The sequence below is a fragment of the Giraffa tippelskirchi genome, chromosome 9, assembly GCF_054371585.1.
Source record: "Giraffa tippelskirchi isolate mGirTip1 chromosome 9, T2T-mGirTip1v1.2.pri, whole genome shotgun sequence".
Lineage (NCBI taxonomy): Eukaryota > Metazoa > Chordata > Mammalia > Artiodactyla > Giraffidae > Giraffa > Giraffa tippelskirchi.
In genome coordinates this window covers 158,119,708-158,230,176 of record NC_137283.1, presented here as the reverse complement: position 1 = coordinate 158,230,176, position 110,469 = coordinate 158,119,708, and the positions used below count along the sequence as shown (strand labels likewise).

The 110,469-nt window shown below is 46.0% G+C and overlaps 2 protein-coding genes across 6 annotated transcripts; both read left to right on the top strand.

The window, feature by feature from the left end:
- The first annotated feature begins 9,226 nt into the window (after positions 1-9,226).
- LOC145521520 (rho GTPase-activating protein 20) lies at positions 9,227-83,709 on the top strand. 4 transcript variants are annotated; one of them, XR_014065440.1, is made up of 6 exons: positions 9,227-9,610; positions 22,670-22,752; positions 32,505-32,663; positions 61,279-61,449; positions 62,818-62,966; positions 63,649-63,698. XR_014065440.1 is itself a non-coding variant. In XM_081530179.1 (5 exons), the coding sequence occupies exons 1-5, from the start codon at positions 9,539-9,541 to the stop codon at positions 83,395-83,397; spliced, it is 540 nt and encodes a 179-aa protein (XP_081386305.1). In that variant the 5' UTR covers positions 9,227-9,538; the 3' UTR covers positions 83,398-83,647. The 4 variants fall into 4 exon arrangements, 2 of the variants coding, with proteins under 2 accessions (XP_081386305.1, XP_081386306.1); XM_081530179.1 differs by lacking the exons at positions 62,818-62,966; positions 63,649-63,698 and adding an exon at positions 83,343-83,647; XM_081530180.1 differs by lacking the exons at positions 62,818-62,966; positions 63,649-63,698 and adding an exon at positions 83,606-83,709 and having other exon boundaries at positions 9,350-9,610.
- TAGAP (T cell activation RhoGTPase activating protein) lies at positions 83,611-93,094 on the top strand. 2 transcript variants are annotated; one of them, XM_081530178.1, is made up of 10 exons: positions 83,611-83,647; positions 84,254-84,338; positions 84,429-84,482; positions 84,784-84,850; positions 86,210-86,307; positions 86,987-87,148; positions 87,601-87,710; positions 89,111-89,306; positions 90,039-90,153; positions 91,059-93,094. In XM_081530178.1, exons 2-10 carry the CDS (start codon positions 84,312-84,314, stop codon positions 92,321-92,323), a joined length of 2,094 nt encoding a protein of 697 aa, XP_081386304.1. In that variant the 5' UTR covers positions 83,611-83,647; positions 84,254-84,311; the 3' UTR covers positions 92,324-93,094. The 2 variants fall into 2 exon arrangements, with proteins under 2 accessions (XP_081386304.1, XP_081386303.1); XM_081530177.1 differs by having other exon boundaries at positions 86,144-86,307.
- The last annotated feature ends 17,375 nt before the right edge of the window (positions 93,095-110,469 follow it).

Sequence of the window (110,469 nt, the reverse complement as noted above, 5' to 3'; positions counted from 1 at the left end):
GGAACTCAGGGTCCCTGATGGAGTCTTTCTCACGGCCAGAAAAACCCAGCCTCTAACCAGGTCGACCCTACGCCCCAAGGTGGCCCGGTGCAGGCCACGCCTCCCAAGCACAGGCCACACCTTCACGAGTTGGCCACGCCCCCCATGAGCTGATTCCCGCCTCCCATAAGCCTACCTGTGGGTACCTTCCCACACCTGTACACACTGATGACAAGGGCCATGGGCCAACCTGGGGGAGCCTGCAGATTTCTTAGCCGTGCAGACGGGGCCATGTGATGGCAGAGGCGCTGCTGATAGAAGGAGACTCATCCTATCAGATCCAGGGGCCTGGGTTCTTCCGGAGGAGCCTGGCATGCCATCAGACCTGGTGAGCAGTGGGTTTACCAGACTCTGAGCTCCCCCTGGAGGCCAGTGGACCTGCGGACCACTCCCGGGCCACTTCCGGATGACAGGAGTGTGGCTCCAGAGCCCTGGACAGACGCACCTGAGGTACCAAGGTGGAGGGGGGAAAGCGGGTTTCATTCTCAGCTTCCCAGGAGTCTCAGCAGAAAGGTCACTGTTGGGATGCAGGGAAGGAAAGCAGTGTTGAGGGCCACCTCGCAGGTGGGACCAAGGGGACAGTGTCTGCTCCTTGACTGTCTTGCTTTGCTGCACTGCATTAATTATTTTAAAATCCCATGTATGTCTTTCCCTACAGTTTAGTTTTAAATTGTTCTTGGGCAAGAATCACATGTTCCACTTTTTAAAACGCTAAGGAAAGTGCTATGAACAATGTGAAATACATTTTGACTTGAATTAGCATGAAAAGGAGGAACATACACCAGTATCTGTTATTTTAAATGGTTAGAGTTCAGGTCTCCACTGACAAAGTAAGCAGAAAGCAGAGTTTCTCTATAGCAAAGTACGTTTTTAAAATTCAGATGATTCAAATGTGCTGTGGGGGCCACATGGAGCTGAGTCTGAATGGCTAATACCTTCCGGGTGTTTCTGGTTCTGCCCCCGACTAACTGCTGGATGCTGGGAGAATGACTCCCTCACCCAGGCCTCAGTTGGGTCATCTCAACGTGCACAATATTGGGGCCACTTTTTAAGGGAAAATTTGCTCCCCCCTCCCACCCACAGTGGTTTACTTCATTTTCTGAAATAACACATAAATATACACAATGATAAAACACAGTGTGAATCATATAAGACTTTCCTGGTGGCTCAGATGGTAAAGAATCTGCCTGCAATGCAGCATACCTGGGTTCAACCCCTATGTCAGGAAGATCCCCTGGAGAAGGAAATGGCAACCCACTCCAGTATCTCTGCCTGGGAAATCCCATGGACAGAGGAACCTGGCGGGTCACACTCCCTGGGGTCGCAAAGAGTCAGACATGACTCAGTGACTAACAAACACAGAGCACATGTTGTTGTTGTTCAGTCACTAAGTTGTGTCTGAGTCTTTGGGACCCCATGGGCTGCAGCACGCCAGGCCTCCTGTCCATCACCAACTCCCGGGAGTTTACTCAAACTCATGTCCATTTAGTCAGTGATGCCATCCAACCATCTCATCTTCATGTTGTCCGCTTCTCCTCCCACCCTCAATCTTTCCTGGCATCAGGATCTTTTCAAATGAGTCAGCTCTTCGCATCAGGTGGCCAAAGTATTGGAGTTTCAGCTTCAACATCAGTCCTTCCAATGAATATTCAGGACTGATTTCCTTTAGGATGGACTGGTTGGATCTCCTTGCAGTCCAACGGACTCTCAAGAGTCTTCTCCAACACCACAGTTCAAAAGCATCAATTCTTCAGTGCTCAGCTTTCTTTATTGTCCAACTCTCACATCCATACATGACTACTGGAAAAACCATATCTTTGACTAGACGGACCTTTGTTGGCAAAGTAATGTCTCTGCTTTTTAACATGCTGTCTAGGTTGGTCACAACTTTTCTTCCAAGAAGTAAGCGTCTTTTAATCTCATGGCTACATTCACCATCTGCAGTGATTTTGGAGCCCCCAAAAACAAAGTTTGTCACTGTTTCCCCATCTATTTGCCATGAAGTGATGGGACCAGATGCCATGATCTTACTTTTCGAATGTTGAGCTTCAAGCCAACTTCTTCACTCTCCTCTTTCATTTTCATCAAAAAGCTCTTTAGTTCTTCGCTTTCTGCCATAAGTGTGGTGTCATCTGCATATCTGAGGTTATTGATATTTCTCCCGGCAATCTTGATTCCAGCTTGTGCTTCATCCAGCCCAGCGTTTCTCATGACGTACTCTGCATATAAGTTAAATAAGCAGAGTGACAATATACAGCCTTGACGTACTCCATTTCCTATTTGGAACCAGTCTGTTTTTCCATGTCCAGTTCTAACTGTTGCTTCCTGACCTGCATATAGGTTTCTCAAGAGGCAGGTCAAGTGGTCTGGTAGTCCCATCTGTTTAAGAATTTTCCACAATTTGTTGTGACCCACACAGTCAAAGGCTTTGGCAGGGTCAATAAAGCAGAAATAGATGTTTTTCTGGAACTCTCTTGCTTTTTCGTTGATCCAACGGATGTTGGCAATTTGATCTCTGGTTCCTCTGCCTTTTCTAAAACCAGCTTGAACATCTGCAAGTTCACGGTTCACGTATTGCTGAAGCCTGGCTTGGAGAATTTTGAGTGTTACTTTACTAGCATGTGAGATGAGTGCAATTGTGCAGTAGTTTGAGCATTCTTTGGCATTGCCTTTCTTTGGGACTGGAATGAAAACTGACCTTTTCCAGTCCTGTGGCCACTGCTGAGTTTTCCAAATTTGCTGGCATATCGAGTGTAGCACTTTCACAGCATCATCTTTTAGGATTTGAAATAGCTCAACTGGAACTCCATCACCTCCACTAGCTTTGTTTGTAGTGATGCTTCCTCAGGCCCACTTGACTTCACATTCCAGAATGTCTGGCTCTAGGTGAGTGATCACACCATCATGATTATCTGGATCATGATGATCTTTTTTGTGTAGTTCTTCTGTGTATTCTTGCCACTGTTTCTTAATATCTTCTGCTTCTGTTAGGTCCATACTATTTCTGTCCTTTATTGAGCCCATCTTTGCATGAAATGTTCCCTTGGTATCTCTAATTTTCTTGAAGAGATTTCTAGTCTTTCCCATTCTATTGTTTTCCTCTATTTCTTTGCAATGATCACTGAGGAAAGCTTTCTTATGTCTCCTTGCTATTCTTTGGAACTCTGCATCCAAATGGGTATAGCTTTCCTTTTCTCCTTTGCTTTTCACTTCTCTTCCTTTCACAGCTATTTGTAAGGCCTCCTCAGATGGCCATTTTGCTTTTTTGCATTGCTTTTTCTTGTACTGTGTTGACAGTACAAGTCTTTTATATCAGGCTTGCTTCTACTGTAGTTGTTGTTTAGTCGCTAAGTCGTGTCCAACTCCTTTGCAACCTCGTGAACTGTAGCCTGTCAGGCTCTGTCCATGGGATTTCCCAGGCAAGAATACTGGAATAGGTTTCCATTTCCTTCTCCAGGGAATGTTCCCCTAACCCAGGGATCGAACCTAGGTTCTCTTGCATTGCCAGGTGGATTCTTTAGCGCTGAGCCACTAGTAGCTGCGTGCAACACCTGTATGGCTGCAGGGAACCTGAGTCTCACTGGGTCTCCTTTGGCCTTGCAGGAATCCCTGGCACCAGCCTGACCACAAGCACAAACACAAATGAGCAAACAGTACAGCCAGGGAGTGTTTAGAAGGGGGCCATTCAGGTCATACAGATTATGCTTCTGTTTTAGATTACCACTGAAGTCAAAACAAAGTCTTCATCTCATAGACAATTCAGAGACTTTCCAAAATCTGTCATAAACGCTAGATGGAGAAATACTGGAATCAAAAACCTCTAAAAATCCTTCACGATTTTTTTTTTAATAAATTTATTTATTTTAGTTGGGGGTTAATTACTTTACAATATTGTGATAGTTTTTGCCATACATTGACATGAATCAGCCATGGGTTTACATGTGTTCCCCTTCCTGGACCCCCACCCACCTCCCTCCCCATCCCATCCCTCTGGGTCATCCCATTGCCCCGGCCCTGAGCATTTGTCTTATGCATCGAACATGGAATGGTGTTCTGTTTCACATATGATAATATACATGTTTCAATGCTATTCTCCCAGAACGTCCCACCCTCGCCTTCTCCCTCAGAGTCCATAAGACTGTTCTATGCATCTGTGTCTCTTTTTCTGTCTCACATATAGGGTTATCGTTACCATCTGTCAAATTCCATATATATGCATTAGTATACTGTATTGGTGTTTTTCTTTCTGGCTTACTTCACTCTGTATAATGGGCTCCAGTTTCATCCATCTCAATAGAACCAATTCAAATGTATTTTTTTTAATGGCTGAGTAATATTCCATTGTGTATATGTACCACAGCTTCCTTATCCATTCGTCTGCTGATGGACATCTAGGTTGCTTCCATGTCCTGGCTATTGTAAACAGTGCTGCGATGATTTTCAAGTCCGTTCCATTCAAATCTAACCTCCCTGGAGCCTCAGAAATTTCAGTTGCAATGCACAGACCTGCCACCAGAGGGAAATACAGAGCCACCATGGTAAAGAAGAGGCAACCGGCAAGCTGCCTCCTCCTTCACTTGTGGGAGCAGAGAGTTTGTTGCCAACTGTTCCTCCTTCTCTTCCAGTGCGTCCTGGAGATAGGGTAGTTCAACCCAACTAAGCATGATAGGGGTTCAAATAGTACGAGTTCATTCTTTTACTCAAATAAGAAGAGTTTTCTCTTTTTATTAGTTTCTATTTATTTGCATCTATTGAACACGCTTCCATCAGACGCCTACTATGTGCAAGAAAAAGATATGTGAGAAGAAAAAGTTATTCACAGAACTCTAAATACACTTCTAGCATAAGCTGAGTTGATAGCTCTCAGAGATACTCTCTGCAAAATTCACTAGTTACGGTCTTCAAGGAGCATACACAGTATACAGTAGAAGGAGAAAAGGATGCCTTGTTTGAAAATAACAAAGCATCACCACTGGCATCATCAGCTCAATGGACCTGAGTTTGAGCAAACTCCGGAAGACAGTGAAGGACAGGGAAGCCTGGCGTGCTGCAGTCCATGGGGTCGCAAAGAGCCAGACAGGACTTAGCGACTGAACAACAAAGAGTTACCACGGGTGGCTGTACTCGGAGAGAAGGAAACGCCCTGCTTCCTGCCCACAGGGCCCATCTCTGTAGAAAATCATTCTGTTTCCAGCCATTCATTCAAGCTGTGTGCTGGCAGCCCACAGTCCGTGGGGTCGCCAAGAATCGGACATGACTGAGCAACTGAGCCCGCATGCGCTCAGGATGTGCTAGATGTTTTGGGTATTGAAAAAGAAAGTGAACCTGGGTCCCCACCCTCAAGACTCCCTCATAACCCAGAGGAGTAAACAAAACTGTTATGCAAGACGAGAGAGAAACAAGTACTAAATCGAGGGGTGGGAAAATAAATGAAATAAGATTTTTGGAGGAAGGGAAAGACACCATTGTTAATTATGAGAGACGGGACCCTTGGAAGAGGCACAGGAGGAAAGGAGAAACAGGGACAATCATACCTGAAATGCAGTCAGCTCAAAAAGGTGTGAAGTGATGTGGCCTTATCAGATGTATCTCTAAGACTATTTGACCTTCCTGAAAAACAAAAAAATTATATCCTCTGTGGAAGGGAAGAGCTGAAGCGTGAGGCTCAAAGGCACTGGGACCCAGGCTTCAGGACCACCTCTCTGCCTCTCACCCCAGTCTGTTCTGCCCACAAGTACGTGATGGCATCTTTACCTCCACATCCTATGCTCTGGGCTTCCTGCTGCTGAGCTGAGCATGGGGTAGGTGGGGAAGAGAATGGTCCCCTAATTCTTCGGGGGATTGAGCTTCTGTGCCCTCAAAAGCCACATCACCCGGGCTGCAGGTCACAGGAAGAGGCTCCGCTGACCTACCAGCATCAGCCTGCAGCATCTGTCTCTAGAAGAGTCCTCACAGCCATCCTATGGTCCGCCTCCCCTCTCCACCCAGACTGCTCCACCCAAACCCTCTTGCCTCTCTTCAGCTGCAAAAGAAAACCTCATCTCCTTTGTAGCACACAAGGAGTCACAAACTAGCTTGTTCTTCTGTGTGACCCTTGAGAAGATAGCTGATCCCAGATTCTGTAAATGACTCTGACCTTGACAGGAGTGTGTGAGCTGTGAAAGGAGCCAGGCAGAGAGATCAGGGTGAAGAATCAGAATCAGTGTGTAGAGCTAGCCTGCTCCAAGAATGACGGCAAATCTAGTTTACGCACAAAGTTTTGCATCAGGAGAGAAATCCTACCCTTTGGGTAGGAAAGTTTGGTAATGTTTAAATTGTCAGAAATTATGGCTTTACTTCTATAAACTTGGAATTTCAATTCTCTCATGACTATACATCCTTCCATTCTTTCGAAAAGAAACAAAAAATTGTGTATTTACAAAAATGCCAGGCACCCTGCTGAGCCTGGACCTATAGAGAGAAATACAGTGTGGTCCCCATCCTGGAAAATGCAGCAGGTCAAGGAGGCAGGAAGTGTGTTAGTCGCTCAGTCAAGTCCTACTCTTTGCAACCCCATGGGCTGTAGCCCGCCAGGCTCCTGTCCTTGGGGTCACAAAAGAATCAAACAAGACTGAGCCACTAAGCATGCGCGCAGGGGCCACTAGAAATGGAGACAGCACCCTGAGGGCCCAGATAAGAAACATTTAAGGACATTTAGACCGAAGGACCACACACAAGTGAGTTGTGAATAACAGCTGTGGTGCCCGTGGAAACCCAGCAGGGACCGAGAGGAAGGGACCAGGGGCTGCCTGTCAAACCTCCTGCATCTTTGTTTAGCACTCAGGGGACGGGGGAAAAGTCATGCTTAACCAAATGACAAAACATGCCAAGGAATGGGTGGTATAAATAACAAAGAACAGGCTCATAAATTGGGCCTCGGGATAAGCAAAGCATGTTCAAGAACCCACAAAGCCAACAGCCTGGCTACCCTGCAGAAAGATGGCCCAGAAAGCAAATCAGATTGGATAGTGGGTTAATCTGCTCAGCTGCCACAATAGACTACCCCAGACAACAGACGTTTGTTTTCTCTTGATTCCAGAGGCTCGAAGTCCAAGATCAAGGTGTCTAGTTGCTTTCTCACAATGACCTCTCTCCCTGGGATGTAGGTGGGCACTTTCGCCCTGTGAATTCACGTGCACCAAACTGTGCACCCTTAGAAAAAGGCTGTAAAAAGTGATTAACTGCTGTCTGAGTAAATGTCATCTGTAGCTTATGCCATTTTTGTTTTTTTTTTTTTTGAGTTGTTGTTTAAACTCACAAAGAAAAGTTTTTGATTTGTTTTGTCTTCCACATCTCCTTTAGCAGAGAATTCCTTGTACAAACTAGATGAATAAGAGCAGCTGGGGTAATTTTGTAGAAATCACGCCAACCCCTTTACTTATATGATGATTTATAGGAGTTAGAGATGTCAATTTCCTGGAAGGATTCTGGAGAGACTCGCAAAACCCAGAAGCAGAAAACACATGGCCCCCTGGGACCTGCAGCTGCCGTGAGGGTCCCCCACCTCCAGCCCGCCCTCTGTGTCTGCCTCACTCTGCTTTCCCCTTTGCAGACTGGCTCCCTCCTCTTCCCCAGAACACGTGGGGGTCAGTGGTCCCTTGAAACACCCCCAATTTTTCCTCTCACAGTTCCTATGCCCACAAGGTGGTTTCTTCTCTGCAGACCATTCGCAAATTTCCTGGGAAACAACTTGGTCCTATTTTGGGTCTGGTGGTTATTCCTGGAGCAAGAATTGACTGTGGCCAGGAGCCGTATGGAAAACTCTTGGCCCAGCCAGACCTGACCAGCCACAGCGGCAGCCAGGTCGGAGAACAGCTGCTCCCCGCCAACCTGGGGGACAAGCCCCAAAGAACAGGGTGGAAATGCTATCCCAGAATAGACTCCGACACAGACTAATTGGCCAGAGGCTACATTTATTTCAGATGACCTCACCTTTCAATTGATAATCTCATTAATACTGCTGTGTGGAAAAGGCTGGAAGGGAAGCTGTTTAACTCTCAGAGATGAGAACCTGTCCTAGTTCACTTCAGTTTCTCTTTTACTGCACGGACATCGCTAGGTTCCTCCCACATTATTTAAATAAAGTTAGAAAGGATAGGCTACCCACTCCAGTATTCTTGGGGTTCCCTTGTGGCTCAGCTGGTAAAGAATCCGCCTGCAATGCAGGAGACCTGGGTTCCATCCCTAGGTTGGGAAGATCCCCTGGAGAAGGGAAAGGCTACCTATTCCAGTATTCTGGCCTGGAGAATTCCATGGATACAGTCCATGGGGTTGCAAAGAGTCAGACACAACTGAGCGACTTTCACTTTCAGATGGATGAGGCATGATGCTTTCAATATGCAACCTTAAGACAGGGGCTTCATTTAAAATATTTAATAGATTCTCTGTATTTTGAAACTACCATAATGGGTGTAAATCTCTGCAAAGATGAACATAGTGGTTTCTGCCCTTGCTTCATGCCCGTCCTTATGTGTAGCACACAAACTATGCTGGCATGAAATGCTACTTTTGTACCAAATCCCACTGATGCACGGAAGAGCAGAGGGTATGATATAACATCCGGGCAATTGGTAACAGCCGAAACCAAATCAGGCTGCTTGGAGAAGTTGAAGAAATTATCGATTTTGAATCTTAGTTTCTCTATTTAGGAAATCGGGAGTTGGGACCAGGTTATCTTTCAGGTTCCACTAAACCTTAAGTTCTGAAGGATCTTCTGAATGACTGTCACAGTTACTGATAGAAAAGTCTTAAGAAATCCGTGTGTTCTGTTGATCACCAGTATGAATGGATTCAGTCAAAAAGGGGATCTCCACCAAGAAAAAAAAAATTAATTAACGCTCTCAGATTCCCAGAAGAAAGCAAGTCATTTGCTAGAGCGTCTCTTCTCTCTGAAAAGGTTTGTCTCTGCAAGACAGGGAGCCCAGGCCTCCCCCTTCAGGCGAGGGGCTTGTAACGGCCACCTGTGCGCGCTATAAAAAGCAATCGCTCCGGAGCCACTTCCTACTGGACACTCAGGGAACCCGTGCACTGCTTTCCATTCACTGGCCCACACTGTGCTTTCGGGTAAGAGTGGCCAACAGTTAGATGGAAGCTTCTGCAATGAGAGATGATGGGCGACCCGTTTGGGGCAAGGATAACCCTACAAGTCACATTTGGTGAAAACAGACCCTTGTGGCATGAAGTTCTTTAGAATTTGGCAGGTCAGATCAAGTTCAGGGTGAAAGAGACAGAGAGAGAGAAGGAAGGAGCGAGAACTCGCAACTTTCTAGCCAGTTGGCAGATAGAGCGAGTCCCCGAGACAGAGGGCGGGCGCATGCGTTGAAGCGCCGGAGCCCTCGGCTGGGAACAGCGTTTCTGACCGCGCTGCCGCCCGGAATGGCCAGCGTGGGTCCGGGCTGCTCAGGTCCAGTGTGGTCGTGAGACTGAGCTCAGCTCCTGGCTGTCCTGGAGCTGCCCCAGCATGCCTGGTCCCCAGGCTCCGAGAGCACCCCCAGGGAAAAGCCGTGATGGGGTCCCCGCTGCAAAAAGCATGGTGAGTAGGGAGGCTTAAGCCTGAAGGTCCACTGGGCGCTCAGATACTAAGGGGAGTCGAATATAGCAAGTCTTCCCCTCGCCAAAGGGGACTAAAAATAGACTCCAAGTTAAAGGTCATTATTCAGAACAGTATATATTGGTTGACCCAATATTGGTTTATGTAGCTATCTAGAATATGTTCATATGAAGGTCTGAAATAATCTCTACTGGAATGTTAATCCTGGTTAGCTTATATGTAAGAATTTTTGTCGACTGTGCATTTTCACTGTTTATGTATTACTCGTATTTTCTGTTTTTCTGCAGTGAGCATATATTTCTTATTTTATTTTTTAAAGAGATATTTATTTAGAAATCTCGAACTAAAACTCTAGGGGGAGGAGGGGGCCATTTTTTGAGGCTCAGGGTTGGCATTGCATATCTTAACCCCCAAATCTACACCTCTCCTCCTTATGTTGTTGGTATCTTCTGCCCTTTCCTGTTTATTGTTTTTAGCTCTTCCTTTTAGTACTGGGGGTAGGTCGCACTAGATATTGTGATAAAGTACTCTCAAAGTGATTTTTAAAATTCACTTTAAAAGAAATATTTAGCATAGAAGAGAAAAAGCAAGTCTTCACATTTTCAGGAGCATAAATCTCTGAATTTAGCTTACAGTCAAGAACAGTCATAATTCTGCGTACAGAGCACCAGCCCAGGCAGTAGGCATGATATTAAATGATTGTGATTTGTTAATTCGTTTACAAATGATGTTAAATTGGAATCAACAGTTGCTTGTTGATGCTAGATCAATTTAACACTTGTTAAGTGAAATGAAACTTCTGTGTATTTAAGGAGTGGGTTTCTTTCTTAAAAATGACTCTGTAGTGTTCACATGAAATGATATATCTTGGAGCAAAGGGTCAAGAGGTTTAAATTTAGACCACCTCAGCCAAATTTAAAGGGGCCGCAGGAGCAATTGACCTTGGCCCAGATTTAGGGCAGAAGTCATTAGGGAGAAACTCAACCACCCCACAAGAGACAAGGCTAAGGGTTTATGTCACCTCTTGGGACAGCAAAAGCGTGACTCCGTCTGAAGTAGACCCACCGGTAATCTTCCATCTCAGCTGGCGGTGTTCTTGGAAATGAAGCTTTAGGGGTTGTTTCTTCTTTGTAACTGCGCTTAGCAACTGCCCTCTCCACGAAGACGCTTGTGCAGGTGACAAGCATAGATCAAATGCAGGCATGTGGATGACCTCGGGCCGCCCAAACGGAGGAGCCCATGGCTGGGGGAGAAGCCCAGCACAGACTCTAGACAGCGCAGTGAGGTCATGGGTGTCAGGGGAGTACGGAGAGGAGGCTTTCCCCTGGGGAAACAGGGGAGCTTCTAGAAGAGATGCCCTGGTCCAGGTCTTGCAAGAAGCATAGGAGTTTGCCAGGCAGAGAAGCGACTTACAGGCAGGGGAGCATCCGGCCACAGACCTGGACGGAAGGTGTGTCCAGGATGTGCTGTTGGGATGAAGGGCCTGTGCTCCAGGTGAGGACTCACAGCTCTTCTGCAGGAAAGTGACATGATCAGATCTGTGGTTTAAGTGACAACCTGAGGGATTTCCCTGCAGTCCAGTGGTCAGGACTTCACCTTCCAATGCAAGGGGCGCAAGATCAATCCCTGGTCTGGGATCTAAGATCCTACCTGCCTCTCTCGGGCAAAACATCAACACAGGAAACAGAAAAGATATTATAAAAGATTCAATACAGACTTAAAACATGGTCCACATAAAAAAATTTTTTTTTTTATGTGACAATCTGGCAACAGTAGAGAGTGTGAGTTGGAGGGGGTGGAGAGCAGCGGCAGGAACACCGGCTGGTCTTGATGTTCCTGCAAGAAGAGGGGCAAGAAAGACAAGGGCCTGGGTGGTAGCCCAGAGGGTGGGGCGCTTTGTGGGACATTCTGGAGGCAGAAATCAACAGGGCTCGCTGTCAGGTGAGGAAGAGTAGATGAGGGAAATGGGCCACCATACATGCACAAACCTTTTGGGGGGAAAAGGTTGATGAACTGATTACTAGTTAATAACAAAACTTCTCAGTTGCAAGAAAAGAAAGACTGGTTAGAGCTCAACTTTTTAAATCATAAAGCAAAAGTAGTCTAGGGCCTATAATTTCAGGAGCATTAGTTCAGACAGGCTTCTTTTAAGAACCTTCTGGACGCTGTGTTCCCAATATTTGAGTGGAAGCAAAAGCGAGCTAAATTTTTGCTTTTCCGTCTTTGTCTCTAATCGGTGTTGATGAGGATAATGACCTCAAAATTGCAACAGTATCAGATTCTGGAAGAAAAGATGGGGGGTCGCAGGGGACACATGGAAGCCTGTTTGATTTGAAAGAGCTCATTCAGGTCGCCAACCTGCAGCAGTGGCTCGTATACCCAGCCCTGCCCGCACCCCACCCTCCATTCACTGCTGCCTGGGGGCTGGCGCAGGGTGGAGGGGGAGCCTTGCTCCTTCTGCTGTTTCTCTGTAATTATAAACTCTGGCTTTTCTCTTGATTGCCTAGTTTCTCTCCATTGTATGTAGCCTTGATTAAGAACAAAGGCCATGATGGCCACAGGGAAAGCCAGTAGAAGCCACCAAGGAAAAGTTCTGACGCTCTGTCATCACCCAAAGCACAGGACACCCAGGCTGGGGCCTTCCCAGGGAGAGTGAGGTACCCTCACAACGCTGTCTGGTGCCCTCACTGGTTGTAGCCAACCACTTTGGATCAGGCTGTGACACACTCGTTAGGCTTCACAACAAGTGAAGGCCACCATCCCAAAGCTGCGTCTAGGTTTGCACCTGGTCCTTGATCCCATTTCCAGCTTCAGCAGCCAATATTCCACCAAAGAGGGCCTGGCATCAGCCATCTGTCTCTGCTTCTTGCAGCCACCCCTTTGACTTGACTCTGGGAACTGGCTTCTGTGAGCCTGAGTGTGTAGCCCTTTAGGGAATGAAAAGTCAGTCCACAGTGACACCCAGATCCAGCACCTCCCTCACTTCCTCCGACGTCTGGTGGCTCACTGTCCACCCCATGACCCCAGATTCCATATTGTCAGTGACGATCACCTACAGAGGCCTGGTGGAGGTCCTGCCAGGACCTGACTTCCTGAAACATCACTTCCATATGAGTGAAGGCCTGAGATCGCAATGAGCACTGTTGCTGGGTGGTTGTCGACATCCAAGCGTGGCTGGTGGGAACTCAGAGTCAGGCCGTGATGCTTCAGATGGATCACTCTGCAGATCCAGAAAGGGCAGAGCCCTCCGGCTGTGTCTTAGAAAAGAAGCCGTATTTTATCAAAGGCTTTCTAACTTGTGATCCTCACTGATTTCATAGCAAAGCCACGTGCCATCAGGGAGGTGTTGCTGAGTGACCTGCAGGAATGTCTCTGCTTCCTTCTCCTTGCCAATCCTCCAAACACAGAGAGCCCTGGGATTCCTGGTAGGGTGGACTTCAATCAGCAGGGCCCTCATGGGTGTGGGACATGCCCTTTGCTGTTCAGTCTCTCAGTCGTGCCTGGTTCTTTGCAAGCCCAAGGACTGTAACCCACCAGGCTCCTCTGTCCATGGGAATTCCCAGGCAAGAATACTGGAATGGATTGCCATTTCCTTCTCCAGGTGATCTTCCCGGCCCAGGGATCAAACCCGGGTCTCCTGCATTGGCAGGCGGATTCTTTACCACTGAACCACCTGGGAAGCCCAGGACATGCCCTTACACAGTTAAAATCCTACAGAAGGTGGTGATGCATCTGGGCCTGAAGACCTGCTGAGCCGCCTAAACCACCCACACTTCCACCTCCTCTATAGGGAGCTGGCCCATATTCATGGATTCTGAATTATCTGCTCAAATCTAAGGGTCAGCCTGGTTCTCACGCCCAAACTGTAACTTCATGGAAACAGGCTATGTGAGAATGGCAGCCTTGCTCAGCAAAATCACATCTCTGTACCCTCCACCCATGCAAGCCATTTCCTTCAGATGTATTTAAAATTACAAAATTTTTGCCCATTTGGAAACTTTATTTCCAGTGGGGCACAGAATTAAGATAATATTGGCAATATAACAGTCCTTGTAACAAACATGCTCTGGGCTCTTCCTAACAGACAAATAAGGAGGAAATGTGAAATAAGCAACCTGAAAGAAAACAGAATATATTTCTTTTCATCAGTAAGCTTTTCAAAAAGTACACCTGCTGTCCAGAGTATTTATAAAATCTCAAGCACATACAGAGCAGAGCCCTCAGTAAGTGCCCGCCACTGTTCTAAGCACTCTGGTTAAAAAAAATTTGTCCAGGGACTTCCCTGGTGGTCCCGTGGTTAAGACTCTGCACTCCCAGTGCAGGGGCCATGCATTCATTCCCTGATCAAGGAACTAAGATATGTCTCATGCATGCGTGCTAAGTCGCTTCAGGCGTGTCCGACTCTTTTTGACCCTATGGACCGTAGCCTGCCAGGCTCCTCTGTCCGTGGGATTCTCCAGGCAAGAATACTGGAGTCTGTGCCGTGCCCTCCTCCAGGGGATCTTCCTGAGCCAGGGATCGAACCCGCGTCTCATGTCTCCTGCATTGGTAGGTTCTTGACCACTAGCGCCACCTGGGAAGCCCAAGATATGCTTCAGGTGCAACGAAAAAAAAAAAAAAAAAAGCTAATCCAATACCCAAAATAATACTGTGGGGATAGTTATCATTATTTCATTTTACATTTACATATGAATAATTTCATAATTCAATAATAATTGTCACTATTGCCATTTTACGAATGAGAGAGGCGTGGAGGCGAAGTAACATGCCCAAGGTCATGGCTAGTCCGTGGAGAGCTGTCCATTAAAGCACAGGCTCTGCTCTGCAGTCCTGGTCCTCTTTTAAGGGTGAATAACGGAAGAAGATGTCTATTGTAAATCACTTTGTGACTCAGCAGAGGAAAAACAGAGGCAGCTCAGAACATCTCAGCCAGTGTCCTCTGGACTGACCCCCATGGGTCTTGCAGTAAGGGTCCTCCGTCCCACCTCACAGACCTGACCCCAGCCTCCCAAGCACCAGCCCGCCTCGAGGTTCCCCCATCAGCCAAATCCACACCTCCCACATCAGGTTCCTTTTCTGGGCTCTGACTCCTTTTTCAATCAGCCATGCTCTCAGTGTTGACCCTTGTGGGAGGTTAGAAGAATCTCTCTAAGGCACAACTGACTGTGAAGGCTTTGGTAAAGCGTTTGCCTTTTTAAAGAGAAGCTTCTCTGATGGGTAGAAATACAGGCTGTGTGGCGAAGAGAATAAAGAATTCAATCTGGGACATCGTTTTAAAACAAGTATTTTAATTGAGTTATCATTCACATACTCAGTTGTTCAGCCATCACCACTAACTCCAGAACATTTCCATCACCCGAATCAGAATCCCCAGACATTAGTAGTAAACTCCCCGCATCCCATTCTGCCCACCTCCTGGCAACCGTTAATCTACTTCCTGCCTCTAGAGATTTATCTATTCTAGACACTTCCTATAAATGGAATCATATAATACGTGGCCTTTTGTGACTGGCTTCTTTCTCTTAGCATACTGTTTTCCATGCATTTGTAGCCACCATCAGTACTTTGTTCCCTTTTATGGCTGAATACTATTTCATTGTAGGAAGAGACCACATTTCGTTTATCCACTCATCGGTTGATGGACATTGGGTTGTTCCCATTTTTTTTGGTGATTGGGAATATTGCTGCTGTGTATATTCACGTACAAGTTTTTGTGTGGACGTAGATTTTCATGTCTCTTGGGTAGATACCTAGGAGCAGAATTGCTGGATCGTAGGATGACGGAATGTAATACTTAAAATGGGAAATTTAGAAGAACCTATTAACTCACAGTATGTCGGTGACTGCCCACAGCCATCCCACTGCTTATAGCTGCGGGACCTCAGGCAAAGCAAATGACCCCTCCAAATTTCAGCTAGTTGTTTTGTTTTGTCTTTACTGTTATTATTGTTTTGTATGTTAAATGTCTTTGAAAACACATTTGCCTCTCAGTTGTATAGATAAACTAGGATATATACATAAAAGTGTTTATAAACAGTGCAGTGTGAGGTTCCTGAGCTATTATTCCCACAGTCCATGTCAGGCAGGGTGGCTATTGATATGAACCACCCTGCGTGCTGATGTTGGGAATCAGGGCTGGTAGCCCCAAAATGTGCCTCAATGGCATATCGGTTATTTTGAATTAAAGTTACTTAAGAAATGGACAATGCAAGACGGAGACCTAAACCTATGTTTCTTTGTCCTGCCAACTCCTCACAAATGTATTGTTTCTTGGTCTAAAAAGTATAAAAACGAAACCTGCTCTCATTTCTGTGGGACCTCCATGCCCATGAATTAAAATGGGTTTTTATTTTCTCCTGTTAAACTGTCTTGTATCAATTTTATCATTAGTCCAGCTGCAAGAACTGAAGAGGGCTAAGGGTGTGAGGGTCAGCACATCAGTGGATGGTTTATTTATAGCGCCCTTTGAGGGTCTTTGCAAGTGTTACTGCTGTTTAGGTACCTTCTGCCTCTCCCTAAAGCTGGTCTTGCTCACGACTTTGTTGCACTAACATATTTCTTGCTTCCATCACTCCCCTGATCCGGAACTTTCCATGTGTATAATATAATTTGAATCCTTAACCCCTTAGTGATCTGGACATCCTGACTTTCCATTCTTACCTACTTTCTCACTCACCCACTGACTCCTGGACACCCTCCGATTTCCTGCCCCACTGCCTTTGCTAGAACTTCTCCCCGTACCAGCACATTGCTCTCCCCAGCCACACCTGCCACCATCTGCATCATCTACCCCAACACCAGCCCAGATCAAAGGTCACCCTTCCAGCAGGTTCTATCTGATCTGCTCCCACCAGCCCCAGCCCCAGCCCCATGCCAGAAATCACATTTCCTCCCTGTGTTCCCGTAGCATTCACAGCATTCTTCTAGAAAATTCTCTCTGTGTTGTGATTATTTGAATACATGTGATTATTACCACACTGTGAGTTATTGTAACTTTGTTTTTGTAACATTGTCCTTCATGATGTAGCATTGCTAGGGCCTTGCAGATAGTAGATATTTAAAGTTTTTTGAGTTGAGCAATGTGTACCCTTCAAAACAATGGGCTTTTCATATTATGTCCTTAAATAACAAGTATCACCATGCTACAAATCTGTAAAAATAAGAACTGTAAGTCCTGCATTCTGTTGTTAAGAGTCAGCTCATGTCAGCAGGCATACCTTGGTTGATTGCTGGTTATGTAAACTTGGGCACATTCTGAATTCTCGGTGTTTCGATGTCCTTTTGGTAAAGATGGGAATAATAACTACCAACCTCCAAGAGTTTCTAGAGGAAAACAAATGAGACTGTCTACACAATCCGCTGGGAAGGTGCCTGACCTGCAAGAAGTCTTCAGTAATATTAACTGTTACTCACCCCAAGAGCAATTTCCACCTGACTCTGCCTAGAGAAGTCTGGAAAATGGCCCTTTGTGTGCCGCAGTTACCAACTCTGACCAGAAGGAGGCTCCCAGCCTCCAGGACTGTGATCATTTAGTGACCAGCTGCTGCTGCTGCTAAGTCACTTCAGTCGTGTCCGACTCTGTGTGACCCCATAGACGGCAGCTCACCAGGCTCCGCCGTCCCCTAGAGCCCTGCAATAGAGAATTCCGTTTGGGGGTGGCGGGCAGAGGTGTTTCTAAAAACATCAAGAAAACCTCGGATTTTAAAGGTCACCACCAGGGCGTTTGGCAAGTCCCACTGCGCCTCCATCTCCACCCACCACCTGTTTAGAAAGGGCAGTGGTGCTGAGGTGTGGGCCCAGGGACTTGCGAGGAAGAAGCTGGGTCTGAAGCTGGGGACACAGGTGTTGGTTTTGAGATCATGATTTCTTCCAGGATTAGCTAAAGTGTATCCATCCAGCCTCCCTCATGTGGTCACCTCCTGAACGTAGGATACAACGGTCCATGTGAAATCTCTTTCTTGTCCTCTCATTCCCCCGTTTCCTCCTCCAGACAGACTGTTCATCTGTTCCCTGGGCCTGAGCATCCCTGCCCACTCCCAAGTCCGACGCGCCCGTTGTTATTGTTCAGTAGCTAAGTCCTGTCTGACGCTTTGCAACCCCATGGACTGCAGCACGCCAAGCTTCCCGGTCCTTCAGTATCTCCCGCTGGAGTTTGCCCGGGTTCATGTCCATTGGGTCGGTGATGCCATCCAACCATCTCATCCTCTGCTAACCCCCTTCTCCTTTGACCTTCAGTCTTTCCCATCATCAGGGTCTTTTCCAATGAGTCAGCTCTTTGATCATGTGGCCAGAGTATTGGAGCTTCAGCATCAGTCTTTCCGATGAATATTCAGGGTTGATTTCCATTAGGATTGATTGGTTTGATCTCCTTGCAGCCCAAGGGACTCTCCAGCACCACAGTTGGAAAGCATCCATTCTTCTGCCTGACCTGCCCCAATCCTGCTGGTATTTCTAGGTCCGGCTCATAAGCCACCTCCTCCAGGAAGCCTGCTCTGATAGCTCTAGTTCTACAAACTCCTCCTCTGCTAAGCATCTCCCATTGGCGTTTCCACGCAGTCAGACACTGTCCCCAGTGCTGCCTGTCAGAAGCTTCCCTTTTCACGTAGCTGCCTGAGGACAGGACACGCCTCATGTGTGCCCTGCCAGTAGTCAATGCAGGATCTTGCATGGAGCGCCACAGCTGGAATGACTGGAGAAGGGCCAGATGTCTTGCAGGAGTGCGAGAACGAATGGATGGCTCCTTAATCTGCACCATAAACAGAGAAAAAAAACCCATTTCCTCCAACTCTGTAGTCAAAATACGATGCATGAAAGCCACTGCAGTTATGTCTTATGTAGGTATGGTACATTACCTGGGTCCAGATCAATTCCACACTATCGGTATGTATTTATGTTTTTTTCACTTGTGGTTGGCTTTATGCATTTAGCATTTGGTGAGGAAACTAATTAGACGTTAGATTGTTGGCCTCCGCACTGCTGTCAGCCTTGTACTAGAAAGACAGGGAAGGGAGCAGAGGTACCCTGCCCACCAGGGGCTTACAGTTCACCAGCCGCTCACACACCAACGTCTTCTTGCACTTATTTAAACACACCTGACCCTGGGCTGCGAGACTCTGGGGAAAGAAAATGGAATAAGAGGACACCGTCTCTGTCTTGGGGACTTACTATCCGATGGGGACGCAGCTAAACCAGGTTCAAGGTACTCAGGTCATGCGCTTCTCAGAGGAGCTGATGAAGGGCTTAGATAACAGACTTTATCTGATGCTGTTCTGAGATAGGAACACTCTGAGGAGTGGAGCAGTGACAGTTCCCTGGTGGCCTAGTGGTTAGGATTACAGGCTTTCACTACCATGGCCCAGGTTCTGTCTCTGTTTGGGGAACCAAGGTCCCACAAGCTGTGTGACCCAGCAAAAAATAAGTCAGTAAATAAAATTTTAAAAAATAAGAGCAAAGTAGTTGCAAATCTCCTACCTGCTCTCTTATATTTTCCTTTTATGAGAAAATAAAGTATTTCATTTCACAAGAAATGAGGCTTAGAAAACTGACTTAAAACGAATATCCTATTGCTGATGGAGAGGTAAGGAAAAGCAGGAGAAAACCCAGAGTATGCCCACTTTACAGATGAGGAGACTGAGGCTCCATACAGAAGGCTCAGCACTTTGGCTCGGCTCACAGGGCAGGTGGCAGCACTCCAGCCCAGACCTCCTGGGTTCAGACATCCCTCTCTCCTGCTCTTCACTTCCTTCTGCATGCCAACTCAGGGCCCGAGTTACAGGGTATTTGGGGCCCTCTGCTGCCTCAGGGGATCCCAGCAGGATCAACTGTTGTGAAGCCAGGCCGAGAAAGGCTAAGGTGGAAAACTGGTGTGAGGCCACCTCCATGCAGGCTCCCAGGGCTCAGCCAGCCCCCCAGCTGGTGTGCAGCACCAACCCCTACTCCTGCAGAACCTGCTGGAAGCCACAGAACCACCATGACTGGAGCCAGGGAGCTCAGCCCACGCTTCAGGGCAGCGGTGTGAAGAAAACAAAGGTCATGACCTCTCTCTGGCTGATGACTCAGAAGGCGACCCACCCACCAAGGGCAGTGGCTGGCCCCACAGCAGCATGGAGAGTGGCCAGTGTAGAGTGTGCCCGGCCCAGAGAGTGCCCGGGATGGTGCAAGAGCTTCCCCCTGGCCTCTGTAGGTCCCACCAGGCCCAGCGTGAGTGTGTTTCTCCTGCTCACAGCTTCCCTAACGAAGCTGGGTTTCCCTCTGCTGCCCTTCGTCTTTCTGAAAAGGGCAGCAGGAAAAGAATGACAAGATTTTGGGGAATCTTCCCAAAAGCCCTTGCCTGACCCCCAGAGCTGGATAGAGCAGACATAGATGTGAAGTCGAACCTTCTTGGTTTTCAGAGCAGGTTTCCAGCATCTTCAGATTTACCCCCTTTTCCCCTCTTAGGAAAACCTGCATTTAGGAAAAGGATAAATCACAGCCTGGAGGTTTAAATGAGTATGAGTGTCTTGTAATGTTATCTTTTATCGGGGGGCAGAAAACCTTTTGGATGGCAATGACTCTACAGGGGTGGTGTTTGGGCGTAGCTGGGACACAGAACAGGTGCCTCAGAGAGGAGAGCCTCCTTCCTCCCTCCCAACAGTAAGTTCACCCAAAGCTAGAAGCCATCGCCTACCCCCATCACTCTGCCTTGCAGGGTCAGCGTGGTTGATGACCATGAACTTTCTGTTTGACCTCGGAATGAGTTTTTGCATTTGATTATCAGAGGGTGGGTCCAATATTTAGATTTCTACCTGCAGTGAGATCTCATGACACGCCTAGAAAGAACCACAGCACTTAATGCTGAGCCTAGACCCGGAAGGCCTGGTCCCTGGGCACCAGGAAGACACGTGGTCCCCTCGGTTCCTCCACTAGCGGCCTGCAGTCTGGGAATGGGCAGGTCCCCCTTTCCCTGCCAGAGATTCCTCTGTGCCTACAAAGTGGGAGGCAACAGAGGGTGTGCGTGCATGCATGCTGTCGCTTCAGTCGTGTCTGACTCTGCGACACCATGGACTGTAGCCCGCCAGGCTCCTCTGTCCATGGGATTCTCCAGGGAAGAATACCGGAGTGGGTTGCCATTTCCTCCTCCAGGGGACCTTCCTGACCCAGGGGTGGAACCCGCATTTCCTGCATTGGCAGGTGGGTTCTTTACCACTAGCGCTGTCTGGGAAGCCCCCAACAGAGGGTGTGAGATGTCTACAAAGCACAACAGATTGGAATAGAAGCCCCCTCCCCAATTAAAGCTGAAATGTGGCTAAAGCCTTTAACTGTGTGAATCACAACAAACTGGAAAATTCACAGAAGGGGTCAACAGGAGATGGCTGGGTGGCATCACCAGCTCAATGGACATGCATGCGTGCATGCTTAGTCGTGTCCAACTCTTTGCAACCCTTCTGGACTGTTGCCTGCCACACTCTTCTGTCCATGGGGTTTTCCAGACAAGAAGAATGGAGCGGGTTGAGTTTGAGCCAACTCTGGAAGATGGTGAAGAACAGAGAAGCCTGGTGTGCCGCAGTCTATGAGTTGCAAAGACTCAGACATGACTTAGTGACTGAACACCGACAACAATGTGGCAGAAATCTGTGGCCTTTCTCAATAAAGTGCAAAACAAGACTCATTCACGCAGCCAGATATCCTTGAGAAAACACTGGGGATCAGTATTTTGCAGAAATAAAACCAAAGTGCTGCTTACGGGTTGTTGGATTGCCACATCTGAAAGGGGCTGTGTGTACAACTTCAGCATCAGAGTCGCTAAATTGAGCCCAGAAATCAAGGCTCTTGACTGTACCAAATGGGCAGGAGACGTGTGGAGGGGGCATTGTGGGCAGAGCCTAGGCAGGGACCCGGAGACCCGGCCTGACTGCACAGAGGGGTTGCTGGGGCTGGGGTACTGGTGAGAAGCCGCCCTGTACCTGCTGTGCCACAGGAGAGGGTGCTCAGGCCAGCTCCACCCGACGGGCATGTGTGGAGGTGCAGCCTCCCCACCTCCCCTGCTCCCAGAGGACTTGGTATTCCCTGAGGATGATGCTTTCCTTACGAAGGGGCAGACCAGGACAGCCCCCTCTCTTTGGTTCTTTGCACATTTTGGCTTTAATGAAAGATACTTCTATGGGCATCTTTTGCAAGAAGACTTTGTGGATGCCTGTTTTCCCTTCTCTCGAGTATATTTGTACACGTAGAAGTTCTGGTTATGATACTGTGATTTATGACATGTAGATTTGGTCATTCAGATGAGTAATGCATTGACTTCCACTCACACCCTGTTTGACAAAACTGATCTCAAAGACTTGCCTAGCGACCCAGTGGCTAAGAAATTAGGGGAACACGTGGCTATTAATGTAAAGCTATTAAGAATGAAGAAAGAATTCTTGTTGTTGTTGTTGTTGTTGTTGCTAAGTTGCATCCAACTCTTTGCAACCCCATCGACTGTAGCACGCCAGGCTCCTCTGTCCTCCCAGAGTTTGCTCAAATTCATGTCCACTGAGTCAGCGATGCCATCCAACCATCTCATCCTCTGTCATCCCCTTCTCCTCCTGCCCTCAGTCTTTCCCAGCATCAAGGTCTTTTCCGATGAGTCAGCTCTTCTCATCAGGTGGCCAAAGCATTGGAGCTTCAGCATCGGTCCTTCTAAGGAATATTCAGGGTTGATTTCCTTTGGGATTGACTGGTTTGATCTCCTTGCTATCCAAGGGACTCTCAAGAATCTTCTCTATCACTACAATTTGAAAGTATCAATTCTTCAGCACTCAGCCTTCTTTATGGTCCAACTCTCACATCCTTACATGACTACTAAAAAACCATTTGACTATATGGACCCTTGTCAGCAAAGTGAAGTCTCTGCTTTTTAATATGCTGTCTAGGTTTGTTATAGCTTTCCTTCCAAGGGTTAGGGTTAGGCATTATGTTGGTGTAATCTCCACCATGCAACTGTACATGGAAATTAAAATGAATACAAGTGAGAAATATAACTGAAAAAAATAAAGACAACCACACTCTGCTTTGTTTCCGCAGCTCGGGAGCCTGACCCAGCACTGCCCCTCAGTGCCAGCAACCGGACTGGGCAAGATTTTAAGCAAAGCATGGCTTCCCTCCAGGTGAGTGAAGACCTCCTCACACCCTGCAGGGAACCAGAGGAGTCAGGTGGGGAGCCTCTCTGAGTGGAGGTGCTGCCTGTTTCTCTTCTCATTTCGTAGCCCATCACTAGGGAGTCTGTGTCTCCCTCCCACAGCAGAACGGGTCGTGCTGGACCACATGAACGTGGACCAAGCAGAGGCACCAGGCACCACAGGGGCAGAGTGTTGTTGGGCTGCTCATTGGCTCACCCCGGGGTCTTGGCATCATGTGGGTACCCTCCAAAAAGAACCAAAGAGCAGGAAAGAAACAGGTCACCAAAGTGAAAGGTGGATCTGAGACTGATGTTTAAATTCAATCTTTTCTTTGCTGAATCGGTCCAAGTTGGATGAGTGTCCATGTCCCTCCTGGCATCTCACTCATGCCAGGAGGTAACCAGGGTGGAACAGCAGCATGGAAGAGCTCCTATTCTCGGGCATTTCCCCGTCATTTACCCTCCAGCTCGCCTTGGGAATGGACCCAATTTTTATCCCAACAAAATTGGAGGAGGTTGAGTAACTCGTCACAGGATGACAAGGACTGGGAGCCCAGTTCAGATCTGAGTGACGCCAGAGTCTCAGGGCTTCCCGAAAACTCTCTGCATGGAGTGAGTTTACAGGGACCTAAAGTAGCATGGCCTCTTGATGAAAGTGAAAGAGGAGAGTGAAAAAGTTGGCTTAAAACTTAACATTCAGAAAACTAGGATTATGGCATCTGGTCCCATCACTTCATGGCAAATAGAAGGGGAAACAACAGAAACAGTGAAAGACTATTTCTTTGGGCTCTAAAATCACTGCAGATGGTGACTGCAGCCATGAAATTAAAAGACGCTTGCTCCTTGGAAGAAAAGCTATGACCAACCTAGACAGCATATTAAAAAGCAGAGACATTACTTTGCCAACAAAGGTCCGTCTAGTCAAAGCTATGGCTTTTCCAGTAGTCATGTATGGATGTGAGAGCTGGACTATAAAGAAAGCTGAGCACCGACGAATTGATGCTTTTGAAGTGTGGTGTTGGAGAAGACTCTTGAGAGCCCCTTGGACTGCAAGGAGATCCAACCAGTCCATCCTAAAGGAAATCAGTCCTGAATATTCATTGGAAGGACTGATGTTGAAGCTGAAACTCCAATACTTTGGCCACCTGATGGGAAGAGCTGACTCATTGGAAAAGACCCTGATGCTGGGAAGGATTGAAGGCAGGAGGAGAAGGGGATGACAGAGGATGAGATGGTTGGATGGCATCATCGACTCAATGGACATGAATTTGAGCAAACTCTGGGAGTTGGTGATGGACAGGGAGGCCTGTCATGCTGCAGTCCATGGGATCGCAAAGAGTTGGACACAACTGAGCGACTGAACTGAACTGAAACCAGCATGGCAGGACCCTAGGAGGATGACCAAACAGAGCCCGCCCCAGGCAGTGGACGGCATGTGGCAAAGCCAGAGCACCCTCAGAGAAAGGAGGCCACCCCTGTGATTTCACAGTGGTCCCTCCCTTATTCCCAGACCCCAGGCTTGGGCACAGAGCCCCTAATCTAGAATGCCATGGACACAGAATTCATGCCTACTCAGACACACAGAGAAGGTTCCCAACTCATGCTGGGGGCCAGGCTGCGCTTGAGAGCCCCTTGGACCCCTGTAGAGTGCTCCCTCCCTCCCTCAGAGCCTATAGACCGCCTCCCTGAATGTGAAAGCTTAGTTCTTGCAGATAGGTAGTTTCTGCTTTCACACATCTCTTGGAAGCTTTTGGGTGGAAGCCATAGCACTTGATGGAAGATAAGATTTTCTTTCATCTGTTTCTAAAATCCCTCACTATCTCCTATCATTTAAGAATCAAGGTCATACAGCTGTCATCCTGATGAGAGCCTTTGAGTTGTTAGGTCTGATATCATGACTTTTGTGAAAGGATGGTGGGGGTCAGAGATTGGAGGGCAGGAGAGGCCTGGGGGCACACTGCAGACACAGCCCCTGCCTTGATCCACTCAGCATCACCTGGAGGAGGTACTGATCTCAGAAGGTTGCCCTGGCAACAGAGCTGGGTGTGGCATGATCAGGATCCCAGGAGGGGAGGGGAGGCTGCCCAGAAGGGGCTGGGAGCAGAGTAGAACACTTAGGGGGCTTGCCTGAGGGTCACTGAGCTGGGTCAGCAAGCCTCAGTCACAAACATGTGGGCTCACGGATGAGACACCACGTTGTCATTGTTCAGCTGCCAAGTCGTGTCCAACTCTTCCCAACCCCACGGACTGCAGCACACCAGGCTTCTTCATCCCTCACTGTCTCCCGGAGTTTGCCCAAGTTCATGTCCATTGAATCGGTGATGCCTTCCAACCATCTCATCCTCTGTCGCCCTCTTCTCCTTCTGCCTTCAGTGTTTCCCAACATCAGAGTCTTTTCCACAAAGACACCACGGGTGTTGGCAGATTCTCTGGTAAAGTTACGGGAACTCACTGTCTCCATCAGGCAGATGAAGACAACTTTCCCAGGCTCTCCAAACATGAGGGAGAGTGGACTGAAATAGTAGGTGATGCACTTGGCCTACAGGAGGGCAAGGGTGCCTGGGGGGGACCACGGCATCCCGCACAGCATGTGTTGCCTGGGAAAGCCACTCCTCACCCCTCCACTTGGGAGAAGATGCCCGAACCTCACAGGGTGGATGGAGGTCAGCAGAAACCCTTTGAGACTGTGGTTGGAGATGGTTAAAATCTACTAGCTGGGTACCAGATATTTGAATCTACATACTGTGATTTTGATCATCATCTTTCGTGGTTAAAACTTAACATGAAGGTTTCGAAGAATATAGGGACTGTAATGGTCTCTCATAAGGTAATATCCACAACAGAGAAGGATGAGAAAAATCAGGACTGAAAATCTGGTTAAGAGAAGAGACAATGATGGTGGGTGTTGAGTAAAACTCTCGCCTGGTTAAGCTTATTCCAGGAGGTAGGTGAAAGTAAAGCGTGTCTGACTTCACTAATGAAGACGGATTTCATACCTTTGCCTCCACATTAGCACCTGTTTCACCCAGTGCTTTCATGTGCTGCTTTCAGGAAAGAGAGCAGTTTCTTTCCTCCACTTACGGATCATCTACTATATGCAAGGCACGCCACTGCATTTCCTTCTGAGAGGATGGATAAATTCTGTTCAACTCAGCCAAGCTCATATCAAGTTTGAGGTCAGGAGGTGGTCTCATAGCCAGACCACCTAGCGTACTCCCACTTAGATACTCTTAGAGGTACCTGCGTCCCTTAAAGCTAAACATCTGGTCACAGGGCAAGATAACCGTGCTTCTTTGGTAAGTCACTAGAAGTAGAGCAATTTGATTGAATGAGTCGGGTTGTTTATTGATCACAGAGAGCAGCACCTGAAAGTGTTATCACTCAGTCATGTCTGACTCTTTGCGACCCCGTTAACTGTAACCTGCCAGGCTCCTCTGTCCATGGGATTCTCCAGGCAAGAATACTGGAGTGGGCTGCCATTCCCTTATCCAGGGGATCTTCCTGACCCAGGGATCAAACCTGGTCTCCTGCACTGCAGGCAGATTCTTTACCATCTGAGCCACAAGGGAAGGCCACTCCTGTAGCTTTACAATTTTGCTCAAACCTCAACACAGATAACAATAGCAATTAATAGTAACTATTATGGCTTCCAGGTTATCTTGCAGTTGACCTCTGGGACCAGATGTTTAGTTTTAGAAGATGCAGGCACCTCTAAGAGCATCTAAACATGAGCACGCTGGGTGGTTTAGCTGTGGGACCACCAACTTGATATAAGACCTCAAACTTGATATAAGCTTGGCCACATCAAACAGAATTTACCCATCCTCTCAGCAGGGAATGCAGTAGAGTGCTTTGCATACAGTAGGAGATCCATAAGTGGCTGAAATATCCGCCCTACTTATCAGGGTGGTGACCGCACCATTCAAATGCAAGTGACAATTTTCATATGACATTTACCGAGTCCTGTGTGAATCAGGCTAACCACATCTTCTGACCTGATTTAGCTCGGAATTGGTTTTTGTGTCTAATCTTAATAGCCTAGCTTCCAGGCTGTCAATCAAACAACAGATTTACTGAGCACCTTCTGTGTACCTGATACAGAGCTGGACGCTGGGGAGGCCGCGATGGATAAAACAAAGGCCCTGCTCTCGAAATGTTCCCAACATAGTGACAGGTGAACAAGTAAGCACAGGAGAGCAAGACAGGAGTTAGAGACAGAGCAGGGTGCTGGCAAACTCCAAGGAAGCACGCACGTGTGCAGAAGAGTCAGAGCTGGTTTCAGCTGGATGGGGAATGGATTCTGATAGACAAGAGGGAATTGGCCGAGCTGGAAGGGGCCACTGCGGGAACAGAGTGACACGTCCTAAAGGGCTAGTATAGTGTGTCATTTAGATACTCATGAAGTTCCTATGGAATAGTGAATCCTAGTTAGGAGACATAAAGTCCTTTGAGAGTCTGAATTTTTTAAATGATGTCCCCAGCCCCCATGAAGCCACCCTTTGACTCCTGTTTAGAAAATCCTCCTGTAGGATATAAAGATGTGGAGTCTGGAGACCTGGCTTTATCTCCTCCTCTGTCGACATTTCTCTTCTGTTCCTCACGTCTCTGAGCCTTGTATTGCATCTGTAAATAGGGCTCACAGTTTCCCGCCTGACTCACAAGGTAGATGAGAATTAAAATCAAGTGAGGCCATGCAGGTAAAGAGTAGTCTAAATTCTAAACCTTCTGAAAGCCATGTATGAATTTTAGAGAAAATATTAGAGAACTAATGATAACACAGTGATAACTAATGATAACACAGGGGCTTCCTTTGTGGCTCAGCTGGTAAAGAATCTGCCTGCAATGCAGGAGACCTGGGTTAGATCCCTGGCTTGGGAAGATCCCCTGGAGAAGGGAAAGGCTGTCCACTCCAGTGTTATGACCTGGAGAATTCCACGGCCTGGAGAAGTCCACGGGGTTGCAAAGAGCTGGACACAACTGAGTGACTTTCACACTTTCACACAACGATAACATCACAGGAGGAAAAGAGGCTCAGACCACAAGAGCCCTGAGAATCTCAAAGGCAGTGGCAGCTCTGCAGGATTTTAAGTCTGGGAATAGATCAAGCTCTTACACTTAAAAAAGTCCCCAGAGAGTTATGTGGAGGATGGAGGGGTTCAGAGAGTCCGGGGAATTCAGGTCTGAGACACGGAAACCCTGAGAAACTATTGAGTTATGCAGGACGACGAGGCTTACACCCAGACTTCAGGGAAAAACGCACTGAGACAAAGGGCCTGGAGAGAGAGAGGCGTGCCTATGTCTTTACTCAGAGCGCCTCCTGAAGCAGGCCAGCCCAGGGCTGGGGAAAAGAGGACTCCCATCTCTGCCGCCTCTGAACCCCAGCCCCCTGCGACGCATGACCTCAAGCTCAGGCTTTCTACTGCTGAGATCAGTTTGAGAGCACTTTGTTCCTTTTGAAAAACCACCAGTCACTCGGAGAACCCCTAAATGCTTCATCGTTCTCCATTCCTTATGTCAGATCTAGAGAGAGATGGAGTTCAGGTCAGAGAGTTGGGCTACAGTAACCTGGTACCCGGCCCTTCCAGCCAGTGGTCTCTTTGAGCATACTCACTCCGCCTCCGTGAGAAACTTCTTTCTTCCCCTACTTGAAGCAAAGTGGTGCTGAAGAAGACTCTTGAGAGCCCCTTAGACTGCAAGGAGATCCAACCAGTCCATCCTAAAGGAGATCAGTCCTGAATATTCATTGGAAGGACTGATGTTCAAGCTGAAGCTCCAATACTTTGGCCACCTGATGCGAAGAACTGACTCATTGGAAAAGACCCTGATGCTGGCAAAGACTGAGGGCAGAAGGAAAAGCGGACGACAGAGGATGAGATGGTTGGATGGCATCACTGACTCAACAGACATGAGTTTGAGCAAGCTCCAGGAGTTGGCGATGGAGAGGGAGGCCTGGCGTGCTGCAGTCCATGGGGTCACAAAGAGTCGGACACGACTGAATGACTGAACTGACTGACTGAAGCATGCTCGCAAGCTTGCCCAGGCCAGGAGCTCATTCTGAACCCAGTGGGGGCCCTCAATATGCTATAGAAGTCCCCAGATCAGGCTCTAGGGCAGAGGCTCAGGTCTCAAAAAGCGCGGGCAGCCAGCACTTTCACTGTGAGAAGCCGCCATCCGGCCCCACTCCGCTGGAAACTCGTCACTACGTGGAAAGGCAAAGGGCAACGTTATTTCCATTCACCATGTATTTGCTACATCACTGGTTTCCTATTTCAGCACGTTTAAAAAATTTCCCCTCGGGGAGAGTGCTGAGGCGCCTTTGTTGTGAAATATGGTTAACCCAAGGTGCTTTTTTTTCATGACATAACTCAGACTAGGTCTCTGTGTACAGGAAAACTAAAGCCCCCCTGAGTGTACAGTCCTCTGGGATCTCAAAGAAATGCAGAGAAGAGGGAAGGGATGGTTAAGGGGAAGAGCAGTGAAATGCTAGGGGAAAGAAAGAAAACAGTGTCTAGACCAAGATCAAAATGTAGAAAACCACTTGTCGGGGACAGCATTCTAAAAAAAGAAACCTTACCTACTTCCTCTTGCTGGTCATGGCTTATCTATGTGTCCATAGTTTTTTGTGTTTTTTTTAATTCATTTACTTTAGTTGGAGGCTAATTACTTTACAATATTGTAGTGGTTTTTGCCATACATTGACATGAATCAGCCATGGGTTTACATGTGTTCCCCATCCTGAACCCCCCTCCCACCTCCGCCCCATCCCATCCCTCTGGGTCATCCCATTGCCCCAGCCCTGAGCACTTGTCTCATGCATCGAACCTGGACTGGCGTTCTGTTTCACATATGGTAATATACATGTTTCAATGCTATTCTCTCAGATCGTCCCACCCTCCCCTTCTCCCACAGAGTCCATAAGACTGTTCTATGCACCTGTGTCTCTTTTTCTGTCTCGCATATAGGGTTATCGTTACCATCTTTCTAAATTCCATATATATGCGTTAGTATACTGTATTGGTGTTTTTCTTTCCGGCTTACTTCACTCTGTATAATGGGCTCCAGTTTCATCCACCTCATTAGAACTGATTCAAATATATTCTTTTTAATGGCTGAGTAATATCCCACTGTGTATATGTACCACAGCTTTTTTATCTATTCATCTGTTGATGGACATCTAGGTTGCTTCCATGTCCTGGCTATTATAAACAATGCTGCAATGAACATTGGGGTACACATGTCTCTTTCAATTCTGGTTCCTCGGGGTCCACAGGTTTTAAAGCTAAAATGAATAATTATCTGACAGATTTAGATCTGTTACTCTCAATATAGCTTGTAACATCAGATTTAAAATATTCAAATATTTTGCTCAAATCATCAGAGGCCCTGTATTAATGTTTTCATGTGCTCTAAAGCTACAGGTGACTAAGGTTTAAATGAGCTCAGCAGTCAGAGCATTGCCCTCCTGTGTTTAAATAAATGCTTAAAATCAGTTGACATTTAATAAGATGTTGGCTTTCTGGCTTTTTAAATAGCTGGCAGGGACGCTGGGCCCACATTCTTGTATGGTGCCGGTGGGCCATCCCTTTGAACACAGCAAGGGTTCTGCCATTTTTCCACAGACCCCCACCACTCCCTATTACACACCACTCACGTTTCCCACCTGGCCCCTCAGGCATCGGAGGGTGCAGCCTCTGGGTCAGGCAGTGAGGCAGGCTCTGCTGGGTGTAACCAAAGTTGTCCTTTGTACTAGTGAGCTTTTATCCCTCCAACATATGGAAATAATGATGCATTTCCAAATAAACTCAGAGACAACCAAAAGACATTTATTTATCTATTTTTAAACAACGTGGGTTTTTTAAAATTTAGTTAACCATAGTTGATTTACAATGTTGTATTAGTTTCAGGTGCACAGTTTCAGATTCTTATCCATTATAGGTTATTACAAGATACTGAATATAGTACCCTGTGCTACACAGTAGATCCTTGTTATTTATTTTATATAAAGTGGTGCCAGTGAAAGAAAGTGGAGTCGCTCAGTCGTATCCGACTCTTTGCGGCCCCACGGACTGTAGCCTAACAGACTCCTCCTTCCATGGGATTTTCCAAGCAAGAGTACTGGAGTGGGGTGCCATCGCCTTCTCCATATATAAAGTGGTATGTGTCAGTTAATAAACACAGTAGGGAGTTCTAGTTCCTGGGTCCTGTGGTTTGAGTCCCAATTTCTCTACCCTGGGGCTTCCAGGGGCTCTCTATCTAGGGGCTTTGCTGGTGGCTCAGATGGTAGAGAATCCACCTACAACACAGGAGACATCAGTTCGATGTCCCTGGCTGGGAAAGATCCCCTGGAGGAGGGGATGGCTACCCACTCTGGTGTTCTTGCCTGGAGAATTGCATGGACAGAGGAGCCTGCCGGGCACAGTCTATGGGGTGGCAAAGAGTCAGACACGACTGAGAGACTAACACTTCTCTGCCCTGGTTCCCTCCCTGAACAGTTAAGTAGCCGTCAACCAAGAGCTGGAAAGGCTCTGCCGCACACACCCCCAGGCTTCACCCGGGGCCGCATCATTTCTGGACAGGAGCTTGTGCTCAGAGTAACTAAGTGAAGGCAGTAGGAGGTGTGGGGTGGGTGGAAAGGTCAGGAGGCAGAATGGTGCTAACCAGCGGGAACTCTTCATCAGGGCGCTCCGTCAAAGATTCGTGCCGCAGCATTGATTTCTGGAGAATACTGAGTATTGAAAATGTTCACGTTTGCTTTAAATAACAGAAATGTGTCCTTAAGCCCCAGCACAGCTTTGTTCAAACAACACGTCTGAATTAACTAGAAGGTTCCCTGTCTAAAATATCTGCCTCCAAGAGTCAGTAGTGCCGCCTTTAGGATGGAAAGAATGTGAGCAAAAAGTTAAAGCAACCAGAAAACAAGCCAAGCAGGCAGCCTACTTGTAATTTCAGAGTCACATAGAAGAGTTGCCCACCTTGCCTTCTCACCTTCCTTGCACGCACGTAGGCACGTATGCACGCACGCACACTGAAGTCATCCATGTCTGCCGGAAACTGGGTGAATGACCCGAAGTGAACAACCAACAGGAACTGAGTGGTCCCAGCTTGGTAAGAATCACAAGGAGAAGATGCTGGAATCAAGTCATGGGTTTCCACGGCATGCGCCTTGCAGCTGGTGTTTACTCCCCACGCTGCAGAATCATGCTGTGGACGAGAACCACTGATTTGGAGTCATAAGTTTAGATTTCACAGCAGGCTAAACATGACCAGTACAATCTTTAGGGAAAACTTTTCCTAAGTCGGTCAGCCCAAGCTTCCCACCCATGTACCACAAATGAGTGACAGCGACGCCACCTCACCGCTCCACTCGGCTCCCCTGCGCCTGGGGGCCCAGCCAGCCTGTTTGCAGCCTCAGTTCACCTCCTGGTGACACGAAAAGGTTTGGGAAGCACTGCCTTTGGTTAAAATTCTCGCAGAAATTCTCAACAGTTACATTATGTATTCGCTATTCACTGACGCAGGACCAACATTTCTTGGCTGATGATGCTTTATTGTAAATCCAGTTTTGAAGAAAAACAACAACAACTTGAAGTTAGCCTCTTCACTGTTTTCCCTCTTATTTTCCACCACAGTTAAGCCAGACTCCTGGTGGGTGACTTGCTGTTGTGAGCTGTGACTCCTCACATCCTATCTGTCTACTGACCACTCTCCCTTAGAGACTCATTACTCCTCTCTTCCAACCAGGAAAGGCCTGGCATCTGCAGTGTCCCTCCAGCAGCTGGACCTGCCCACCCAGCAGAAAGAGTCTATCCTCCAGAGCCCTGTGGTGCTGACTCAGGGCCCCAAGACCAAGGAGAGGCACCTCTTCCTCTTCAGGGACTGGCTGGTTGTCACCAAGCAGAGGTAAGTCACGTGACTGGCACTGTCTTCCTGCCTGTGAAAAGGCACTTTCTTTCCAAGTCCCCACTGCCTGAAGGCATCTCAAAGAGAGCTCCCCCTTTTTGACAAATGAGACCATGAGACTGGAGAGGCTGCCTGCCTCGGGCAACATCACAGGTGTAGCAGGTAGAAAGCTAGGGCAGTTAGGGTATAGGAGAGCCATCATTTAAAAAGAACTCTTAGTGAACTTGATCTGTTGGGTTGCTAAGAAGTGCTTAAAGTGTTCACAGCAACAAATTTGAAATCGGAAATTTAGAAACTCAGTAAGTGAGTTAATGTTAACTACCATGATAATCATTTTTCTCTTTGGGAAAATATGCGATTATACTTCTTCAACATTTGCATTAGATCAGGAGAGGCTACATCAAAAGAAGTGCAATATTAATTTTCTGGCTTGTAGGCTGACTGTATATCAGCAATGTCTCTTGATTTCTTTCCCATTCCCCAGAAGGAACACGTGCCTGTATGCACCTTTGCCTCAACCTGCTCTGGGCAGAGAGGGAAGGAGAAAGACCAGATCCCTCTACCCGACTCCTCACATGGAGCCTGTCCCTTCTCTCCTCCCCCCGCCGCAATGTCTGATAGATTAGCTATACTCAAGTGAGAAATGGGACCAATGGTCACCCAGCAACTAAGTAACTTTCTTTGTCTCCTCTGGGAAGGAGGAGGAGAGTACCCAAGAGGCTGGTAGTGGGTGAAGAATACCCCCGGCAGAGCCAGGAAGATGACCTGGACCAGTGGGGATAAACCACCCAGTGGGCAGCACCCTGCCCCACCTTGCCATCTCCCTGCCGTACCCTCCTGTCCTTTTGTTTGAGGGGGTTCCTCTCCTCCTTCCAGATGGCCCACAAAGCTTAAAGGGAATGAAAAACAACCCCTCCTGGGTAGCGGGGAAGGGGAGCCCTGGCCTTGTGCAGTTTCCAAGGTGGCAGCCCAAACAAGGAGTGCTGACAGGAGCCGCCTGGCCAGGCCACCAGTTGACTTTGGCTACAAGATGGTGTCTGATTCAGTGGCCCTGAGGATGGGACCCAGGGGACCCAGGGCACCCGGGGTGTGACCCTCTGACCACGAACGCACCTGACCTCCAGTTCAAATCCCAGGGCAGTGACTACCTGGAAGAAAGTCACCTCAGAGCCTGGTTGGGTTTGTCTTCTGGAAATGGGCTGTGCCTGCCGGCTTCTGAGTCTTTTATTGCCACAGCAGAATTCAGAGAGCACTAGACTCAAGTGTGTTACTGGGCCCGAGCGCCTGGGGAACACCCACCTCACTTTCGGAACTGAGCACCTACCAGGCACATCACACGTGTCAGCTTGCTTAATCCTCACAACCCATTTCACAGATGAGGAAGGTAAAGCTCAGAGAGGCTGAGTGCTTGTCACAAGTCCCCCAAGAGGAAGTAGCAGAAGCAAGCCTAACACCTGTACCCCGTTTCTTGGAGGGCAGCACCCGGATCCTGGAGGGAAGCTCTCTGACTTGAGCCGTACTTCCCAGGGGCATGTGCACATCAAATAGGATTCCATGGATTTTGCAGAAAGAAATGGGTTCAGGGGATGTGTGACAACCTTCCACAAATTTCACACTGGCAAAGGAAAACTGGGGTGAGGTTGCTGAATGAAAGCATGGGCCCCGAGGGGGAAGTTCTGATGTCCACAATCAGCCCAGGGTCTTCATGCAAAGTGCAGGCCAGAGCCATGGAAAAGACCTGAAAGACAGGGGGTCGTCTCTGCAGCAGTGGAGGGAAAGACCCTCCTTTGCATGGATGATGACTGGGGGGGTTGGGTGCATTGTACTTCTGTCTTATAGGAAGGAAAGCATTTGCAAATTTTTTATACTTTCATTTAATTTCCCTTGAAAAGTTCTATTTTAAGCTTTGGGGGAAAACGTGCCTATTTTAAACAGCTTCTCACACCTACCCACCGTGATTAATTTTCTTAGATGCTTAGAGATTTCAAAGAATTCAAAACGTATCTGGCATCCTCCCCTTATGTTCCTCCCAGCCAGGGAAGTGTTGTTTTCAGAGCCCTGAGAAATCCCCCGAGGCACAAACAGCAGCTGGGGAAGTCCTGCCCAGCACATCCCGAGAAAGTGAAGCGGCCCCTTCCTGCCCAGACCGCACAGAGCGCTGTGCAGGCTGCTGAATCATTCCTCGCTTTTATTCAAACAAACACCCTGAGTCCTTCCTCAAAAGGCTCACTCCTGCCCGCAGTCAGAGGAGAAACCCCGAAGATGCGCACCGGGTGTGGGCATCTGTTCACAAGGACAGTCAGCCACAAGGGCTCTGCACCAAGGGGGGCGCTGTGGATTGGCTGCAGGCACCTGGTCACAGCATCCCAGAGACCTTGCCAAACCCAGCCACGTGGCCTCCCCAGCTGCAGGGCTGCAGCCAAGCCCAGACCTGAGCCTTCACACACCGCTTAGAAAGGATAACACAGGAACCCTCTTCCTCTTCCCAAAAGAGTCGGGCTGACAGCACTTTCTGAGTAGGTAGATCAGATGTTCACACACTCCCATGGCCCAGCACTTGGACCCACTGCGTCTCCTCTAATGGACCTTGTGCATCTGTCCCGGCTGTTCCTGCCACCTGGGAGGCTGCACCCCTCTTCCCATGGCCAGCTCTAACCCAGGCTTAGGGACACAGCTCAATGCACAATCAAAGCATATGCTCTGGAACTGCACTGTTCTATATGCCTCAGTTTTCTCATCTGTAAAGCGGGGGTAAAAATAGCACCTCCCTCATAGAGTGGCTTGGGGTGGGGATGAAAAGGGTGGCTACATGTACAGAGCTTAGAATGGGCCTGGCACACGTTAAGCCAGGAGTCCCCAGTCTTTTTGGCACCAGGAACTGATTTTGTGAAAGACAATTTTCCCACGGGCCGGGGAGTGGGGAATGGTTTCAGGATGATTCTCATAAGCAGCGCACACAACCAGGATCCCTCGTCAGCCCAGTTCACAGTAGGGTTTGCACTCCTTTGAGAATCTAACGTCCCCACTGACCTGACAGGAGGCAGGGCTCAGTCGCTAATGCGAACAATGGAGAGCAGCTGTAAATACAGATGCAGCTTTAGTCTCCCGCCACTCACTCCTACCGTGTGGCCACGGACCAGTAGTGGTCCATGACCCAGGGGATGGGGACCCCTGTATGAAACATTTGCTATGAAGAACAGTCACTTTCTCAAGTGCTTTCCAGGAAGGACTCTGAGGCCCCACCCTTGGCCCAAAGAGAGCAGAGAAGAAAGCTCATAGCCCTCACTAGCCTGGAAGTTAATTGTTAATAATTAATAATTAACTAGTCACTACTGGTATTGTAGAGGGTCTGCTCTGCATGAGTCATTCTTCTGTGTCTGGTGGTGGTGGTTGAGTCCAAGATCTCAGGCTCTTTATAGTCTGATAGGAGAGGTATGGTGGACAGAAGGGAAGGAATGATGACTGATTCTTGAGTCTACTTTAGTTTGGATTGTTGTTTTTAATTCAAAGAGAGCAACTCCTATATGTTTGGAAAGTGTAGTCAATTTATCTAATTTAGTTTAGAATGTTCTACTATGTTTTTAGGATGTAGTTGGTACCATGTTCAACTATGCATAATGAGCTATTTTAAAGAAATTTTGCTATACTTTCACAGGGTTTGATATCTGAATTTTAGAACCGTGAGCTGCATGATTACTTTCTGATCAGTGTGATTAGCATCAGCGAGTGAAAATCTATGACAGTCTCAGCAGCGTATTGACAAGAACACGCCCTTTGCCTCCGCAGCCAAAGGGAAATGTCTTCAGTTGCATTTTACTATAAATAGTGTGAGACACAAAGAAGTTAAGTGAAGAAGTTAAGTGTATTTCATAACATGCCCAGTTGTTTTGAAATGTCCTTTACCCAGAGCAATAGCAGTTCACGGTTGATAATAACCATCCCCAGGATTGGCTGCAGAGCCTGGGGTGAAATGCAAATGTGGGGTACTTGGTTCAAAGAGCAGAAAATGAAACCTAGCATGGGAGTCTTCTGAGCCTGGGGTCACCGTGCAGGTCACATGTTTGTTCGTGGAGCTGGTTCTGGCTGTCCCCTCATGGAGTTGATGTATTTTAATATTGGTGTTAATGTATTAACATACTTAAGGAACTTCCAAGCTTAAGGCCTTTACTTAACATATTTACCAGCATTTACCAATACTTAACAAGACTTCCCTGTAGCTCAAATGGTAAAGAATCTGCCTGCAATGCAGGAGACCAGGGTTCGATCCCTGGGTTGGGCAGATCCTCTGGAGAAGGTTATGGCAACCCACTGCAGTCTTCTTGCCTGGAGAATCCCGTGGATAGAGGAGCCTGGTGGGCTACAGTCCATGGGGTCACAAAGAGTCAGACAAGACTGAAACGACTTAACACACAAGGACCCAACCTGCTGAGTATTGCAAACACAGTATGTGCTTGCTTTTGGGCTTCCCTTGTGGCTCAGCTGGTAAAGAATCCACCTGCAAGGCGGGAGACCTGGGTTCGATCCCTGGATTGGGAAGATCCCATGGAGAAGGGAAAGGCTACCCACTCCAGTATTCTGGCCTGGAGAATTTCATGGACTGTATAGTCCACGGGGTTGCAAAGAGTCGGACACGACTGAGTGACTTTCACTTCCTGCCAGTCGTTGTACTAAATCCTTCACTTCTGGTAACTCACTTCATTCTCAAAAAATTCCTATTAGATAGGAAATGACAGCTTGTAACTCATCATTGTCTGTTCGTAGAAGAGAGTCCACAAGTCCAGCCTGCACATGAAAGGAGAAAAATTAAACTTCACCTTTTGGAGCAGGATATGCTAAAGGATTCACGAATGTATTCATGAGCATCATATCAACATACAGGTTATGGGGACTTCCTTGCTGGTCCAGTGGTTAAGGATCCACCTTACAATACAGGGGATGGGAGTTCGATCCCTTTCTAGGTGACTAAGATCCCACAGGCTTCTGGGCAACTGAGCCCGCATGTCACATCGAAGATCCCACATGCCACAACTAAGACTTGACATAGCCAAGTAAATAAATAAATATTTAAAACAAATATATAGATAGATAGATAGATTGTGTTTAAAACCATGAGACTGGTTAAATCACCATGGTAGTGAGTGTCCAGAAAAACAGAGAAGGGGACTCAGGACTGAGCTCTGCAATGCTACAACATGCAAAGGTTCCTTTTCTGCTCTCTAGGTAGGAAGCCAGGCATTTCCCAGGGTCACCAAGTCCATGGGTAGTGGAGCTGAACCTAGGCCCCGGGCACTCAGGTTCCAAAGCCTACACTCTTCACTGCTCAGCTGCTCTGAAAACCACAGAGGCCCAAGTTCAGTACATAAACAGACCAATGGAGATCTGTAAACTGATATTTGCCATTTGGTCTGGTGTTATGATATCCATGAAAATTATCATTTCTTCTTGGGTTCTTGGCCTTGATGTGCCTGTCACCAGATGATGGTGCCATTCATGGAAGCACTCATTAGTCGACACGTTTCTTTGCTGAGCATCTCTGTATATCAGACACTGTTCCAGGCACTTAGGATAAAATAGACAAAAAGCCTTGCTCTTGTGGGGCTTATATTATAGCAAGGAGAGACAGAAAGTAGACAAGAAACATAATAAATGATCTAGTGATTCCCTGGTGGCTCAGACAGTAAAGAGTCTGCGTGCAGTGAGGGAGACCCAGGTTCAATCCCTGGGTCGGGAAGATCCCCTGGAGAAGGAAATGGCAACCCACTCCAGTATTCTTGCCTGGAAAAGCCCATGGCTGGAGAAGTCCGGCGGGCTACAGTCCATGGGGTCACAAAGAGTCGGACACAACTGAGCACCTTCACTTTCAGTGTGTTGGGAAGTGGTATGTGTCATGGGAAAAAAATTAGAATTGGGTAAAAGAATCAGCAATTCATAGCAAAGGAGGGGTCCTCGTTGGAGTTTTGAGCAAACATGAAAGAAATGAAAATTAGCGGAGTGGATATCAGTATTCCTGGCCCAGAAAACATCAAGAGCAAAGGCCGGAGGCTGGCGTGTGCCTGGCATGATGAAGGGCAACTCGGTGGCCAGGGGGGCCGGAGCAGAAGGAACAAGGGCAGGAGGATGGGAGACGTGGCAGCAGGTAACAAGTGCCCGATCAGACATCCCGGTGGGCTTGCAGGAGGCAGGATTCTGGCTTTTTTTCTTTGTTGGGTGAGATGGGAGCCCCTGAAGGGATGGAGCAGGACCGCACTAGCTGCTTTGTGGGAAATGGCCCAGGATCAGGGCGGCAGCCGGGGCAGAGAGAAGGGTTGCCTCACAACCTGAAGTCGGGCTCACCTGGGGATGCGTGATCCAGGGGAGTGAGGGATTGCCCCGTATGGAAGCCGCAGCCTGATTGTAACCTAATCTCAGAAACGGCATTCAAATTCTTCTGCCATAATCTGTTCAGTAGAAGCCAGTCAGGAAGTTGACACTCGGAGGGAGTGAAATTAAGCTTCACCTCCTGAAGAAAGGTGTACAGAAAGCTTCGGGGTCATATTTTTAAAACCATCACATCGACACGTGGATTATATTTAACAGCATGAGATTGGATAAGATCACCAGAAAAAGAAAGGGGGACCAAGGTCTGAACCCCAGGATGTATCAACATGAAAAGGCTGAGGGGAAGAGGAAGACTACCCAAGGAGGTCAGGAATGAGAAATTTGTGAAATGGGAAGAAAACCAAAAGAGTGTGGTGCTTTGGAGCTAAATGAAGAAAGTGCATCAAGGAGGAGACTGGTCAGCTCTGTCAAATAGGGCCGTCGGCAGGGTAACCCTCCTGGCCCAGGACAAGCCCACCTCACGCCTGCTTTTGTCCTGATGTCATTACTAATAGTAACCACCCCTCCTCTCTCTTAAGAGCAGCCCAGTTTGACAATGAATTAGGGGCACATCCCAAACAGAAGTCAAGTAACATGAACTGTGAGATTTGTGAATTGGATCCGGAAATGCAGAGATCATTGGTAATCAGGGGAGATTATCTGATTAGTGGTTTACTGTGACACATATATCAGCATCCTTTTCATTCAAAGTATTTTTCTATTAGAAGTTATTAATGGGACTTCCCTGGTGGTCCATTGGCTAAGACTCAATGCTCCCAATTCAGGGAGCCTTCAGTCCTTGGTCAGGGGACTATTAATAGATCCCACATGCCACAATGAAGATCAAAGATCTGATGTGCCACAACTAAAACTCAGCACAGCCAAATAAATAAATAAAAATAAATATTATTTGAGTTATTAAAGAGCTAAGCAAAATATTAACTATTAACAGTATTAACATAAATTTGGTACATTATTTCATGTTATAAGATTTGAAAAACCACAAATGCAGCTAGTTCACTAAATTTTAACTCTTCTCAGTCATTATTTGTTGTAATCAACAATTACACTGAAGTTTGAGTCAGCTTTTAAAAAGCTGATCTTGAAAAATTGTGACTATTAATAATGCTACAGAATTAATAGGTTCTTCTTGTTGTTGAAATGAAAGAATTTGACCAACTGGCAAAAAAGAGCCTCTTCAATGCAATACAAGTAGATAAAGTAGAAACAGACTCCCCAGGATTTGTGTTTATTCATGAAACACTTTTCATTTGATAAAATGCATAAAGGCTATGGGGGCTTCCCTGGTAGCTCAGCTCATAAAGAATCCCCCTGCAATTCAGGAGACCCGGGTTTAATTCCTGGGTTGGGAAGATCCCCTCGAGAAGGGATAAGCTACCCACCCCAGTATTCTTGGACTTCCCTGGTGGCTCAGATGGTAAAGAATCTGCCTGTAATGTGGGAGACCTGGGTTTGACCCCTGGGTTGGGAAGATCCCCTGGAGGAGGGCATGGCAACCCACTCCAGTATTCTTGCCTGGAAAATCCCATGGACAGAGGAGCCTGGAGGGCTACCATCTGTGGGGTTGCAAGGAGTTGGACACGACTGAGTGACTGAGCATGCATGAGTGCATAAAGGCTGTAGTTACGGCTTGTTCGGGGCTTCCCCAATGGCTCAGCAGTAAAGAATCCACTTGCCAATGCAGGAGATGAAAGAGACTCGGGTTTAATACCTGTGTCAGGAAGATCCCCTGAAGGAGGAAAATGGCAACCCATCCAGGACAAAGGAGCCTGGCGGGCTACAGTCCTTGGGGTCACAGAGTCAGACACAAAGCAACTAAGCAAGGCTTGCTCCCCGACTCTCCTGGCTGCCCCGGCTCTCAGCTTCCCTGCTGGCTACTTCTGAAGAGATGACCCTTGTCCCCCTATTGCACCTGTCTCCACTCAGCCTGTGCCAAATTTAATCAACATCTGGCATTTACTTGCCCATCACTTTGCACCTCTTGATGTGTTTAGTCACCTGCCACAGCTGTGTGCATGCGCGTGCTCCATGCCTGCACCTTCAGACCTGCTCGGGTCACAGGGCTCAAATATGACCTCACAGGGACCTTTGTCAAGTGAAAGATGACTCTTATTAACCTTGTTGAAAAATAAGCTCTGGCTTATTTCTGGCACGTTTCCAAAAAGGAAAGCTGATGTGAAGTTTCATTTTACTTATTTGTTCTGAGATCATTTTTTCTCGGGGTCTTCAGCTTCATTGAAAGAGAGATTTCCATCCATAGGAAGAGGAAATGATCCTCATGGCTTAAGTGATCCCTGGTGAGGGAGAAAAAATGTTAAGAGAGGAAAATTGTTTATAAAATCTTTCTAAGTGCTTCTGATATGAGTAGTGTTCTCATTTTAACTATCAGAAACTCTGACATGATTGTTACCATAAAGGATCCTACCAGATAGTCTCCATCTCTGACTGTGGGGCTCTCTCTGAGGAACTGGCCTGGGTTCATGACCAATACAGGGTGTCTGGGTTTCTTTCACAAGAAGGTCAGTCCCAAGCTGAAAAAAAATCAGCCTGCTGGGAAGAGGCAGTTAGGGAGCCAGGGCATGACCCAGAGGATTGGAAAAAAACCAAAAACCCAACCCTGGCTGAGCAGTTACTGTGAGCCTTTACATGGAGCACCTAATTTTATCTTTACAGTCACTCTGTACATTAGGAGCTATATTAGTCAGCTAATGTCACAGAAATGGCACAGAACAGATCATCTCAAAACACGGTAGCTTACAAAAGCAAGCATTTGCTTCTTGCTCGTACAGCTGTAAGTCACCTAGCATCTGACGGATGCAGCCAGGCTCAGCTGGGTGTGGGTGCCCACCACAGGTTAGCTTCACGCGTTCCCCAGTGTCTCTTATTCTTCTGGGACACTCAGGGCTTGTGCTTCTAATGGTGATGTGGAGGTGCAAGAGGGCACAGCCAACCTCACAGGCATGCTTCAGGCCTTTGCTTGCCTCTTGTACACTAACAACCTGTCCAAACAAGTCCAATGGCCAAGGCCAAAGTCGAGGGTCAGGGACAAGACGCTCTGCCCACCAGGAGGCCACGACAGGAGTGTGGATGTGTAGCACTGCTATGGGAGCGTGAAGACTGGGCCCAATAACCAAATCCAGCATGAGTGCTGCAGTTACAGTCACCTTAGGGATGAGGATATACCAGGAGAGGGAGGAAGGCTTGCCCAGTGGCCCGCTAATGTTAAGTGGAGATGCCTACCTTTAAATCCAAGCAGACAAACCCCAGAGCCCATACTGTTATTCAGGACAGCTCAGAGGGGACCAGGCAGACGTTCCTGTGGGCCAGGAAGGACACATTAAAGGTCAGACACAGGGTGGGAAAGGCCAGGCGAAGGAGCAGGCAAGGATCAGCCTAAGAGGACTTCGGCCCGTGTCCGTCTTGTGTCCACCTGTACAGATCGCTTCCCACAGGCTTGTCTGTAGAGGTGTCTCCTGTAGGCCAGCGGGTGGAATCACAAATTGGCACGCTTATACCCCCGAATAAGAAAGATACTCCTCAAATTGTTTCAGAATTCCAGTAGCTACATCTCCTTATATTTTTCTGTCATTTAAAACTGTATCTGATGAGTAAAACAAAAGCACCCCTTTATAAATAAACAGGTCGATATGCAAATAAAAGTTTAAAAATATAACTATAGTATATTCCTGGTGTTTGAGAATTGGTTCATGGGAAGTTTTTCTGTTACACTTTGGATATGTTTGAATTTATTTGTAAGTATATTTAATATATATATATATGTTCATCGAATTCCAAAAATTTTTCCTTTTCCAAAAAGCAAATTTAAACTTTGAGAATTTTGATCAGAAGCTAAAAATCTACCCTATCCCCATATTTAAGATAGGAATAAATTTCAATTATTTTAAAAACTATTTCTACTATTGTAACCAATTATTGTATGTATTGGGTCAGAAAATGATAAATTCAATATAGCTTATTTTTTAATTTTTAATAACTGTGTTTATCCCTGGTGGCTCAGTGGTAAAAAATCCACCTGCAGTGCAGGAGATGCGGGTTCAATCCCTGCATTGGGAAGGTCCTCTGGAGTAGGAAATGGCACCCACTCCAGTATTCTTGCCTGGAAAATCTCATGGGCAAAGGAGCCTGGGGGGCTACAGTCCATGGGATTGCAAAGAGTCAGAGACATGACTTAGTGACTCAACAACAATAAGTTGAGTTAGAAAGTAATAAATTCAATATAGCTTATTTTTTAGTGTTTAGTAACTGCTTGTAACAAGAACAAGGTAAGTATAAAGATTGGTGAGAGGAGTTTTTTTCCATCTAAACTTTTTAACATTTTGGTTTTCTGTTATAGCAAAGTGCTTCCAATTTGGGGCAATATTTCTTAAAGTTTCAGTGAAATACAGTCTTTTCTGTTCTTCTATCAATTGCTTTCTTATTTCTGACCAAACTATAAGAGGCTAATAGATTATGAAACAGTGATTCAAAGAAAGTACCATCAAAGGAGAAATGACAATCCTGTTTTAACCCTAAAATAGATCAAGTTGTAATTCCTTAATATAGAGGTGATGCAACACTACTGCTTTCATAGAAACAAGGGATTTTCATGACTGACGTCATTGCACAGTTGGTACCTACGCCTCTCGTTCATTGTGAAACGTCTGCCTTAATTTCTACCCAGCTGCAGATAATTGCATGTACTCATTTTGTCTTTGTTTTCAAAATCTTTAAATATAACTGTAGTAAAATTTGCAACCATATTATTAAGATAAATTTACTATTTAAAAATGGTATTTCTTGTTTCATTATTAGATACAAAATTTTTTAAACTAGTTCATGTTATATAATATTTTACATCTTGTGTGTGTGTTTTAGTTGCTTCAGTCTTGTCCGACTCTTTGTGACCCCGTGAACTATAGCCCACCAGGCTTCTCTGCCCACAGAATTCTCCAGGCAAGAATACTGGAGTGGGTTGCCATTTCCTTCTCCAGGGGGTCTTCCCAACCCAGGGATCGAACCCCAGTCTCCTGCATTGCAGGCAGATTCCTTACTGTCTGAGCCACCAGGGAAGCCCCTTTACGTATTAAATGTGATTATTAGAAAATAATGCTCACAATACATCAATCAAAATGTAGAAAAGCAAGTTTTAAAAACATCTAAATAAGTAGAAGAATTAAAAAGAAAGTTGAGTTGGAAATAAACAAATTTTAAATAAAAGAAAATATCTGGTTTGCAGTAGAAAACAAAAGCATTAAAATATAGGAATAAATCTAAGAAAAATGCTCAAGAGAAAGTTTTGATTAAATTGGTAAATCTATACCTCCCAATAGAGAAGTTACTTCTAAAATCTTTTCAAAATTCCACTAGTTATCCAAAAGTTTATTTTTTCAATATTTTACTGTCATTTCATATTGTCCACAATTTGAAATAAGCAAAGACTTGAAACCTGGAGAGTTGTACCTTATTTACTGATGAGAAGACTCAATAGTGAAGCTCTCCTGTCTCCCCCAAATTACTGTGTAAGTGTTGTACTAATGAAAAATCCCCAGAAATTTTAATAGAACTGGTTCTTAAATGTGCAAAAACAGCCAAGACCAGTTTGTCGAGGAAAAGAAAGAAAACAAGCCCAGCCATCTACCAGAACAAGATATGAAGCCACAGAAATTAGAACAGGCGGCTCTGGATGGTGGGATTGTGAGAAAGAAAATATATAAGTAAACACACCCGTTCCTCCAGGAGCAAAGCGGAGGTGAGAGGGGAGCTGGGGACACTTCGGGTGATGGGTCCCATGCTTAGAAACGTGGGCCCCGGGCCGCTCTGATGGGGACCACGTGATGATATGATTCAGCGAGCTGCGTGTGCCTTCACCAACCAAGCACTAAGTTTCCATCTCTGCAAGTTACCTGGCAATGCTTTGCATCGTCACAGACCATCATGCCCAATGCCAATACGTGTGTATAAATTTACTATCAGTAGTTTCCAGTTTTATCATTTTCACAGAAATAAAATTTTCCTCAACTATGTTAGTTAACAATGAATCCAATTGAAATCCACTTTACTAAAAATCCCATCCTTAAAAATTTTTGTTTTCTAATGTTACGTGGAATGTCAAACCCCTTTCTGTAAAGTGTACAGCTAGTACAGTAAAAAAAAAAAAAAAAAAATAGGCGTTTTCTTTCCTGCCACTGTGCAGTCGCATTCTTTGCAGGAGCCTTGTCATGTTCCAGTCTAGTGCTTGAAGGTCATTATCCAACATAATTCGCTTTGTCTTCTTTCCTTGGGAGATGCGTGCTGAGCCAGCAGTGGGGGATTGCCTCCTTTGGGTGAGGCTGCTGCGTTTGGAGGTGGGCGGCGTGAAGTCCTCAAGCAAGCGTGGGCTCTGGAGACAGTTTCGGTCCCTCTCGGGTCATTTCTGGGCTTCATCTTCCTGGGTTCCCTCACCTGCAAGATGACATAATCAAGCTCCCTGGTAGACTCTTACTAAAGATATGGTGCTACTATGTCACCTCCTTGGCGCTCAACAGATACTGGTTTTCTTCCTTAATTGTTGATATAAAAATCGGACTTCCCTAGTAGCTCAGTGGTAAAGAATCTGACTGCCAATGCAGGGGACATGGGTTTGATCCCTGGTTGGGGAAGATCCCACATATTGTGGAGCAACTAAGCCCTTGCGTCACAACTATTGAGGCTGCTCTCTGAAGCCCGGGGGCCACGACTACTGAGCCCACATGCCCTGGAGCCCGAGCTCCAAACAGGAGAAGCCCCCACCGTGAGAAACCCATGCACCGCAGCTAGCGAAAAGCCCAGGCAGCAACAAAGACCCAGTACAGCCAAACATAAATAAATAAAATTATAAAAAATGGAATGAATCTGTAAAACAGTGTGCGGAGGATTTAAGTATGAATACTTCTGAAATCTTGTAAGTTTCGCTGTTTTTTTTTTCTTATGTCATGGAGTCCCTTGTCTCAGGTCTATTTTTCACAGGAATTTGCGAATGTAATATGGGCTTCCCTGATAGCTCAGCTGGTAAAGAATCCGCCTGCAATGCAGGAGACCCCGGTTTGACCCCTGGGTTGGGAAGATCCCCTGGAGAAGGGAATGGCTACCCACTCCAGTATTCTGGCCTGGAGAACTCCATGGACAGTATGTATAGTCCATGGGGTTGCAAAGAGTCAGACAACGACTGAGCAACTTTCACTTCACTTCACTTCACTTCTGAATGTAAGGATAAGGGAAAGCTGACTGAAGGGTGGACACCCCCATCACAGAGGGGGACCAGGAGAGCAGCTCTGGGGGGGTCAGCACTCAGGGCTCCCCCACTCCCCTTCCCTCTTTCTCGAGTCTCTGTGGTACCGTTTGCAACATGAATGAGGCATGAGGGCTATGTTTTTTAAAAGGAAAGGAAAAAAAACAAGAGCCTTAAGAGGGTTTCTTCCTTTTTGACGCAGATCATTAAGCTAACCATTTGAGCCAGAGGAGAGGGCAGGAGTTCTCTCCCTCTGTGTGTGCGCCACAGCGCTTGGTGCAGAGGGGACTCCCCCGTGACCCGTCCCCTGGGCAGGCCACCTTCCCACTGGCGGATGTGGGCAGTTACGTAGCCCAGCGTCACACAGGGACCACCTCCTGTGATGCACAGGGTGGGATGGGCCCGGGTTGAGATGAAGTGGGGGCGAGGGTGGGGAAGGGAGACAGGCTATTTAAAGTGTCTTCTGGGCTTGGTGTGTCCCTTACGTACTGGTAAAGTGTGCCCTGAACGGCCTCTGCCAGGTGTCCAGTTCTGTGCTGCATTGACCCCGGTCCAGCCTCTGTTCTGTTCACACAATGGACACTCGCTGCCCACCTCCGCCTCCAAAGAGACACACTCCTTCCACAGAGAGAAATCTCTGCTGGGCCACGAAACCTTCTACGTGCCTTCCAGTGCCCAGATGCCAGTGTCCATGAGCTTGCTCACTGTGGACCGAAGGATGCAATGAGAGCTAACCTTCTACTGTTTTGATTCTCTGCTGGGCACTGGGATAACATTTTTTATATTATTTACATAATTTGATCCACATAGCAGCCCACCGCTGGTATGTGTATTCTCACTTTGAAGGTGGGGTAGCTGATGCTAGGGTGGCTGACTTCCTTGCCTGGAACGACAGCTCAGGGAAGCAGTGAAGTCTGGATTTGAAGCGGGGTTTGCCCACAACCAAGCCTGTGCTTTGAATGGCTCCATGGGGGCAGCGTAGGTCTAGGCCCAGGTGTGTTGTCACTGGTTAATTTATGCTTTCTTGATATACTAGTGAAAAAAATTGCAAAACAAAATTTTTAAGGAAAAACTATAAACACTTGGTCACAGGAGGCTATAACCCAGTTTTACCAAGGGAATCTGGCTACAGAGGCCATCTAAACTTGCCTTCCCCTCCTCCTCATTCTAGAGGCCACGTGTTCTCTAGTAGCATCGTTGAATTTTTGGCAATTCAAAGGTCCTGGAAGAGAATTCTTCTTTTAATTGTCCTGGGTTAATATTTACTCATTGTAGGTCTCTGTTTATTTTTACTAAGTGCCAAGTATTTTTATTTTCTGCCTAACTATGAGCCTCAAAATGCTGTACTCTGTAACCCCGGGGAAGACCCAGAGCAAGGCCAGGAAGAGGGGAAAGGCAAAGAGAGGGCCATGGCATCTTTGTCGGTTGAATCCCATTGTCTCTGCAAGGACTTCAACTTCCTCCACCACAGTTTTCACTGGGGCGAGTTTGACTTGCATATTTATACCAGGCTGACAAATAATAGAAGTGAGCAAATGAAATAATAGAGGAACTTGAAACTCTTCATCCTCCACTTAGATCATGCCTCTCCTGGACACTCATTTAGGGTATGTGTACTGACTCAGCAGTAAAGAATCCACCTGCCAATGCAGGAGACGAGAGTCTGATCCCTGAATTGGGAAAATCCCCTGAAGAAGGAAATGGCCACCCACCCCAGTATTCTTGCCTACAGAATCCCATGGATAGAGGAGCCTGGCAGGCTACAGCCCATGGGGTTGCAGAAGAGTCCCCCACGACCTAGTGACTAAACAATACACACAATGTCAAGACAGAGGCTCCTCTTTAGGGAGGGACTGAACAGTATGGCTCAGACAAGAGCAAAATGTCCTCCTTTCCTTTGTGCGTGTGTGAGTGTGTGTGTGTGCATGTGTGTGCGCGTGCTTAGTCACTCAGTTGTGTCTGACTCTTTGCAACCCCATGGACTGTAGCCCGCCAGGCTCCTCTATCCATGGGATTCTCCAGGCAAGAATACGGGAGTGGGTTGCCATTTCCTCCTCCAAGGGATCTTCCCCACCCAGGGACTGAACCCACGTCTCCTGCACATCGCAGGCAGATTCTTTACCCCTGAGCCTCCTGGAGTGCCCCCTTCTTCACTTCCTTCCCCCGAAATCCATTCAGTGCTCCAAACCATGAAACCAACCCCTGCCTAGTCTCCCTTGCCTACCCAGCCCCATCTCATACTCCAGACCTTTAAGACTGATCCCAACACACCTCCCCACTCACCTCTCTCCCATCATTTCCAAACCTCGGTGTCAGACATCTGAGCTAATTAAACCACCAATCACATCACACCACTCCTGCCGAAAGCCCAGCACCTCCGTGTAGCCTTGAGAGTGCTGAGAGCACTCTGCTCTCCGCTCTGATGGTCTTTGCCTGTCCGTCCCGACCCCACTGTACTGGGATACTTAAGTTTCCAAAACACCCTGCAACTTCCATTCCTGGGCCTTTATCCTTGCTGACTGCTCCACCACGAGTCCCCTTGTCTTCCTATAATTTTGCTGGACCACAGGCACCTCTTGGGTGGGGTGAGCCTTAGTCATCCTGGACCACCACAAAGCAGGAGCTTGACAGAAGCAGCCCCCTGATAAATGGAGAAGTGCCCACCCAGTAGGAGGATTTAATAGTGTCAGTCTCTCAGTTGTATCCGACTCTTTGCGACCCCATGAACTGTAGTCCACCAAGCTCCTCTGCCCACGGGATTCTCCAGGCAAGAATACTGGAGTGGGTTGCCATTCCCTTCTCCAGGGCATCTTCCCCACCCAGGGGTCAAACCCGGGTCCTCTGCATTGTAGGCAGATTCTTTACCATCTGAGCTACAGGGAAGTCCCTATCCCACGAAGTCTCTTTTCAGCCAGAACATTTAAGAACGGCAGTACAGGGCAGTGCCATGATCAAGGGCAGCATCATGGTCAAGGGCAGAAGCTGGACCTGAATTCAGCCCCACCTCTGCCCAGGGAGCTCCTCAGTAGAGTGTGGGGAGTAACAGAACCATAGCGCAGAGTGGCAGGGAGGTAGGAGAGATGACGGTGCCAGGAACAGTGGGGAAAATGCCTGGATCCACATGGCTCTCGTTGTATTTGTTTATTTCCCCTTAATCTCTCTCAAATCAAAATCCAGCCTGAGAAGTACTTCCCCTTTTCCCTGGGAAGAAGCCAGATGTCCGCTTCCCCAGGGGAACAGGCTTAATGACAGAGAGACCAGTGTTCGGTCCGGAGGGTCAGAGGGTGGGCGGCCTCAGCGCGGGGGGCTCTGGATTCTGAAGGCCTGGAAAACCCACGGTTTACCACGGAAACCATGACAGGACTTTAGATTAACACCCGCCCTCTCTTCCTCCCCCGGGGCCTCCCAGGCCCCCTCGAGTGAAAGGACAGAGGGCCCCCGGCGCCCGCGGTGAGAAGCCCACTCTGTGGTTTGGCTTTTCCTGTCTGCCCACTCGCCTCGGAGCAAGCCGAGCTGCTGTTACTCAGGGACCACTTCCCTCCGAGCTCGCAGGCAGCAGAACTGGCAAAGCCAGCACCTCTGACGCGGCCCCTGAGGCCCTAGCAGAGGCCAAGACATTTCCTATGTCCGCCAACACCGCTCCCTTCTCTTCTGAGTCCAGGAATCTTGCCTCCAATTGCTTTTGAGAAAAAAAAAAAAATGATGCTGTGGCAGCATCATTTTCCCGCAATAAACACATCTTCAAAAGAACTATGGTCCTACTTTGAAAAATGCCAAAAGGTGCCCTAAGAGCCATAGATCTGGGAAATGTTTCCTTTAAGCACAGGCCATAAACTGCATTTCTGTGCGCAGTGATCCCTGAAGGTTTCAGCATTAGAATCCTGTCCATTTCCCTTCCTCGGCTCTTCCGGAATCCGCTCTCCATGCCCCACTCTGCCTCTCGAGCACTGCCCCGAAAGGAAACTCCCATAGAGATCAGTGGTAGTTCCACGGACCGGACAGGACCTTATTTGACTTGAGCTGGAGGCATAAAGTGCTTAATTTGATTCCCAAAGCAAGAAGCTGCTATCGCAAATAAATTAATGGCTCACTCTCATGGATGGGCTTGGAGGCTCTGGGAATGGATTAATGTTTTTTGTTATCAACAAGCTTTTGTTAAACTTAACCCTGTGCCAGACGCTATGCCGGTCCCTGGGTGCTCTATCCATTCCATCTGGAAGAGCAGTTGATCTAAATAAATAACAAAAGTTCACCTCTCAAAAATCAGCTAGACTCAGAATCCTATTCAGTGTAAGCTTTGAAAGGTGTCTTGTAGTTGTTGAAATTGAAACTGCGGTGTTTATTCAGGGAGATGGTATTGTCTGTGCAGAAGGCAAAGGATCGATTTGGTGTCAGAAGACCTGGGTTTCCATCTCAGCTCTCCTGTGTATTAGCTGTCAGGTTTCAGCAAAGTCCTTGCACGCTTGGTTTCCTCATGAGAGCACCTCCTCGGTGAATCAGAGCTGCAATTAAATGAGACAATGTGTGCAAAGCGTGCCTTGCAAACTCAGTTTCAACACAGGCTGATTCTTTCAGAGAGTTTACACATGAGGTCATTAAAACTTTACAGAGTCATGTTTAAAAGTTGTTTTATAGGAAAGCTGGCAATGCTTCCAAGCATGTTCACAGACTCAGTAGATTTCAAGGTTGAACAATAACATTCCAACCCAAACAACCAAATTCTGGGTAGCCAAAATTCAAGGAGGAAGTGATAAGAAGATAGGAAAAATGTGGAAATGATAAAAAAAAAAAAAAAAAGGAAGGATGTGAGACAGAGGGACGAGAGAAAGGACGCATATGTGGTTGCATCTGACTCTTTGTGACCCTATGGACTGTAGCCCGCCGGGGTACTCTGTCCTTGGGATTCTCCAGGCAAGAATACTGGAGTGGGTTGCCCTGCCCTCCTCCAGGGAATCTCCCCAACCCAGGCATCGTCTCTTATGTCTCCTGCATTGGCAGGCAGGTCCTTTACCACTAGCACCACCTGGGAAGCCTGAGAAACGATGCGATGGAGGGGTAGTAGGCAGGAGAAAGGCCAGGGAGAAAGCCAGCCTCTCCGAGTGGAGGATGGGGACCTAGAAGAAGTGAGGGATGTGGAGGCTGGGGTACCCGAAGTCTTCATGCAGGAAGGGAACCGTGGTTCCTCAGCCCAATAAGATCTTTCCCATCTCAGTTTCTTTGCATTTGTTCCTCCCTTTCTCTGGAACATTCTTCTAACCTCAGCCAATCACTCCCCTCACTCATAACAATACCTTCATTCCCCCACTAAAGTCTTCAGTTCTCTGCTGAATCGTCTCTTTTGCAGAGATGTCTCTACCACTTTACCTGGTGTCACTTGACTAAATGAACGAGTAAATGGCAGGAAAAAGTTGCATAAGCAGATGGAGAGCCTGGGGTCTAGGATGCTGAATTTCAGGTAGTTTAGCACCTACTACTGTGATCAGCATTGCTGTTACTTTTTAACAAAGTGGCAAATATCTTCATGAATAATGAAGAATTCAAATACCCATAGATTAAAAAAAAAAGTCTGATGCAGTGTTTTCATCTCCAGTGAGCTCCAGTGAAGGTAGAGGTTTTGTTTATTCCCTGACACATCAACACTTAGTATAGTTCCTGACATATGGCTGGCACTTATCAAAAACTGACTGAACAGAGGAAAGTAGATCAGTTTTAGCAAAACTTTGTGGCACTTTGGCCCCAGCCAGTTGTTTCTGTTATTCCTTTCCTAGCTTCATGAGGAAATTACAACAGAATCGATGCCAAAGTTGAGTGGCTGGCAATAGAGCTAGAACCAGGAGTCAGCCGCTCTCTCCCTCTCATGTCACTTAACTGCTACATGTGTGACCAGGGGCCAAGCACAGCCCTGCATCAATAATGTGAATGTAGCTTTTCCTTTCTTCAGATGACTTTGATCCCTTCAAAGGATCACAGTGTACTCACAGACTAGTTAAAATTACTGTTGGTACTAAATTTTTATGCTCTAAATTTAGACATCATTTTATTTACATTTTCTTTGTTGAATTGCTTTTATTCCCATTTTTTTTTTTCTCTTGTGAAAAGAAGGCTAAAGCAACAGAAAAGCACATCGTGGAATGTTAGAGCTGCCTCATACCTGGCAACAAAAACAGAATTTGCCTTTTGTGAAAATGTGAGACAGTTCTGGAGAAGATAATAAATGATGCTCCATCAAAATATGTCTCACCAAAATTCACCCTTTACCATGTTTGGTTTTGTTTTTAATTATCCTCTCTCTGTATTTCCCTTCTACAACCCTTGAGGAATTTCTGTGCTGGATTCTTAACTCTTGAGTCTGCAAATTTGAAATCTTTGGGAGTGTTACAGTTTTAGGTGTACATATCTCATTTCCTGCTTTCTACTAGAACTTTGATTTTGTTCAGGAATCTACTCCACCCACTAAGCCCATGTTTCTTAACAACAAAAAAAACTTAGCTGTTTGTGTATTTTAGGCTGCATCACGCCACATGCAGGATCTTAGTTCGCTGACCAGGGATCGAACTCATGCCCCTTGTGTTGGAAGCACAGAGTCTTAACCACTGGACTGCCGGGGCCGTTCCAAGCCCATGTGTCTAAGAGGAAGCTGAACCACCCTCAGTTTAATTGGGGTGGACGTGACCAGTCTAAAGCCTTTCTCTCCTTGCAGTGAGTGACTGGCCCTGGGACAGACATTCAGGCTTGTGACTCCATTTTGCTCTATAAGATGAGCCGTCTGGTTAAAGATACCCCTAGATGCCTTACCAGAAGCTTCTAGAAAACACCAAACGGCTCCATAGGAATATTCCCATAAGCAGTATCATCTCATGGCAAACAACCTTTTCTAAAACTATATTCAGAATCCAAATCACAACAGGAAACAAGTTACTAAAAGGGGCAGTTAGTAAATAGAAATATTTTCACATCAAAAACTGGAGGACATAAAACAATCTAAACATATGTAAAGTACAAGGAAAGAATGTGAAGGGAAAATATATATTAACCTCTCCTGAAAAATTCAGTTTATACACGTGAAACAAAAATAATGGATGTGAAGCCTCAGAAGGTAGGCGTAATAGAAAGTTACATACAGTTGAAAGAAAGATAATGAATTAGAATATCAGTTCAGTTCAGTTGCTCAGTCGTGTCCAGCTCTTTGCAATCCCATGAACCGCAGCACACTAAGCTTCCCTGTCCAGCACAACTCCCGGAGTTTACTCAAACTCATGTCCATTGTGTCGGTGATGCCATCCAACCATCTCATCCTCTGTCGTCCCCTTCTCCTCCCACCTTCAGTCTTTCCCAGCATCAGGGTCTTTTCTAATGAGTCGGTTCTTCACATCAGGTGGCCAAAGTACTGGAGTTTCAGCTTCAGCATCCGTCCTTCCAATGAATAGTCAGGACTGATTTCCTTTAGGATTGACTGGTAGAACTAAGGAAATCACTTAGAATGTGGTTCAGAAATAAAATGTGAAGTATAACAGGTACAAGGGTAGAATGAGAAAGGCTAACATGCCTAATTAGAGTTCTAGAACAATAAGATAAAAGAAAAAAATTAGAGACTATAGTCAGCCAATAGCGTCTGAAATTTTTCCAGAAGAGAGAAAAAATATGAATCTTCAAGTTGTATGAGTCAACTGAACCTAGGGTAGTATATGGTAGTAAAACTGCATAATATCAAAGGTAAAGGTAAAGAGAAAAATCAGAAAGTTATTTTAAAAGAAAACAAAACAGACAAGTTACAAAGCAATAATTAAATTGACAGTGGATTTCTAAGAAGCAATAAGAGATGCCAGGACCATAAATAGTACCTTTTATAATAAATACTCCGGGGAAAACAGTTATTGTCACAGGAATCTTATTTCTAGCTAAATTACCATTCAAAGTTAAAAGTTAAATACAAATAATTTTAGACATATAAAGTCTAAGAGTTGAGTGCCCACAGAGTCTTGCTGACCAAAATTACTGAAAGGTATACTTCAGCAAGAAGGATATTGAATCCAAGGGGAAAGATGGCGCTCCCAAAACACAATAGTGGCCAAAGAAATCTGTCAAATGCACTGTCGAGTCTAAATAGTTACTGACTGGTACAGATAATAATAGCTAATTGAGTGTGTGAAACTAAAGTCAAGATGGACCCCGTATAATAGATGATAATATCATAAAAGATGGAAGAGAAGCTCAGATGTTAAGTCATTTTTGACTTGTTCAAGAAAAGACATACAAATAATCATCTCTAGATTTCATTAGAAAAACATAAGATCAAATTATGCACATTCATTTTAAATTTTAAAAAGTAGTGGATGACTGCTAAAATAATTCTTTAATGTATGCTTTCCAAACACTTATACAGGGAAATAAGGAAGTAAAAGAAAATGTGATCCATTCAGCATCGGCCAGGAAGGGAGGAACAAAAGTAACAGAGCTATAAGATTCAAACAAGAGCTGTAGTTATTCCTCAAGTTCAGTCACAGTCCCGCCCAAGTATCACGTTAACTGAAGACTGAATTGTAAAGTTGGTTTCCAGTAACACCATTCAAAGTCTTAAAGAGAAGGACAGAGAAGAAGAAATAAGTTAGCATATGCACACACACGCACACAGAAGGAGCACATAAAAAATAGACATAGTTCCAACAGCACCCTCTCCCTCTAACTGGTTGAGACATATAACTTCCTTCCCCAAAGCTCATTCTGTGCTTCCTTCAGCCTCAGCCAGGCTTCCTTGAGGCTTCAGCTGGTTGAAGTCCTCTATCTGGTGCAGTGACTCAGCCCTTTATTCCAAAGGGGTCTGGATCCTCACTGCCCTGCCCTCTCTTTTGTTTTGTTTTGTCTTTTTCTTTAGTTGCTATAGTTTTGCACTGGACATAGAAGTACTAAAGAACAACTCCGAATGCTCTGGGCTCCAAATAGAGCTCCCCCCACCCACATGGTATTCAGCAAACAAATTTCCTCTCAGTGATTGACCCAGCCCAGCCTGGGAGGGGTAGTGGGGCTACCACATGATACTTGTGACATCAGATGTGTGGAGTTTTTCCACCAGCTGGGCACCTACAGTTCACATCAATCCTGACAATAACTGAAATTAATGCAGTCTGAAGCTCAGTCGGTAAAGAATCTCTGCTTGCAATGCAGAAGACCCAGGTTCGATTCCTGTGTCGGGAAGATCCCCTGGAGAAGGAAATGATCCACTCCAGGATTCTTGCCTGGAGGAGCCCATGGACAGAAGATCCTGGCAGGCTACAGTCCATGGGGTCACAAGAGTTGGACCCAACTTGGCGACTAAACCACAGATTAAAGGCTCAGTTCCGCAAACCAGCTCCCCACTTCAGATGCCAGTCACAAATCCCAGGTCATCACCTGTGCTTTAAATCAGGGTTCCAACAACCCCTCCTCAGGTTCAGTCATTTGCTATAACAACTCACAGAACTCAGGGAAGTTATTTACATTCATTGACTTATTATCTAATAAAGGTTGTGAGAAAGGGGCTTTGCCGATGGCTCAGTGGGTAAAGAATTCACCTGCAATGCAGGAGACACAGGAGATGCGGGTTCAATCCCTGGGTCAGGAAGATCCCCTGGAGAAGGAAATGGCAACACACTCCAGTATTCTTGCCTGGAGAATCCCATGGACAGAGGAGCCTGGGTTGCAAAGAGCCAGACATGACTAAGCACTCACATGCCCGGGTGAGGAGGTCCACAGGACGAGATCCAAACAAGTCCTGAGCACAGAAGCATCTATCTCTGTGGGGTTGGGATGCACCATCCTCCCAGCTTATGGGTTTGGTCACAAGCCTGTAAACTTTCCAGACACCATATTTTTGAGGGTTTTGTGGAGGCTTCATCTTATAGGCATGCTGCTGCTGCTAAGTCGCTTCAGTCGTGTCCGACTCTGTGCGACCGCATAGACAGCAGCCCACCAGGCTCCCTCGTCCCTGGGATTTTCCAGGCAAGAACACTGGAGTGGGCTGCCATTGCCTTCTCCCATATAGGCATGATCAATCACTAACTCAAGCTCCATCTTCCTCCCCTTCTCAGAGGATGAAGGCGTGAGCCCGAAAGCTCCGTGTTTCTGATTATGGCTTGGTCTTTCTGGTGACCAATATCCGCAGAAGCTATCCTGGAGTCCACCCAGAGTGACTTCTTGAGAACGAAGAACACTCTTATCACCCAGGAAATTCCAAGGAACTCTGTCAGGAGCTAGGATCAAAGACCAAAAGTTAAAATATTCTCCTAAATGCTCTTAGCACTTAATAAATTACAAAGATGTCAGGAGCTCTGTACTAGGAACCAGGAGCAGAGACCTAGAGATGGATTTTCAATGATTCTTTTCCTTTCGGTTCTGTGGTACCTGGCACCCCCGCTGGTCAGATGGCCATCTCAGGTGCCAATTCAGCAGGTCCCCTGGGTACACATTGCTCCCTTATAACACAATCTCCTAGAAGACCTTAAGTTTCAGGGCAAGAGGAAGAAGCAAGAAAGTCTAGATGTATTATCAGATGTAATCTTGAGATTCCTGACCCCTGGGTACTGGCTAAGGCAGAAACAGTGTGGCTTGAAGACACCCAGTGGACTAGCACAATCACGTCCGTTAACTGAGAAGGTGAATCCAGTTCCCTGGGATCTCCTTTTCTCCCCAGCTACATAGGCATTCCCCACGTTGTTTCACCAGCCTCACTGAGTGAGACCTTGTAGGTGATCCACATTTTTCATTATATCTCCCTAGCTTGGGGGACTGGGAGCTTTGACATCTCTGACTTTCTCAGCCTCTCACCAGACAGCATGGCCATCCAGGCTACCAGCTTGTCTCGGCAGAGAGAGGACCTCTCATGGCAGAGTCCCCTACTCTGAGGATATAGGGCTGTCCTTCCAGGAGTCGGTGAAAGCGGCTCTTCCAGGGCTCTGCACTGCCGATCAGTGAGTCCACTCTACCTGGTTTCGTGACCCTCTCGGAGTGAGACAAGACCTCGGGCACTTCGGAGAGCTTGGCCACACCAGCCAGCACGCACAAGCCCCTCCCGGAAAGGCCCCACCCCTTGTGCTCCTCTGGTTGGACTCTGTTGCTTTAACGACCCATAGCAAGAGTGGCTGCAAACAAGATGGTAGTCTCCTAGGTCGCTTTTGACACCCATGTCACTACTTTGTAATCATATTTCACGGCTTATGTTTTCATCTCCTGTCTTGGCAAAAACAGAAACAAAGTCCAAAAAAAAAAACAAGCCAAGGGCTGATTTGGGGGGTTAAACACCCCACTCTGTCTCCCAGGAGAAAAAGACATTGACCATTTCTTGATATGCATTTTCCTTCATGTGAGCAGAAAATGTAACATCTTGCTGGGTTGAAGTGTCCTTGTGCCTCGCTGTCAACTGAATTTGTAGAAAAGGGAGAAGTCATATATTTGGCTTGTAGTTTGCAGAGTCAGCCACAGGGAAGCCAAAACGATGCAGACAAACACAAAATAAGCCAGGCTGCCTCTATCGTGAAGAAACCGGAAAACACTGTCAGGTGTTGTCAGGGGATAAGGCAGGAGTTGGAGAGCAGCTGTCAGGTGTCGACAGCATTGTCTTTTAAAGTTTCAGATCATAGAGGAATCGGGATGTCTCTGGAGTGTGAGTGCTGTCTCAGCGTCTCTTGTTGCTCGTGAGAGGTCAGGCAATGAGGGAGAGGTGAACTTCTTGCATTGCATGCTGAGTCACTTCAGTTCAGTTCAGTTCAGTCACTCAGTCGTGTCCGACTCTCTGCGACCCCATGAATTGCAGCACGCCAGGCCTCTCTGTCCATCACCAACTCCCGGAGTCTACCCAAACCCATGTTCATCGAGTCGGTGATGCCATCCAACCATCTCATCCTCTGTCGTCCCCTTCTCCTCCCGCCCCCAATCCTACCCAGCATTAGGGTCTTTTCCAATGAGTCAACCCTTCGCATGAGGTGGCCAAAGTATTGGAGCTTCAGCTTCAACATCAGACCTTCCAATGAACACCCAGGATTGATCTCTTTTAGGATGGATTGATTGGATCTCCTTGCAGTCCAAGAAACTCTCAAGAGTCTTCTCCAACACCACAGTTCAAAAGCATCAATTCTGCGGCGCTCAGCTTTCTTCACCGTCCAACTCTCACATCCATACATGACCACTGGAAAAACCATAGTCTTGACTAGACGGACTTTTGTTGGCAAAGTAATGTCTCTGCTTTTAAACATGCTATCTAGGTTGGCCATAACCTTCCTTCCAAGTAGTAAGCGTCTTTTAATTTCATGGCTGCAGTCACCATCAGCAGTGATTCTGGAGCCCAAAAAAGTAAAGTCTGACACTGTTTCCACTGTTTCCCCATCTATTTCCCATGGAGTGATGGGACCAGATGCCATGATCTTAGTTTTCTGAACGTTGAGCTTTAAGCCAACTTTTTCACTCTCCTCCTTCACCTTCATCAAGAGGCTCTTTAGTTCTTCTTCACTTTCTGCCATAAGGGTGGTGTCATCCGCATATCTGAGGTTATTGATATTTCTCCTGGCAATCTTGATTCCAGCTTGTGTTTCTTCCAGCCCAGCGTTTCTCATGATGTACTCTGCATATAAGTTAAATAAGCAGGGTGACAATATACAGCCTTGACGTACTCCTTTTCCTATTTGGAACCAGTCTGTTGTTCCATGTCCAGTTCTAACTATTGCTTCCTGACCTGCATACAGGTTTCTCAAGAGACAGGTCAGATGATCTGGTATTCCCATCTCTTTCAGAATTTTCCACAGTTTATTGTGATCCACACAGTCAAAGGCTTTGGCATAGTCAATAAAGCAGAAATAGATGTTTTTCTGGAACTCTCTTGCTTTTTCGATGATCCAGCGGATATTGGCAATTTGATCTCTGGTTCCTCTGCCTTTTCTAAAACCAGCTTGAACATCTGGAAGTTCATGGTTCACGTATTGCTGAAGCCTGGCTTGGAGAATTTTGAACTGAGTCACTTCAGTTGTGTCCAACTCCTCGCGATTCCATGGACTGTAGCCCGCCAGGCTCCTCTGTCCATGGGATCCTCCAGGCAAGGATACTGGAGTGGGTTGCTATGCCCTTCTCCAGGGGATCTTCCAGACCCAGGGATCAAGCCCGGATCTTTTTACATTCCTGCATTGACAGGCGGGTTCTTTACCGCTAGCGCCGCTTAGGAAGTCCTATGCTTCTTGCAAAGAGCATGCCAAGACAATCTTCCTTGGCAACAAAAACGTGCTAGAAGAGAAGATGCTGAAGACAGTCGTTATATCAAAGTCTGGTCCTTCGTGTGCTCCGGCTCTCACAAAAATAGGTTTAAGAGGAAGACGTCAATGTCTGTTTTCTCCCCAAGATCAGTCTGTGATCTCCCAGTGAGAGTGACATCTTTAAGGAGAATGAATTTACACAATGATTAAAAAAAAAATCACAGAAAAATGTAGTGCAGCATCTTCCTTGGGACCTGAGGGTGCTGCCAGCCTCCTGCCCTAAATCTCTGCATGTGGATAACCAGAGGTACCCTGGTGGCAATGTGAGAGATGGGAACTAAATGCAACCATAGTTCTTATTTATTATTTCAAGCATAAAATTGTTGTTGCAGATATATATATTTAGGACTGACAGGTCAGCCTACCCTAGAGTAACTGGACTTTGTCCAGATGGCCAGCACAAGGCCTTATGTTAATCCCTGGAAAAATGAGAGAATTGCTACAGTGACCTTGTTCCTACCCTCTCTCCTGCCCTCCACCAATCAGAAGCCCTCCCCATGCCTGCTATCATCAAAGTTTGCTGTTCTGTGTTAGCATTGCCATGTGCCTCTGAGATGCTTGAAATGTTTTGAAAATATGCTGAGGTTAAGTGATATTTATGGGCCTGTGTTTCGCACTGGCTATTATTCTTATTTTTCAGTTGAAAGCTACATCCAGATAAAGTGGTCCTCCTCTCCTAAATCAGGGACGGTGAGGACCACTCCCCACCCTTGGCTCTGAACTTCATCCCTCCCTGCCAAAGCCATGGTTCTTTTCTGCCCCCAGTTTTCCTGGTGAATTGCAGTTAGGAGCTTCATAGAAAAAAAGGGCTTGATAAGGGTCCAGAAGTCCAGATATATCTTGCTTTTAGGGTGAATGTTTTCTGCATGTCCAGAATGTGTTCTCTCCCCTGCCTTACAATAATTATGTTGTGGTACAGGGGGTGGCCACTAAGATTGAAGGGGAGACTTTCAAGTTTGTTCTTGTCAAGATGGAATGTCTCAACACTAGGCCGTACTTTATTCATCCTTCAAAGTGCCTGCTAAATTCCAATTATTTTTGTAATTTTTTCTTTTTATTATTAAGTGCCTACTATCTGCCTGGCCTTAAGCTTTTCTTTTGATCTACCATACGGTGCTTTTTATTTATACTTACAACAAAGCTGGAAATCTCTTAAAAAGAGGCGGGAAGAAATGTCCTTTGACACGTCCTGCTGACTTTTGGCGCTTGCCACAGAAAGCGATGAAGACAAAAATCCCCATCTATTATCATGGCTTTTATTATCAAAGCCCTTGGCCACTGAGAATGTCATTGTATGAGTTGGGGGCTGAGATGGGGATGGCACCCACTCAACTCTACTAAAGACGCTGTATCTCTGGTTCTGTGCCAAACCGCCAAGCAGGCCTAGTCTCCACCTGGAACTGGGGACCTGGGGGACTCTCGAGGCCTTTGTGCTCCTGGGCACCTTGTCGGATCAGACCCACTGACAGCTGCTTCCTCAGAAATGATCCACAGAAAGTTTTGCTACTGCTCAATCTTTCTTTCTGAGTACTGTGTGGATACTGGACGGACGGCTAACCAAATGACAGGGATGGATAGCAAAGAAGGCGAGAGAACCCTGCCTCTGAACTGGGACTGCTCAGGTCTTATGAGGTCGCTGGCTTAACCTGGAGCACGTCCACAGTAGCACTCCCGAGTCAAACAGAGAAGACAAACCAGATTCTCACTTGCTTTTATCCAGGTCTTCCACGAGCTACAGATTTGAACAGAAGCTGCCTCTCTCTGAGTTGGGGATGGTCTCCTGTGGCAGCGAGGAACAGCTGGACAAAGATGAGGCTGGCGGCCTCCCCCCCAGGGGAGGAAACACCATCTTCTTTACGATGGCCTCGAAGCCTTGTGTCACCGAGTTTCCGTAAGTGCCACCAAGTTCAGCGGCAGATTTTCAACACTAAGATCCACAGGAAGGCCCTGGTCCTTTAATAAACTCACAGCTGTTACAGCAAAACAGCACGTGCAAATGTCCCCTCCAGAAGCAACTAGCGGGGGATCTGCATTATTATTAGCAGCGGGGCTACCTCAGAGTCTGTTTTGGCTTTTTCCTGCATTTCATCCAAATCAGTTGCTTTTAAAGAAATAAGAGAAGTAGGTTGTGAGCAAAGATGAGAAAGGAAGAGAGAAAGCTGAGTGCTGGTCATTCACTACTGATTCAAGGACTCAGGCTACCAGTTATTTTTATTCCCTCTGAAAGATTTATTACACAAATAATAGTACTTCTTTTCCTTAAAGCACATTTGTGAGCTGGTAACTCCAGGAGTAAGGGTATCACATAGGAGGTTCAGCGAGGGAACGAAAGCGGCTTGCTGTCCCAGTCTTTCATGAGAAGACTCAGAGCAACATTAGTTTTCTGCTCACAGCAGGGTTGATGGGGGTGTTAATTTCCTTATTACACACCATCCTCTCCAAATACCTTTATGCGTCATGGGATTCTCACATATATAAAAGCGCTGCAAGGATGATGATACAAACATAAGCATTATAACTGCTCCTTCTTGACACTGGGAATGAGTGTCCATGTCAGCTGTGTCCAAGAGACTGAAGCCTCAGGAAGGGCAAGACTCGTTCCTCCCTGTGGGACTAGAAGTTAACCTAGAAAAGGTCCACTTTCTCTCCCACGTTCTTCGCCCCCTTGACCCTCACAATCCACATGCAGTGCTGGGTGTCCTTGAATCGTCACCCTGCACGGAATCGGGTAGCCCAGCCCACGGTTTGCTCTTGGCCACTGAGCCTGGAACATGATAGCACTCAAAAAATTAGTGTTGAAGTGAATTGCATCTTCCTGCTCTTCCCTGGGGATTCCTCTACACCGTCTTCATCTTTGTTCACCATCCGAACTCAGCTGTGCCCTTGGTTGGCCGGCAGAAGCCATCTGACTTAGAGACCCGGGTAAACAGCACGCAGGGCCTATGGGGTAAGTAAAGTCTCAGGCTTTATACGCACGCGCACCAAAACCAGATTTCGAATAAGGAACTCCGGACACCTGGAGGGAGCTTGCGTGTGGGACCCTCAGTGCACGTCGTCAGTCTTGTCCTTCCGTGTCTGGACGGTGCCTGACTCAGGTTCTGACTCAGGTTCGCCTGCCTGAGAAGCCTGCGCGTGTGCTCTGTTTCTTCAGTCGTGTCCGACTCTTTGCGACCCCGTGAACGGTAGCCCACCAGGATCCTGTGTCCATGGGGATTCTCCAGGCAAGGATACTGGAGCGGGTTGCCATTTCCTCCTCTAGGGGATCTTCTGGACCCAGGGATCAAACCTGCGTCTGTTAATGTCTCCTGCGTGGGCAGGCGGGCACTGTACCACTCGCGCCACCTGGGAAGCCCAAGAAGCTCTGTGGGGACTTGGAAATGGCTGGAATCCGAAGCCAAGGAGACCTAGGTTAGAATCCCGGGCCTGCCTTTTCCTGCCTATTTTCCGTGGCAGATCCTCTCACATTCCCCAGCCTCAGTTCCCTCACCTGGACAGGAGGTGACCTTAGCTGCTGGATGGAATTGTGAGGACGGGAAGGGGTTGCTACACACGGAGTTTGGAGGATTGAGAAATGATGCTGCTCAGATGACATCCTGAACACTTGCGCGTGGATACCTACGCCAACCTCTCATTGTTTTTTCTCGGTGGGGAAAATCTGAGTCAGGGAACATGGGCTTCGTTGCCAGGATGGCTGATAAGATTGGAATCATCCCTCGAAGCGGCTGATGTCAGCCACTCGGGGGTGATTTCAGAAACTTTCTAACAAACCTCCCTACTTGTTTCAGCTTGTTCGGGCAAAGCACTTAGTGGCCCAGTGTGCAGTTGGGCTGTGTGGTGTAGAGCAGATACGCACCTGCAAAAGGGGTCGAGAAGAGGGTTCCCTTTGCAGCCTTGGAAGGGACTGTTTATACCCAAGAAGTATGGGCACGTAAGGACAGAGACGTTCACTGGGCATCTCTGTAAGGGAGCTAGATCCTACCAACTTTGTAGCCAGAGGCTTGGGGCTTGGGCGGGAAATGGCTGGTATTCCATCACCCTCCTTTACTTGCTACAGTCCTCTAGAAAAGTGGTTTATGTTTCATCCTTGCAGGAGGTAACTGTGGTCCTATAAACTTTGTAGGAGCAGCTCACATATATAAGGTAGGAGCCAAAGTTAATGTTTATGGCGCACAACCCTGGGAGGAGTCTTCGGATAATACTAACAGCCAGCAGTTACTTAGCGCTCACTACGTGCCCAGCTCTGTTCTCATCACTTGACATACAATAAATCACCCACTTCCCTTCTGACACACAAGCTTGATCCTCAGATGAGGCAAGAGTCTTTCAAACCGGGCTTCACAAACAGATTTTCTTTTTCCAGAATAACTTCCTCTAAGTCATACACAAAACTATTTCTCTTACTAATGTTGGAAGTCCCATGCCATCCTCTATCAGGTGACCAAGAGGTCCTCTGTGTCACACTGAACTAGGTGCCCGAGGCTGGACATGCCCTTTGACCAGCTCCTGCAGTGTGGTTGCTGGGATATGATGGAATTTTACACTGCTCTCTTTTATTTGCCCAGAAGAACTCTATTTATTGATATAATACCTGGATGGGTCAACCTGCATACGCAATGCTTCTTTTTATGAAAAGGAACTTTCCAGATACCATGTTGTTATGAAAATTAAATGAGGAAATACACGGAAACCTCCTAGTGCAGAGCCTGCCACATAGTTGTGCTCAATGAAAGTCAAGGATTTCACCCCAGTAATATAGAGGGACAGTGCAACCAAAGGAAACAGCATATGCAAAGGCCTGAGGGAGAGGCTGAGTGATCTGAGAACTACGAGGATGTACTGGTCAGTTCCAGCTGTGTAACAAAGTGCCCCAGACTGCAGGGCTCAAACAACAGAGAGTTACTGTTGCACAGTTCTGGAGGCTTGAAGGTCAAGATCAAGGTGTTGGCAGGGTGGCTCCTTCTGAGGGCTGAGGGTCTGCAGTGGGAGAGTTGATGGCAGGCAGGGCAGGCCAAACAAACAGATAAGACAAAATGACCCAAATCCTTAAGGGCATTAGAAGATACTCAGTGACTATCAATATGTCATCAGTACCGGGCTAAGGAAATTCACAGGTAGATAAGGTGTGACCTCTGACCCTAAGGAGCTGTAAGTCTGGTGAAGTCAGGCCCTGGTGAGATCACCCGAGTGGTGGGTCGAGTTGACAGTGAGGATGACGGGGAGCACCAGGAAGGAGCTCCTCACCCAGTACTTGCCTGGCATGGACCAGAGAGACGGGGTGAGGACACCCCAAAGTCCTGAAGCAACAAAGAGTCCTCAGGGCTGGGCCAGAATCGGGCTGTCCCCCTGCTGTGGGCGGGATGAGCAGCCATGGAGGCCAGGCTTTGCTGCAAGCCATGCAGGTCCCTTCAGGAGTGTGCACTGTTCATACCCTCACACGCACTACCCCAACTCTGCCGGAGGCACACCCAGACACCCAGGGATAATCGAGCTGGATCTGGTAGGAGAACACAGCCATGGATGTGAGAAGTGAAACATGGAGGCAAAGTGATGGGTCTCAAGAAGGGATCCTAGAAAACCTAGACAGTGAATTAAAAAGCAGAGACATCACTTGGTCAACAAAGGTCTGTCTAGTCAAAGCTATGGTTTTTCCGATAGTCATGTACAAATGTGAGAGTTGGACAGTGAAGAAAGCTGAGCGCTGAAGAACTGATGCTTTTGAACTGTGGTGTTGGAAAAGACTCTTGAGAGTCCGTTGGACTGCAAGGAGATCCAACCAGTCCATCCTAAAGGAAATCAGTCCTGAATATTCATCGGAAGGACTGATGCTGAAACTGTCCAGTAATTTAGCCACCTGATGCAAAGAGCCAACTCACTAGAAAAGACCTGATGCTGGGAAAGATTGAAGGCAGGAGGAGAAGGGGGTGACAGAGGATGAGATGGTCGGATGGCATCACCAATTCAATGGACATGAGTTTGAGCAAACTCTAGGAGATAGTGAAGGACAAGGAAGCTTGGCATGCTGCAGTCCATGGGATGCAAAGAGTCGGACGTGACTTAGTGACTGAACAACAACAAAGAAAGAATCAGGTGGGACGGTGGGTGAGCCCAGAGAAAGGCCACGTCTTGGTTTCCTGAGGCTGCAGTTACAGATCAGCACAGATCCGGTGGCTTGAAACAACAGATATTTATCTTCTCGCTGTTCTGGAGGCCAGAGCCCAAAGCTGCAGTGTCGGCGGGGTCGGTTGCATCTACAGACTCAGGAAGAGCTGCTCCGGCTGCCCTCCTGAGTCTGGGGACGCGGGCGGTCCTTGTTGTTCCAGGCATGAGTTCAGGCTCTGCCCCCGTCCTCACACGGCCTCTCTTATGAGGACACCCTTCACTGGATTTAGGGCCCACCCTACTCTGGGGTGATCTCACCTCCAAAATCCTTACCTGAGTTACATTTGCAGAGACTGTTTTCCGTACGAGGTCACCTGCATAGGTACAGGGGTTAGGACATAGACTTCTGGAAGAGGGGCCACAATTCAACCCACTGCAAACAGTTAACCTAAAGTCCGGAGAAAGGGGGGGAAGACTTGCTTTTTGTTGCCTTTTTGTAACCTTTTATTTTGTATTGGGGTATAGACGATTAACACACAGTGTTGTGATAGTTCAAGGTGAATAGCGAAGGGACTCAGCCATACATGTACATGTATCCATTCTCCTGCAAACTCCCCTCCCACCCAGGCTGTCACATGACATTGAGCAGAGCTCCGTGGAAACAGGGAGAGGATTTGGGTTTAGGAGCCAGTAGCATCTGAGCTCAACCTTGCAGGGACAGGCAGGTTGGGCCTTCGAGAGGAGGGAAGGGCATTTCAACAGAGGGAAGAGACGTGAGGGCTCAGAGGCACAGAGCACCATCCCGTACCGAACACCAGCCATGTCAGAGGAGGGGTGAACTGGGTTCTGCCTCTGTCTTTCTCTCTGTTTCATTAAGTTCCATCACGGCCAATGCCACTGCCATGACCCGACACTGAGTGCAGCCACGTGGTGGAGATATCAACGAGGAATGCCCCCTCCTCTGTCCCCACAGGGCAGTTCCAGCTTGGCCCGGCCCTGGACTGCTCTGCTCCAGGTCCCCTACAAACGTCTGTGCTCAGTCACGAGTGTCCAAAGAAACGAGGGTGACCTGCGCAATAAGCATCTCACGGCACCCCAACCTGACAAAGTACTTCGATAGTGAAAAGGTGTTATTTGTATTGAGAGAATAAACCTTGGTATCTGAAGGAGGAGACTACAGAAGCGCCATGAGACCTGGTGATTGTGGCAAGGCGCTTATTGGCTAGTCTGCAAAACACCTAGCCCGTAGGAAGACCCTGGCGGCGGCAGAAAATCAACCACCGAAGAGTCTGGAAGACTGTCTTGGGGTCTCACTTGTTGTTGAGTCCGTTCACTTGAAAGGCTTTAGGGACACTGGCCCCGTAGGAGGCAGAGTGGGGCACACCGGGTGGAAAGGCACCGTGTGACCTCACTATGAAAGGGCTCAGCTGTCAGCCTGAGGGATCCTTGCTTTATCCTGCAGCTAAGGGCAAGCTGCCTTCGTGCTTAGTCGTGTCCGACTCTTTGCAACCCTTTGGACTGTAGCCCGCCAGGCTCCTCTGTCCATGGGGTTTTCCAGACAAGAATACTGAAGCAGGTTGCCATTTCCTCCTCCAAGGGATCTTCCTGACCCAGGGATTGAACATTTGTCTCCTGTTTCCTGCATTGCTAGGCAGAGTCTTCACCTGCTGAGCCATAGGGGAAGCCCAAGGGAAAGCTAGTCCTTAATCATCAGCAAGGTCAATGTTTTGTGCTAGATTAAAACAAAGCAAAGGGTTATCAATTGTCGGATGCTCTGGAGCAGGCTCAGTGAGTGTCAGGTCGCGTGCCTCTTTTCCTGCTCCCTTTAGGGTAATTCAGGACTATCCAGAATGTTATTATCTAACTAACTGGAGACATATTTCTTTTGCCAGCAAAAGATCTGGTTGATACAGTCTTTAGAAATTTGTGTTTGCGAGATGAGCCATCCGTCCTAGCTGTCAAGAGAATCCTTTTCAACCAGTCATTTAGCTCCTAGTCATTTTGTAACCCACTTGTGCTCTTACTGTTAAAAAATTGTTAATTTCTTGATTAAAAAAAAAAAAGACTTGTAAAAAAAAACAAAACCCACATTGAGTCAGATTGAGTTAACTCTGCCCTGGGCATTTCCATCCCTTGACTCTGAGCTTCTTAGCAACAGCCAGAGGTGGGGCTTTTTGGCAAATACTGTTTATTCACCTTTGAAAGGAGATACTCATTGCAAGCAAATTTAAAAGGAAATTCCTGTAAAAGCTTTTTTTTTTTCAGTGATAGTCTTTGGTTTTTTTCACTTGCCCATAACTTTCTGGAAAATTCTACTTTGGGCTGAATCTTCTCATTATTGTTTTCAGTACAAATTTGTTTTGTTTTTCATTAATGGAAAGTTCGGGGAGGGGGGAAATCCCTTCAGTAGCTTTTGAGTTATAAGACTATGAAAAATTTACTTTTTCCAATTAAAAGAAATCTTTGGACTTTTTCTTAATCAAAGCTTTTACCTGTGAGGACTGCTGTTAGACTCTAAGCAGTGGTTCGCAACACTGGCTTCACCTTGGAACTACTTGAGGGGCTTTTAAAGATATGGATACCTGAGTCCAAAGATTCTCGAGAAGTTGGCCTGGGTCCAACCAGTGCCCTGGGATCATTTCAAGCCCTCTAGGTGGCTCTGACACCCAGGCAGCGTTGAGCAGTGCTGTACTAGGACACAGCCACCCTGACAGGCAACCTCGAAAAAGGATGCAGCGGTCTGGAGATTCCAGAAGGGAGAATCAGTTCTCACTCGGAGTAGTTTTCTTCTTGTTAAGAAAGAACTAGTTACACTATGTGAAACATACAGCTCTGAGGAAGACATGAAGGAATGAAAGCCTTTCTTTCCCCCACTAATTAGCATCACTAGTGACCACGGGCACGGCACCCCACTTCCTGTTGGTTGCGGGGAGACGGGCTCATCACTAAAATTAGCAGTGAGGAATCCCCTGAGCAGCTTCAGACAAGGTATTTCTCTCCGGGCTTGTGGGCACCAGTGAACGAGAGAGGGACTCCAGGGGACCAGCCGAAAGGCTTCCTGGCCCTGTGGCCACCTCCTCCGTCTGTTCAGGGTCTTTGCCTGAGCTCTTGTAAATATTTTCTATAGAGTCCCTCTACTGGGGCAGCCGAAACAGACTTCTCTCCACTGGTCACACTATTAGTGGGACTTTCAAGGCAGACCACAGAGAAAACCAGACTCAGTACTATGTAGGAAGTACCTTCTCCCCTCCCATAAAGGCCCCCAGGTGGGAATATGACCCCACTTCCTCCTCCCTCCTGACTCCAGGCCAACACTTGGATGAACCCAGCTAGTGATTCTGCCACCACCTGAGGACCTCCGTCAGCCTCAGCTGCAGAGTCAAGGCCACGCGTGCTCTATACTCACAGATGTCCCCTAGAGGAATTCATTTCTTTCACCAGCCTTAACTGGATGCCCCTACATGCCAGGCAATGTGGAGAGAATATTGCCTTTGTAATAAGACACAGCCCCTGCCCTATGGGATGACCCAGAGGGATGGGATGGGGAGGGAGGTGGGAGGGGGGTTCAGGATGGGGAACACATGTAAACCCATGGCTGATTTATGTCAATGTATGGCAAAAACTACTACAATATTGTAAAGTAATTAGCCCCCAACTAAAATAAATAAATTTATTAAAAAAAAAAAAAAAAAGACACAGCCCCTGCCCTGAAAGAGACAGAAGCAAAACACTGCCTGAGATGTCCCCCAGGGCCTCCCTATCAGCCTTGTTTGAACATCAGTCACCTGAAAGTCCTAAGGAAGGGTTTTGATCATCATGAAGTGTTAACATGCTGATGTTAGAATAACTATATTCTTATACCAAGTCAAATAGCAGCACAGAGTAGATTAACAATGCAGGCAAGTATTGGTGGCAAATTCCCGATAAATATGGCTGCACGCGTGCTCAGTTACTCAACTGTGTCCAACTCCTTGCAACCCCACAGACTGCAGCCATCCAGGCTCCTCTGTCCATGGGATTTCCCAGGCAAGAATGCTGGAGTGGGTTGCCATTTCCTCCTCCAGGGATCTTCCTGACCCAGGGACGGAATCCATGCCTCCTGCAGCTCCTGCAGTGGCAGGCAGATTCTTTACTACTGAGCCACCTGGGAAACCCAATAAATATGGCAGAACAACTTAAAACAATTTATCTCTCACTTAAAGACTGTGTAACAGGAAATGACCACCATTATCTGTTGAGCCACAGACCCCTGGAGACCCGTTGAGAGACTCCAGGCAGGCTCCCCAGGAAGACAGTGGGGGACCCTCTGCTGTTTGACGGTCTCAGCCATGCTCCACGGGTTCCCACACTTTCTCAGGGGAGACTCGGGCTCCTGTGTGAATCTGGGTCCCAGAACTGGCTTCTTTTTCAAGGGAAGAAGTAAATTCCTTTCTTGAGAAAAAAAGCAGTACAGGAAATATTTATATGTTTTGCTCATTTAATGAATTCTGAGCAAAATTTGTAATCAATATGTCCAGAGATGGTTGCTGAGATACCGTAGAAGCTCCCTTCCTTCCTTAACGTCTTTCAACCCATCATGACTAAAACCAACCAAACAAGCAAAGGTAATGCAGGAAGGCAAACGAACCACACAATCAAAGCCCACAGGAAGGGAGGTATCCTGCTCAGGACTCGAAGGACACAGGCGGCCTGCACCCAGGCTCCTCGTGTCGACCTCTGCCTGGAGGACTCTTGTCTGCAGGAGTTGATGTCTTCCATCTCTGGCCATTCTCGTTGACGGTTCCAGTTTCAGGATTTCAATGTCACGTTGTCCCACTGTTTGTTCCTGGATGGACTTTGCATGTTTCCTTTTTGAAACCCTGTCTGCTCCTCCCTCCACAGCTGGCAGGAAGGTAGCACCTCCTGCAGCGATGGCTCCAGCCCTTCTCGGGAGCGAGGAGAAGGCCATGGGAGCCCCTCTGGCTGACTCCAGAAGCGCTCAGCTGTGGAGGACGAGCGAAGATCGGCTAGACATTTGGGAGGCGTTCCCTCAGACTTGAGTGTTGAATAGATTCCATAGCATGGTCCGTTGAGTTTGTAAATTAATTCCCGTTGTTGGATTTAGGCAAACATCCTCAATCCTGCTGTCAGAGTCCCTAGTTATCTACAGAAATCCCCCCCGAGTTAAGAAATGTCTCACATATTTATCTGGCAGCCTGGCTTTTTCTGTGAAATGCTTCCAATTAGAGAAAATGGGAACTGAGGGACTTTTGTTTAAGGAAGTCCCATCTGCCTAATCACATTTAGGAGAGTTTGAGAATGAGAAGGAAGAGAAGAACCACCAAAATTTCCTCTTTGACGATTATTTCTGAATAAGAACTTGAGCAATCTCACTCAAGAAGGTAGGGTTTTCATCCCAGTTAACTGACACCCCTCTGGAGAGCCAGAGCCGGCTTACGAACCCCACCACCACGCCGCCCCGGGCCCTCTGGGCTTCCCGCCGCTCTCCCAGCCCTCACCTCCAGTGGCTCAGGCTTGAGCGTCTGCTGCTTCGGAGCCACTTGCCTTTCTCTTCCCTTTGTCTTTATCTGTAGATTTGAACATCAGGCAGAGAGCTGACGCTAACTCCTTGACAGGGAAACAAATGCAGACATACTTCCTGTCAGTGAAACGTATGTCTCTGGGTTTACACACACACACACACACACACACACGAATCCATATGCCAAATCCTTAACTCGAATGAAGTACCTTAGAATGTGACGGTGTCTCAAGAGGCCTTGTATGAGGTGATTCAGCTCAAATGAGGCCATTGGGATGCGCTGTGATGCAGTAAGAGCCAGTGTCGCTAAGAAAAGAGGAGGTTAGGACACCCAGAGAGACCCCAGGGATGTGCACCACAGAGGAAAGGCCGTGTGAGGGCACAGTTCTGCAAGCCAAGGAGAGAGGCCTCAGGAGAAACCACACCCGCAGACACCTCGATCTTGGCCTTCTAGCCTCTGTGTTTAGTCGCTCAGTTGTGTCCGACTCTTTGCAACCCTGTGCACTGTAGCCCACCAGGCTCCTCTGTCCTTGGGATTCTCCAGGCAAGAATACTGGAGAGGGTTGCCATTTCCTCCTCCAGGGGATCTTCCTGACCCAGGGATCGAACCCAGGTCTCCCACATTGCAGGCAGATTCTTTACCGTCTGAGCCACCAGGGAAGTTCTAGCCTCTAGACCTGTGAAAAATAAGTTTCAGTTGTTTAAACCGCCTAGTCTATGGTATTTTGTCATGGCGGCCCTAGCAAACCAGTGTGTGTGTGTGTGTGTGTGTGTATGTGTGTGTGTTCATGCACACACAGACACATGAGTGTAATAGGAGGAGGTAAAATCTGAGTGGTTAGTTGCGAGGCACAGCCTTCCGGTTTAATTATCCCTAGATGCTGAATCACAGGAGTATGTTGCCCAGTAGAGGCCCTTTCAAGATTGCTGCAGGAGAAGCCCCATCCGCCACCCCCGCCCCAGCCCCGCCCTCCTGTCCACAGAACCCTAGTGGAGCTCAGGCTCTCCGCCTTTCGCTGAAGAACCACAGACCATTTCCACAAGACCGTTTCCACAAGACCGTTTCTACATTTGCGTTCCCTCCAGCCTGGAGAATCCCATGGACAGAGGAGCCTGCGGGCTTCAGTCCATGGGGTCACAAAGAGTCGGACGCGACTGAAGCAACTAACTAACGCGTCATAACCGAGATTATGAATGCTGTCAGCAGTTACTGACTTGGAAAACTGAAGTGATGGGAATGGAACACAATACATGCTCCTTGAGCCTGGGAACCGTGTCCTTTTCCCAATCTTTTCAACACCCAGTAAAGCACTTCGCCCACTCACTGACTATAAATAATATCAGAAGTAAATTTACAGAAGTAGTTCAATTCCCGGAGCCCTCAGAGACAATCATTCTTTTCTGGAATTTGTCAACGTATTATTCAAAGTTCTGGCTACTTTAGCCATCAGTTTTGCATCTGAAAGCTTCCTTACGTATAATTTGTATCCATGGGTACTTTTTTTTTAGCATCCTTCACTGATTGATTTTTATTTTACATCTCTACAGTCTGCTTTAAATTTTGTTAGCATGAAAAATGCATCACACTCAGTGTGAGAAATACCATATCAATAGTTCATGTTTTTTGTTATTTAGTCGCTAAGTCGTGTCCGACTCTTTGGCGACCCCATGGACTGTAGCCCGCCAGGCTCCTCTGTGCATGGGATTCTCCAGGCAAGAATACTGGAGTGAGTTGCCATTTCCTTCTCCAGGGGATCTTCCCAACCCAGGGATTGAACTCCTGTCTCCTTGCATCTCCTGCATTGCAGGCAGATTCTTTACCTCTGAGGTACTGGAGAAACCCCAATAGGTCATGGAGCTGCTTTAAAATGAAGACTCCCACTGAGAAAGAGATTAAATCAGTGCTTTTGAAAATCAGTACTGGCAATGCAGCGCAGAGCTGGCCTCGTGGCCCTTGTGCAGAAGTCACGAGAACAGCTGCTAAAGTCCCTGTTTGTCTCAGGGTTCTCTATTCCTGAGTAACAACCACCCCAAAACACAACAGCAGTTTCTGATTTTCCTGACTCTGTTGGCTGGAGCTCCTCTACTGGCTTCACGTGTTCTCACTCAGATGACACCCTTCAGCCAGAGAGTCCCTGCGGTCTGCGAGTGGGTGCTGGCTGGGCAGGGCGTCTGGCCGCTCCTCCACGTGACCTCTCATCCTCTGGGAGGCAAACGTAGCTGCCCACACAGACATCTCAGAGCCTCATGCAGAAGAGCAAAGGTTGGAGCTTCAGACCAACTGCAGACCCAGGCTGCAGAAGGCACACGATATCCCTTTTGTCACAACCTACAGGGCAGAGCAGGTCGTGAAAGCAGCCCAACTTCAGGGGGTGGGGAAGTAGATGCCATCGCTTGCTGAGAGCAGCTGTACAGAATCTGTGGCCACTTTTGATCAACCACAAGATTGCAGCAGATCCTCAGTCACCCCAGCTCCCTCCCTCTGTGAGAAGAAGAGGGTAGATCAGGACAGTGGTTCTTCTGGACTGGTATTCTTCTGAGAAAGGAAACAGACCCAGCCTCCCGCCCTGCCCGGGAGTGTGCCTGCTGCTTCAAAGCTCATCCAGGGCTGAGATTGCAGAAAAGGATCCAGGTGTAGAATTAGCAGATCAGTTTACCCTCAGAGCTGTTGCTAAGATCTCTGGACCTCAAGTTTGGCTGCCTATTGCAATTCTCTGTAGAATTTTTTTTTATTTTTAACACCGTTGTCTGGATCCCATCTTCAGAAATGACAGTTTCACTGGTTTGTATAAGAAATGGCTTTGGTATCGGGGGTTTTTAAAAGCTCCCCCAAGGGATTCTGGTGTGCAGCTAAGTGTGCAAAGGACTGCTGTTTAAACTTGAAAGTGCCTTTTCTCATATGGCAAGAAAGATTCAACTAACACTTATGTATTCTATCTACCTGTGATGTGTAAGTGAAAGGACAATGTTATACACACACACACACACACACACACACACACACACACACACACACACACACACACACACACACACAGCATGTTCTGGTAGATAGCAGTAAAGGAAGCTCTCCTTCAAGTGTTTAAGAATTTGCAGAAGGGCGTTTGTAGATAGCCCAGCCCTCCTAATGAGGAACAGACACCCTGTGGGCAAACAGCCTTCTCCAAGGTTCAGAACAAGCCAGTGTAACTTGCGGTCCATTTGATTTCCTTAACCCAGGGCCACTGGAAGTGAGTCACCAACAGGTGATTACCACATTTATCTGAAAAAAAAATAAAATCAGCTAAGCTTCTGTTTTGTTAGATCTTAGGCCTCTAAGTGAATCAACAGTGGCTGTTATCTCTCTGGCTGTCTATTAAAGGTTCTTGGGATTATTCTGGACACGAGAGGTTGCACAGTTCCTTTGGAGTAGCCCCTGCCCCAGAGTTTTATCTGGAAAAACAGCATCGAGCATAGCAACCAGGATCTGAGATGCATTCACTATCTGATAAAGCAGAAGTGTCACTTCTGACTGGGGAAGCTGTCATTTTTCTCATTCTTACAGATGAATATTTGTGAACTTCCTACTGGGCCCCCCGGGGCTGTCTCAGGGTGTCAGAATGAATTTCTCCATTGTAAGGGCCTGGAGGCTCATTTCAGGGGCAAGACAAATGCTTGCAAGCCAGCAAAGTGCTGGGATTATGGAATAGCCCAGTGATTATAAAGATGTCGCTACATAAACTACCCCAATGCCCAGGACGCAGGAGTAAACGCGTTTACTTTTTCCTGACACTTCTCTTGGAGGCTTCCCAAGTATGGTCTGCAGCCCAGTCTGGGACTGTTGGGGGATGTATAGTTCCTGGGCCTTTCCCCAGACCTGCTGAGTCAGAGGCGCTGGGTTCAAGGCCCACAGTCAGGGTTTTAATGTGTCCTCCAGGTGATGCTGGGCTTCCCTGGTAGCTCAGCTGATAAAGAATCTGCCTGCAATGCAGGAGACCCTGGTTTGATTCCTGGGTCAGGAGGATCCCCTGGAGAAGGGATAGGCTACCCATTCCAGTATTCTTGGGCTTCCCTGGTGGCTCAGACAGTAAAGAATCGGCCTGCAATGTGGAAAACCTGGGTTCAATTCCTGGGTTGGGAAGATCCCCTGGAGGAGGCTATGGCAACCCATGGAGAAGGAAATGGCAATCTACTAGAGTATTCTTGCCCGGAGAATTCCTGGCAGGCTACAGTCCATGGGATCACAAGGACTTGACTAACTGACACACACCAGGCGATGCTGATAAGTGCTCAAATTTGAGCAACACTATTTGGCAAATTTGGGGGGGAAAAAACATTGCTTTTTGAGATTTACTGAACTTCTCACAAAGGATACATCTCAGAGAAATGGCGTTTGGGCTCAGTTTTGCCTTCAACATATATAAAATTTAGGACAGATACAAGAACAGTTTTTTTAAAATATGTTTTTAAAAAATATGTGGTTATTAGCATTTTGTATAGTGTTTTATGGCCCAAAGGCAGGAGACAAAACCTTGTGATTATTTTATCTGTAGGAAAAATCCAGGAGTCATGGGCTACAAAGAACACAGCAGGGCCCTGGTTCAGTTATCCACTCCCAGAAGGGGAGGGCTAAGCAATTAAGAATATCAACAGTGTGTACTGGTGACCATACACTCTCTCATGGCTTAGTGTAAATTTGTTCTTATTCTTTCGATCCATTTTCTCATCCCCCTTCCTCTAAGGGAGGTTATCAGGCTTACCAGAATCATCATGGATTCATCTTGATCCCTCTACCCAAAGGCTCTTGCCATTTGGTCACTCAGTCATGTCCGACTCTTTGTGATCCCATGGACTGTAGCCTGCCAGGCTCCTCCCTCCATGGGATTTCCCAGGCAAGAATACTGGAATGGGTTGCCATTTCCTACTCCATCTATGCAACATCCCGATATCTAAATCAGAACCAGTCTGGACTAGAATATCCAAGAGGCTCCCATTACCAAGGGAAAAAAGGCACTCATGGTCTGACCACTAAGGGGTGGATGGTGGCTGAACCTGAAAACACGAAGACCAAGCCATCCTTTGATCACAGAACCCTCATCACTGACAACCTCACTCAGGCTAAGTTGGAGCTCGCATAGAAACCCCTGCCTCTTGTGGGAGCTTCAACCACACTGCCCTACAGCCACAGCACCCTGAACGCCTAGCCCCGGGAGCCGACACCACCTTTAGAGGCCGTTCCCAGGAGACTTTCTTGGGAGACACCAAATAAGGCATAGTGTCTGAGAAAAGGACCACACAGATTCAAAGTGACAAATACTTTTCTTTGTAAAAATTTAAGCAGGGAGGTAAAAACCCTGGATAATTTTTTTTTCACATGACAAATGAAAAAAGCATTGAGTTTTTAAAAAAATCAAAGAAAACTAGAATAAATCTCTTTAAAAGGTATTTTGGAAACTTAGGCTAACTAAACATATTTCCACAGTTACTACTTTTTTAGTTTGGATTTTTTCTTTTTTTAACAAGTGCTGCACATGAATTTTATTGACTGCTGACAAAGAACCTCAATTGTCATAATTTTCTCTGTTTTTCTTCAAAAAATCTGCTGAATTATGCTGTAGTTAAATGATGCTCTGGGTTGCTGACTTATCCTTTTTTGACATCGTGTTTTCTTTGTGCAATTTTCAGGGCCAAAATACAATCACAAAGGAAGGCTTCTTTAGTTCTTAAAGTGATCTATGCAAATAAGTTGGAGTGTTGCCTTGCCTATGACATGGAGCTGGTTATATCATCAGCAATTCACAGATTCTAATCTCCTAATCTCAAGATAGTTTATTTATAATTCTTTATCATGATCTCAATAAGTGGGGAAGGCAGTTTAAAAAGAACATTTTGTTCTAGCCTTTCTTATTTTTCCAGCCAGCTTTCTGAAAACACTGAGTTCTCCAAATGTTATTTTATGCTGAGGCGATTTTGTATTCCAATACAAAGATTAATTATCACAAAGATCTGGGAGGCAGATTTAAAATATATATGTATCCACTGCAAAAATGTAGGTATTTTGTGGACACAGCAAATCATTCTGCAAGACACAATGACACCTGCAATATTAGGGACACTGTGGCCCCAGAAAACCTCAGGAATGTTCAGGTAACTGTGGTGCTGTAGCAGAGTTAAAGTTTGGCTGGAAGACAGCCCTTTTCCTACCGGGAAGAAGAATGACCCTAAAGAACACGGACTGGATTTCCTCTGCCCCAGCCCAAGCCCCCACCTGCCCTCCATCCATGAGCTCTGGGTTGGGAGAAGCTGGGATGTGTCTCCCCACCCCGTCTATTCACCCACAGACTTTCCTGGATGTTTCTTAGAAGAGAGGCAGGCAAGGAGTTTTACTGCTAATTCACTACAACCACAGTCATCTAATAAAAGGAATTTAGCAGAGCCACGTGCTCTGCAGGTCAGTGAATCCCATGCCCTCACTTAAAGGTGAGACCTGAGCCCAGTCTGGCTGGAGGACTCAGGACAGTGGAGAGTTCACAGCAGAGAGAGGGAAAGCCGTGGACCATGGTTGACTCCACCAGGCCCTGGTCCTTGATTCTAAGTCCTGGTGTCCAGGCCTCCTCAGCCTTCTGCTGAATCAGGGAATGGCTTTCTCAGCAGTAAGGAACACCCTCAGAAAGAGAAGACTTCAAGAACAATGTCAAAAAGATGATTTGGAGGGTCTGCTGCAAAGATAAAAACATCGGGATATGAACAGGGCGTTAAATTCGTTGCTCACTTAAAACCCATTCAGCCCTGATTCAGGGTCAATAAATATGTGTCTAGTCCCATAATTCAGTCTCCAAAAAAAGAAGAGGAGAAAAGAAGAGAAGAAGGAGGGGAAGAAGAAGGAAAAAACAGAGGGAACTTTTATTGAATATAATTTATAGCATTTGCATTTTAAGCATTTCTTCCTTTTAGAAAACCCCAGTTATTGCATAATTAACACATAATTAACAAACACATTATTCTCTTTTTTCAAACGAGTTGTTACTGAAACATAATGAACTTACTCATATGTCTGTTTCTTATAATAATAGCTTCACTAAATCATAATAAATTTAAAGACACGATCCTCTACATGAAAACATATATATAACCCCCAGCAACAATCAAATTTCATTTAAAAATTCACAAAGTTTTAAATGACACATCCAAAGAGAAATAGCATTTCTCTTATATCCAGCTTCCTCATTTTTCCCCACGGCCATATGTTGATGGCTGAGTTTAGAGTTTATACATAGAAGGACATTTTTGTCATTAGGAGAACTGAGAGTAAGTGTAGTGAAATGACCACCATAATGGACCCAAGACTCGGAAGTGCAGGAAAGGGGGTGAGGACCACCCTGGGGCAGCTGCTAACACAGAGGCATTGTGGAAAACATGGAAAATCACAGTGCAACAGATGTAAATGAGCAGGAGAGAATCCTGTCTTCCCTCTAAGACTTGTCCAAGCTGTTAACAGACAACGTGCAGAGAGGAGTGATGGACCATCAGACAAGGCACCTTGGCAAGGATTTGCATTTGAAAATGGCTATGGGGAAGGAAATGGCAACCCACTCCAGTACTCTTGCCTGGAAAATCCCATGGACAGAGGAGCCTGGTGGCCTGCAGTCCAGGGGGTCGCGAAGAGTCAGACAGGACTGAGCAACTTCACTTTCACTTTTCACTTTCATGCATTGGAAAAGAAAATGGTAACCCACTCCAGTGTTGTTGCCTGGAGAATCCCAGGGACGGGGGAGCCTGGTGGGGTGCCGTCTATGGGGTCGCACAGAGTCTGACACGACTGAAATGACTTAGCAGCAGCAGCAGCATAGTGAAGATAGTAGATAAACAAGACACGTATGTGGAATTTTCTCACATGGAAAGATATGATGGATATTGGCAGTTCTCAAACTCTGTTAGTCTCAGGAAACTTTTACAAAATTATTGACAACTCTAAAGCTCTCTGATTTGTCTAAGTTGTATCTACCAATACGTATCTTAGGAGAAAGGAAAACTAAGAAAAATTTAAAACATAGGAAAATGCAAGGCTGCATTCGCGTAGCTGTCAAAACATCCCATATCGTGTGGCTTCTGGAAAACTCCACTGTATACTCTTGAGAGAATAGTGTTAAAAAGGCAGCTAGCATCTCTGTATTGTTACAAAATAGTTTCACCTTGTGGACTCTGCTGAAAGGGCTCCAGGGGTCCCTGAATGCACTTTGAGAACCACTGATAACATGAGTTTTTGAGACCCAGCTTGGGCTTATCAGAAAAGGCAAAATGTGGGTCCACGATTCCCTCACCCGTCTCTCACTAGAGCAACCAACTTTAAAAAGTGCTTTTTTAAAAAATTTTTATATATCCGGATTCTAGATTCATCTGCTTTTGAATATGGGGACTTCCCTGGTGGTCTAATGGTTAAGTATCTGCACTTCCAGTGGTGAGGGCCTGCGTTTGATCCCTGGTGAAGGAATTAAAATCCCACATGCTGTGCAGTGCGGCCAAAAAAAAAAAAAAAATACAATGCCATGGCAAGAGGAAAAAAAAGGTTTTAAATCACTGGTAGAATGTGGAGCATGGGGCATAGGGCATAACATAACAGCTGTAAAGATGAGGAAAAAATATGGTCTTCGTTTTTAAAAAAAAAAAAGGAAATATGTCAGTTGAGGCTGGATGGTTTGGTTGTAGAGCAGTGCCAACATTAAGTTTCTCAGAATAACTTAAAAAAAGTATCCAATGAAAAATTCATAAAACACATATATATTGTAGTGATACTCTATGTGACTACTTCAAAAGTAAATGTATTTATACAGAAATTATTAATTGAGTACCTACCACTTCCTGACTCTAGGATAGGATAGCATCCTGTGCCATGCTTAACTGTGTCGGACTCCTTGTGACTCCGTGGACCGTAGCCTCCCACCAGGCTTCTCTGTCCATGGAATTTTCCAGGCAAGAATACTGGAGTGGGTTGTCATTTCCTCCTCCAGGAGATCTTCCTGACCCAGAGTTCAGACCCACGACTGTTGTATCTCCTGCATTGGCAGGAGGATTCTTTACCACCGAGCCACCATAATGCCCTTTTTTGTAATAGTAAATTGAAATCAGTGAGTTCATTTCAGAGTTTTCTAAGGGGAAAGAGAAGCTGAAAGAGCAGTAGCATCTACAGTTGTGAGGAGTGCTGCGTTGAACCCCAGCAGTTTTAAGAGAGGGTGCCTCCAGCTGGAAACACAGACACCAGCTCCATCCTGAGGTCACTCCCCGAGACACCGAGTTATGGGGCAAATTTTCACAGCTCTGTGCTTCAATTTCTCAAAGTGTGCCTCGTCATGACCTCCTTTCAGTATAAAGAAAATAGTACTACCCATATGAAAAAGGCTTAGAATTTCAGGTGCTAATAATGAATTAAGTCAAGGTATTTGTCAACTTTTTGTTGAAGAAAAACATACAGAAATGTACACTTAAGACTAGCAGCACCAGGTTCAATCCTGAAAGACGATGATGTGAAAGTGCTGCACTCAATATGTCAGCAAAGATGATGCTGTGAAAGTGCTGCACTCAATATGTCAGCAAATTTGGAAAACTCAGCAGTGGCCACAGGACTGGAAAAGGTCAGTTTTTATTCCAATCCCAAAGAAGGGCAATGCCAAAGAATGTTCCAAATACCATACAATCGTGCTTATTTCACATGTTAGCAAGGTTATGCTCAAAATCCTTCAGGTTAGGCTTCAGTAGTATGTGAACCAAGAACTTCCAGATGTACAAGCTGGGTTTCAAAGAGGCAGAGGAACCAGAGATCAAATTGCCAACTTTCATTGGATCACGGAGAAATGAGGAGTTCCAGAAAAACATCTGTTTCTGCTTCATTGACTACCCTAAAACCTTTAACTGTATAGATCACAACAAATTGTGGAAAATTCTTAAACAGCTGGGAATACCAGACCACCTTACCTGTCTGCTGAGAAACCTGTATGCAGGTCAAGAAGCAACCGTTAGATCCAGATATAGAACAACTGCCTGGTTCAAAATTAGGAAAGGAGTACAAGGCTGTATATTTTCACCCTGCTTAACTTATATTCAAAGTACATTATGCAAAATGCCAGGCTGGATGAATCACAGGCTGGAATCAAGATTGCCAGGAAAAATATCAAGAACCTCAGATATGCATATGATACCAGTCTAATGGAAGAAAGCGAAGAGGAACTAAAGAGTCTCTTGATGAGCGTGAAAGAGAGTGAAAAGCTGGCTTAAAACTCACCATTCAAACAACTAAGATCATGGCTTCCAATCCCATCACTTCATGGCAAATAGAAAGGGGAAATGTGGATGCAGTGACAGATTTTATTTTCTCGGGCTCCAAAAGCACTGCGGATGGTGACTGCAGCCATGGAATTAAAAGATACTTGCTCCTTGGAAGGAAAGCTATGACGAACCTAGACAATATCTTAAAAAGCAGAGACATCACTTTGCCCACAAAGGTCTGTATAGTCAAAGGTACAATTTTTCCAGTAGACATGTACATGTGAGAGTTGGACCGTAAAGAAGAATGAGCACCAAAGGATTGATGCTTTTCAACTGTGGTGTTGGAGAAGACTCTTGAGAGTCCCTTGGACTGCAAAGAGACCAAACCTGTCAATCCTAAAAGAAATCAGTCCTGAATTAGAAGGACTGATGCTGAAGCTGAAGCTCCAATACTTTGGCCACCTGATGCGAAGAGCCAACTCATTGAAAATAAGACCCTGATGCTGGGGAAGATTGAGGGCAGGAGGAGAAGGGGGCAACAGAGGATGAGATGTTTAGATAGCATCACTGACGTAATAGATAGAATTTGAGCAAACTCCTGGAGATAGGGGCTTCCCGGGTGCTTCCCAGGTGGCACTAGTGGTGAAGGACCCACCTGCCAGTGCAAAAGACATAAGAGACGTGGGTTTGATCCTTAAGTTGGGAAGAACCCCTGGAGAAGGAAATGGCAACCCACTCCAGTATTCTTGCCTGGGAAATTCCATGGACAGAGGAGCCTGGGGGGCTACAGTCCATGGGGTCACTAAGAGTCGGACACGACTGAATCAATTTAGCAGCAGCAGCAGGTGGTGCTAGTGGTAAAGAACCCCCCTGACAGTGCAGGAGATGTAAGAGACATGGGTTCAATCCCTCAGTCCGGAAGATCTCCTGGAGGAGGGCATGGCAACCCACTCCACTATTCTTGCCAGGAGAATTTCATGGACAGAGGAGCCTGGCGGGCTACGGTCCATGGAGTCGCAAAGAGTCAGACATTGTTTAGCAACTGAAAAACTACAACAACCAGATCAAGAGGTGGAACCCCCTCGGAGTCAAGAGATGGACCCTCTCTGACCCCCTCGGAGTCACTACTCAGCCCTACGGAAATGCTATGCTGGCTTCTAATAACACAGATTACTTTTGCTATTTGGGGGCTTTGCGTGCAAGGTACTCTTTTGTGTCTGGCCTCTTTGACTCAACATTATTTTGTGAAACCCAGTCATATTGTTGAAGATAGTTGTAGACTATTCATTCTCAGGGCTCTGTAGGACTCCACTGTGTGAAAATGCATCACACTGTATGTATCCATTCTGTTGTCAGGGTATTTGAGTCATTTCATATATAGCCTAAGCCATAGGAGAGACCAGAGATTCTCTTTTATCCAGAAGGTCGGATCCACAGGTGAAATTCACCATCTCCTTTCTGCTTTCAAATGTCTGCTCAAAGGAAATCGTTTGTTTACCTCCCACGTCAGAATTAGAGCTGATCTGACTATGACTTAAGTACTGAGTTAAGGAAGGAAGAGGTTAACATGTAGACAGCCTGCTTTGGTGGACTCGTCATAATCCCGAAGGAAACTGACCTGACTTTGGATGATGACTGCCTTTCAAAAGAGACAGCATGTCTTGGCTTTCTTGGAGGGACCACATCCCACAGCCAGAGGGTGCTTATCAATGTACCGATGAACAGAGAAGATGGTGGGTGGGTGGGGAGAGAGCACCCAAACAGGATACCAAAAAAAAGGGCACCTGAAATGATCACTTTAGAAAATATGATGATGTTTACGTACAGAATAACACAATTTCTTATTCACACATCCCACCTGTGACATGAATCAGAGCCTTCACCTATGGCCATATGTCATCTTTTCCACTCTCGGTGGTTTACAGATGTTTGACTTTGAAGTTGAAGAAGAAGGAAAAAAAAGAACCAGAGCTGCCCTAAAAGAAATGAGGAAGTGAGAGCTCTGCAGTGTCTGGCCTGGGCGACAGCCCATGATGCTCTTTCCGGTCTCAGTAACATTCTGAATTTCCACCTGCCCGCCCCCTCTGCCTTATAACGCAGAACACGTGAAGTTAGAGCCATTCAGTCTCCCTGCTCACGCTGGATTAGTAGGAGCAGAGCGTCATGCTATTTTTCCAATTTTCCACAGTTCACGGGAGGTAAAAGAAGTCTGGCTGGAGGCCCTCCGAGGGTAAGTACCATAAATTGGCCTGATACGCCAGTCAGCTGCCTGGCGGGGTCACTGGGCTTTGAGATGATATCCAACAAAAACGGGTTTCACTGTGCAGTACGCAACACATAGTGTTATGAAGAGTAAACTCAGACAGCTTTGCTTTCATGGGAAGCCTGCGCTTCGGGGGCTCTAGGGATTCTGTACATGTTCTCTTTGTTTTATGTCTGCCATAAGCAGCGTCCTGGGGATACATTGTTTTCGTTTTTCAGGTTACATGAGAAAATCTGTGCAAAGCCCTTAACACAGTGCGCTGGCTCATACATAGTGAGCTCTCCTCCCAAAACGTTAGTTGTCATTGTAGCTGTTAGATTATCTCCTGATGGGAACTTAATAAATGAAAAGCAAAGTTTGGCGTGAGGAAGATGTCAGGTTTAAAGCTTTTAGAAAGTAGCTGTTCAGATGCTGTGTTTAATAGCGTAAGACATCTGGTAACACATAACTGACTTTAAATGAAAACTTTTCTACCTAGTAGTTTCAGACTTTGTGTTTTGTCAGAGTGGGGCTGAACTTAGCCAGTGCATCCCATGTATCCCTCCTCACTCTTTGCCATATGATTTTTCATAGACAGAGCCAAGGCCACTCAGGAGCAAAATTCATCACTGGACCGTCAGCCCGAACTCCAATGAAGTTGACAAGCAGCTGCCATGCTGTATGCGCCCGTCTTACTTTTACTACCTCAGATTTTCTCATTGGCAAGAGTCAAAGATGTTTACCTAATTTGACTTTTTCTCTCTTGTAGTCAAAAACACTAAATGCCTGTGATATGGAGACATTAATTGAATGTCAATCAGAGGTAAGAAAGCTGTTTTTCAAACTTTTTATCTGCACTGGAGATGGAAAATTTTGTTTTAATTGAATATCATGCATGTTGTTTAGTTATCAGAATAGAAAATCAACATGATAAGTTGTAGTAAACACTAATATTAATTGAGATCTTGTGTCATGATAAGCAAGACGTTAATATTGATTCTGAAAAAAAGTAACGGACTACTGACTAACTGTTGATATGAATAAAATGTTGAATATATTTTGTGGGGAAAGACGGGGCAGATTTCTTAAATCATTAATTTTAATTAAAATCAAAATATTTTTAGCGCAATATCAAGGACCATCCTCTGTTGGCATCATGTGAGAGTGAAGATAATATTTGCCAGCTAATTGGTGAGTTTTGAAAACACACTTATCTTTTATGTAAATGCTAACAACCAGTGTTCTTGGTTTGCCAAACCACAGTGCTTTACTAGGAATTTTTTTTTCAAAGTGTTCTCTTAAAGACCACAGAACATTAACACTTGCATGGCAGGAAGGCTCCAGCTCACTAGACAGCGAGTGCTCTGATAGAAAAGATCCTCCCCAAGTCAACCTTTCCCCCATCCAGAGGGGTTTTAGTGGGGTTACAGATCTCCTGGCCACTTCTGTTCTGACAATTAAAGTGTGCATACGTGTGAAAAATGTGCAGTTGCCTTTTCCACTCTCTCTCTCCTCTAATGGAGAATGATGCTAAGAGCACATGAAACAACCGTTGCTATCTTAAATCCCAGAGAACCCACTGTTGAGTCAATTTTTTCCACAATTCATTGCATTGTAATGTAACCCTGACCCAGTTCTCTTGAACTATAAGGACAAGCCAATTCTCTATCCATCCTCTTCACTTGCCGTATAAAAGGTATAGAAACATGTGCTAATGCATTTAGAAAGTATAGCTTTTTTTTTTAATTAGGGAAAAAAAGAAGAGAGAGAGGAAAACAAAGAAAGAAGTAAACTCATGAGTGGTTATACCCATTGTGCAGACATCTTTAGGATTTTGCAAGGACAGATTATCCTGGAAATTTTTTCCTGAGCATTTCCAATTGCCGGGTCTGGGGTCTAACCTCCCTGCCCCGTCCTAACACATCCCCTGGGAAAACCCTGCAGCTGACTGCAGACAGACTAGCTCCCTCTAGTGGCGGGTGCTAGCGCGGCCATTGAGGTTTAACAGCCCGCCCAGCGCAGAGCCTTCAAAATGGCTTTGAGGAAGTCACTTCCTGTAAGTTTCGTTTTCTTCACTAGTCAGAGGAGGAATTAAAATAATCTGTTTCACATCAGAAATAGCCACCAACTATCCACCGTGGTTATTAAGGTCAATATGTTAAGATAGTTGTTTATGACCTGCCTAGTTAGGCTTTGCTCCTTTTCTGTAGCAAACAGCTGGTAAAGAGTAAAAACAGGAAAGGTGGAGACTTTGAGGAACCCTGGTGTTGCTGTTGAAGGGCTGGTCGCCCTGGTAACCATGTGGTTGTTTTTTGGGTTGATTTTTCTAGATTAAGGTTCACACCCTTTGCTTCCTCAGTTTTTCGAAACTGTTTCTCCCACATGGTAAACTGTAAATGACAGTATCTGTTGTCTTATCTGGATCCTTCCTTGCTTATCAGGATGTTAATCTCATTTCTCTTTGCCTTGTTTGCTCGGCCGTAGAAATCAAGAAGAGAAAGAAGGTGTCTAACTGGCTCTTTCTCATGAGAAGGCTTTCTTCTTCATCAGATGTTTCTGCCGCTTCGGAGCCAGAATTGAAGACATCCCTTTTCGATCAGCCCTTGTCAGCCATCTGCAGTGACAACACGCTCCCGGGACCCATTCAGGTAGGCACACGTTCACCCAGAACCTACTTCAGTTTTCTGTGAAAAGTCCTCGGGAAACCTGAGTGGCTTTCTCGTGCTAAACTTGTTGCGGTGGGATTTTCAGTTTTTTTCCCATCTTTGGAAATGGTGTTCCCACTTAAGAATGCAGTCAGGAAAACACCTGGTGGCTTACATTCTAGAAATTAGTTGTATTTGCCAATGAGCTCAGGTCGATGGTCCCTCCGTCCTTCTGACGTAATGGAGTGAAGAAGGCTGAAAAAATGTGTAGCTTCTGAAAAACCAACAGGTTTATGGAGCTTGTGATCAGACATCCAGTGTTTACATGGAATGACTCGAGAGGAGGGAGGCCCAAAATCATTTTAGGTTGTGCAAATTCCAGCTCTCCCAATGGAATGGGAGGGTCGAGAAAAATGGCAGGGTCAAGAGAGACAGTTGAAAGCAACCGGACTGAAAGGAACCAGACTGAGATTAATAGTCTCTTGTTAAGACTGTCTTAGTATCCTGGAGCACTAGCTTTCATGGAGAGGATATTGTATAGCAGGTAAAGTTAGCTACTGTTCATGTCCACTATTTAAATTCTTTTTCCTACCAAAACGCAGATTTTTCCTCTATCAGTAGCAGCAAAGTGTGACTTCAAACCCTGGGTAACCATTTCCATTTCTATACCCCTTCCCTTTAGGATATTCTCACTATTCTATGCCTTAAAGGCCCTTCCACTGAAGGAATATTCAGGAAAGCAGCCAATGAGAAAGCCCGCAAAGAGCTGAAGGAGGAGCTCAACTCCGGAAGTGTGGTGGACCTGGGAAGCCTCCCTGTGCACCTCCTGGCAGTGGTCCTCAAGGTGAGTTCCCAGCATCGGTGCCAAACAACATGCTGATGGGCTCTGACACACTGACTCTCGGAATGAGAAATGGGTTCTTTGCCCTACACAGCAAAGGAAATTGATCATGGAGTCCAACTGTTTTAGTTGAGCCTTCATTTATTTGTATCAGCACCTCTGTTTCTGTGATCCCAGATTCCAACCAAAAAGTGTTGCATTAAATTCTTCCCAGATTTCTCAGAGAACAGGTGCCCGGACTGTCCCACGGCCCAGTCCGCTCCCCTGAGTCTGGTGGCGCCTTAGCTGGTGGCCTTAACCGTGCCCGTTATTAGGAAAGTTGGGGGGAGACTTCAGGCTCATTGGATGCAGGCAGGAAGGGGTGATGAGCGCAGACTCCTGAGAGGGGACGAATGAGACAGAAGTTGGGATGGCAGCGCGTTATGTAACGTGAGTGGTCCCCTTCCTCCCTCCAGGACTTCCTCAGAAGTATTCCACTGAAGCTCCTGTCCTGTGACCTGTTTGAGGAGTGGATGGGCGCCCTGGCCAAGCAGAGCGAGGAGGACCGGATCGAGGCCCTGAAACAGTAAGTCACAGTGCAGTCTCTGCCCAGCGGTTCCTCACCGAACTGTCAGAGTGTTTTACGTATGTTCAACACTGAAGGAATTCGAGTGGAATCGCTCACCTACTCCTAGAATACAAATCTAAAGCTACCCTGGAAATGTTTAAAAAGTAGTTTTTTTTAGCCAGATGAAAGGAGGCACCTCTGTCAAAAGGTAGAAAATGAACTTCAGTACTCACAAATCCCAACAGGTGGGGAGTCTAAAAATATAAGTAGTTCAAGAAAGTATGAAACAAACTCACAGATGAAAGCCTCAGAGCAGGCTAACCAGCCACATGTAGGAACCTGGGGTCTTCTTCACCTGTCCACACTGATGTCGTGCAAAGCAATGATTCTCCCATAAAACATCCCTTTCTAAACAGTCTGCAAGGGGTTGTGTGTTCACAAAATTCCATAGTGTATTTATTTCATATTGTCATAATCAACCAAAATGAAAACTCTATAAAAATAAATTCCAACAGCAACAGAAACAATACCATATATAAATGAAAATGTGACCTGTTAGTGCCTAGAAAATCTTACACACCTAACTTCACAATATCAGCACTTTTGCCAAATCCTATGAAAGTGTGTCTATATATTATGATTGTCTCACCTGGCTAAGTATTATCAGTGAAATATATATTGAACTGAAGGCATTAGTGTGTCTGTCCCAAAAAAAGAATCCTGAGATTACCACAATAAGCTTCTGCTTACAGACACAAAGATCTTTCTTAACAATATCTTATGAGAAACAAATGATCCTTATGTTAGAACCACCATCTCTTTTTTTGGAAAATATGAGGCTTTACAATTCAAATTTATTAGTCATTGTACCAATGTTGCCCTTTTAGTGCTGGCCTCATTATTTTTATGAACACGCTCTTCTAAACGGATTTATTCTTCATAAAGCTTTCTCAGAATGGCATAAAAATGTGTCTTCTTCATTTGATGAGCACAGTTCAAAAAAAAGCAAATGATGGTATTCTTTAGAAAAACCAGTCTTGCAGTATTAGAAGCAGGAAGACATTCTATATGGCTAAATGGTTTCTCAACAAAATGATTTTCAAAATGTATTAAAGTTTATTGCAGGAGTTAATGATTCGTAGTCTAAGATCTGTGTAAAGAGTAAATGGCCATGTTACTGGTGTCTGGATCATAGAGGCCAGTTTTCTAGGGCTTCAAGCTCTTGTGGTTCACTGATTCATTCCATGTCAGTTGCCACTGCAACTGTCTGAATGAACGTTTCACAATGTTTCTTGTGAAAACAGACCTTCCTCATTTTAAAGGAAGCCTGGGTCAGGCAGCAACTTTCAACTTGCTTCCCTCAAGCGAGCTAGGCCATGAACCTCCCCTAAAACCAGCTTTCCCCACCTCCATTCCAGGGTTGCAGACAAGCTCCCACGGCCCAACCACCTGCTGCTCAAGCACCTGGTCTCTGTGCTCCACGTGATCAGCAAGAACTCCGAGGTCAACCGGATGGATGCCAGCAATCTCGCCATCTGCATCGGGCCCAATGTGCTGAGCCTGGAAAACGAGCACAGCTTATCGCTGGAAGCCCGGAGAGACCTGAACGATAAGGTTTGTGCCCGGCTGTCGCTGAGAAACTCGACATCTGCTTGTGAAAGCCAAGCAGTGAGGTCTGTGGTGGCCCCAGGTCCACTCTCTCGGGTGCATCCACTGGGTGAGACCCAGTAAAGCGAGGTCATCCTACAAAACAGAGGACAAGCGATGCCTGTCTCTCCACCGCTGTTTGCAGGATGGAAAGGCCCTTTCGCTTTGCTCTTTTTTGTGCCTCACGCTCTGTCAGTTCAGCTACCAATCCAGGCAACTCCTTTAATGAACATTTTGGTTATTTTAAAGTAATACATTTTTTAAATTCACAAAGTTAAAAGGCATATCTCAAAAATAATTTTCACATAGGTGATTGTTACCAATTTTCTGAATGCTCCTTTCAGACACAGTAAACATCTCTTATGTCGATTTTGAAAGTGAAAATGTTGGTTGCTCAATCGTGTTTGACTCTTTTCGACCCCATGGACTATAGCCCACCAGGCTCCTCTGTTCATGGAATTCTCCAGGCAAGAATACTGGAGTGGGTAGCCATTCCCTTCTCCAGGGGATATTCCCAACCCAGGGATCGAACCCAGGTCTCCTGCATTGCAGGCAGATTCTTCACCACCTGAGCCACCAGGGAAGCCCATTTTGGCACCTCCCTAACTGCTGACCCTCCCTATGTCCCCCTTGGTAACCTTCCTTTAAAAATAAATAAAGATCTCATTAAGCTGACAAGCTGTTAACTTCTCCTCACAGGTTAAGACACTGGTGGAATTCCTCATCGATAACTGCTTTGAAATATTTGGGGAAGACTTTCCAGCACACTCCAGAATTGCTTCTGATGACTCCCTGGAACACACAGACAGTTCAGGTATGGAATGTGTTCTTAGTTTACTCTGACTGTGGGGTCAAATTCATGCCTGGCTACCAATCCAGGCCAGTTACGTAAAGCACCCCTGGTATCTGAAGAAGTTACCATCACACATCACCAAATCAGAGTAGACACAGGTCTGTAGGGAAGTCATCAAGCAGGGAAACTTTTCTCTTGAATTTTCCCGCACTATTTCCTCAGGCTGCAGCCTGGAGCCTTCCCCTTCTATTCTAAATCATGAAGAACTGCTCATTTTACAGAGTAATCTTTGGCTAGAGGGTTGGGGTAAGAAACTTTTGTTTCCATACAATGGAATATGGGTCTAACATGGGTCTGTTAAAATAGGGATGAAAGTGAAAGTGTTAGTGGCTCAGTCCTGTGCAACTCTTTGCAACCCCATTGACTGTAGCCCTCCAGGCTCCTCTGTTCATGGAATTCTCCCGGCAAGGATACTGGAGTGGGTAGCCATTCCCTTCTCCAGGGAATCTTTCCGACCCAGGGATCAAACCCAGGTCTCCTGCCTTGCAGACAGGTTCTTTACTGTCTGAAGCACCAAAATGGGCATGGATCCAATGAAAAGAGCCATCCAAAGGGTCAGTTTTAAATCTAAGATCAATAAATTTTCAGTGGAGTGCTGTTTTCTCTCTTTTCTCATTTCTTCCCTCCCTCTCTCTCTCTCAACCTCTCTCTCTTCATTTTCTTACTTATCTTCTCCACCTCAAAATAGTAGACATGGAAAGAAACAAAACTTGAAGGTGGCCAGTTTCTTTCATAACAAGCCCCAAATTAGCTTAGCTTCATCCAATTCCCTAGTGCCATACTTGATGTTAGTAGGGTGGACGGTGCTAAAGTGAATTTATAAAAGGAACCGAACAAAAACTCAACTGTCCCTTACCTTCCCCCAGACATGTCGACCCTGCAGAACGACTCAGCCTACGACAGCAACGACCCTGACCACGACGTGGAGCCTGCGGGCTCCCCAAGCTCGCAGCCCTCAGGGCCCTCGGAGCTGGCTGCTGGCGGCTCGGAGCCCAGAGCCCCGCTGCGCCCTTGGGAGCCCGTGGTCAGCACCACGGCCAGACTGAAGGGCTTCCTCGGGCAACCGGACAGGAGGTACTCGGACCCCAGCGCCGCATCCTCCCCAGAGTGCCTCGAGGGCAGAAGAGCAAACCCGAAACTCACGCGAAGCGAGGACGACTTCACTGCCGCGGCCCAGGCCGCCTCTCGCTTTGCTGGCGAGGAAGCCGAGGACCCGTTTCCCGAGGAGGTGTTTCCTGCAGCCGAAGGCCGGGCCCAGAGGCCCCAGGACCTGGGCGAGCGGAGCCCGACTCAGGGTTCGGTGTCACCGTGCACACGGGTCCCCAAAGCCGCCTCCAGTGGCTCCCTGGACGGTTTCTCCGACAGCTCGCCCCTGGCCTCTCCTTCCAGCCCCAAAAGAAACTTCTTCACCAGACACCAGTCTTTCACCAAGGCTGAGAAAAGCAAGCCCAACCGAGAAATTAAAAAACACTCCATGTCATTCTCCTTCGCCTCTCACCAAAGAGTGCTGACCAAAACCCGCAGCTGCGGGGCTGCCAAGTCCAAGGGCTGCCCCCGAGACCAAGAGAAGCGAGGTTCCAAGAAAGAAAGCCAGCTCGCCGGCAGGATCGTCCAGGAAAGCTCGTCGGACGCCCCCGGCCAAGCCGTGCTGGGCTTTAACGCGGGGGCCTACGCTCTCTCCGTGGAGGATGTGTTCCGGCTGGTGGATCAGCGGCACCCCGGCCGCCCCCCCTCTTACGAGGAGGCTGTGCGGCTCCAGGCGCTGGAGCTCGCCCCCCGCGGGGGCCAGACGGTGGGCAGCCTGCGGGCCCGGGTGCTGAGCCTGGACGCGGGGCTGCTGCCTCCCCTCCCTGCCCAACTCCACGGGGACTCAAGAAACACCCACGGGCCGGAGCCCCTGGACGGGCCCCAGCAGTGGCCCAGGACTGAGGCCTGGAGGCAGCGCCGGCCCGACTGTGCCCCTGGGGACGCGGCAGGACAGGTGACGGTCCCCGGGACACCTGAGCTGCAGCGGCTGAGAACGGCGTCCGAGTCGCAGCGGAAGGGCAGGCAGGCCCTCCTGGCTCGGCGGTGTAGCCAGCCCGTGTTTGACGCCGAGCAGCTCCGATTCGCTAAGGAATCCTACATCTAGCGCGGGGCCCCTCTGTACACAAGGAGAACTGCATTTAGACTCTTGTTTTCCAAAAAGTCGTGAATAAGCTCCTCTGTCAAGTTGTGTTTGAGACCTCCTCTGAGAGGACAGCCACACAACTTCACACCAGCATCTGTGCGCCTAAATTTGTACAACATGTAGCACATGTATAAAACGCATTCTAGACAAGGCATTGGGTACACATCCACAGATAATGTGTGTATATATTTGTTTGTGAACTTGTGCCAAACTGCATTGCTGTTCTTTGCCTCCTGGAGTTTTTTTTTTATTTAGTGGTTAGTGTCTAATAATGTTTCCTTTTTTTGGCATTGCCTCAAAGGGCATGCCAAGTTTCATGTTTTCCACAAACTCCATTTAGGAGAGAAAGTCTAAGTCTCTGTTAGGAGTTTCCTCTAATAAGCCGCTTTGTCATAATCACCTCAGTAGGATGAAAGGAACAGACTGCAAGGAATAGAGTTCAGAGGGCATTATAAACTCCAGCAAAAGAAAACAAAAAGATTGTTGTTAACAATGCATGAAAAATACTTCAATGTGTCCTTTAACTGTCTGATTTGAAATTTGGGTAAGTTAGTGAAAATGCATTATATTATGCATCATTAACTGATGTCAAGCACTTTGAGTTTCTTTGTAGTTCAATGGTGTCTTCTCCGATAGTGTGGAGGAAATTACTTCATACCCATTGGGGCAGTCATATGTAAAACTTCAGTATTATCTCACTACAATAAATTGCCTTCCTTATTTCAAAGTAAACATGTTCATTCTTTACTGATATGTTGCCTCCGCTCCCTCAGTTCATAGACACCCACCAGAAAAATCATTCACACGTTGGTTCATTCAGCTAGCATTTATTGGGACGTCGCTGGTGGTACAGTGGATAAGAGTCCACCTGCCAATGCAAGGGGCACAGGTTCGATCCCTGGTCTGGGAAGATCCCACATGTTGTGGAGCAACTAAGCCCATGCACCACAGCTACTGAGCCTGTGCTCTGGAGCCCGTGCTCTGCAAGAGAAGCCACCGCAGTGAGAAGCCCACACGCAGCAACTGCAGGTAGCCCCCGCTCCCCACAACCAGAGAAAGCCTGCGTGCATGACCACAAATATAAATACATTTTAAAGAAACAAGCATGTATTGACTATATATTCATTATTTCTCCTTGAATAATGAGACAAGGAGATCAAAGCAGTCAATGCTAAAGGAAATCAACCCTGAACGTTCATTGGAAGGACTGATGCTGAAGCTGAAGTGCCAATACTTTGGCCACCTGATGTGAAGAGCTGACTCACTTAAAAAGACCCTGATGCTGGGAAAGATTGAAGGCGAGAGGAGAAGGGGGAGTCAGAAGATGAGATGGTTGGATGGCATCACCGATGCAATGGACATGAAATTGGGCCAACTTTGGGAGATGGTGAAGGGCAGAGAGACCTGGCGTGCTGCAGTCCCTGGGGTTGCAGGTTGGACACAACTGGGCGACTGACCGGCAGCTCCATTATTCTAGACTGATAAGCAGAGCAAGATGTGGATCTCATGTTTAAGAAAAAGAGTCAAGCCCTGTTCTCTCCACAAATTTGCAAAACCATAAAAATGTACCTTCTTTAAGCCATTTTTGGGCAAATGGTCACTCAGAGGCTAGAAAATTTAGTGTACAAATATAATATCAGTATTTCCTGGTTTTAGTGACTTCAAGTTTTCAGTACTTTCAAAAATCTTATTTTTACGATGCTCAGTTTGCTTGATTATTAGCAAACACAGTGGTAAAACATCATACATTAGAACATTCATGCTCAATGATTAAGATATTTATCCAGTATCTTGGATACTGGACTTTGATTTTCCTTACTTCATCAATTTCTTTCATAAAACACTGCATGGTTTTGATATGTTAAAGAAGGATTTTTGTGTTGGCTAGCTACCAGGTGGTGAAGACCTGGTCTTTTGAGAAGTGATTTATTAGTAATGTGATATACAGTTTACAATGTTCTCATCCAGACTGCTCAGATCTGTTAATCGTGTTCAGATTTATTAATGTCATTTAAATTCCTTATTAAGCACCACCGACCATGCCTAAATTTCAACCGGTAGACATTCCCCTTCTGACTGCTGACTTAAGAAAAGCAATCCTTTTCCCATAATTGGACACTTAACAGTGATAGTTGGGACTTCCTGGCGGCTCAGACAGTAAAGGTAGTTTTCAGTACCTTTCAGTTCTGAGCACTGTGCTAAATATTTCAGGATTGAAAGAAAAATCCTCCGTCGTGTTTTTAGCAACTTCTCATTGAGAATCAGAGCGTTTTCATCAATAGATGACTAACACAGTAAGCTAGGTAAGCTCCTATCTATTCCGAGTTACCACTGACCTAACCTCCACGTGACCCAACTCAGATCGCGAAAACTCGACCCCAGTTTCCTTATTTTACCAAAGCAGGAGTAAGACTGAAAGTCTTCTATTGCATGCAAGCAGTCTAGTTTATTGATAAGCATTGACGAGCTTCTTGTAGTCAAAAAGCTACTGTATTTGCACAGTGGAGGAGAAGGTATGGTGTGTGTGTGAGTCACTCAGTCGTGTCCGACTCTTTGCGACTCCATGGACTGTAGCCCACCAGGCTCCTCTGTCCATGGAATTCTCCAGGCAAGAATACTGGAGTGGGTTGTCATCTCCTCCTCCAGGAGATCTTCCCAACCCAGGGATCGAACCTGGGTCTCCCACATTGCAAGCAGATTCTTTACCGAGCCACCCAATGCACGGTGTGGTATTCTCACTTCTAACCATAAAGTCCACTCACTTTTTAAAATAGGAGAGCCCAACCTGGTCTCCAAGCATGGTCGTAGGTTAGGGCTGCCATCACCAAGTATCGCAAATGAGTAGCTGACACAACAGAAGTGTACAATCTCACAGTTCTAGAGCCTAGACCTGAAATCAAGGTGTCAACAGAGGGCCTGTGCTTGCGTTGAGATTCGGATGATATTAAAAAATGATACGATAGACAAGGACCCCGGAACAGCACAGTGCTGTCCTCCACGGACCCTGTAAGGGCCACACAGTCACACACAGGTCTGACACTCTAATGCAAGGTGATTGGTAAAACCAGGTTGAAAGCCATGGCTTACGTAGGGGCTTTCAACCTCAATTCAGGTCTGATCCCCACTTCCAAGCCACTAGACCTCTCCATCACCCAGGGTAACCCCCCGTGGGTCAGCTTGGGAGGGATCTCAACTCTCTTACCAAAGGAAGAGGTGGGGAAGCATGTACATTTCACATGCTTGTTGGTAGACACTGGCATTAATGCCTTGGAATCTGGCTGAACAGGCAGGAGAATTTCTTCCTCTTGGGGAAAGTAGGAGGTTTTCTCTCCTCCTACAAAGAGGGGGACGGGTGGGTTTCCGAATGCATGGTACGCCGATTACATGCCATCATGCCCTGTGCCCAGCACCACTCAGGACTTGGTCCAGAACCTGTGGTTGTTAACCAAGCTGGGGGCTCGCCCTGGAACTGAGCAAACACACAATCGCCTGCGAGCTCAAACCCAGCAAATATAACCTATGTCACTCGGGGTCTTACAGCGTTGAAGTGGCAGCCATGGCTTGTATGCTAATAAAGCAGATAAAGCTAATAAAGCAATAATAATATTGACCACAGTGCTTCCCATGGCTGAGCATGAAAATGTCGAAAGGGCAGTCAACACTGTTTACCCTAATGCACTATTAAAAGAATACATTCTAGCTGAAGTTTCCTGATTGTGATCTCACAGGAAGGACCGCCAGTACGTGCTTTCCTCCTGAAGGGTCAAGTGCATGGAAACCCACATCAGATGAGATCTCACATATTTTGAGTTTCTTTTTTAATTGACTTATGTGAGATCGTAACGCTTTATTTACAAAGGGAGAATTACTGAGGAATCAGAGTATAAACATTTTGCTAGAGACAAAAGTTTATACTCTGATTGGCTGCCGTCTATGGGGTCGCACAGAGTCGGACACGACTGAAGCGACTCAGCAGCAGCAGCAGCAGCAGAGACAAAAGTCAATCACTTTTTGGCATGGTATTTTAAATGTCTGCATCATGTCCTCTGGACAAATGAAATGTGAATGAGGAACCACCAATGGGATGAAGAGTTACCCTCTTCCTATTACAGGCTTCAAAGAGAGACCAGATGAGACTAGCAAACCTGAAGAATGCGACAGCTTGCCAGAAAAAGGAAACACAGAATGATTATACCTCTAGGAAAAGAAAGACAGTTGTGTTGGCACAAGAATACGTGAGCCAGATTCACAGGGCCTGAGTCCACAGCCCACATGGGCTACCATGGATCAGCTTCCAAACTATCTGAGCACCAGTTTCCCCACCTGTAAAATGAAGATGGTCATAGCACTGTAGCAGTTTCGGAATGCACCTCACAACAAACCCACATCACACCGTAGGAGAGGTCTGTATAACACAGCTTCAAATCCAGGAGGTGTAAAAGAAAATGACAAGTTAACACTGTCAAAATAAAAAATGTCCATGTGAATAAAACACCATAAACAAAATCAAAAGACAAATGAGAAACTTGGGGAAATATTTGCATCTTATATAACGGAAAAAGAACTAATTTCCATAATAAATACAGTTCCCATAGTTTGATAAGGAAAAGAAAAAAAATTGAATTCTTTTTTATTGGAGTATAGTTGCTGTACAGTGTTGTGTTCGTTTCTACTGTACAGCAAAGAGAATCAGCCACATGTGTACGTATATATACACCCCTCTTCCTTGGATTTCCTTCCCATTTAGGTCATTGGTCTTTAGCCATTCGAAAAGATGCTCAATCTCACTCTTTTTTAAAAAGCGACACTAAGACACTGTTTCTCCCATCGGGTAGGCAAAACTCTAAAAGTTTAATGACACAGTATGTTGGTGAGGCTGTAGGGGAACTAGGGATTCATGCATTCTTGTTGGAAGGGAAAATTGATATGACCCCTATGGAGCACAGTTTGGCAGTGAGTATTAAAATTACAAATGCATACATCATTTTTCTGACCAGTTCTCCTTCTAGGAATATACTTCATAAATAAGTTCTTAGGCATGCAAAATTATATGTGAATATTTTTAGCATTGTTTATAATGATATAAATGTTTGGTTAGAGACTAAATTATGAATAATTAATTTATGACACATCCATACAGCTAAAAAATTTCTTTCACCTACTGATGCAAAACAATCTCCAAGATATATCCAACAGGAAAAAGCAACATGTAACAGGTCAATGTGTACACCATGCTATAATTTATCTTTAAAAGAAGGAATGATAATAGCAGCTTACACACTGGGATGGGGAATGAGAACTGAGATGATGGAGCCAAGAATAAGCAGAAGATATTTCAATAATACATTTCTATATTTTTGGTGTTTGAATGATATAACTCTATTACTTATTCAAATATTAGATAGAAAATAAGGCTGCTTCTGCTAAGTCTCTCAGTCGTGTCTGACTCTTTGTGATCCCATGGACTGTAGCTCACCAGGCTCCTCTGTTCTTGAGATTCTCCAGGCAAGAATACTGGAGTGTGTTCCCATTCCCTTCTCCAGGGGATCTTCCCAACCCAGGGGTTAAACCTGAATCTCTTCAGTTCAGTTCAGTCGCTCAGTCGAGTCCGACTCTTTGCGACCCCATGGACTGCAGCACTTCAGGCTTCTCTGTCCGTCTCCAGCTCCCGGAGTTTACTCAAACTCATGTCCATTGAGTCAGTGATGCCATCCAACCATCTCATCCTCCCTCTGTTGTCCCCTTCTCCTCCTGCCCTCAATCTTTCCCAGCAACAGAGTCTTTTCAAATGAGTCAGTTCTTTGCATCAGGTGGCCAAACTATTGGAGTTTCAGCTTGAACATCAGTCCTTCCAATGAATATTCAGGACTGATTTCCTTTAGGATGGACTGGTTGGATCTCCTTGCTGTCCAAGGGACCCTCAAGAGTCTTCTCCAGCACCACAGCTCAAAAGCATCAATTCTTCTGCACCCAGTTTTATTTATAGTCCAACTCTCACATCCATACATGACTACTGGAAACACCATAGCTTTGACTAGATGGACCTTTGTTGGCAAAGTAATGTCTCTGCTTTTTAATATGCTGTCTGGGTTGGTCATAACTTTTCTTCCAAGGAGCAAGTGTCTTTTAATTTCATGGCTGCAATCACCATCTGCGGTGATTTTGGAGCCCAAGAAAGTAAAGTCTCTCACTGTTTCCATTGTTTCCCCATCTATCTGCTATGAAGTGATAGGATCAGATGACATGATCTTTGTTTTCTGAAAGTTGAGTTTTAAGCCAACTTTTTCACTCTCCTCTTTCACTTTCATCAAGAGGCTCTTTAGTTCTTCTTAGCTTTCTGTCATAAGGGTGGTGTCATCTGTATATCGGAGAAGGCAATGGCACCCCACTCCAGTACTCTTGCCTGGAAAATCCCATGGACGGAGGAGCCTGGTAGGCTACAGTCCATGGGGTCGCGAAGAGTCGGACACGACTGAGCGACTTCACTTTCACTTTTCCCTTTCATGCATTGGAGAAGGAAATGACAACCCACTCCAGTATTCTTGCCTGGAGAATCCCAGGGACGGCGGAGCCTGGTGGGCTGCCATCTATGGGGTCGCACAGAGTCGGACACGACTGAAGCAACTTAGCAGCAGCAGCAGCATCTGTATATCTGAGGTTATTGATATTTCTCCCTGCAATCTTGATTCCAGCTTGTGCTTCATCAAGCCCAGGGTTTCTCATGATACACTACGCATGTAAGTTAAATAAGCAGGCTGACAATGTACAGCCTTGACGTACTCCTTTCCCTATTTGGAACCAGTCTGTTTTTCCATGTCCAGTTCTAACTGCTGCTTCTTGGCCTGCATACAGATTTCTCAGGAGGCAGATCAGGTGGCCTCTTAGGTCTCCTGCATTGACAGGTAGGTTCTTTACCACTAGCGCCACCGAGGAAGCCCATCTGGTGCTCAGCTAGTTTTCTCTGTGAACATAAAATGTAGATTGTGTGTGTGTCAGTCGCTCAGTCTTGTCTGACTCTGCGACCCCATGGACTGCAGCCCACCAGACTCCTCTGTCCAATATTTCCAATAAACTCGTTTGTTATATTATTTGTCTCCCATAAACTCAAGTAAAGAACCCTATAAATTCAGATTCACAGGGAAGCTTTTTTAAACTTCTGAAACAATGTGATTATTTTGCTGTTTGGACAACAAATGCTTTTTAGAAACGTATAGTTTGAACTATGCAGTTCAAACCCTTTGTGTACATAGTTAAGTATTAGAAATCATGAAAGGTGATCATTTAACTTTGCTTAGATAATCAATGCAGGTGAGCTCAAGTTTGAGTAAGGGCTCTTCCTTTGAATGGTGGCTCAAATGGTAAAGCATCTGCCTGCAATGCAGGAGACCTGGGTTCAATCCCTGGGTCAGGAAGATCCCCTGGAGAAGGGAATGGCAACCCACTCCAGTATTCTTCCTGGAGAATTCCATGGACAGAGGAGCCTAGTGGGCTACAGTGTATGAGGTCGCAAAGAGTTGGACAAGACTGAGCAACTAACACTTTCTACTTTTCACATCCTCCTTCCAATCACCTGGCATGTTCTCCTCCCAACAAACCCCTATCCTTAGATGGGATCCAAAATTCACCTCATTAACGTAACAAAAGACACACATATCACTTCGACACTTAGGAAATTCTGAGGGTTTTAAGAGCTATGAGCCAGAAACTGTAGATGAAAAACCAAATATGTAGAAAAATATTATTTTGGTCATCTGAGTGTCCAAATATACTTCTCATAAACCACAATATCACACAATGAACTTCTTCTTAAGCCCAAGAAAAATGTAGGAAAAAAGTAAGATATTACATTTAATACAATTAAATATATTGTTATATATTAATATAATAATAATAAGCAAAAAGTAATGACTTACATAATAATTCTAACAAGCATTAGCTCAACACATTCTCTGCACTTTCTGATTCTTCCTAAATTCATTACACACTTTTTAAAAAATTATTTATCTATTTTTATTTCTGGCTGTGCTAGCTTGTCTCTAGTTGAGTTGCCGGGGCGTCTCGTTGTGGTGCCTTCTCTTGTGGACCACCGGCTCTAGAGCGCGGGCTTTGGTAGCTGCAGCACGTGGGCTCAGTAATTGCGACTCCCTGGGTTCTAGCGCACAGACTTAATAGCTGTGGCGCACGGGCTTAGCTGCTCCAAGGCATGTGGGATCTTCTCAGATCAGGGGTGGAACCCGTGTCTCCTATAGGCGGATTCTTTACCACTAAGCCACCTGGGAACCCCTCTTTACACATTTTGATGTATCTACATAACTTAAGCAATTTCCAAAGGACGTTCACTGGTGATCTAAGAAACTGATCAAAATCATGCCCCCAAAGTTCCTGTTCACATATCCTAATGGTATATGGTGTAGGTCACTTGAACTTTCTATTTCAATGTTTATAATTCAAATCGAGCCTGTTACAATTAGGGAAGAGAAAGGAAAACAAGGAAGCTATTTTGAAAGATTGAAACTTTTCACAGGTGAAAACAAGACATGACTTAACTACTGTAGGGAAGTGTTCTGACGTCACCAACTGGGACAAGACTAAGGGTCTGAGTTACAACAGACAGATTCTCAGGACTTTTGTTTCTCTTCTTGTTTTTCCCTCTTCTTCATTCCTAAATTCGATGCACAGCAGCATGATCTATTTGGAAGAGAAAATAATCTGGATAAAAGTCCGATCCTAGCTACACTTACTGTATGAATAACCTCTTGAGCAAGTGCCTGATGTCTTTGTATTTTTGGTTCTTCATCAGGATGATAGACAGTTTTATTCTTCCATAGGCCTCCTTAAAAATCAGCTTTGTTGAGGTATAATTCACATATTGTAAACTGCATCCATTCAAAAATGTTCAATTTGATCAATTTTGCCTGATATATATACTCATGAAATCACCACCATCATCAAAATATGAAACACATGGGTAATACTAGTATTGTCATATTTGTTCATTTTGTTTTACCCATTCTAGTGGGTATGTAATAGTATCTCACTGTGGCTTTAATTTGTATTTTCCATTGACTAACAGTGTTGAACATCTCTTCACATGTTTATTGGCCATTTGTGAAGTACTCAATTTATGCCTTTTTTTTTTTGAGTGTTTAAGTACTAATTTTCAGCATACTTTCTGTATTTTATTGATAGTCCATTTTAATACGTTTTTGTGCTTTTAATGTTCTGTTTAATAAATTTTTTCCTCTCCAAGTGTCATAAAGATCTTTTATTCTGTTATCTGCTGTAAGTTTTATACCTTTTTAAGAGTCTGCATTTATAGATCTAAATGTAAAAATAGAGATTTTATTAATGCATTTAAGTCTATGACCCATTATAAGTTAATCTCTGTGTATGATGTGAGGAAGAATCAATGTAATTTTTTTCCATATGGAAAGACTACTTTTAAAAAAACTTTTGATGACTAATAAGAAACTAGTTTTCGGGGGTTTTTTGTGGGGGTACCACACTGTGTAGATGTGAGAGCTGGACCATAAAGAAAGCTGAGCACCAAACAATTGATGCTTTCAAACAGTGGTGCTGGAGAAGACTCTTGACAGTCCCTTGGACAGCAAGGACATCAAACCAGTCAATCCTAAAGGAAATCAATCCTGAATATTCATTGGAAGGACTGATGCTGAAGGTGAAGCTCCAATACTTTGGGCTCCAGATGTGAAGAGCCGGCTTACTGTAAAGACCCTGATGCAGAGAAAGATTGAGGGCAAGAGGAGAAGGGAGTGACAGAGGCTGAGATGGTTGAATGGCATCACTGACTCAATGGACATGAGTTTGAGCAAACTCTTGGGAGACAGTGAAGCCTGGCGTGCTACAGTCCGTGGGGTCGCAAAGAGTCAGACAAACACTTAGCCACTGGACAACAACAACAACACCATGTGGCATCCAGACCCTGGTTTGTTGTGGAAAGCACAGCTTCTCTGTACACAGGTACGGAATCAAATCTCCAGACACAGAGTTCTGGATGAAGCAGAAAAGGATAGCTTTATTGCTTTGCCAGGCAAAGAGGACAAAACGGGCTCATGCCCTCAAATCACGTGTCCCAACTTGGGGAAGAGAGGGAGACGTTTTATAGTAACTTTTCAAAGTAGGAGTCAACATCATCAACCTTCAGATCCAACTGGTCTGGGGTCTACATGCTTGTGGGCAGCTTACCATCATTAACTTCTCCCATCTGGAGGGAGTTTCAGTATTTGCAAAACAGCTCAAAGATACTGTTGCATCTGCTGATGGAGAAATAGGACCTTGCCTCAAGGCTGCTCTTGACAGTTTCTCCCAGGTCTCACATCCCCTCCCTTCCTTAATTTACAACTGCATGCATCTGCCTGATCCCTGGGTTGGGAAGATCCCCTGGAGGAGGAAATGGCAACCCACTCCAGTATCCTTGGCTGCAGAATCCCCATGGACAGAGGAGCCTGGTGGGCTACAGTCCATGGGATCACAAAGAGTCGGACATGGCCAAGTGACTAACACTTTCACTGAATCTGCTCACTGGAACTCAAGGAAGGTCATGGAGGCTGAATGAAGGCTGTTTCCTATAATCAAAGAAATGGGGGACACAGAAAGGCTCTGTGCCCAGGAGCCCCACCGTTTGCCAAGTTTCCCCGCCAGGGATCAAACTCGTGCCCCTGCAGTGGAAGCACAGAGTCCTAACCACTGAACAACCAGGGAATTCTCTCCAAATTCTCATATGATTTCCCATAAGCCTACTGAATCAGTAAATTTAAATATTCCATTAAACTTGGGAGGTTTTCTGTCGTTATTCCTTCAGCTATTTTCCATCTCATTCTCTTTATCCTCTTCTTCTGGAACTTCAACTATCTATACGTTAGCCTTTTTGATATTGTCCCACACATCCCTGAGGGCTCTCTGGAATGTTTTTATTCTCTTTCTCCATCTCCCCTTCCTCCTCTTCTCTTCCTTCTTTCTCCACTTCCTTGTCTTCTCTCTTGACAACAGGCCACTTTTTCCTGGCTCTTCTTGTCTTGAATAGTTTGGGATTATGACCTGGACATTGTAAATATTTTGTAGTCAAGACTGAGGTCTGTTGTATTCATCCCAAGATTGTTGATACTTCATCTTAACAGGCAATTGACTTGATTAAATTGAAATGGCAAGGTCTGTCTCACCTGTGGTGGGTGGCAATGCAGATCTCAGGTTGTCCCTCAGGATCCTTGGGGGATTGACTCTGGAATCCTCACCTCCTCCATCAAGACCCCTGGATGCTCACAACTCTTAGCTGACCCTCCTGTTTTCGGGGTGTAACCCACATATAACCAGCTGTACTCCAAACCCAAGTCTGCCTTGTGCAGTGTTCAAACACAGAATTCAGGTCACCTCTCTTCTGAGTAATCCCTCATTTTCTCATTGCTCTGATTGTCCCAGGCTTCACCCTCTGCTTCCTTGGGCCAGAATAAAACAGACCTTCCACTGGAGTTTCAGCCAGTCACACACCCTTTGTGATCATGTCCCATCCTCTGGTCAGAGCTGATGCCAGGAAATATACACCTTCCTCTGACGTTCAACTCCCCTCTGCCTGCGTATCCCTTTGTTTACTCTCCATATCCCTTTGTTGATCTTTGTGGATTGTCTGGAGTTTATAGTTGCAATGTGCTGGGGGGTTTGGTCCATTCAGTGCCCACTCCACCATACCACTGGGCATGTGTCTTCTCCAATGTGTGTGCAACACCTAATAAAGAACTCTCAGCCTTGGGCTGGTGTCCCTGACAACCTCCCCCCGCACCCCCCAGTAGGCTTATTGAAGGGATAAGATGTGATCTTTCGGCATGTTCCATATTTAAAGTATATGGAGGCATTTACACACATAAAAATTGACCAGCCTGTAAAAAGACAATGTGGCCGAAACAAACATTAAGAAAAATATATTACAGTCTTAAGGAACCAGAAACAAGTGGAGGTCCTCACCTAATGGATATGTAGGTATTCCCTTTTATTTTCCCAACAAGTGACAGAGTTTTCATTGTAATTGGAAATGAGAAAAAGCATAGCTTGGTTTCTGGCAGAACTGTAGGTGATATGACACTTGGATAGCATGCATTTAATTGCTAAGAAACATTTTCCATGGCAAGATTTAAATGTCTAAATCCTGAAAGTTACAGCAAACATCCAACAGTCCTCAAAACACACTGAGTTGCACACGACCTTAATGTATTCCTTCTGGGATTTTTAATTATAAAGTTCAATAACTCCTTTAAAGATAGGAATTGTTTGTCTGTTCAACAAACATTACATCAGAGCCAAGCAATAAAGCAATCTGTAAAACTGGTCTTGCCAGGTAACTCATTGGTAAAGAATCTGCCTGCCAATGCAGGAGATACAGGTTCAATCCCTGCGTTGGGAAGATGCCCTGGAGGAGGAAATGGCAACCCACTCCAGTATTCTTGCCTAGAAAATCCCAAGGACAAAGGAGCCTGATGGATTACAGTCCATGGAGTGGAAAAGAGTCAGACACAACTGACCACGCACACACACACAAGCCACAGGCGAAAGAGCCTGACCTGCTTTAGGCCACCGTTCGCTGCGTTGAGTTATTGTGCTCATACGAGGAGCAGTCAGAAGGCCTCTTTGTTATCCCAGTGCCCGACACAGTGCAGCTTTCAAAACTGGACATCTGGCTCCAAAAGAGACACCCGCTCTCAAATTGCTAACCCGATGTTGCTAAACTTAGCAGCTCTTGCCTAAGAATTTTCACAGGTGTTCATTTGCATGCATGCAATTCCTCTTGTTACATTAGCATTTAAACAAATTGTTTGAATCATGTTTCAAACCTAATTTGTGAATGTTGGTGTAATTTATGAACGTTTATGTCTGACTATGCAACCCCATAATGGAGATAGTTATTTTTCAAAATTTCTGGCCATTCCCAGAGATTAAAGAGTTAGAAAATAGGCAAAATTTAAACTACCATCTGCTGGCCCCTGCTCATATTATCAAATGCCTAGGCTTTAAAAATGTCACCTTATTTAATACCCTTGCCTCTGTGGATGAAAAAATGTTACTTGCCATATCATTCAACAAAGGATGTTGTGGCCAGCAAGCCAGCAGCCACTGTAGCCACCCCCAAATATGCACCCTGAAAGCATTTAGGGTGGAGAAAAGCATGATACTGGCCCTGGATAGCTAAATTTTCAAATTGCTTAGTTTCTAAGTCGTGTCCAATACTCTTTAAGACCCCATGGACTGTAGCCCGCCAGGCTCCTCTGTCCATGGGGATTCTCCAGGCAAGAATACTGCAGTGGGTTGTCATGCCCTCCTCCAGGGGATCTTCCTGACCCAGGGATTGAACCTACGTCTCGTGCATCTCCTGCATTGGGAGTGGGTTCATTACCTGCTGAGCCATCAGGGAAGTTCATGGTGAATATCAGCATCTATATTTTATAGATAAGAAAATGAAGTAACTTGCCGAAGAATGAAGTTGACATTTGAACATAGATATTCTGAAGACATGCTCTTTTTCTTCATACCAGCATAGGGGGGTGAGGAGTAAATACTCTAGGTTGGATACTAGTTTTATGTCCTTTCTGTGATAAACCTGCTGTAAATAATCTGTAATAGAGCTTCACAGACCTGAAATAGTTTTAGAACCACAGAGTAATTCCTGGGTTCAAATTAAAATCACATATATGTAAAAGCAATTTTGTCATGCAAGTCTATTTTTTCCCCGTGTTTTGAAACTGTAAGGTACCCAAGCACAGCGGGTACAGAAGGAGCATGGTGGAGGGGCTGCCCCAGGGCAAGAAATCCAGACTCGCGGGCCTTATCACAGTCTGCCAGCTTCATCTCAAAAAGTGTATTTGGGTCTCAGGTCCTCCGACAAAAACAACTTTTATTTTTAAGAATAGGAAGAGTGAGGGGGGTTTTGATATCTTTTTATAGAAAATTTCCACTCACTGGCTTTAAATTGTACTTTTTATTCAAAAGCACAGCATGTTTTTATATTTGAAACTTCCTAGGAAACTGAGAGCCGTTTTCTCACACTCTGAGTCATGGCTTTACTCTGACTAGGTGAACAGCATCCTCAAGGGCTTACTAGACAGACCCACTGAAACCTTCCAGATCAAAAGGAAATGATCGGTAAATAGCTGCTCCAATTTTCAGTTCTTCTGTACGAGATGGAAAAGCAGAAGCTACAGTACTGAGTATTAGCATCAGATTCAGTAACAACTTCTGAGAAGAACAAGGATTAATCTGAAAGCTGGGCTCTCTTAAGTCAGACCCATGTATTGAGGGGCCTTCTGTCATTTTGGAGAAGAAGGATGCAAACTCACAAACTTTAAAGCAAACACAAATATTTATGTAGAGAAACAAATCACAAATTATAAATTTAATGTTCACATTAGATAAGTTATCAATTGAATGATGGTTTGTTTGTGGTTTGTTTTGCCAAACAAAATCCATCCCCTCAAAATTACATAATATTTTGATTAAAAATCTCTAGACACATTCCATTAATGTTCCTTTTTCTGCATACCCTTTTTAATCACTTTTTAATAAGATTTTGTCTACACACCCTTTTAAATTGCTTCTTCCTATAAAGATTTTGTAAAATAAATAAACATTTTCTAAAAAATAAAATAAATAAATAAATAAATAAACATTTTCTGTAGAAAGAATAAAAGTTATATCTGGGTTTTTTTTAGCTTACTTTATTAAAATGGTGTTCTCATCAACATTAATAGTTTACAATACTTTTTTTTCAGCTTCTCAACTCATCATCAGACTTCCCTGGTGGCTCAGAGGGTAAAGCGTCTGCCTGCAATTCAGGAGACCCAAGTTTGATCCCTGGGTCAGGAAGATCCCCTGGAGAAAGAAAGGGCAACCCACTCCAGTATTCTTGCTTGGAGAATCCCATGGACAGAGGAGCCTGGTAGGCTACAGTCCACGGAGTCACAAAGAGTCGGACATGACTGAGCGACTTCATTCACTTCACTTCAACTCATTATCAGTCATGTCATGTACATTTTTAAGATTTTTGTCAAATTTAGAGAAATTTCTATCGTTTCTTTCATATAGAAGCTGTAAAATCTGGAAAATCTTTCCACAGACACTTTCTGGCTCCATATATTTCAAACCTTTTTTCTCCTCAGGTACCCACATACTGTCAGCACAAGGCCCTGTAAAAAGTGTTCTTATAGGGACTTCCCTGGTGGTGCAGTGGGTAAGACTCCGCCTGCCAATGCAGAGGACACGGGTTCAATCCCTGGTTCAGGAAGATTCCACATGCCACAGAGCAACTAAGCCTGTTCACCACAACCAATGAGTCCACGCTCTGCAGCCTTCGAGCCACAACTACTGAACCTGAGTGCCTAGAGCCTGTGCTCCACAGCAAGAGAAGCCACTGCAGTGAGAAGACTGAGCACCGCAATGAAGAGTAGCCCCTCCGCACCGCGACTAGAGAAAGCCCGCGCAAATGGGACGAAGATCCAGCATAGCCAAAACTCAAATAAATAATTTTTCTAACTGTTCTTATTTGTGTTCTTACTCATCTCAAGCTGGGTGAGCAGGCATAGTGGTCAGCGGGAATTTCTCTGCAAGGCCCTAGTACCCCGGATCAGCTATCAATGGCTTATCTATTCAAGAAGGTGACCGCACACTGCATAAATACATCTCACTGAACCCGAAGTAAATGTATCCATAAGTCAACTTTCCCATATCTCAACCCCCAAAGCCCTATGGCCACTCCACGGCCATGTAAGGGCAGTGGGAGGTGTGGGGGGTCAGAGTGGAAGGAGACAGCAGTGTTAACTGATTGCATTTTAAAATATATTTTGCAAATTTTTTCAAAGCCACATGACCATTTGATCCATTTCTGCCCCTGACCCTTCCTAAAACCTTAGGGGGAACCTGGGTAAGTAGAGGCTCTTAGCTCAAACACCCTTTGCTACTTAGTAAGGGCCACCCCTCTGCATCCTAGCTTTTCACACCCTTAGTCTTTCACTCGGAGAAGGCAATGGCACCCCACTCCAGTACTCATGCCTGGAAAACCCCATGAACGGAGGAGCCTGGTAGGCTGCAGTCCATGGGGTCTCGAAGAGTCGGACACAACTGAATGACTTCACTTTTACTTTTCACTTTCATGCATTGGAGAAGGAAATGGCAACCCACTCCAGTGTTCTTGCCTGGAGAATCCCAGGGACGGGGGAGCCTAGTGGGCTGCCATCTATGGGGTCGCACAGAGATGGACACGACTGAAACGACTCAGCAGCAGCAGCAGCAGCAGCAGTCTTTCACTGACTGTCAGGGAAAATCATTCATGGCTCTTAAATTAGTTCAGTCTTGCACCCACCCCATAACCACAGTCATAGAAGTTATCGGTTAAGTTATAGAGAGTGAAGGCCAAGCTCATAAGGCACCAGGTTAGGTGCTTCAGGTGTCTTCATTCATTGACACATCACAGCAACACTGAGAAATATTCCTCCCATGTTCAGATTAGGAAGCAGGCTCAGAATTACTAAGTAGCAGAGCGGGACCCAGGGCCAACTCCCTGAAGATCTTACTCTTTCTACTGTAATGGCTGCTTCCTGAGGTCTCTTTCCCCTCCCATAATAAAGTGACACACACTTATAACAGAAAACATTTTCAGCACAGAGAAATAGAAGGAATTTTTTTAATTACCCATACTTGTAATGGTTTATAATTGTAAACACCTATACTAGAATTACGGTGACTGAAGCCATGAAATTAAAAGACGTTTGCTCCTTGGAAGAAAAGCTATGACAAACCTAGTCAGTGTATTAAAAAGCAGAGACATCATTTTGCTGACAAAGGTCCATGTAGTCAAAGCTATGATTTTTCCAGTAGTCATGTATGGATGTGAGAGCTGGGCCATAAAGAAGGCTGAGTGCTGAAGAATTGATGCTTTTGAATTGTGGTGCTAGAGAAGACTCTTGAGTCCCTTGGAGTTCAGAGAGATCGAATCCATCAATCCTAAAGGAAATCAACCCTGAATATTCATTGGAAAGATTGATGTTGAAGCTGAAGCTCCAGTACTTTGGCCACATGATGTGAAGACCCAACTCATTGGAAAAGACCCTGATGCTGGGAAAGATTGAAGGCAAAAGGAGAAGAGGGTGGCAGAGGATGAGACGGTTAGATAGCATCACTGACTCAATGGACAGGAGTTTGAGCAAACCCTGGGAGACCATGAAGGATAGTGAAGGCTGGCGGGCTGCAGTCCATGTGGTTGCAAAGAGTTGGACACGACTGAGCAACTGAACAGCAACAATACTTGCATTACACAGGTACAACCATAGTTAAGATTTTGGTATATTTCCATGTTTTATGGAACCTAGAAATTGAAATTATTGTATTAAATAAATGTATTCTCCCCATTTTTAAAGAAACATGTTCCTTGTCAAAAATAAGAAAAATATTAAAAATTATAAACAAACTAAAACCCATCTGTATTAGTTTTCTAGGACTGCTATAACAAAGCGAGTGACTTACACACCAGGAATTGATGATCTCCTAGCTGTGGGGTCTAGAAGTCCAAGATCACGGTGTGACTCTGGCTGGGTCCTTCTGAGGCAGTAAGGAAGTCTGTTCCAGCTTCTCCCCTAGCTTCTGGTAGCTCCCTTGGCTTGCAGAAACAACACACCACTGTCTTTATCTTCATAGGGCTTCCTGCCTGTGGGGGTCTGTGCCTAAATTCTCCTCATTAAAATGACACCAATCATATTGGACTAGGAGCCCACTATGTTCCAATATGACATAGTTCTAATTCAACTAACTATACCTGCAAAGACCCTATCTCCAAGGTTCTGAAGGTTAGGACTTTAACATGAATTTGGGTGGGGACAAAATTCAATCCATAACACCATTCCATGAGCCAAGGAAAACCAATGTTAGCATTTTGAAGTGAAGTCTCTCAGTCATGTCCAACTCTTTGACACTCCTCCCACTAAAAGTGGGATCTATGGCCCCTTTCCTTGAGTCTGGGCAAGTTAGCAACTGCTTTGAGCAGTGGTGAGTGAAGTGAAGTCATTCAGTTGTGTCCAACTCTTTGCAACCCCATGGACTGTAGCCTACCAGGTTCT

Coding starts and splice junctions, on each gene's coding strand:
- LOC145521520 (XM_081530179.1), top strand. CDS start 9,539: ATGCCTGGTCCCCAGGCTCCGAGAGCACCCCCAGGGAAAAGCCGTGAT. Junction 9,611..22,669: donor TCCCCGCTGCAAAAAGCATG/GTGAGTAGGGAG, acceptor TTGTTTCCGCAG/CTCGGGAGCCTGACCCAGCA. Junction 22,753..32,504: donor AAAGCATGGCTTCCCTCCAG/GTGAGTGAAGAC, acceptor TCTTCCAACCAG/GAAAGGCCTGGCATCTGCAG.
- TAGAP (XM_081530177.1), top strand. CDS start 84,312: ATGAAGTTGACAAGCAGCTGCCATGCT. Junction 86,308..86,986: donor CGCTCCCGGGACCCATTCAG/GTAGGCACACGT, acceptor CCTTCCCTTTAG/GATATTCTCACTATTCTATG. Junction 87,149..87,600: donor TCCTGGCAGTGGTCCTCAAG/GTGAGTTCCCAG, acceptor TCCTCCCTCCAG/GACTTCCTCAGAAGTATTCC.